At 39.5% G+C, this 121,896-nt stretch overlaps 4 protein-coding genes across 20 annotated transcripts; 3 read left to right on the top strand and 1 right to left on the bottom strand.

Moving 5' to 3' along the window:
• The first annotated feature begins 2,717 nt into the window (after nt 1–2,717).
• On the top strand, nt 2,718–29,973 carry PDCD4 (programmed cell death 4). 6 transcript variants are annotated; one of them, XM_036336015.1, is made up of 14 exons: nt 2,737–2,855; nt 4,003–4,283; nt 5,017–5,105; nt 6,771–6,877; nt 12,544–12,846; nt 14,773–14,867; nt 17,874–17,987; nt 18,952–19,173; nt 21,107–21,204; nt 22,284–22,398; nt 25,632–25,739; nt 26,224–26,334; nt 27,108–27,247; nt 29,248–29,973. In XM_036336015.1, the coding sequence occupies exons 4-14, from the start codon at nt 6,835–6,837 to the stop codon at nt 29,306–29,308; spliced, it is 1,410 nt and encodes a 469-aa protein (XP_036191908.1). In that variant the 5' UTR covers nt 2,737–2,855; nt 4,003–4,283; nt 5,017–5,105; nt 6,771–6,834; the 3' UTR covers nt 29,309–29,973. The 6 variants fall into 6 exon arrangements, with proteins under 6 accessions (XP_036191907.1, XP_036191908.1, XP_036191911.1 ...); XM_036336018.1 differs by lacking the exon at nt 5,017–5,105; XM_036336019.1 differs by lacking the exon at nt 4,003–4,283 and having other exon boundaries at nt 2,749–2,855.
• Nucleotides 2,761–98,869, top strand: SHOC2 (SHOC2 leucine rich repeat scaffold protein). Of its 5 annotated transcripts, none has more exons than XM_036336010.1 (9): nt 2,761–2,855; nt 67,760–68,699; nt 74,655–74,792; nt 83,341–83,471; nt 88,251–88,439; nt 92,649–92,771; nt 94,222–94,359; nt 94,694–94,811; nt 96,784–98,869. In XM_036336010.1, exons 2-9 carry the CDS (start codon nt 67,997–67,999, stop codon nt 96,990–96,992), a joined length of 1,749 nt encoding a protein of 582 aa, XP_036191903.1. In that variant the 5' UTR covers nt 2,761–2,855; nt 67,760–67,996; the 3' UTR covers nt 96,993–98,869. The 5 variants fall into 5 exon arrangements, with proteins under 5 accessions (XP_036191903.1, XP_036191904.1, XP_036191901.1 ...); XM_036336011.1 differs by lacking the exon at nt 2,761–2,855 and adding an exon at nt 45,107–45,280; XM_036336008.1 differs by lacking the exon at nt 2,761–2,855 and adding an exon at nt 45,917–46,018.
• BBIP1 (BBSome interacting protein 1) lies at nt 29,478–45,669 on the bottom strand. Of its 8 annotated transcripts, none has more exons than XM_036336028.1 (5): nt 45,571–45,624; nt 44,371–44,469; nt 34,798–34,850; nt 32,915–32,986; nt 29,478–31,579 (listed from the first exon to the last, which is right to left on the bottom strand). In XM_036336028.1, the coding sequence occupies exons 4-5, from the start codon at nt 32,958–32,960 to the stop codon at nt 31,413–31,415; spliced, it is 213 nt and encodes a 70-aa protein (XP_036191921.1). In that variant the 5' UTR covers nt 32,961–32,986; nt 34,798–34,850; nt 44,371–44,469; nt 45,571–45,624; the 3' UTR covers nt 29,478–31,412. The 8 variants fall into 8 exon arrangements, with proteins under 8 accessions (XP_036191921.1, XP_036191917.1, XP_036191920.1 ...); XM_036336024.1 differs by having other exon boundaries at nt 45,427–45,604; XM_036336027.1 differs by having other exon boundaries at nt 44,371–44,457; nt 45,427–45,604.
• Nucleotides 98,870–111,694: 12,825 nt separating the features above from the next.
• Nucleotides 111,695–115,943, top strand: ADRA2A (adrenoceptor alpha 2A). Its single transcript, XM_036336007.1, has 2 exons — nt 111,695–112,680; nt 112,765–115,943. Exon 2 carries the CDS (start codon nt 113,116–113,118, stop codon nt 114,499–114,501), a length of 1,386 nt encoding a protein of 461 aa, XP_036191900.1. The 5' UTR covers nt 111,695–112,680; nt 112,765–113,115; the 3' UTR covers nt 114,502–115,943.
• The last annotated feature ends 5,953 nt before the right edge of the window (nt 115,944–121,896 follow it).

The following is a 121,896-nucleotide window of genomic DNA, read 5'->3' as shown; positions in this document are numbered from 1 at the left end:
GGTCGGGACCTGAAAAGGAGTGAGAAAAGGGAAAATGTGAATAAAGAGAGGTGTAGATGAAAAATAGGAGCCAGCAGCCACTGACCAGTGGACGATAGTGGAGCCCTGGCAGAGAAAGGAAAGGAGACAGCTGTAGGTGACTGAAAAACAAAACAAAACTGAGTGAACAGGAAGCTTTGCTTTTAAAAAGTAAAAGTGACTCATGAGGCTAATTTGGATGCTGGCCATGCCAGGAGGGCCCTGCCAGGAGGTTGGGTTGAGCACCAACTGCTGAGAAACCTAGTGAACTCGGACGAAGGTGTATTTATTGAATGAATACAATGGGTGTGCAAGGTGTCTTCTTAAGCACCACAATCATACATGAGTAAGACACAGGTCTGACCCTCAGGAAAGTGGCAGTCGAACAGGAGAAAAGCTAGGACAGGGACTTTGCTAAGACAAGGAAAGGTAGAATGTGATCAGTGCCCCTAGAGGTACAAGAAGCCAATACTGGGAGGAATCGGGTGTCAGGAAGATCATATCAAGTCTTGAGGCTCTAAAAGGCCTATGTGGGAGGGCCATGAGGCATAGATAGGATTGCACCAGGCAATAGTGGGAGATAAGAGGAGAGGCATTTCAAGGCAATATGATAAGGAATCTTCAGGCGGTGGGAAAGCATATGGATCAGTGAGTGTTTGCAGCCAAGTGGGTTGCAGCCAAGGGGACATATGGACTGGGAGGGGTGTAGAGAGAAAGTTTTGAAGTTACACTGGGGGACTTTGAATGCATGGCTCAGGTACTGATGTTCCAGGTAGTCAATGGGTAGCTAGTGAAGTGTGTGTGTGTGTGTGTGTGTGTGTGTGTGTGTAGAGGAATAATAACATTGGAGATGATTCTCAGGCCGGTTACTATGCAGAAGGGGTAAGTCAGGGAAGGGGCTCACCTAGTGAGGGAGGATGCACTTTGGTTTTGGAGACACCAAGGGTCAATCTGAAAATCCTGCCGGAGATAATGCCCGAGTCCTCTGCCCACAGAGACCCAGAAGGTTCTGGTCATTACCTCAGGGGTTAGGGAACAAGAAAGAATGAGAGGAAAAGAACCAGGAGGAAAAGACACAAAGAACAGCCACAAGAGGTGGAGATGTCTTTCTTTCTTTTTAAAATTGAATTTATTGGGACAACGTTAGTTAACACAATTATATAGGTTTCAAGTGTACAGTGCGTCTCTAATAATCATCTGTATATTGTATTGTGTGTTTACCATCCAAAGTCTCTTTCCATCAACATTTAATCCCCCTTGACCCTCTTCTACCTCCCCCCCCCACCTCCCTTTCCCTCTTGTAATCACTATACTGTTATGTCTAAGAGGGTTTTTAAAAATTTAATTCCTTTACCTTTTTCACCCAGCCTCTCAACCCCCTCCACTCTGACAGTCTGTTCTCTGTATCTTTGAGTCTGTTTCTATTTTGTTTTTTAGTTTATTTTGTTCATTAGATTCCACATATGAGACTGTATGGTTCTTGGCTTTCTCTGACTGGCTTATTTCACTTAGCATAATATTCTCTAGGTCCGTCCACGCTGTTGCAAAAGGTAAGATTTCCCTTTTTTTTTTTTTACAGCCCAGCAGTATTCCATTGTGTAAAGGTCCCATGTCTTTTTTACCCACTCATCTACTGATGGGCACTTGGGCGGCTCCCAAATCTTGGCTATTGTAAATAACGCTGCAATGACCATAGGGATGCATATATTCTTTTGGATTAGTGCTTCAGGTTTCTTCTGCTATATTCCCAGAAGTGGAATCGCTGGGTCATAAATAGCAAGGACTTTCCTCAAAAATTTTTAAAAAATAAAAAAACTTTTTTTAAATAGGTGGAAGTTTCAATAAAGAAATTATAGCCAGAGTTTCGAAACCCAGCCTTGGAATTGAGAGTAGTGTGTTTCAATGACAGTGGCCTGACTACTCATGAATAGCAAAGGGACTTCAAGGAGTTTCAATTTATTTTTATTCATTCTAGCCTAAGGGTATGTTTTACTGATTTTAGAGAGAGGGGAAGGGAGGGAGGGGGAGAAAGAGAGAGAGGGAAACATAGATGTAGGAGAGACACCTGATTGGTGGCCTCCCATAGGTGCTCCCACCAGGGATGGAACCCGAAACCGGGTATGTGTCTGACCAGGAATCCCATGGGCAACCTCCCGAGCCTGGGACAGAGCTCCCCATGGGCCACACTGGCAGGGCTCAAAGAGTGTTTGAGTCTGTTTCCTCATTGATGGGAGTGATTTACATCTCAAAGGTTGAGAGCATTCACTGAGAAAACTCCTTAGCAAAGGGGTTTGCACACCTAGGAGTCCAGGGGGCAGCTGGAGAAGGACCTGGAAAGATTAAGGGTATCCCCTGAGGCACGTCGGGAAATGAGGCCAGGGACCCTCAGGAAGCCCAAAGCCTTTGCTTTAGCCGAATTTGCTGTGAGGGGAATGGTGAGCGGGTCAAGGCAGCCTTAGCCTAGTCCCCACTCCAAGGCACTGCTCTGTCACCCCGGCTGCCACCTAGCTGCACCCCCCCCTCCCTTCCCCGCAAACCCCCTCCAGCAAGTTCTGGAAGGCAGACGCGCATGCGCTCTGCTGCGCCCCTGCCCAGCTTTCCACGTTTCACTTCCCTCCCTTTTCCTCCGCAGCTCCTGCTCCACCGCTACGATTGGCCAGACGACCTCCTCGCCTCGTCCAATGAACGCCGGCCTCTCGCCCCCGTGTTACTGGGTAGAACAAAACAAAAACAGAGCAAGAGCGGCCAGAGACGCTCCGAGGCAGCGGCAGAGGTTGAGGAGCGGGGATCGGGTCAGCGGAGCGGAGACTGGGCGAGGAGCGCCAGCGGCCCGACGGGTCAGTACCGGCGCGGCTCGCACGCTCGGGGGGACTGCGCCCTCTCCACAGCCCCGTCTCCCCTCGGCTGCAGCCGCACGTTGGGAGGGGGAGGGGGCGTGGAGGCGGCCGGGTCAGGTCTGGTCTGGTCCGGGTCGGCGGGGCTGGGGTGTCCGGCCGCCTCCTCCGAGCCCCGCCGGCTCCGCGGCGCCCGCCCCAACGCCCCGGGTAGCGGAGAGCCCACCCGGCCCCCTCCTCTGGGCTCGGGCCGGAGCGCGGCGGCGCGGGCCCGCCCCTCCCGGACCCCGGCTCCGCTGGGCCAGGCGCGCGGGGCGCTCGCCGCGGAGGGGCTCCTTCCCGCCCCCGCGAAGGCCGAGGTTTTATTTCCATGTGGGGGGTGGGCGTTGGGGGGCGCGTTTCTGGCCTGACGAGTCCTGAGGGAGGCTTGCGTCCTCCTCGCCCCCTGGCCGCCATGGGAGCCCTCGGAGGAGGCACCCCTCCTCGGCCCGGCCTCTCCAGGCCCGGCCCTGCGCCCCTCGCCCCGGTTCGGGTCGGGACTGGCGGCCGCGGGGGTCCGGGCCTGCGCCGCGGCGGGGTAGCGGACCCGACGGCTGCCGTGGGGGCCGCGCTCTCGCCGGGGCGCGGGGAGGCGGACACGTGCCCGCCGCCGGCCCCGCGCGGACCGGGCTGCGCCTCTCCTGAGGCAAAGGGTTGTTTTGTTTTCTTTTTGGGATGTGGGTTGTGTTTTTAGTTTAAATGAAATCTGCCGGAGAAGACAAAGACGGGAAGGGAGCCCCCTTTCTGTGACAAGCGCGCTGCGCTCGTTGCCTGGGCCCGCTTGGCGCTCCGCGGCCCCGCGAGCGGGTGGCTTTTGCGGGAGCTTCGGAACCGTTTGCTGCGGCCCATGTCGCCCGTCCCCAGCGTCCCGGTGAGACCGGGCCGCGTAGCCAGCAGCCGAACGGCATCTCCGGAGAAAACCATTAAAAATGCAGCTTCCCGTGGAGAAGACAGTCACGCCCGTGTCTACTTATGTTTTACTGTTGAGTTTTAGAATTGTGGCATTCTTGCTATTGTAAGGCTTTTTAAAAAAAGGGGGGTGGGGACCACTGCCCGAGGTGTTGTAAATGTCATGATTGGTATTTATGCCCTGACCTTTCCTTCACTATAGGTTTGTTCAATTCCCCAGCATCTCAGCAGGCGTCTTCGTATGATACTTCCATTGGACTTTCTGTTGTAATAAGAGAAGTAGTTGCCAGGAGTGCAAAAAAAGAAGTGACAGCTTGGATATTTCCTGTGTGCCCACTTTTGCATCATTGTGGCTAAATACTTTTAGCTGATTCTTTTAAGCTGCTAATGAGCTGTAATTGTAGCCCTGGAATGAATACAAATACGTACATTTCTAGCTAACATATGGACTGAACTTCAAAAATGGTCAGAGTGGATTATCAGGTATATAGAGGATCAGGAAATAGGTATTTTTGTGGGTGGGTGGAGTCAGAAACGGAGGCTCTGTTTTTTAAGGAATGTTTTGGCAGTTGAAGACTTCTGAGTGTGTATTTCTGTGAAACATTGTAGAAGTGAAAACAACGTTTAATTTCAGCCTTAATTTTGTCTAACATGTATAGTTTTGTTTTCTTGTTGAAGCTTAAATTTGTAGTTTAGTATGAGGGCTGCGGGTTTAAATTTATTGATTTACATTTTCTTAATTTGGGGGCAAAAATGTTAAGTAAAGTGTGTGTGTGTGTGTGTGGGGGGGAACCCCACTGCTTTGAAGAAAGTAAAAACAGGGAACATATCTTTACCCTCCAAATGTCTGTGTTGCTATCAAGAATGACAGAGTTCTTGATTGCATTATCATTGCCTGAAGAAATAGGGCTATGTTTTTATGATTACTTACTAAAAACAAACTTGGTACCATATAGATGATATTCATTACCTGATAATATTCTTTGCCCAACTGAATGTGTTCTGTATAATAGTTTAAAATAAATATTTTTTAATGTTTGGAGAGCAGTATTTAAAAATTTGATATAACAGTAGGAGTCTATGTTTTAATAACTTTTCTCCTTTAACTCTAAAAAATAATCTTCCTGTAGTATAACTAAGATTTGGTATTGAATGTGTGCAAACAGTGCTGGATTCAGAAGATGGAGGTTCTAACCCTGGTTCTTTCACTGTGCAGCCTTCTCTTTCTGTGGACAGATCACCTGCCTTCTTAGAATCTGTTTAATTGTGTGTAAAGTGGAGTACCTATCTCAAGATTTCTGAGAGGTACATGAAATAATGCATGTAAAATATTTTTGAATTATAAAGGGCTTTGTAAACACCAGTTATAATGGTTTCATTTCCTTTATTGGCTATATTCTGTAGCAAGTACTTTCTTAGATTATACTTGCATCAAATATGAAAAAGACTTTAATGTAACTCGTGTAAAAATCTCATATACACATCATATGACATTTTCACTTGACTGTGACATAATTTATACACAGAAATGAAACAGATATGCCTTTTCAGCCATGAAGGATACTAAATGTTGAAATTTGCAAACTGTTTTGTTCTCATATCTTTATGTATCTCTTGTATATATTTTTAAGGTTATTTTTTCTCCTAAATCCAGACTTTGTGGGAATTATGATATTAAAAGGTATTTATATAAAAACATGTTTTTTCAAAATATAACTGGAATGATGTCATCATTTTGTTAATTTCTGAAGCAACATGATAGCATCTTAGTAGACCAAGGATTATGTCATATTAAGAATTTATGATTTTAACAAAAGATATTTAATTTTATTTTATAAAATAATACCCTTTTCTGGAGAAAAGGATTACAAATTTGAAAGATGTTAAAATAGCATATATTGAAAAATTTAAAAATCAGTTTCACCTTTAAGTTCTAGGAGGCATCCATATATAATTATTCTAAAATGACATCTATTATTGGTTAAGTTATATGAGAAAAATACGCTTTTCTGTAGTTCATTAGTCATTTTCATTAATTTGTGCATTTTATGGCTTAAAGGAAGAGCACACTGCTGGTGAAATTATTGTAAATGAATGGAAGGACTTATATGTAAACTATAAATACTTAAGTACTGTAAACCACTATTTGAATGATATTTAGAGAGAGATAGATTCTGAAATCATATTGGTTACACCTGGCAATAGTTTTCATGATAGTGTATCTTGATAGTCTTTCATATAACATTGAATTTATATCACTAAGTTAAATTGCCTAAATAAAAGATAACTGATTTCATTAAAACCTTCCAGCACTAGTAATTTTTAAGCCATTTTGAAATTAAGGTCTAATATAATGAGATGCTAATGTCATTGTACTCATTCCTTTTTAAAATAGGTAAGATTCTTTTTTCTAAAGTGTGTTTTACAGATTATAAAAATAATATCGTTCTCCCAATCTCAAAGTTGTATAACAGTAATTATAGATACCTAGATGATGAAATGGCAGATATATCTGCCTTTAGATATGTTGTAGACTGAGAAATTACACAGACATGTGATATTATTGATTGACCAAAATGCTGTTGTTTGCATTTTGTAGTAGTGCTCATAATTCATTGGTAGCATACTACCCAGTATTTATTTATATCAGATTAACTATGAGACCTGTTCCTAAAATATTAGAAGTGTGTGTGTGTGTACTCCTTTAACTTGAAGTAAACATGGATAGCAATATCTTTTAATGCCAAGTAATTTGGCACACCCAGAAATATGGAATTTTTTTTTGGACACAGATATAATGTGTCAAGAAGATCGAAACCAATTATTATTTAGGGTAAACTATATTTAAAAGTAAACAAATCACATGGAATATGTGGTTATTGTTATTTTTTTACAGTGTTAATTAAATTGAATTTACCTTGATTATATCAGTTTGGAAGATATTGAAACATTTTTTTTTTCTTTTTAAAGAAATAGATCCCAAAGGAAGACTTCCATTTGGTAATTTAATCAGTGCAAGTGAAATTAAGGAATAATGGATGTAGAAAATGAGCAGATACTGAATGTAAATTCTACAGGTAAGTATTCATATTTTGAACCTTGATTGTATTATGAGCAAGTTTCAGGCCATACCAAATTTTATGAATACATAATATTAAAACTGTCTTTACTTTAAAAACCATCTTATTCGTGCTACAAGAAAATAGGTCATGTTATTTTTTAAATCGAGTTTGTGATTCTTATTTTCATAGAAATTCATCACGTCCTTATTTTTCTGCCTATCTTTCCCATTCCATACTCTTATTCTATGCTATCCTCCTATATAATAAAACCCTAATATGCAAATCGATTGAACCGTGGAATGACCAGTCCCTATGACATGCACTGACCACCAAGGGGCAGATGCTCAACGCAGGAACTGCTTCCTGGTGGTCAGTTGTGCTCCCACAGGGGGAGCAACGCTCAGCCAGAAGCCGGGCTTACAGTTGGTGAGCACAGCAGTGGTGGCAGGAGCCTCAAGAGGGTGCAGGTTGGGCACCGGACCTCTAGTTTATACTAATAAAAGGGTAATATGCTAAGTAGACTGGGAGACCTTCCAGGAGACCTGGACAAAGCCATGGTGGCAGGGCTGAGGTAGAGGCGGTAGAGCCCAAGAGGGGAGGGCAGTTGTGGGTGATCAGGCTGGTGGGGGGAGGGGCCATTGGGGGTAAGCAGACCAGCTGGGGGGCCAGTTGGGGGCAAGCAGGCCATCAGTGGGGGTCAGTTGGAGGTGATCAGGACAGCGGGGCCGGGGGGCAGTTTGGAGTGAGCAGGCCAGCCAGCAGAGGGGCAGTTAGGGGCGAGCAGGCCAGTGGGCAGGGAAGGTGGAAGGCAAGTAGGCTAGCAAAGGGGGCAGTTGAAGGTGAGCAGGCTGGCAGGGGAGGCAGTTGGGAGTGAGCACACTGGCACGGGGGGCAGTTGGGGGTGATCAGGCTGGTGGGGCATTTGGGGGCAAGCAGTCCGGCGATGGGGGTCAGTTGGGGGCGAGCAGGCCAGCAGGTAGAGTGGTTAGGGGCAATCAGGCAGGCAGGTAGGCAGGTGAGTGGTTAGGAGCCAGCAGTCCCGGATTGCGAGAGGCATGTCCGACTGTCGGTTTAGGCCCGATCCCTGTAAACTGGCAGTAGGACATCCTTCGAGGGGTCCCAGATTGGAGAGGGTGCAGGCCGGGCTGAGGAATACCCCCTCCCCCGTGCATGAATTTCATGCACCAGGCCACTAGTTTATAATAAACCTTATTATACAGAATGGAGAATAGTGCTCATTAATATTTTGCTCATTAATATTTTTCACATGAGCTAGTGATTTCTATAACATAAACTATTATTGGTATCTTTGATATCTTTCCTAACTAATAATTTATATTTTATAAATTACCTAAGGGTATTCTCTTTATTTTCCATCATACTTCAATGGCACATTATTATAAAGATGGGCTTTTTTTTTAAATTGATGTCCAAATTACTTCAGACAACTTCAAATGTATTTCTAGCTTTCATTTTTAAATTTTTTTGGTGAGCCTATATTTTTTATTATTTTTTAAATTTATCTTTATTGTTGGAAGTATTACAGTTGTCCCCTTTGTTTGTTTGTGTTTTTCCCATCGATCTCCTCTGCCCCTCCTAGGCCTTCACCACTCTATAGTCTATGCCAGGGGTGGGCAAACTTTTTGACTCAAGGGCCACAATGGGTTCTTAAACTGGACCGGAAGGCCGGAACAAAAGCATGGATGGAGTGTTTGTGTGAACTAATATAAATTCAAAGTAAACATCATTACATAAAAGGGTACGGTCTTTTTTGTTTTTAGTTTTATTCATTTCAAACGGGCCGGATCTGGCCCGAGGGCCGTAGTTTGCCCACGGCTGGTCTATGCTATGGGCTATGCATATATGCATATAATTTCCTCAGTTAATCACTCCCACCCCCACTCCTGCCTTTCCTCTGAAATTACTTAGTCTGTTCCATTGTATTTCTAGCCTTTAGAATAATCTTTGTAGAAAGTTGAGATTTTGAAATATTCCATATAGTGAGAGCTTTTTGTTAATATATTTTAGATAATTGTTTGCTTTATAACTTTAATAATTAAAATGATCATTTTTTGTAATTTAAATATATTTCACTTTTTAATGATACAGCTTCATTTTTTAATGACTTTAATTCACTGTTGTGTACAGGAAAATAATTTTCTTTGATCTGACCACTTTGAAGTTGAAACTTCTTTGACATTTTGTACTTATTAATCTGATTTTAAGTGTGTTTGAAAATTATAATTGAAAAAAATTATTACAGTAATTAATAATTATTTTGGTGCTGCTATATACAATAGTTATATGGGTACTGTACTGTTTTTTTATGGTTATAAATGGGTATCATGTACTTCATTGAGGTGGGGATGGTAATAATACAGTATAAGAATATATTTCACATGTAGGTAATTGTTTCTTTTAAAATAATTTTACACATATTTAAAATGTATTGGTAACATTGGTTAATAACATAATTTTCAGGTATATAAGATTACATAGTTCTATATCTGTGTACTTTATTGTGTGCTCTCCACCCAAAGTCTAGTCTTCTGTTTATTTATTTGACCTCCTTTACCTTCTGGTAGCTACCATTCTGTTGTCTGTATCTGACTTTTATTTGCTACTTTTTGTTTTATATTCCACATATGAGCAAATTCATACTTTTTTGTCCTTTTCGGTTTGACTTATTTTACTTAGCATAATACTTTCAAGATCCATTTATGTTATCATAAATGGCAATATTTCATTTTTTATGGCTGAGTAGTATTCCACTGTGTGTGTGGAATTACATCTGGTAATTATTTTTTTTCAGAACTGCCCAGTGTGATAACCACTCACAGTTATGAATAGACAAAGCACAGTTTATTCTTGTATTATTATTTATTAATTATTGCATTATTTATTTTTATTACAAATATAAACCTACTTTTGCCCACCCTTGTATATGAAAATATATTAAAATAGGTGAAAAGAAAAACTCAAGTGTGGGGAAGTATGTACTCCAACGGACAGTTTAAAGCATTTAATTATACTTCTAAGTCCTTTATTTTCTGAGCGAGTTTGGTGGTTCACCTTAATTCTATATAATAAAAGCCTAACATGCAAATCGACCAAACGGCAGAACGACCGGTCCCTATGATGCACACTGACCACCAGGGGGCAGATGCTCAACGCAGGAGCTGCCCCCAGCCTGCAAGCCCCAGGCCAGCCAAGACGGGTGCCAGCGGGGCCCCCCTACCCCGAGCACCCTGCCGGTTCCCCCACAGATCGGCCCTGATTGCCGACCAGGCCTAGGCACCCTACCCATGCATGAATTTTGTGCATCGGGCCTCTAGTTGTAGAATAAAATCAGTATGTTACAGGTAGATGTTTAATGTTTTCTTCAACCACCAACTCCTACTTGAAACTCCATCTAATTTGAGTTCTGGTCCTTCTCTTTCCTCTTAATCTTTTTTTTTTTTAATTTACATTCCTTCTATGTTCATCCTGTCTGTTTGTCACTACTCTGCTGTACTCTAGCTTTGCATTTCCTATAATTACAATCATCTGAGATTCACATGTGGGTTTTATTCTGACCACAATCTGTTTTAGATATGTAACTTTTCTATGAAACATTTTCCATCTGTAAAATGAAGACAAACATCTTCATTATAGTTTTGTGAAGATTATAAACCATGTATGTGAAGTGTGTAGGGTAGAATCTGGGTAACAATAGTGATGGTAATGACAGAAGTTATAGTATTACTATTATGACTATTAGTTTATCTATAATGATGGTTATAGCCAACCTGGCTTCCTTTCCTAAAAATCTTTGCAAGGTATCATTTTACTTTTCTTGAATCTATTTTGTTTAAAAGCACGTTATTTTTTGGTTAAAAGTACTACTTTCTTATTTACCCCAAAGTTACTAACCTTTCCCTTTCCAGTTAGTTTGTGACTAAATTACCGCAACATTTTCTTAGCTGGTCTCCCACTTTATACTTTCTCTTTTTTCTAATACATTCTGTATTATTCTGCTAAATGAATCCTCCATTAGTAGGTCAGTAATGGTCAAGTAATGGTCACATATAGGTATATCATAATCCCCTCTATGGTACCAAATCTGAGCTCTAACTATATGAATGTGGAGAGGTCAGCAATTATTCTGGTGATGTAAGCAGGGACAAGATCAGAAATTACAAATTAATGAATTTACATTTTGACCCCATGAGAATACCTTCAAATGGTTTTCAGCAGGGGCATGTTTTAGAAAATGGTCTCCATGCAGTTTGGAGAATGGTTTGAGGACTGAAGGCATGGAGAATGTTTATGAGACTGATGAAGTAATTTGACATGATATTTGTTTCTAAATTTTTTGTTTTGTCAAGAATTATAAAGATTTTAACACATCTATGCTTTTTAAAGGTAGATTTAAAAAAATTCAGTTTCAACATATTAAAACATGTCAAAGCCCAGGCACACAGACTTGACACATCCTAATTACATTTGGAAATATTTAAAACCATCTGAGGACTTATACTCTGACTTGAGTTAGCCTAAGTGAAAAAAACAACAACAACAAACCTTTGGCCTGTGGGTAACTAATTTAGTAGTTTTCTGACTTACAAAGTTTTCAGAGCAAAGCTGACTGTGTCATTTGATCTGCACAGACATTTGAGTTGATAGTATGAAGGATACTCTACTAGGTGCTGAGGATACCAAGAAGTACAATTCCTCTTTTGAAGCTTATGACTTATTTGGAAAAGCAGGACTGCTATGTAAAAAAAGTGATTTTGGTGATGTGGTTAATGAATGATAAGAGTATTAGTGTTATTGTTGGTAGAAGTGTGAGGAAAGTTTTTACAAAGGAAATAATACTTGACTTATATCCTCAAGGATCTTGGTAACTAAAAGTGCAGTGAGGATGACATTCTAAACAGAAGACCACTGGGAACTCCAGATATGTTGCTATCTTTCAGGGAGTAATGTACAAATCTTATTAGTATATAGGCTGGAAGATTTTCAGAGGATGGCTAAGTAATATGGGTCAAGTTTGGAGAGATGAATTAGGACTTTAAATGATGGCTTTGAAAGCAAGCTTTATCTTTGAAAGCAATGAACAGCTCAACTCAATAATCATATGTGATCACATATTTGCCAGATTAGTAATATTTTCTAAGTATCTGTAATAAATCAAGAGATGTTTGGCAAGTTATTTAAATAATTTTAGCCTTAGTTTCCTTAACTGTATAAATGATGTAGTAAATAGATCTCACACTGTGGGTAAATGACAGAGTATCAACACAGTGCCTGATAAATAATATTAGGCATTCTGTACATATTAGTTTATCTTTCTTCCAAGATCCTTAGTGTTATATCTTCAACTGCTTAGCTCTCTTATCTCACCAAAGTCTTAAGGTTTTATATTTGGTGTTTATATTAAGATAGATGGTATAACATGAGATAGCATGCTTTTAGTAAACTTTGTTAATTTTATATTCAATGCCTTAGTTTACTTTTGATAATGTGAAAAGTAATCCTAGTTAGTTGTCATTTAGATTGAACCATAAGAAATTGCCGATATGTGACCATGAGTGACCTACAAAGGTGGTAATTTCATGTAATTCAACCTAAGTTATTACTATAATTAGTATAACAGTAGATGGTTAAAATACTTACCTTTCTTCATTTTCCTCTTTAAGATCCTGATAACTTAAGTGACTCTCTATTTTCTGGCGATGAAGAAAATGCTGGGACTGAGGATATAAAGAATGAGATAAATGGAAATTGGATTTCAGCATCCTCCATTAATGAAGCTAAAATTAATGCCAAGGCAAAAAGGCGCCTACGGAAAAACTCATCCCGGGACTCTGGCAGAGGCGATTCAGTTAGTGATAATGGAAGTGAAGCCATTAGAAGTGGAGTAACTGTACCAACCAGTCCAAAGGGAAGATTGCTAGATAGGCGATCCAGATCTGGGAAAGGACGGGGACTACCAAAGAAAGGTTGGTATATACCACATCCAAAGACATAAGTGGAAAAAAATATTGCCCGATTTTTGTACTACAATTTTCTTGTTTTATGAAATGAGAGATATTTAAACAATGATAACATAAGATTTGGGATTGTATATATATTTTTACATAGTACTAAACTGAGGGTCATACCACTTTTTAAGTTGAGGCATTTCAATTTTTCATGTTTGAATAGATTTAGTTTTTTTGAGCAGAACTTATTATTTCCAGGAAGTTACACACTGACGTTTTTCACAGTTACAAATTATGCATGTTCTCTCTAACTTTGCTTGAAAGAAACAAGGTCAGGAATTCATCATACCTATTGTCTAAGGCAGGGGTGGGAAACCCTTTTTCTGCCAAGGGCCATTTGGATATTTACAAAATTATCAACTTAAAAATTAGCCTGCTATATTTGGTCAAACATTTAATTAGCTTACCCCTAATGCCTTGGCAGGGCCAGACCAAATTATACAGCATGAGGGCCGGACATTCCCCACCCCTGGTCTAATGAATCAAATTGTGGTCATTGTGAAGAATATGATACATGTAAATTTGATTGGTAATATTATTCTCAGAATTTTAATTAGATTGCATAGATCTAGTTCCACGTTCTCTTTAGCTCTATTTATCTTGGATAGTGGAGTAGAATTATCTGTTTCTCTGCTGTGTCTCTAGTGCTTGGAGTAGTGACTAGCTACATAGATACTGTACTTAAATATTTGTTGATTGGGGGGGGGGTCTGTCATCTTTTGTCTGTGGTAGGATTTTGATACAGTTTGGTGATTTTACTAACTTCTGAATGGTGGCAACTTCAATTTATAGCCTAGGGTTCTTGCAAAATGTTTTTGTCATATGTCCAAAATAGTTATTTTGTTGAATGGCTCTATAGCCATTGGTTGGATCAAAAATAGAAACTAATTCTCAGATTCTGTTTTGCTCTGGTGACAAGGATTATACTCTGGATATAAAATAAAAACCTCTAAAATATTGGTGATACTGTAAACTTCTTTAAAATTATTCAATATATTGAGCCTTATAAAAACATTCAGTTAATGTAGAAAAGCGACTTTGAAAGTTTCATTTGTTAAATTTCTACTGATCTGCTTGTGTATAGAAGTAGAGAGAAATAATGATCAGTGCTCTTAATGCTTAAAAAGCAATTATTTGTAACATTGCTAGTTGCAAAGTATAGTTTAATATGTACTTTTATATCTAAAGAGTATTTGACTTTAAAACATGATAGTGGTCATGGTGTTTCTTTGGTAATTAATTTCTTCCTTATTGAGTTTTCCATGCCACATTGTACTGGCTCAACTTATTTTCTTTTTGTGTTGATCTCAAGAAATGCCAAATAAAATTTAGAGCTAAATTGAAATATCACTTTCTTTGAGGTCCCCAATATAGTTTTTTTTTTTGTGTGTGTGTGTGTGATCTTTTTGTTTGGCTTTTATTTTAAAGCAGCTGCCTTTTTAGTTTTAACTTTATAAACTATTTCAACTTGATGTTCCTAAGTAGATTATAAAGTATCTAATCTTTACTGAAAAAGCAGTGATCAGAATAAAAAGAGGTTTAAAGTATAAGTCTCAACTGGAAAAAATAAAGTAAAATACAGTTTTTTCAGCGGTTACTTCAAAATATGTTTTATTGATTTTTTTTTTTTAAGGTAGAGGAAGGGAGTAGGGAGAGAGAGAGATAGAAACATCAATCAGTTGCCTCCTGCATGCCCCATACTGAGGATTGATTCCCAACCCCTGTATATGCCTTGACTGGGAATTGAACTAGCGACCTCTTGGTGCATGGGTCAGTGCTCAGCCACTGAGCACACTGGCCGGGCAGCTGTTATTTTTAATTAACATCTGAACATGTAGAGTTTTTTCAAATTTCTCTTTGCTTTTTCAATTCAAAACTTTCCAGGTGGTGCAGGAGGCAAAGGTGTTTGGGGTACACCTGGGCAGGTATATGATGTGGAGGAAGTGGATGTGAAAGATCCTAACTATGACGATGACCAGGTATCTGTGTTTTTGCTTTTTTAACATATGTTTTAATACTTACACGCTTTTTTGATCTCATGTTCGTTGTGTACTCATATGTTTGTCAAGTCATGTTCTGTGTCTGTGTTTATCATCTACTAGAGGCCCAGTGCACAAAAATTTGTGCACTCGGGGAGGGCGGGTCCCTCAGCCCAGCCTGTGCCCTCTTGCAGTCTGGGACCCCTCAGGGGATGACCACCTGCTGGCTTAGGCCCGCTCCCCAGGAGATTGGGCCTAAGATGGCAATCAGACATCCCTCTGGCAGCCCGGCAGCCATCGGGGGATGTCCACTTGCCAGCGGGGAGCAGGCCTAAACTGCAGTCGGACATTCTTAGCGCTGCTGAGGAGGCGGGAGAGGCTCCCACCACCACCGCTGTACTGGCAGCCATCAGCCTGGCTTGTGGCTGAGCAGAGCGCCTCCCATGTGAGAGTGCCCTGACCACCAGGGGGCAGCTCCTGCATTGAGCGTTTGCCCATTGGTGGCCAGTGTGTGTCATAGTGACCAGTCATTCCCAGTCCTTCTGCTGTTAGGGTCAGTTTGCATATTACCCTTTTACTATATAGGATAGAGGCCTGGTGCATGGGTGGGGGCCGGCTGGTTTGCCCTGAAGGGTGTCCCGGATCAGGGTGGGGGTCCCGCTTGGGTGCCTGGCCAGCCTGGATGAGGGGATGATGGCTGTTTGCAGCTGGTCACACCCCCTTCAGGGTGGGGGTCCCCACTGGGGTGCCTGGCCAGTCTGGGTGAGGGGCTGAGGGCTGTTTTCAGGCTGGTGGGTGACTGAAGCTTCTAGCCTCTCCTTTTTTTCTTTTCTTTTTTTATTCTGGGATTTATTTACCTTCTATGGCTGTCACTGGAACTGAGAGCTGGCTTTAGCTCTGAGGCCCGGCTCTAGCTCTGAGACCTCAGCTGCTGAAAGCAGGTATCTGGGGTGTTTGGCTTTTATAATTGAAACACTGTTTCAGCTCCAGATCTGAGGGCTGAAAGCAGGTTTCTGGGGATTGTTTAGCTTCTATAATTGCAACATAGTTGCTTAGAGTGCAAGCTCAGAGGCCGGCAGCAGCAGGCGAGGAACCTTGGCTTCCTTCTTCACTAGCACAAGCAAGCCTCCTGTTCGCTTCAGCTGCCTGGCTGCCGGCCGCCATCTTGGTTGGCAGTTAATTTGCATATCTCGCTGATTAGCCAATGGGAAGGGTAGCGAAGTTATGGTTAATTACCATGTTTGTCTATTGTTAGATAGGATAACTGTCAAGTCATATGTATATGATTATATATACTAATGTGTGTATGTAATTTATGACTATATATGTATATAGGCACACACATTAATATATGCATGTAAGTCATTTATTTACTCAGTACCTTCAGATTGTTAGGTTAATTTTGGATTAGAAAAAAACAAGATAACGGATAGTAATCTATATATATCAAAGCCTAAGGGACCGGTACAACCAGTTGACCGAACGACTGGTCAACTGATCGCTATGGTACACTGACCACGAGGGGGCAGACGCTCAATGCAGGAGCTTCCCCCTGGTGGTCAGTGCTCTCCCATAGCCAACCTCCCACAGCCGGCCAACCTCCTGCAGTCCCTCCCCCTGCTGGCCAGCCCTGATCGGCCCCAGTCGCTGGCTAGGCCGAGGGACCCCACTATTGCCTGAATTCGTGCACTGGGCTTCTAGTGTATACATAATTTTCTTTTGGTTACTGAAGTGAATCAAAAATAGATCTTCACAAATTTACTTAAGGTTATCAAATTGTTTTTCAGTAAGTTCTTTTGAGTTAATTTAGTTTCTATAGTAATGAGAATTAAGAATATATAATTTTTAAATATTAGTAAAGACATAAATATTAAACGGCTTTTATATATTGCTGTTTAAGTTGTTGAGTTTGGTAACTTTGAAACATGGATCTTTTTTTCTAGAGGTAGTGCTGAGAATATAAAATTTTCATAGATGTTCTAATGAGTTTACGTATATTTATCCTTTTACTGGAAAATTTCTAACTTATCCCATAGTAGAATAGTATAATGAACCTACTTGTACTCATCTCCTAGCTTTACCAACTTTAATAATTAATAACTCATGGCCAATCTTTTTTCATCATGTACCTCCATTTACTCTTCCTGTTGTGTCTGTTCCTCTTCCCCACCCCCCTACAGCTCTGGATGAAGATAAGTTGTATAAGATAAAATGTGATAAAAATTTTAGACAGGAATTTATCAGGGTATATGGTAGATTGTTTTTGTTGTGTATTGTTTACTAGTATATGTATGTACTTAACTATTTTAACTAACAGTTGGATGCAGAAATATTTCTAAGAGAACATGAAAAAATATATTTTAAAACCAGTAGGACTCAAATACTATAGAAACTTTGCTAAATATTCTAGGTTTGATATATAATCTTTCAAATTTATGTTGTTAGGTGGAAGCCAGTCACAAGTTACATATAAACATTTCAGGGATTTTTGCATAGCAGAAGGGGGTTACTTCTTTGTGAAATTTCAGTTTAATAGTGCTTTTCCCTTAGAAAATTTTTTGTCACTACAACATAGATTTTTGTTATTAGGAGCATTATTGTGATATACTAATCATGAAGGCTTTGGTTCCTGCTTCGTTTTTTTAAAAAGTGAAGTTACAATGAAAATGCTAGATAAGATAGGAAGTCATCTTAAAAATTTTTGGTCACCAAAGAATTGGTTTTGTGAAATATAAAGAATTAACAGAAGATAATGGCGGGGGGAGAGGTTGGAAGCACGTCATATTTGCTGTGGTTAGTGGTTCTAATCTGTGTCTTCATTATTATATTTAGATTTTGTAAAAGAACAGATTAAATTCTTATATAAGTGATCAAAGCATATAGCATGTCTTCTTTCCCAGAATTGGGATTACTAACCAGTTGAAATATAAAATTATCAAACAATTTCAATTTATCTGAATATTTTGTTCTTTAATTTATAACTCTTTCTCCCCTTTCCCTTCCCAGGAGAACTGTGTTTATGAAACTGTAGTTTTGCCTTTGGATGAAACAGCATTTGAGAAGACTTTAACACCAATCATACAGGAATATTTTGAGCATGGAGATACTAATGAAGTTGCGGTAGGCTTAAAGTTGCAATTGCAATTTATTTCATTTAGGAGAGAAAACACTATTAAAAGCAAAACATAACTAGAATGATCTTGGATCACTGAATAAGTGTAAGAATTTTCTTTTGTATAAATGAATTTTTAACTAAGAAATGGAGTAAAATTTCATGAATTTAGATTAATTCTTACCTATTTTGGATCTGATGAGGGCTATGTGCCATTTCCTTCCCTGAAAAATGACACAACACGATATTTTTATAATTACAAAGTATTTTTTAAATTGATAGTTTATAAAGTATAATTTTAACTTTATTCCAACATTTAAAACAATAATCCCACTTAAAAACAATCTTTTAAGATCTCATTTTAAACTTTATATGAAAGTATAAAGTAAATTTTTGTGCAAAGAGAAAGCTTTGAAGAAGATCAGAGTATAAACAGTTTATTATGATAATGTGAAATGAATTTCTCCATAAATGCTTATAAAGCAATATTCCTACAAGTAATGTTAATGTATTATAAGGGAGAGGATTAGTTAACTCCTAATGCCAAACTTTGTAATATTATGTGGATTAATAAACTATTTTAGATTTAATTCACATTTTTTTATTGATTTTTAGAGAGAGAGAGAAAGGGAGAGAGAGAAAACAGCAATTTGTTGTTCCACTTATGCACTCATTTGTTGGTCCTGGTATGTGCCCTGACCCAGAATAGAACCTGAAGCCCTGGTGTTATCAGAATGAAGCTCTAACCTACTGAACTACCTGGCCAGGCCTGTAATTCACATTCTTGAGTTCATTGATGTTCAACAGTTAAAGCTTGACAAAGTGGGTCAATATGTAATTTATATGCAGAGTAAGATATATTTATTCTATCCCGCAAAATTTGACTGCCTCTCTGATTATTTCCACATGGGAAGAGGTAAGGATATATAAAATCTTGTTTTTTTTCAAAATTAAAATACTTTTTTTTAATAGGAAATGCTAAGAGATTTAAATCTTGGTGAAATGAAAAGTGGAGTACCAGTGTTGGCAGTATCCTTGGCATTGGAGGGAAAGGCTAGTCATAGAGAAATGACATCTAAGCTTCTTTCTGACCTTTGTGGAACAGTAATGAGCACAAATGATGTAGAAAAATCATTTGATAAATTGTTGAAAGATCTACCTGAATTAGCATTGGATACTCCTAGAGCACCACAGGTTTGTATTATTTTTCTTGCTTATTCTCTTCCTCCACTACCCTTCCAGGTATAGAAATAATGCACATTGCTAGGAAATTGTATTAGACGAAAAAGGAAAATATTGCCCATATTTCCTATCACACAAAAATAGCCCTTTAACATTTTAGTGTATTTTCTCTGAGCTATTCCCCCGCTCCCATTTTCATCATACTATAATTTTATATCTTACTTTCCACGTAGTGCTCTGTATAGTTTTTAGGTCATACTTTTTTTTTCTTATCTGTAAATTTTTTATTATACGTAGTTAAGATGTTTTATGAGCTGGGATTTTTAAAAGATGTAGATTATTATTGAGTATCGAATTTGCTTAACTGATGCTTCTTATAAAATAATCATAGGGAAGACTGTTCCCTTTTGTAGCATTGTGGGTAATAGTTAGAAAATTCATGGTTTATGCTTCTGTTTAGGTTTCTTTTCTCAAAGCCTTATACTTTTTAAAATATATTTTTATTGATTTCAGAGAAGAAGGGAGAGGGGAGATAGAAAAATCAATAGTGAGAGAGAATCATTGATTGGTTGCCTCCTGCACGCCCCCTACTGGGGATCGAGCCTGCAACCCATGCATGTGCCCTTGACTGGAATCGAACCCGGGACTCTTCAGTCTGCTGGCCGACGCTCTATCCATTGAGCCAAACCAGCTAGGGCTCAAAGTCTTATACTTACATTAGACTTAATACATGCTGACATTATAACATGACTTTCTGGTTTGAAATAAAAAGTGTGTGAAATTTTTTTCTGGTTCCTTGACCAAAGTCTTAAATCAAGGTAGGAGCACTTAAACATTAATTTGGGAATAGAGTATAGGTAGGTTAATTCCTAAATGCTGTGATTCAAACATGAACATTTTAAAATATCAGCACTCAGCCCTGGCTGGGTTTGGCTCAGTGGATAGAGCATAGGCTTGTGAACTGAAGGGTCCTGGGTTCAATTCCAGTCAAGGGCACATGCCTGGGTTGTGGGCTCAGTCCCCGGTAGGGGGCGTACAGGAGGCAGCTGGTCAATGATTCTCTCTCATCATTGATGTTTCTCTATCTCTCCCTTTCTCTTCCTCTCGGAAATCAATAAAAATATATTTAAAAAAATAAAATATCGGTACTCATAAAGTTCATATTCATTATAAAATTAAAGAAAAAAGCCAAAATGAAGAAAAATAGTCACTGTTTACATTTTCATGCTAAATGTTCCATTTTACTTTCTGTGGGTATAAGTGTATGTATTTTGTATATTCTTATATTTTTTGTTTTAATAAAAAATGGAATCATAATGAATATGCTATTTGTAAACTTGATTGCCTTTACAGCATAAAATGTAAATATATTTCCCTGTGGCCACATAGTGTATCATCTTATATATGTACTATGTAAACATACTTTAATTTTTTGGACACTAAAGTTTCCAATTTTTATAAGAAATAATGCTATAAACATACTTTCAGACAAATATATTTACACAACTTTTCACCATAAGACAAATTCCTTTCTGAGACAGGTTTTTGAGAAAACCTAGTCCCATTTATTTTTCCCACAAGAAAGGTTTCTCTTGATTTTAAGTCATTGACTTAACAAGTATTTTTAATCACATACTCTGTTTCAGGCATTGTGCAAGGTAAGGTGTTGGGGAGTTAGGAGTGAGCAAAACAGATGTGCTCTTCCCTCCCCCCGCCCCCCATGTCATTTAACTTGAAGGTTAAGTTGTGGGAGTGGTTGCCAAGCATAACTAGTTAGGTGCTGAATGAAAGTGGTGTTGTTTTTTTTTTGAACATTCTAAAAAATACCTACAATTTAGGATTGTTGGTATTGACTGTGTAGTTCAACCAGTCTTCATTTATGTATTTAGAAATTGTAAAGGTTTATTTTAGATTTTTTAATATAGCTTTTTCCCCCTTATTATAGTTGGTGGGCCAATTTATTGCAAGAGCTGTTGGAGATGGAATTTTATGTAATACCTATATTGATAGTTACAGAGGAACTGTAGATTGTGTACAGGCTAGGTAAGTAAATTAATTTTCCTACTTAGAATTTCAAATGAGTTTAAAATTCCACAGGGTTCTATTGAAATGACAGATGAATTAATCAGACATTGTAGACATCTATTTGTCATTTGTTTATATTCTCTACTGTTAAAACAAAATTGAGAGATGGTTGGTCTAATATAGTAGGAAGAGAACATTACTCTAATGCAGAAGTTCTGGGTTTTATTTATTAAAAAATATTATTTCAGAGAGGGAGGAAGAGGGAGATGAGGGATAGAAACATCTATGATAAGAGAGAATCATTGATCAGCTGCCTCATGCATGCCCCCTTTTGGGAATTGAGTCTGAAACCCGGGCATGTGCCCTGACCAGGAATCAAACCATGACCTCCTGGTTCAATGCTCAACCACTGAACCACACAAGCTAGGCAGAAGTTCTGGGTTTTAAACCATTAGCTATCTTCATGTCAAGCTACTCTTCTCTAGACCTCAGTTTCCTTATTTATAAAATGTAAGGATTGAACTTAGAGTTTTCAAGGTCCCTTTAGGTTTAAACATTCTGTAATTATTTAATACTAGAGGACCGATGCACGAAATTTATGCAAGGGGCTTGGCCCTAGCAGCAGCCCCAGCTGCCTTGTGGCCCTGCCCCCCACCTACTGGTCCTTCCGGAAGGTCATTCTGTCCGGACTAATTAGCATATTAGCTCTTTATTATATAGGATTCTAATAAGATGGACAATATTAACAAGGGAGGCCTATTTCAATTTTTTTTTATATTTTTATCTGTCATAGAAATCTTAAGAAATAATGTTTTCCACTCTCGTTCTTTGGTATAATTAATTATAAGCTAAATGTGATATTTGGGAGGTAGGCTATATTTTTAAAAACTATGTGGAAACTTAGGTTTGGATTTAGCCATCCATGTCTTAGGTTTTCTTAGGTGTAGATGTTAATTTTCGAGGACTATTTCAGGTCATAGTGGAATGGTCGCTCTGGTGGGAAGGAAGGCTTGAATTCTATTTTTTCCCCCCAACGTTATCCATGATTTGGTCCAGCTGAAGCATGTCCAAATGTCAAAATTAATTTTTTTTTGTAGAGCTGCTCTGGACAAGGCTACTGTGCTCCTGAGTATGTCTAAAGGTGGAAAGCGCAAAGATAGTGTGTGGGGCTCTGGCGGTGGACAGAAGCCTGTTAATCACCTTGTAAAAGAGGTAACTATATTGGTTTATTATCTTTAACTTAATTTATATGTATTCTTCTAGGAAAATAAACTATGTCCTCTAGCTGATACTTTTGTGGACAAAAATTAACTTCAGTCTTATAGCTGCAAATGGAAAATTGAATAATCTTTGTATATCTGGTTTCATATGATTTTGCTATAAGTTGTCCAATAATTACATAATTGTTACTAAATTTGTATAGTTTCCTTAACTTAAAAATTAGACTGTGTTAAGTTAAAAGGGCTTTTATGATTAAGAAAGCTGTGTATGAACCTTAAAAGAATGCATGAAATCTTTTTCTTATGTCAGTATTTAAATTTCTTCAAATACTATTTCAATTTTGTAGTTATCCAAAAAATATATTTTTTTATGTGAGCATTTTGAAACTGGATAGTCTCAGATTATAAATTATGAATTATGAACACTAGATTAGATTAGAGTGGTAAATTTTTGTAAGGAGATTCACTACCTTTGTTCATGCTTTAAAATATGTAATTAATTTCACTACATTAAAATGCCAGATTTGGTCTCTGGATAATCTTTCCCTGGCAGTATGTTTCTATGTCAAGAAACTAACAAACAAAAAATTAATCTTATTTGCAGATTTTTAAGAAAATTAGAAGATTTGAAGTTTCATGTGCTTCTAAATTTAGATTATAATCTTTATATGTGACTATAGTTTTGAAAATAAATTTCTTAGTGACATGTTTACTTATTTGAGTGTTAAGGACCTTAACCCTTTGCGATCCAATTTTATTTTTGGAATTCAAACAGTCTGGTCCAAATTAATTGATAGGATTGAATGTTGAACCGGTTTGCGGTGTCGACCTCAGCCTCGACGTTGGACCTGCTCCTAGCGCCTGGTCTGTCGAGTTAGCCTCCACGTTGGACCGAAAAGGGTTAAAATGTAATTAGAGCTTTGACCAGTTTGCTTTTATGTGTGTAAAGATAGATGGGTTGGTGTTTGTAATCTTGTAATATCATAATTGCAATATCTTTTTTAAAATTAAAAAGTTACTAGAGCAATTGAGGTATAAAAAGTCAAGATACTAAGGCAGTTTGGCAAGAAAATGAAATAAAAGACACCTAGATTGTAAAGGAAGTAAATTCTCTAGTCCCAGCTGACATGAATCTGTATAAGGAAAACCAAATGAATCGACAAAAATACAAAAGCAAAGAGCCAAACTATTAATAAATGAATTCAGCAAGGTTGCAGTATGTAAGATAAATATAAAAAGTTCAGTTTTCTGCACACTGTGATCTAAAATGAAATTAAGAAAACAACAATTATATTTTCAATAGCATAAAAAAGATGAAAATAGGAATAAACATCAAAAGAAGTGTCTTATACAGTGAAAACTGTATAACATTGTTGAAATGAAAGAAGACCAAAGTAAATAGAAAGCTATCCCATCTTTATGTATTAGAAGACTTAATATTGATAAGATGGTAATACAGATGGTCCCCAATTTGGGATGGTTTGATTTGATGATTTTTTGACTTTGTGATGATGGGAAAGCTATATGCATTCAGTAGAAACTATACTTTGAATTTTGATCTTTTCCTGGGCTAGCAATATGCAGTATGATTCTTTCTTGTGATGCTGGGTAGTGGAAGCGACATGATTTTGCCTAATTTAGGCTAATGTGAGTGGTTCTGAGCATGTTTAAGATAGGCTAGGCTAAACTATGATGTTTGGTAGGTTATGTGTATTAAATGCATTTTCGACATGGTATTTTCAACTTATGTCTTTACTGGAACATAATCCCATCATAAGTTGAGAACTATCTGTACTCCCCCACAAATTAATATTTTGAGAAACTCCCAAACTATTTCATGTTATGTAAATTATCTCAACAAAAAATGGTGAAAATAAAAATTAAAATAAAACTACGCAGTATTTCAGTTTGACATTATTTGGATGTTCACTTACTTTTACATGGAAAGATGAGTTGGACAAAGAGGACTTTTTGAAATGTATACATGTATTCATAATTGATAATTCTCAAAAATTTATGGAACCTGATGGAAAAGATCTAAACCTTCAGTTACATAACAGTTTAAAAACTAAGTAATATTTAAATAATAAATTAATTATAGAGTGAAAATGTTATTCAAATGACATATATAAATATTTACTTTCTAAAGCATAATAGGGATTATCAGGATGTATTCTGTTAATCAAATTGTATTTTACCTTTTATGAAATATGTTGTGAAATATGAAGTAGAGACACTGAAATTACTTTATTCAGTTCACCAGCATCAAGCATCTTCTAGGTGCATAGGTGACTTTAGCACATATTGTATAGGAGAAAACATTCTTAATTGACATTCTCTTGTTCAAAAACTTTTCCCCATTTTCTCTAGGGCCATAGATGTTACTGTATAAATTTGAATAAGACAAGACTTGCCTCTTTCGCTATATATTATTGGAAGCTGAATTACTGATGAACGTTTTATTTTTTTTTTAAAGATATATTTTATTGATTTTTTTACAGAGAGGAAGGGAAAGGAATAGAGAGTTAGAAACATCGATTAGAGAGAAACATTGACCAGCTGCCTCCTGCACACCCCCTACTGGGGATGTGACCGCAACCAAGGTACATGCCCTTGACCGGAATCGAACCTGGGACCTTTCAGTCCGCAGGCTGACACTCTGTTCACTGAGCCAAACCGGTTAGGGCATGATGAACGTTTTAGATAATGGTTTTCAAATCCTCAGTTGTAGAGAAAAGTATATGGAAATCTTTACCCTGTCTAATAAAGCCCTGATGTTTCATTTTTTGGCTCCCAGTACAATATTAAGGTCATCTTGATGAAAGGGAGAATTTGTACCACTTCAAAAGTTCATTTTGAGACTTTCAGTTAGTGCCCTCTAGTGGTATTTAAGATCCCTTGTTTTACAGGGAGTATTAAAGAATTATGGTCACAACTCAGGCCATGTACATCTTAAGTCTATTCATAACTCTCAGTGATTATTAAGACACACGGAATCACTTCATTTTCTTCATAATTATGAACCATTTAAAATTGGAGATTTACTTTTAAGCATGAAAAAAATTTAATGATTGTGACATGTCAAGTCTATATGTTCTTAGCTATTTGTAACCTGCTATTTCATCATGTAATATGTTGAGATGAGGGTAAGTAAATCCTTTAGACAAAGCACAATTATTTAAAAAATCAGAAATTCTAACACATCTCAATTTTTGAATTTAATAGATTGATATGCTGCTGAAAGAGTACTTACTCTCTGGAGACATATCTGAAGCTGAACATTGCCTTAAGGAACTGGAAGTACCTCATTTTCACCATGAGCTTGTATATGAAGTAAGATTATTTTGATATCCCAAAGAGAATTATTGTGTTCCTTTTTTAAAAATTGATTGTAGAGAAGGAAGGGAAAGAGAAACATCAATGTGAGAGAGATACATCGATCGGTTGCTTCCTGTACATGCCCTGACCGAGGATCAAATCCGCAACCTAGGTATGTGCCCTGACCAATAATTGAACCTAAGACCTTCTGGTGCACATGGGACAACGCTCCAACCAACTGAAACACACCAACTAGGGCTTTTGTGTTCCCTTTTTTGTACTACAGTGACATAATACTTCTTTAATAATATACATCTTGTTTTTTTGAAAATCAATGAAAAACATCCTCAGGTGAGGATTAAAAAACAAGTTACTATTAATGGAGAAAATTGTTTTTAAACTTTTATAAGAATTATAGTTACAGATTAAAGGAATCTGATACAGTTTCTTACGTGAATTAATGACCAAAAATACATTCATGCATTCATTCAATTTTAAGGCCATTGTAATGGTTTTGGAGTCAACTGGAGAAAGTACATTTAAGATGATTTTGGATTTGTTAAAATCCCTTTGGAAATCTTCTACGATTACTCTAGACCAAATGAAAAGAGTAAGTATAACATTATTTTGAACAATTTTTAAGCTTACACCTTAAATATATGATTGAATAAAGATAATGAATTGTTAATGAAATTTTCCTTTAGATATGTTTAGCAGTAGTATGTCTATAGCTTTTTGTTTGTTTGTTTTTAAATAGCAGTGCTTATGTTTGAATCTCTTGCAGCCATTTTTTGGAAAGTAACACTTCAATAGATTTTTTTAACCTGCATTTTAAAAGATGATTGTGTGTTCTTCCTTAAGAGTTCTATTTCTAAGATATAATTTCTATTTTATATTTAAGGAGAAACAAACATTTAGCAAATTATACTTTAAAGTAATTTATTCCTATTTAAAATTGTATGCATTTGCTGTTAAAGTGTTGGTGAGGTTCTTACTTGCCTTTTATTTTTTAAAAATGTAAATGTACAGGGGTGGGCAAAAGTAGGTTTACAGTTATGTGGGAACAGTTTATTGTTGTACTATTTATTAATTATTGTATTATTTGTACTACAACTGGAAACCTACTTTTGCCCATCCCTGTATATAGAGAAGTATATGGGAAAGAAATGTGTCCTATATCTGAGTCTGCCTCAAGATCATTTGAGAGAACAGATTTAAATAAAACATCCTATAACAAATGTACCTGTTTCAAGGTTCAGACCTGACTTTAGTCTTATTATATAAACATTTGGCCTTAAATATAGCTTGATGACAGTGAAGAATTGTATGGCATTATGTATTTTATATGGGTTAACAATTCTGTATACAATTTCATTGTTTTAGGGTTATGAGAGAATTTATAATGAAATTCCGGACATTAATCTGGATGTCCCATATTCATACTCCGTGCTTGAGAGATTTGTAGAAGAATGTTTTCAGGCTGGAATAATTTCCAAACAACTCAGAGATCTTTGTCCTTCAAGGTATTTTTACTACTTTTTTCAACTTAAAATACTGAGGTGCTTAGAAGGCTAAGCTAATTTTCTATCATTCCAGTTCTGTCAGAAAAATAATACTAATACTTCCCTGGAGCCACTCAAGAGTGAAAGTCATCTATTTTGTGTTTGTGGAGAAACAAGGGTGAAGCTTATTTTGCCCCCTTGTGAGTTTAATCTCATAAAACCACTGGAAGTCAAAATTTGTGGAGTTCTTTTCTAAGAAGTTTAAATACTATTTCAGTATCGATGTTATCATCAATGAGAAAATTGAATCTTAGGGAGGTGTAATATGCCTTTTCTAAGGTCACAAATGGTAGAGGCCAAGGATCAATCCAGACTTTTTCTGGCTTCAAAGATGTTAGGATCATTCCTGTACTCTTAAGTTGCTTTCTTTTGCTCCTTCATAGAATGGAGAATAGGGGCTAAATGGATCTTACTTTATATTTGTGCTATGAGGATCTAACTCTTTAGTAATAGCTAATCTTTGTGAGTCTATTTTACATACATTTTAAGTTTTTATAATTTTCATCAAAAATTTTCAGTTTGTGTATTTTAAAAAAAAATATACTTTATTGATTTTTTACAGAGAGGAAGGGAGAGAGGTAGAGGGTTAAAAACATCAATGAGAGAGAAACATCGATCAGCTGCCTCCTGCACATCTCCTATTGGGGATGTGCCTGCAACCAAAGTACATGCCCAGGAATCGAACCTGGGACCCTTCAATCCGCAGGCCGACGCTCTTATCCACTGAGCCAAACCAGTTAGGGCTTTTTTTAAAAAAAAATATATTTAAAAGTTTGTGTATTTTTATTTAAGTATATTGTGAGTGTTAAATCTCAGAGAAATACTTCTTGGCAGTGTCCCTTGTAGAAAATGGAAGCCATTAAGAGAGAAGGAAAAGATAACAGTGGAAGATATAATTTAATGGCTTTGATAAAAATATTTGAAAACGTAGATCTCTACTTGGTGATGGCATTCTTTATGTATTGATGTGCCAAGTGGTATACATCTGTTAAACTGTCAACTTTGGCAAGACTTGTCGCAACTTACTGTTTTGTTCCCCACCTTGGTCTCCTAATATTACAGTGTATGTCTTTATGTTCACAAAAATATAGCTGGTTTACAGTTAGACTTAGTGTGAAAAAGGGTCAACACCCTGGCACTGGCTTTTGAAAAGTTTCAGCCTCTGTTCAAAGGTCTAACCGGTTACTTCTGTTATGGCCTTACTATCAAGTGTCATTTGAAGAGATACCTAAACTTTTGACTATTTATCCTCTGTCCTTTTGCTTAGTTTGTGAACTGCACATTTGTGTGTGGTCTCAAGTGCCTGTGAATGTTGGTCTAGGGTCAGAGAATAAGGGCTAATTCTGCCCAAGCTCTGTTTTCCGCTTACTGCTTTAGGCTGGTGGTCAACTATTTCTCCTGGGCTGTTGCTACTACATGTAGCTAGAATGTGGTTACAGTACAGAGCAAGGTCACTTGAAATAACATGAATCCCCAAAAGGGGTATGGACTGGAATTAATTTGATTCTGATTTATTTTTCCATATTCAGGTTATGGCTTTTCTACATCTGAAAAAAAATTTTTAAAGATATTTTAAACATGGATATTTTGATAGGTTGTATTGCTCTAGTTTGCGTAATTCCAGATTATATTGTTGTTTCCTATTTGGCTGTTTAGCTTTCAAATAATATTAATAACAGAAATAAATATTAAATTTCTAACAAACGTTTGTCCTATATTTTAACATTTTTTAACATGACACCCTTTGAACGATGAACTTATTTTAATAATTAAGCTTTTATTCAATAGGATATTGAATTCTAGGAAAAATATAGCAGGAAAAGAGTTTTATAAAAGCTTTAGAGCCATACTGACTTTTTAAAAAAATAAAACCTTTCAAAACTTAATGAATAACCTAAGTTGTTTAAATTGACTGTAGTCAGAATTTGTATGTTTTCATGTTTATGTTCTTTGCATTACAGGGGCAGAAAACGTTTTGTAAGTGAAGGAGATGGAGGTCGTCTTAAACCAGAGAGCTACTGAATATAAGAACTCTTGCAGTCTTAGATGTTATAAAAATATATATGTCTCTGAATTGTAAGAGTTGTTAGCACAGTTTTTTTGTTTGTTTTTAAACACTTGTTTTGGTACAAGGCATTTCGGAAATTTTATAGACTTAAATTTAAGGGGAATTTTTAAAGGAAGTGTTTCCTTTTTTTTTTTTTTTTTTTTTTGATGGTGTAAAGGAGGGACAGAAAAGTAACCACTTCTTAAGTGGAGTGTTCTCATAAGCTACCTTTTGTAAGTGCCATGTTTATGACCTAATCATTCCAAGTTTTGCATTGATGTCAGATTGCTATTCCTTTCTTTCAAGGACAGTGTTTTTGTAGTAAAATCACTGGTTTATACAAAGCTTTATTTAGGGGGTAAAGTTAAGCTGCTAAAACCCCATTTTGGCTGCTGCTGTTGAAATACTGTGCTTTGGGAGTAAAAAAAAAGTTATTTCTTTGTCTTAAAGAATTTTGAGAAAATGAGTTAGTCAGGAGACTTATTCATCTTTCCAGGGAACATATTGATTGGTCTTAAAGACTAGACAGTTAAGTAAATGGTGGCTGGAACATTTATTTTTCTACAAAACTGGAAAAATGAACCCGGTTCTAGAAGAATGTATGACAAAATAAAACATGTGAAACAGTGTTGATTCTTTATTGGGAGTACATTTATTTTAGGTTTTTAAAAATACTTTTATTCATATAGCAAATAAAACCATATAAGAGAGTGCATTTGAACCTAGTGAATCTAAACTTTCTTACAAACTTTTATATCAAACATACACTAGTAATAATTTCTTTTACTATTATACTTGGGAAATGCATGCACACTTTAAAAAAGTTTTTATCTGTAGCCTAAGGAAATTTCTAAAATATGTTACCTTTCATCATTCTCTTTTTTTGTTGTTGTTAACCCTCACCCAAGGATATTCTTTCCATTTATTTTTTTAAATTTTTTTTGAGAGAGTGGAAGGGATGAAGGGAAGGGAAAAGGAAGGGATTCGCAAAAGAGAAGAGAAGAGAAACATCAATTGGTTGCCTCCTGAACACATCCCGGCCTAGTAGGGTCCGGGGATTGAATTTGCAACTCAGGTACATGCCCTTGACTGGGAATTGAACCTGAGACCCTTCGGAGCCAAACCAGCCAGGGCCTTTTTTCGTCATTAGTAAGTTCTATTACCAAATAATGTCTGAAAATATTATTCTTCAAGAGACTCAAAGTTTTGCATTTATTCAGTGTCTGAGAAAATAGTTACCAATAAATAATTATCTGAAGAATAGTCACATTTCTAACTTCTGTTGCAGAGCCTTAATTATGCAGGAAGGCCTTAAGGTCTGCTAATTTAAATTGTCTATTATTGATTGCAGCCAACAAACCAAGGATTATATTCAGAATTTACAAAGGTATTTTTGGGAATATATTTATTACAGGTTTCAGTACTCTCTTTTAGGACTAACACTACAAATTGAATTTCATGTTTATCTCATGGGCTCTTTTAAATCCATGTTGTTTTCCATTTCTAGGGTTTTGATACCTGGATGATAAAGGTAGCCAGTAATTCATTAAGTCCTTGAAATCAGTATAATTAAAAGCTCATGTGAGGGTTTCTTAAGTCTATTTTAAGAAATAGAGTTTTGTCATGACTAGTAGGATCTAAGGCAAAATAGCCTTAAACATGATATGTCACACCAAGTTCATAAAAAGTTTTAAAAATTAGGTAATGTAAAAGTCCATCATGAACACTTAATGCAAGATTCGAATGTATCTCTAAATTCAGTTTTTAATAAACATTAAAAATTCTCTGAATATAAAAGTTGTATTTAGTCACTTATGCCTAAGAATGTTATCAGCTGTGCAATAGTAATGGTGAATACTAACTTAATTGGTAGTTCTAAAAACTTGGGTAAAAAAAACACAAGATTTGGGTTAGTTTGGTTAATGGCTTATATTCATTACAAACCATGCAAGTTTCATTAGTCTTGGGTATTTTATATTACCTATATGAATATCAGTTTTATTAACACATACTACTTTCAGCGTACAGGTGGATTATTTTCTAGCTACTGTTAATAGTAAGGTAGAAGTGCTAAGTTATTCAGCGAGTCATTTGCTGTTGGTCCTTTTTTGTCATTTCTTGTTGGCGAATTGTTTCTTGTGCTGCTTGCTGCATTTTCTCCAGTTTTTCCATAGTTAGAGATTTTAAGGGTAAAAGTTTGGGTTTACACAGCACCATTGTGGTTATATCTTCCACAGACAACTGCCCTAAGTTTAAAAAGAAATAAGAATTTGATTGAGATAATCCATAGTTTGGCAGTTTAGATTTGCAGTTAGAATGAAGGTCTAAAAACTTAACCCATTATTAATGAAAATCTCTTGTTCTCATAGTCTACCTCTGTAACATTTCTAAATTTTATAAACATAAAAGCATTTAATGCTAGGGAGTTCATGAGAAAGACAAGTTTAAAACTTTATAGCTAAGATTCTAAGTCATATAAAGACACAAAAGATTTGGAAGAAATGCATAGTACCTAAAAATACTTACATAGTGAAGTATGGCATTAATTTAACACAAATATTTCAGATTCCTGAGTGTTTCACTGAAAACTTCAGCATTTCTTACTATTGTTTGATTTAGGTTTTTTTTGTTTGTTTGGGTTTTTTTTTTTACCCAGATTCAGACCTTATTTAATACTAGAGGCCCGGTACACAAATTCATGCACGAAGGTGGGGGGGGGGAGGGACCACAGGAGGTTGGCCGCTGGCCCTGAGGAGGGAGCCGGCCCTTGGCCCCCCTGGAAAAGGGGCCATATCTGCCACCACCCACCCCTGGTACCCTGTCCCAGCCGGGGCCTGGAGAGATGACAGTCGCCGGGCCAGGTGCGGAAGGAATGGACACTGGACGCCACTGCCACTGTCGGTGCCCCGCCTCCGCCCTCCTCCTCCCCTCGCCTCCACACCGCCACCACGGCAGGCGGGCAGCCCCTGGGGAAGGGAGAGGACAGGAGCAAGACAAACCCTCGTGTCAAGGGCTGACTTTCAATAGCTCACAGCAAGGGAGCTGCTCTGCTACCTATGAAACCCCGACCCAGAGCAGGTCCCTATGAATGGTGGGGGCCGGCCAGACGGGGAGGGGCCGCAGGAAGGTGGCTGTGGGAGTGCACTGACCACTAGGGGCCAGCTCCTGCATTGAGCGTCTGCCCCCTGGTGTTCAGTGTGTGTCATAGCAACTGGTTGACCAGGTGTTCCGGTCATTTGGTAGTAATGGTCGCTTAGGCTTTTTATACACACACACACACACACACACACACACACACACATATATATATAGAGAGATTATGGTGTAATACAGTGTGCTTTTTCATTAAGAATTTTGGTTGTAACCTGCAATCTTGAATATAACGGGCTTTCTAGGTTTAAGAAACAGTGCTTCATTTGTCATCCTTTTACTGGGAAAAATAAAGCGATTGATGGATAGTAAATGTGGGACACAACACAGTAGTTTCAGATTCTTAGCTATTGAGCCCACTATGAGACACTGCCTATTACTTTTTATGTTCCTAGTATATCCTATCACTTAAGTAATTGTGATTTAAATACCTTGTTTTGGAAGAACTTCCCGGAACATGGGCTTCACCTCTGCCATATCTGAATTGCTGGATATAGTTTTTCCTTCAAGAAGAAATCAATTAGTATTATTCAAGAATGAATTCCCAATGTATCGCATGAGACATTTCCATTGTAGTTTAAGAAGTAAAATCAAATCCTTAAACTACCTATCCTCATATAATTTCCCCCTTAATTTCTTGTGGATTTTGTAAATGAAACAAGGTTGAGCTAGTTCATATAAGCATCTAGATCTTGTCAACTTTCACTGGTTAATAGTGTTAATTGGAAGACTGCGTATTCTAAATTTACCCCCCCCCCCAAGTGAAAAATTGGCAGAAAAATTGGCACTTGTTTAGACAAAGATAATTATCTAGTAGATGTCAGCTGAGGAAAAGGGCATTTGTGTGCGGCCACCTTGGTTTACTGATAATATCTTCCCTGAATGATGGGTGACGTAAATAACATGACCATTTGGAAGGAGGTAAGAGGTAATTAAGGGAAAGGATGAGGTAGGAGGTAAACATTTCCTAACATTCTCACTTCTCTCAATAGCTGGTTTCTACTTTAATCCTTTTACTATAATGGCAAAAGGCATCCTAAGGATCAGTTACTGGCTGCACACTTTCAAGTTGTAAGAAAGTAGCAAACAGGTGAAATTGGCTCTTGAAGAACAGAAATGAGGTATGCTTTCAGTTTGCTATTCTCCTCAATATAGAAATGCTAAATACCAATGAATACCCTTATATGAGTATTTTGTGAATATCGTAGCATATACGCCATCTCTGGCTGATGACTTTTGTTCCCACTGTTACATCCCAGATTATAGCTTCGCTATACATTCAAGGTATTCTGGACGTAATTTGTGGCCTGATCCCTTTCCAAACAGGTGATTCTCCAGATAGTCCCACCCTTTTTGTAATATTTCATCATACCGATGCTGATGCAACCTTACCATGTGTCTTTCACAACATCACCACCACAGATTTATTATTTATAAAGTGGTGATGCTGGCTTGGTGCCTGCCTTAACCGCCCACTGCAAATGAGTTGTAATCAAATGAAGCTGCTTAGTTATTCCCACTCCACTACTACTTTGACATTCCTGATAAAAGCTTCCTACTCTTCATTCACCAAGCCTCTTCCCCTCATTCAAATTCCTATTCCAGAACATCTAAGCAGCAATCTTACCACTATGCTGCTCTTTCTGGGAGTGAAGATGAAATGGGGGATGGACTAGAGAATAAAGCAAGCAACTCATCACTAACTGGAATCTGCGATAACTGCCTATGCAATTTCCTTAGAATGCATAGTTTTTCCTGCCACATTCTTTCCTTCTTGCACTTTGGCCTGCCAATGGTAGGTACCTAGTAATCATCCCTACCCCCTCCTCCCCGCCCCCGCGGGTTATGTTGAAGGCTAGTAACACTACAGATACTTGATTACCCTGAATATAACTGAAACAACATAGCATCTCCATTACAGATATCAATGAAAATATTCACTACGCCCTTATTTGGGCCTAATCTGACATTGCTACTGAAAAGGATATTATACCCTATAGATGTTGATAAATGTGAAGGAAATACATAACAGCTAAACATTTTTGTCACCAACTTTTTATCAAAATGTTAAACTGGTGGGTGAACAATACTAAACTCTTAGCTGTTTTATAGATTAGCAATGCCAGCCACCCGAAATTCAGTCATTCCTTTGCTTTCTTTGGTATATACCTCTTTCACATCCAAATTCTGTCCGGAGGAAAACAGTGACACTTGCTCCACCAAACCTTAGTTCTCAGTTTGACTAAGCTGCCATTGTTATGGAAAGGGTGTGGGCCAAAGGCCAGGTGTGGGGAAGATCAGTGCCATCACTTGCCTGGGTGGAATGCTTTACTAGGGTTGGTTCTTGTTCCTCGGTCCCCTTAGGCACTGGCAGGAGAGAAACAGGAAGGGAAGGGCTAAAATAAGCATGGTGGTGGCTGGATGGGCACATCGGCAAAGCTACACTGTCTTCATAATCAACTGCCCAGGGAGTCAGAGTAGGAAGGAGCATTAATTTCCTCCAGATGGCCTGCTACTAGCCAAACCTGGGTGTTCTGTTAGGTGTAATATGGCCTAAGAAGCTGTGACTGCTCTAAGGGTACTTTCTCATTGGGAAAATGTGTGTAACAGACAGATGGGCCAAAGAAGAAACATGCCAGCTATGGCTGAAATTCATGTTTATCATAAAACTGCCACGTCATTCAATTCAATAATTATCTGTCTACCATGTGCCAGGCACTAGTAATTAGTGAACAAAAGAGACAAAAAACAAAAACTTTGCCCTTTTGGAGTTTGCAGACTAGAATAAGAGGAGAGAAATAATACAATGCTAGGAGATAGTACATGATATAGAAAAAATAAAGGGATTTAGGAATGCTGGGGGTCATGCATTGCAGTTTAAACAGGAAAATCACTACAGCCTCATTAAGGTAAAAATCATTCTCATTTTGGTGTGTATGTTATGTCTTTTAAAATTACAAAAAAAGTCAAAAGCCTGATAGTATCTGCAGTTAGAGAAGAGAAATGGGCCCGCTCTGTTGTTCGGTGCGTTTGTTGGTAGATTTCTTTTAGGATATTTTATAATAGCTATCAATATTTTGTAGTATTTACAAAAACTAAATACGTACATTTTCTTTGACCCAAACATTCTACTAAAAGTAATGAGCCCTAAAGAAACATAGCAGGGGTGGATGAAGATGTAAGAATAACAATGTTCATTAAAGCACTGCATTGATAAGATAAAATGTTCAGCAATGGATAAATGGGTAAATGTTCACCAATATGTCAAAGGTTACATTATGGAATAGCCATACAATGGAATCATATGGAACACCATGCCAGACTAGAGCACTAAAGCATACTTTTGAAGCTCGAGACTATATATCAGTGGCCTTCAAGTTTTATGCTTCCATAACCCCCACAGATTTTGAAAAACTAGGTAGATAAACTACTCTTTTACATATTTCTAAATTGACATAAATTTGTTATGTTTACTTCTAAAGGATATAATTTCCAGCATACTTAAAAATAACTTTTATATCAGTCTTTGAAAAATATACCCAGTATAATCTAAATATTAGAGTAGTTTGATAGCTACCATTATCCATTAACTAAAAAAGAATTTATTTTTTATTTTACATTGTTTTCTCCCTAGACCTCTTATTTCCATTCCACTTAATTTTATTTTAATATATTTTCATCCTTGAACACATTTTAATTATCATCCTATCATACTTCTACAAAAAATATTTATAGATGTAAATGAAAACTTAAAAAATATTCTGGATTGAGTTGTTAAAATTAGTGAAAAATTGATCAAAACAAATTGCACATTAACAAAATGATTACTGAACATAAAAAATAAAGTTAATGGCTATATATCTGGTATTAAGCTTTGGATGTAAACACTGGAATTGAAAAGGATGCTGTTTTCTATGATGATGATTATTCTTTCAGAGTAGAAAATAAATGTAATATAAGAAGGAGAATTTGGGATCATGTGTGCCTATGCAAACAGATTTTTTCTTTCAACAAAGGTACTAAATGTCTGTAATGTGCCAGCCACAATTAAATGAGGGAGATACAGTGGATAAGAACCAATTCCTCTCCTTGAGGAATTTGGGGGAGGTGAGATGGAGGAGAAACCCAAGTAAATAAATAGGTACAATTGAACATAGTTTAAATTTAATAAAAGCATATCTGCTGTGCCTTAAGAAACCAAAACCATGAGTGACTTGGCTCAGGATGCGTGACAGTGGCTGGTCTCTTAAGAATCACTACACGACATTGGGACTAGTCCCAGAAGGATGAATGGGGGTTCACTATGAAGAGAGCTGGTTATGAGGCAAGGGGAAGGTGTTCTAGACAAAGTGAAAAATATGTTCAAAGAAAGAAGCATTAAAAAAAAAAAAAAAAGCCCAGTTCTGGTTGGGTGGCTCAATTTGTTGGAGCATCGTCCCACATACCAAAAGGTTTAAGTCCCAGCTAGGGCACATACCTAAGTTGCAGGTTTGATCCCCAGTCGAAGTGTATGCAGGAGGCAACCGATCAATGTTTTTCTCTGTCTCCCTCCCCTCCTTCCCTTCTCTCTGAAAAATCAATGAAAACATTCTAGGGTGAGGATTAAAAAGCCCCCCACAAAACTCAGTGTATGTACTGTGGTGGGACTGGCAAGGTGGAGGCCAGTTCATGCTCAGCCTTGACCGAGCCAAGAGCTTGAAGTTCAGATTTAAACGTCCATCACCAATCCCCGTGTCCCCCTACACCTTTTGGGTGATAAGGAAATGATCAAGGATGACTGAGATTTCAAGCTAACATGTTTGAGTGGATGGTTGCAGGTATTAATGTAAGTTGGGAACACAGGAGAAAAAGGTTAGGAGGGAAAGGTAAAGACCATGAATGAGGTTCAGGCCCACTGAGTGTGGAAGTCCAATAGGAAAGTAAAAAGAACTGGAGGCCCAGAGAGTCAGTGCTACAGTAGTTTAAGCTACACACATGGCTATACACTGAGTGGCCAGATTATTATGACCACCCCATCAGTACTTCGTTGGGCCACCTTTTGCCTTCAATACTGCGGCTATTCTTCTTGGCATTGACTCCACAAGATGTTGAAAGGTGATGCGAGAAATCTGAAACCATGCCTGATGAATAGCACTGTCCAGTTCTGTGAGATTTGATGGTTGTGGAACCAGCTGCCTGATGGCTCTTTTAACTTCATCCCACAAATGCTCAATTGGATTGAGATCTGGTGATTGTGGGGGCCACCTAAGCAAGATAAAGTCTCCCTCATGTTCTTGAAACCACTCCTGAACAATATGAGCACCATGGCATGGCGCATTGTCTTGTCGGAAGAAGCCATCTCCACTGGGATACGCCATCAACATGATAGAATGAACTTAATCAGCAATGATACTTAGGTATGTTGTGCTATTCAGATGTTTATAATGATCTGGCCCTCTAGCAACTTCAGCGCAAAATTATAGCTAATTTGCCTACAAATGTCAGGTTGTCATAATAATTTGGCCACTCAGTGTAATCTCACCTAAGAAGGATGTGGAAAGATGGCAGATGGTGGTAGGATTGGTGGTATAGAGTATATAGAGATCAGAGTATAGTGTAGTGTCTAAGAGAAGGACCTGGAGACAGATGAGTCATTTAAACAAATTAATTTTCTAGGCCTTAGTTTCATTGGTAAAATAAAGCTTATAATAGCATTGACTTAGTTTATTAAATAAGAGAATTAATGGTAAAGCCATTAGACCAGTCCTTAGCACATGTAAAAGCTCAATAAATTTCAGTGACTCTTACTGTTATACCATTACAGTGTTGTCCTTAAATTAGATACTTAGGAATAATAGCTTATTGACATGTATTAGCGTTATAGAGGCTTATTAATAAAACAGAATGAACCCGGCTAATGTGGCTCAATAGTTGAGCATCGACCTATGAACCAGGAGGTCACAGTTCCATTCCAGATCAGGGCACATGCCCGGGTTGCAGGCTTGATTCCTGGTGGGGGGTGTGCAGGAGGCAGCTGATCAATGATTCTCTCATTGATGTTTCTATCCTTCCCTCTCCCTTCCTTTTGGAAATCAATTAAAAGTATATATATTTATTTAAAAAACAAAAACAATGAAGAAAAACCTACAGGCAAGCAGGAACACTTTATAATTGTCCACTCATTCCTTCACACACTTTTTATCTTAAAAGTTATCTTGAAGAATACTTTCAATGCCTACAAATCTACTTTAGCTTCTTTCCTACAGTTTATCATAGTGGCTCTTAATTTTTAGTTTGCTTAAGAATAACAGAAGTGTTTTAGTACAAAATCATGTATTTTAACTACATAGATATTCAAAGGGATTTCTATAGTAATTTTGAAAAAATCTTTTACCCTAAGAGGTAACTTTTGAATTGAATTACTCATTTACTCACCCTCCATTGCATCCCCTCATACATAATTAAATTTAACAGACTCAAACCAGGTCTGTCTTGTCCAACATCAATAGCTGGTGAGTAGAGAAATAGAATTTGAACTCAAGCCTGACTCCAAAGCCTGGTCTCTTCAGTTTCCTCTCTGTGGGAATGGCCTGAAGATCCCCAAATGGATTTAATATGGTGCCCCATTGCAAGAACACCAACATTTAAGATAATAAGAGGAGAGTAGACTATAGAGTGTAGAAGCCAATGAAGGTTAAAGTAATATGATCTTCAATTTCTGCTGAAATGGGCAGTTTTGAAGCTACTAATTATCTTTGCAAAGGAGGATGAAAATAAAATGAATAGAACAAAAATCTCAAGATACAAATGTAAGTGCAGCATACTGACTAAGGCACTGCATTTTTTTCTCTTTAGTTTGAGAATTGTGTCAAAATCAGATTACTGTATGGCTCTAAAGGAGGATTCAGCATTCCAGTTCTGTTTGATACTACCCTGAAAGAAATTTAGCAGGAAAAAATACTGCTTTTTATTTGTGGTCTTTGTTTATAGCATTAGCATTATTTTTAAAAGATGCCACTGGAACTTTAAAATCGCAACCTTAATTAGAAATATGCAACGCTTTAAAAGTTACAAGTTTTGTATTTTTTCTCACAGATACATGAACATATGATAAGCCCAAGATCATGGGTTAAAGAGCTAGACAAGACTATTAGCTTTAAATTGTAATCTAGTTTCATCTAGGCATCTGGAAAATGTAGGCTATAGTCATATGGGGGCAGACAAAGAGAATAGATTACTAAAATCCAAATTCAATTCCTGGTAACGCAAAGCATCATATACTATGGATCAGAAATATCAAAATTAAAACATACTGTGGGTGCCAAAGCCAAGTCTTGGTTTCTAAAAATGCTCAGTACAGTATTTAGATATTTTTAAAACTGTCCTCCTAAGTCACACTAGTCTCCTCAATCCATTTTTAACCTTTGCGAGGTGCCCCAAGGAGCCATTCTGTAGGTCAATGTAGTTATCTTCCATATGTGCCTACCACTCCAACCAGCCATTAGCTCTTCATCATAATTCTTCTTATCCATCCATTAATTTATCTAAAACTTACCAGCTTATCCTAATTGTACAGGACCCAATTTTAAATGTTTGAATTTAAATGCTTCAGAGTATCTAGGATTCCAAGTATTTTAAATAAGCTTCGACAGTAAAATCCAATTTATCATTTAAAACAAGTTTGTACTGGAGTTTGTCTTCTTTGTTTCCTTTGTTTTCTAAGTATCATGTTTATACCTTAAATAGTGTACAGAACTGTATTCTGGATGCTCTAGTGCTGTGTGACCTTGAATACATTGTGTAACCAATTGGAGGTCTGATTTTCTTATAAAAAACATGTTTAGTATATGTCCTGGGTTTCAAAGTTTAAGTGGAAAGTGGATATAAAAGTGCTTAGAAATATTGTTTGACCCTTATTATCCCAGGTCTGATTTTCATATTGCTATAATAAAGGATTTGCTCGATTTTCAGTTAAGTACCTTTCTACACTAAACATTCTTTGAGTCCTCATTAGCACCATGGTAACTATAAGACAATATGAAGGTGTTTTCCATTTAAAATCAGTTTTACTTATTTATTTTTCAAGAGCATGTGCTGGCAAATGTGTTCTTAAATATATATATATTAATATAGTTTATATTTTATTACTTTGGACTAATACATTCTCACATTACAAAGGCAATTTAGTACAAGAATCTTTTTTTGATATTTGAATATTAAATATATTTTTAAAAATATAATAAAGCAAACCTATTTCATAATATAGTGCAAGGAAGAAAAAATATGGACAAGTTTTTAAGTTGGCGGCACAAGTGAAAACCTTCAAAACTATCATTAAGGGAATAGAAGCTTGGTGTACATAAGTACCTATCTTGAATTTCTGATGAAGGTGACAAGTCACCTGTTGCCTAACTAGATAAGTAAATGCACCTGAAATATGGCAAAAAGAAAACATTGCTTAAGCATTCTGAGATTCTCAACCAAAGTACCAATCGTGTTTTCATGTAAGAGACACAGAAGTAATAAACTTGGTTCTATCTAGTTAAATGTTTTTCTGGCTTGCTAAATGCTTAAAAATTATTTGAACCAATGTTTAAAAAGCAGGATATGTTACCTAAAGGGGTGGGGAACCTTTTTTCTGCCAAGGGCCATTTGTATATTCATAACATCATTCACTTAACATATATTTATGTTGCTATGAAAAAAGCTCCTAGATTTAATGAATTTGGAGTCCTGCCTGTGTGCCTTCACAGGGCCAGACCAAATGATTTCACAGGCCTTATTTGGCCACACTCCTGCTTTAAGTAAATTCAATCTGGCTAGTTCAGGTTGTGGATGGGGGTAGCAGGACTGGTAGGAAAAACAGCAAAAATGTTTATCTTTTGTCTTATTCAAGACTTGTGGTTGACTTAATAGATGGATTTTCAAAAGCAGATTTATGAATGTGAGCTAACATGAGAAAAAGGTACAAGAGGGAGCCCCAAAAGAAAGTGTTTTTCAGCAGACACAATGTAGTAATGCTCACGGAATGGCTGCCCACATGCTAGCTGGGTGCCTAATTTGGTTTGATAATGCTCATCTGGAGATGCCAAATAACTTCATATGTCATGTAGTTGGAAGCCATATTCTGTTCTGTTCTGCTATCTGGCATCTGCTGGTAGAAAAATGTTGCAACATGTTTCAATTTAGCTAATGACTCCAGACTCATGGGAATGAAATGTGTGGTGTCTAGCTTCTGGAATGTGCCTAGGCCTAAGAACAGGAACTGTTCTTCTTGGGTGAACCTGGATGATGGCATTGGTTCTGGTATACTCCAGTAGCAGACATTATTAAGTTAGTAGAAAATGACACAACATCCTACTCATGCAAAATGTCTTTTTCTAATAATTTTTGCCATTTTAAAATTCAGGACTAGAAAGTGGTCCTAAAAATGTTATTAACCTTTTAAAAAGGTATTTGAAGAATTTCTTACATTCTCAGCATGTGAGATATACAGCTATTTCAACAGTATACAAGGAAGGAGAAAAATTTGATAATTTCTTCAGTATTTGGTCCTCACCTGCATCAAAATCCCCTGGACCATTATTAAAAGTAGATTTTTCTGGAGGCTTCCCCAGACTCTCTGAATCAGAATCTCTGCTTATTTTATTAAGAGCCCCATATTAAACTTGGAGAACCACTGTCTTAGATTCATTATTACTCAATAAATTCATGCCCATGTGCCCAAATTGGACTGCTTTAGAAGTTATTAATAATAACTACCACACACTGACTACATACCATGTGCTATTCACTAAGTAAAACACTTTATATATAGTTGAGTCATTCTGTTCAACAATCCTAAGGGGTTTTATAGCTCTATTTAATAGGTGATAAACTGTCCAAAGTCACCAGCTAGTGAATGGCCCTGTTCTGGAAACCCAGATCTGATTCTAAAATCTGTGGTCTTAATTGGTATATTCTTTTGCCTTACTTGAATATGAAGTCAACTTAAAATTATTTCAGTCCCACATGAGCAAAATTCCTTCTCCACAAAAGAAGTGACTGATGGAGTACATTACTAAACTTTCAATTTCTGCTCTCCCAGAGCATTTCCTTCTGCTCCCTTAAGTGCATTTTCTTCCTTTCACTTATCTTTAATGATCAAAAAATAAGTCTAGGATATGAGAACTACTGAGCTTGGCAGTTTTGGGAGTTTTTCTCATGATCATCAAGCAAATTCTGGAAGTACGTCTCTATCCATTGGGCAGAAAATTTTCCTAATGTACCATTAAGTATAATCTTGATTTTGCAAATTTTCATAGGCTTCGATGAATGTTACCAAAAAGCTATCACAGAACACCAAGACCAATTAGGACTTGCAAGAGAATTTCAGGGGGAAAAATAACACCTAAATTGAAATGTGGTCAGATGGCCAGCAGTTGCCTCAATATCTGCTTTGGTAACATCAAGATTCATTTGTATATGAACTGCAGGGCCCACACATCTTTCATCAACAGTCCTTGGAGAGCCATGAGTTGAAACTCAAAAACTATGCTGACATCAGTACACTTTGCTGCGGATTACATTGCGTCAGCTCCAAGTGTAGGAAAAATAGCAACATTTAATAAAGGCAGGCAGTCAATCTTGCCAGTCCAGGGCACTAATGCATACTCCACACATACAGGAGCATTAAATACTAAACTGTAAGACACCACAGAAAGATGCATGTGCTGAGAAGTGGAATGAATTCAACTCATGGCAGGGATAGATGTAGCTGCATTTGGGAAGGCGTAATCATGATTGGAAAAGTATGAATACTGTAAAGTATGCTCGAAAAAAAATGTTTAGTAGAATCTAATCAAGTCTGTAGACCAACTTCTGATTTACAAGAGACAAAGACCCTGGCCTGAACTCTTCAAAATGCCAGTGTAACAAGGAAAAAAAAAAAAAAAGGAACTATTCTACATTAAGGCTAAAGAGTTACAATATCCCAGTACAACATAGGAACCTTGACTGAATCCTGATTCTTTCTTTGCCAGGGGAGTGGAGGAAAAGACATTCTTAGGTCAAATGAGAAAATTTACTTGATGGATTTTAAATAGTACAGAATTATTAATTTCCTTTGTTGTGATAATGATATCATGTTTTGCAGAACTTTATAAATCTTGGGAAATACATGCTGGAAATTTTAGGGCATCTACTTAATATTAGGTGTCTGCAACCTATTCCCAAATGGTTCAATGACAATGAAAATGTGTGTGAGAAGGGATGAAATAAGTATGGAAAAATGTTAACAATGTTGGACCTAAGTGAAGGGTATATGACTGTTTATTGTATTTTTTCAACGTTTTAAATTTTTGAATATTTATTTTAATAAAAAACTTGGGGAGTAGCTCATGTTGGCAAGTCTTCAGAGGGGAAACCTAAGGAAGGTTGACTAGTAGGGACTATGCTGAACTTCTGATAAACTGAAGTTCTAAAAAACTTTGCTGGCAATATCTTGGGCATCCAGGAGACATCTCAAAATTCAACCTTTCAGTAAATACTTACCAAAATATCATGTGCAGGGTAAAATGACAGGAAGATGAACCTGATACAAACCATTCTATTTAGGCATAAACATAGTAGTGAAACTAAGAACATAAGCAGCTCTTATATATAAAATAGAGGTTGTCATATAAGAGGTACTAAGAGTGCTAAGTAAGCTCAGAGAAAATTACTTCCTGCTGGGGAGAATCTGGAAACACAGCTCCAAGGATAACCAGGACATGAATACAGAATCACAAAATGTAGGCGCTTCAGTGATTAACCTAGGAAGAATTGAGTAGTTCATTTTGGCTGGGATATGAGTACTAAGGAGGTAGAAATTAAGAAGGTAGGTTTGCACCCTTGTTGACTGGCTGGGTAAAACCGATTTTCAATTTACCTGAAAGTTCTCCTGGTCTTTTTCCTTTGCAGCTTTAGGCATCCAACCCGGTATCACCAAAATGACTTGACAATTTTTTATTCGAGCCTAGTGAAAGAACTACATGAGATAGTGAGTGACAACTCTTGTAAAGCGTCACATATATACTAATACTGTGTGTATATATATGTATATATATATATTTTTTTCACAAGCATTAAATTCTTTAATAAACCGCAGACATGCAGAATTCGGACGTAAAACCTTCATCCAGAACTGCAATCAGTGCTTACAGATCCTCAAGAGAGGAGAAAAAAAGAAAAGGGAGAAAATTCAAAATATGAAGGAGGCGGGGAAATAAGACTTAGAAGTGTTGCTGCCTTGGTGGGGGACCGTCCTTTTCCTTTTTAGCTAGGAATGGAAAATGATTTCGTCAAGCTCCCTAATTCTTCGTCCTCCAAAGGTCAGGGGGTGAAAGTACTTAACAGGAACTTGCGGAGGCGTGGTCAGGAGCTGGGAGCGGGAGTGAAGGGCTCCGCCTGAGGCCCGCGCCCTGGCCCCTCGGGAGAGGGCTGGCTGCAGCAGGGCGAGGGGGCCGGTGGAGCGGCCTCGCCCCACAGAGAGGCGGAGGGAGGGCGGGCCGCCGCCTGGCCAGCCCGGAAAGAAAAGCTGCTTCCAGCGGAAGCAACTCAAGGCCCGGCTCGCCTCCGCGGCGCTCTGTCTCCCAGGGACCGTCGGGCCCAGGCCTGCATCACAGGGGGAGGCCCAGGGACACCCACATCACTTCACGACTCCAGTCGGAATGGGCACTCTCGGGGCCCCGGGGGCGCACGCGGTTCCCACTCTTCCGCCTTGACCCCATTCAGAAGTGCCAAACGCAACTTCCGGGCAGGACAGGGATTTTCGGAGCCCTGAACTCTTGTTCACATAGGTAAGTGACCAGACGTCCCAGCAAACTAAGGGCCAGGACACCTGCTCCCTCCTCGCCCCCATCCCAGGCAGCTAGTCCGGAATGTTAATGAACTTGCCTAACATGGGATGTCTGGTCACCTTTGGTCCCATTATGGGTCTACTTACAGATGCTTCTCTTCCCAGACCGCTTAGCTGTTGCCAGGGCAACGGAGGGATAGGACGAAGGGAAAACTACGTCACACAGGAGACGGGAGGCCCGTAAACTCCCGTTGCCATGATCAGTTATGGCTGCCTGGGCTTCAACGGTACCTTCCTATTGGGTGTTGTCTCTACCCCGCTGGAGGCTTACTTTGTGACCCGGCGAGCTCGCGGCGCCCAGCGGGCGGGAGAGGGCGTGGAGGAGCAGAGGAGAGGGAAAGGGCGGGGCGAGGAAAGCCGAAGCCGAAGGCTGCTTCTGATTGGGTAGCGTCGCTGGCGCTAGCGCCTCGTTCTGATTGGGCAGCGTCGGTTTCCCTTGCCCCGCCTGACTTTCTTCCCCAGCCCGTGAGCGGCCGGCGCCGGAGGGGTGGGGCGGGGTGGTAGGAGCGAAAGTGTGGCGGGGCGGGCGGGGCGGGGCGAGTGGGGGAGGGGCGGGGCGGGGCGAGTGGGGGAGGGGCGGGCGGGGGGCGGCGGTTGGGCAGCGTCTCTTCTAAGGAGGAGGAGGAGGAGGAAGGAGGGCGAGCGAGCGAGGAGGATGGCGGAGTCGGGGCTCCTGACGGTAACCTGGGGCCGCTGAGGCGGGAGGTGTCTGTAGGTCGGGTTTTCCTGCCTCCCTTCCTGCCCGTCGGGCGGTCGGGCTGTTGGTAGGGGGAGGCCCCGCGCGTCCTGACTGGCGCGAGCCGGCGGGGCCGGGGCGAGGCCCCAGGGGCCGGGGCCCTGGGAGGCGCCGCCGCCGCCGCGGCTTTCCTGGGTGCTGTCGCCGGGAGGGCTGGGCCCTTGGACCGGGCTCTCCGTGCAGGGACCGCGGCCGGGCGCCTAGAGCGAGCCGGCCGGCTCTGACAGCGACCGGGGCCGGGCCTGCGGTGGCGGCGGGCGGCCGGGACAGCGCCCGGCGAGGGCGAGGGCGAGCCGGCGCGAGGGCGCGGGCCGGGGGCGCCGGGAGGGCGGTCCTGCTCCCCTCGGCTCCCGGGGCCGCCGGGTCGGGCTGTAGGGAGACCGTGGGCGTCCGGGAGGGCGTGGAACGCTCGGCGGGGTCCCTGGCGCGGCGGTAGAGACTCGGGGCGGGGGGTCTTTCCTTGCCGCCTCCCCAGAGCCCACCGCGCTCTCCTCGCCCCCTCCCTCCCCTCGTGGGGGAGCGGTGAGGAGGTTTGGGTGTGTTGCCAGGTGAAGCGAGTTGTAGGCATTCAAGACTGCTCCGTCGGACATGCCTGATGGAAGCAACCTCTTTCGCGGTAGCTTTTAGAGACAGAGGAAAAGTACTCCCCCCCAACTCAACACTAGAGGTTTCGGGACAGAACGAACCCCCCAGCCCCTCAGCCCCTCAGCATCCATTGTTTTGTATCATCCTCCTCCCCCGCCCCACGTTTAGGTAAGAAGAATAATGACTCCAAACCATTAATTGCACCCGCACCCCCCCCCCCCCCCCGCCGTCAGCAGCGGGTTTGTGTTATTGTGTTCGTGTGGATTTACAAACAGGTGGAATGAATACGGATTCGGGGGCTGGAAAGATTTTTAAGCTTTCAGCCCCTTACAATTGCCGATTTGATTTTGTTGTCTGTTGCTTTGTATCATAATGGGGGTGATGAGAATAAAAGAGGAAGCAATGTTTTGCAACCTACCCAAAGCAATGTTTTCTAAGTCTCTGGGGATGCTGAAGCAAAAGTGGGTTGCAGATGTGGACTGTATAGTATTTGCCTTCACCCTAACTAGCAGCAGTCTATAAGCTTATTTATATTTGTGCAATTTTGTACATTTCTTAAATGTCAGCAGTTTCTAGTATCTACCCAGAGGGATTGTTGTATCTAAAACTTATTTTTGTTATGCTTTTCAGAGTCCCAGAGTACACTTGTGTAACCAAGTATTTTTGTATCTAAATGAAGCATCAATACTGAAACATTATCTTTATTTTAAAGACCTCAGTTTATTAATGTATTAATCTCTAAACTTCCACGCCATAATCCTTCTGTTACGTTGTATTTGAAGAAATTTAGCTATTGGGTACAATTTGTAACATTCACAAAGCTTACATTTATAGTTTGAATTTATCTTGTTAAGGTTTTTCTATGTGACAGGTGACAAGAATTTTGAGGAATGAAGTATGTAAATGACCATTCCTACTAATGGAACTTAGATTGAATATAAGCCTTTTAAATACTTGTTTGGACATAAGGTACACCATACTGTACTTTTAATTCATTATGATTATACATTTGAAAAATAGACCACAGACAAATAAAGGCTTTGTCTAAGGTTTGTAACTTTAAAATGGCTTAAAAGTAATATAAAGCTCTAATGTAAAACTATAATAATCATTTTTTCAAATTTTATTGAGAAATAATTGACGTACATCACTGTATAGGTTTAAAGCATATAGCATGGTTTGGTTTATATATATATTGTGAGATGATTACCATAACAGGTTTGGATAACGTCCATCTTCTCATATAGATATAACAAAAAGAAAAGAAAAAAAAAGAAAACAAGGAAATATTTCTTCTTGTGATGAGAACTCTTAGGGTTTGCTCTCAGCTTTCCTGTGTATCATACAGCGAGCGGTGTTAGCTATCGTCATCATGTTGTACATTACATCCCTAGTACTTACTTACTGTGTAACTGGAGGTTGTACCTTTTAACTACCTTCCTCCTGTTCCCCTCCCCCATCCTCCTCCTCTGGTAACCACAAGTCTGATCTCTTTTTTTGTGTTTTTGTTGTTGTTAGTATGTTTTGTGTGTTTTTTTAGATACCATATCTAAGTGAGATCATCCAGTATTTGTCTTTCTCTGACTTGTTTGCCTTCAAGGTCAATTTATGTCCCAAATGGTAGGAATTCTTCGTAAACTATATTCTTGAAATGCCAGTTTTGAGATATGGACCTTGCCTGTATCTAAGGTTCCTGCTTTGCCCCCCAAGATATTTGTTCAGTGTTTGAAGAAACAACTACATTTATGTCAGGTTGGCATTTGTTTTCTGATCTCATTGTTAATATAGTTTTAAAGTGTTTAAAATTTTCTCTTATTTTTTTATAAATTGTTTTGCATTAAAGAGTGCTATTAAGAGCTACATTAATAGCTTGTAGCTGGATAATTTTTTAGTTTTTAAACTACCATAGTCAGAAATTTTATCAAAGCTGTGTTTTGATAATTGTAGCAAGAGTTATATTAATATTTTGTGAACTACAACCCAGTCAGAAATTTGAAACATTTCACTTTTCAAAAGAAACAGCAAAATTATAAACTCTTTTGACTTGCTGGAATTAATGCTTTTTAAACACTACTATTTCTTCAGTGTCTCGGAACAGGGCTTGTTCCACGTTCAGAGAGCCATAAACTGGAATTCTCTGTAAAGTATTCCCAAAGATGGTTTCTGAATAGCTGCTAGTATATTATTTTGCCTTGGCTTACCTGTGTGGATTATGGGGGAAGGGTGGATAAAATTGGAATTCTTTGTTATTTGGGCAGTTAATTATGGTCATATTGGTTTTGAAGATATGCTAAATTATCAATATCTGTAATGTAATTTAATATTTCTGTAGGACTTGTTCTTTAGACAATTTAAATTTTTAGATTTTTTTTCTAGTAAGAAGATATTTAAAATATATAAAAATAATCTGTTGTGTTTTTGACTAGGAAATATACTCTGACCTGTATTTGCAGATATGAGCATTGATATATTTTGGAAGTTGAAGATTAAATAAAAGAATATATCTTTATAATTCAATTTACTATATCATTCGTGTCTGAAAAAGCATAAAATCAATACTTATAACAACAAAACAAAGCCAAGTCCAACACATACGCCCCTCCAAAACAATAAGAACCAAACAAGTTGACCCACAAGTCCTTTAGTGAGTCTGAGGTTTTTATAGCTTGGTTTTGATGAAAGTATTCTTGAAGTAGTTTATATTATAAAATATCAATTAGGAGAGAAAATTTAGATATTAAATAAGCACTTGGACATTTCCTAGTAAGACTAGTAGGAAATTGGTAAATATTTTATGAGTAGATGAATTAGATAGAAATTGGCTATCATACTTAAAATACATTAAGTATTTTTATGTGGTACTTGAGAAGTGAGTATTACAGGCATGAAATTGATATTTTTTGTTTATTGTTAGGCTTACGTTTTATGCATTATTTTATGCATGGGCATTTTATAATTTAAGGCTAAATCTTTCATATATATGTATATGTATATTCTGTTATCCCTGTCTCTGAATTTTACTTGTTACACTGCATCAAATTTATGCCCTATAGATCTTTCTGGAAATACTTTCTCTCTCAATATAGTGGTCAAAATTTTGTATTTTTCTACCTCTCTGTCTACACTTTTAAAATCTGAAAAAATGTGTAAGTTACAATCTCTGGTGTGCTTGAACTTAATATATTATAGAGTGTTCTGCAATATAATTGTCATTAGTGTAGGTTGGGAAGAAGATGCATAAGTCTGAGAAACTGATTTATGTTCTAAAATATGTAGTTGAATTATTTTAGGGTAAACTAATGTTTACTATATCTTTGTTGGGTATTTTCCCCTGGTTTGCAACTTTTTACCAAATCAAAATTTCTTCCATGTGAAAAGCATATTTTAATGACAAAGGGTTCCTCAACTTTTCAGATGTTGGCAACATATATGCTTTTTGAGGAAATAAGAAGTTCCCATTATCAAGATTTAAAAGAACTAATTCGATTTCACACTATATATCTCATTGCAATTTCTCTATAAAGATCAGCACTGGTTGCAAAAAGTAGAGAATGCTGTTAAAAGGCAAAGGTTCTTTTGTCAGAAAGAATGAACATATTGCTTGAAGCTAAAACATTATAAGAGACCTTTAAAAGGTATAATTGGTCCCTACATGAAATGAACCTGAAAATGTTTTATGAAGTATTTGGCATGTCTGTCTTCTAATATTTATAGCACTGTGAATACTCACAATTTAAGCACTTTATTTGTCCTCAAATACTATTTATAAATTCTACAGTTTTAATTTAGTAATTTTACAGTTGAAAAAGATAGTTCTTTTTTCTTTTAGTTTTTCTACTGTCTTGGAGGTAAAGTGGAAATGGGTTGTTCTGACCCTGATAATGTCTTAGAATTTAGAGTGAATTTCATCAAATTTGAACTTTCTCAGTTTTGTGTAATACAGTACTCCTTCCTGCTTTTAAGACTTTCACAGTTTTGCAAATAGTCTTTATGTTAACTTTCAAATTTTGTTCTATAAATATTTCTTACTAACTACAGTTTCATATTCACTAATGTCATAGAGCATCTACTGAGTGCCATGTATGGTTCACATTCTGAGGATGCAGAAATAAATATACTATGTTTTTTATGCTCAGCAAGTTCAGTTTGTTGCATAAGTTGGACAAATCAGTAGTAATTGGTTGTTTTAGAGTGACAGGTGCTTTGATAGCAGTATACACTGAAGATTTTAGATGAATTAAGGCTCACACTACATGCATAACCAGCATTGCTTACTGGAGGATTGGGCCTGAACTAAGTCTTGAGGAATAAGTAGGATAAATAGAGGTTTAAAAAAAGCATAGAAGTTAGAGACATTAATGTCCATTTGGAGAATTGCAGGTGAATAGCAATTTGGATTTCATGTGTGACTTAATATTTTAGGTGATACAGTAGGCTTTCATGAAAGCTCACATTTTTAGAGACTGTTATTTCTTGTGTGCCTAATTTAATTTGGGCCTTGAACTGTAAATCTGCATTAATGTGGGGGAACTGCTCAAAATTATTACTTAAAACTTAATAAAGTGTATATTTTATTAATATTTTAATTAAGTACAAAAGAGAAGATATTAGCCTGATATGAAATAATTCCCAGGCTTAGAACTCCAGTTAGGTTTCAAAATCGAAATTAAGTATCTTTTTCTCAGTATTTATGCATCATGTTAAGAGTAACAATTATGAATTTCTTTAAAGCTCATAGTAGGTTTTTACTATACATTTAAAATTTGCTATTCTGAGATGTAAAAACAACTTCTTTGCAAACTGATTTAAAAACTAGTGGCCTGGTGCACAGATTCGTGCACATTGAACGGAAATTAATTAGAAGAAAGCTTTGTTTACATTGCTGCAAAAAAAATAGTATATATAACAGTATTATAAAATTAAGATACAAAACATTTTAATATCGCTATTTGCCCTTTCTCTATAATAGAAGTAAGAGATGAAAGAAAACTAGTAAAATGTATATGAAAATAATATATAAATTGATTAATAAATAAACAATAACAACATGATATAAAAACAAAGACATGATATAAAAATAACAAAAACATAACATTGATAAAAACAATGATAAATTGATTAATAAATAAACAACAGCAACATGATATAACAACAAAGTGCCAATAGTTGGTCTTAAGATACATTCTGGCATCGCATGTGATTGGCACCAGTGAGAGCTTTATATGTATCGTGCATGTGTGAGTCAGTGTTTATTTTGAAATTGCCAGCGTGTGTCATATGTACTGGCTGGTCAGTCGATTGGACAGTTGGATGGACATGCGGTCGGTCACTTAGCCTTTTATATATATACTAGAGGCCCGGTGCACAAAAATTTGTGCACTCGGCGGGGAGGAGGGTCCCTCAGCCCGGCCTGTGCCCTCTCGCAATCTGGGACCCCTCAGGGGATGACTACTGCTGGCTTAGGCCTGCTCCCCGGGGAATTGGACCTAAGCTGGCAATCAGACATCCCTCTGGCAGCCCGGCAGCCATTGGGGGATGTTCACTTGCCAGCGGGAGCAGACCTAAGCTGCAGTCGGACATTCTTAGCGCTGCTGAGGAGGCAGGAGAGGCTCCCACCACCACCGCTGTACTGGCAGCCATCAGCCTGGCTTGTGGCTGAGCAGAGCTCCTCCCATGTGAGAGCACCCTGACCACCAGAGGGCAGCTCCTGCATTGAGTGTCTGCCCCCTGGTGGTCATGTGTGCCATAGTGACCAGTCATTCTCAGTCCTTCTGCTGTTTGCATATTGCCCTTTTACTATATAGGATAGAGGCCTGGTGCATGGGTGGGGGCCGGCTGGTTTGCCCTGAAGGGTGTCCCGGATCAGGGTGGGGGTCCTGCTTGGGTGCCTGGCCAGCCTGGATGAGGGGATGATGGCTGTTTGCAGCTAGTCACACTCCCTTCAGGGTGGGGGTCCCCACTGGGGTGCCTGGCCAGTCTAGGTGAGGGGCTGAGGGCAGTTTTCAGGCTGGCGGGTGACTGAAGCTCCCAACTTCTCCTTTTTTTCTTTTTTTTTTATTCTGGGATTTATTTACCTTCTATGGCTGTCATTGGAACTGAGAGCCAGCTTTAGCTTTGAGGCTCAGCTCCAGCTCTGAGACCTCGGCTGCTGAAAGCAGGTATCTGGGTTTGTTTGGCTTCTATAATTGAAACACTGTTGCAGCTCCAGCTCTGAGGCCCAGCTGGCTGAAAGCAGGTTTCTGGGGTTTGTTTAGCTTCTATAATTGCAACATTGTTTCTTAGAGTGCAGCTCAGAGGCCGGCAGCAGCAGGCAGGAAACCTTGGCTTCCTCCATCACTGGAGCAAGCAAGCCTCCGGTTCGCTTCAGCTGCCTGGCTGCCGGCCGCCATCTTGGTTGGCAATTAATTTGCATATCGCCCTGATTAGCCAATGGGAAGCGCGTCAGAGGTACGGTTAATTACCATGTTTGTCTATTAGTAGATAGGATAGATGCCACTTTTTCAGCTAAGTAGATCAGACCATATGATTAGTAGTTATATCTTGGTAGGAGTCTTTTCATGGTCTTACATCATTTAGAAGTTTTCTGAATTTGAATATTAAGTAACATTTCATATAGTATGATTTAATACTTTTTCAAGGGCACAGTGAAGCCTTCTTTGCCATCCCAAACTCCATTTCCCACAAAGTGCAATAGTGCCATAGTTCCCATTTTAAAACATTCTCATATTGCTTTTCTTTTGGTTTTGATACTTCCATTTTCATTACAGAAATTTGAGAAATTACTTTTTAAAATTCTCACATTTTACAGTTACATGTTATAACATCTCATTTATCTCAAGGTTATGTAATAGGAAACTAAAACTTTCTGATATCTCCTTGAATAAAACCAAATGTAATGTTCACCTGGCGAACCTAATCACCCTTCAGCTTTCAGTTTTTCATCCTTGGGGAGGCCTTTTTTGATTCCCTAGTTAGATTTTTCTGTTAAAGGTCCCTTAGCATCTGCACTTTTTTTATTCCACTCATCATTTTTGTATGATGTGTTTAATGTCTGTCTTTTTGCTATTCTGTGAGCTTCGTAATGAGCAGAGCCCCCCAAACAAACAGGCCACTAAAAAGGATAAAGAAGTGTCATTGCTCTTAAACACATTTCCTGCTTTTACAATCCCTCAGTACTCAATTCAGGGCTTTTTTTGCTTTCTCGTAATATGCAATTTTTAAAAGTTTGGTAACCAAATGTAAAAAGACCTGGGGTACTCCTAGAAGCCATAAGAGAGTTGAAAATAAGAACAGAGGGAAAACAGTTAAAAGCAAATACAAAACTTTAAAAATAATTATCAGTTAAAGGCACCTTCGTGTTGTGATAAACACACTTAGAATCTTTCAAGACACCATTTGTTTTATATGTAGCTATGTTTTGTATTTCAGAAAGGTTTCTATCTAAAATGATACAATTAAAAAAAATTTAATCCTCACAGGAGGAGGTGGTTTTTTAAAAATTGATTTGAGAGAGAGAAAAAACAACAACATTGATGTGAAAGAGAAACATCTGCCTCCCCAGGGATTGAACCTACAACTCGGGCATGTTCTGGGAGCAAAACCCAAGGTGCTCCAACCAACTGAGCCTTACTGGCTAGGGGCCAGGGGCCAGGGCTACAACTAAAATTTTTTAATGTGTTACACTTTTGTTATTGGAAAGATATGTTTAATGAGGTGAAATACAGTAGGCCCCATAAGTATTTGAGTAAAATTAAGTAGAAGCAAATAATTATCTGATGATACAGAATCAATACAGTATCATATTATGACCTTAAATTTGCAGAAGTAGCTTTTATACCAAACATGTGCTCTTTATTTATTTAGCTGTGAAATGTGTAAAATTGAGTAACAACATGTGTGTTTTTTTTTCATCAGTTTTGAATGAAAACATACCTGTTGCAATGATATGACAAAATGATATATTTCTGCAACCTCTATTCTGTTAAAGAAAGTAAGCTTAATCTCTTGGCATTTCCTAGTAACCTAGACTGGAAAAATTAGATTGGGGGTCGTAATTACTTTTTTGCTAGAAGTATATGCAGTGTAACAGATTGGGTGACCTGAAATAGATTATATTTAGCTTTGCTTCATGTATCTTCTAGGATAAAATTTCACTTTAGTTCTGGTTCAGATAAATTGCATTTTATCTTAATATTGTAATCTATTGAGTTCTATAAGGGTAAGTACGTAGAAGAGCTAATTTCTTATTTTGTTGCTAAAATAAATATTGGTTTACCATGTGTTAATTACAGTTTTAAACATAGAAATAGAACACTTATATACTAGGTAGCTTAAAATAGTAAGGTTTTATTATTTAATCTTAAAGACATTTATTTCCGTACTTTGGAAGTAGTGATTTGGAATTCTTAATACTAGAAATATGTCCTAGTTTCAGAACACCCACCAAGCAACTGTGGGAACTCAGCATGCTAAATGGCTTGTAGTGCTGCAGTATTTTTTAATTTTCCCCACCTCCTTTTATATAATAGCTTATTGTAGTACACACTGAAGATGAGTGTTTGGGCCAAGAACAAAGTTTATTGAAGCCCCCAAATATGTGAGACTGTGTCAGGCTTTGTGTTGGGCTCTGAGGACCTAAAGATGATTTTATGTAATAAAAGGCTAATATGCAAATCGACCGAACAGCGGAACTACTGGTCACTATGACGTGCACTGACCACCAGGGGGCAGACACTCAACACAGGAGCTGCCCCCTGGTGGTCAGTGCACTCTCACAGGAGGAGCGCCACTCAGCCAGAAGCCCTGAGCCTGGCTCATGGCTGGCAAGCCCAGTGGCAGTGATGGGAGCCACTCCCGCCTCCACCGCAGCGCTAAGGATGTCCGACTGCCGGCTTAGGAGCGAACTGGCAGTCGGACATCCCCCAAGGGCTTCCAGACTGTGAGAGGGCGCAGACCAGGCTGAGGACCGCCCCTCCCCGCCCCCCCACGAATTTTGTGCGCCGGGCCTCTAGTCAAATATAATGATGGCCAGTGAGTGAATGGTATAAATTAGGTGATAATATTTTAGGTTACAAATAAGGCATAAGAAGCATTGTTTTGGGGCTTGAGAGAAATGACTTTAAAAATGGAATCACTATTTTTGAAACAAATTTTTAAATGCTATTAAAATTTAAAAAATAACTGATATCAACATTTCCATGATGATTGTGTACATGACTTAAAATTTTCAATGGAAATTATTTTAAACTTCTCTTCCAGAATGTTGAGCAACATTATGCCAGTCTATGAGAACCAGCTACTGAAACTGTTTGAAAACTAATTATAAAGAGTGAACTCTACTGCCCGGTTGGAGTGGCTTAGTTGGTTGAGCATCACCCCCTGCACCAAAAGGTTGCATGTTCAATTCCTGGTCAGGGCACATGTCTGGGTTGTGGGTTTGTTTCCTGGACAGGGGCAACCAATCCATGTTTCTCTTTCTCTCCCTCCTCCTACCCTTCCTCTCTTTCTAAGTTTGTCCTCAGGTGAGGATTAAAATAAAATAATGAAGTCTGTTAATTTATATACATTGTTCAGGAAACTATGTTTGTAAAGCATTTGATAAAACAAACTTCTGTCAGGTTATTTGGTTAATGAAAAAAAGGGACTGAGTTGATCCACACTAATTGTAATACCTACAAATGAATATTACAGTTAAATGTTTCAGTTTAAGGATTTTCATGATATGAAAAAGGAAGGACTTAAGCTTTAAAAGTCAGCTATGTAATTCTTGTAAAGTTAGCTCTGAGAGCAATGCCTTAATTCAAGACTAATTATTCACATACAAAAACATAAAAAATCTTATGGCCTTTTCTCAACTGGAACTCAATTATACCTGATAGTTTCATATATATGGGTATACTAGTATATATGTAATAATCGATATAATAACAAGGGTCCTGTGGTAAGATCTTGGAAGATCTTTTGTTTCATCGAAGAAAGTTGAAATTAAATTTAATATACTTGAAGTTTTGCTATATTATACTCAAATTCTTTGAAAATTGATAATCCACAATAGTAGGTTCATGTCCTAAAAATAAAAACAACTTGTTAATTAGCCATCTCTTTCCTGACTATACTATCCAGTTTTTATAAACTAACAATTTGATAATATTTGAATTGCTTCTGAGAGGAATTAAAATTAAGTATTGACAAGTAATGTTTTTTCTTTCTCGCATGTTTTAAGTAATTAATATATTACTTGCTACCTACAAATTAGGATCTATATTTTTGTGAGGTAAGAATTTTTTTTTTACATCAAAGCTTCTATAAACTGAAAATCATATTTTGAGATTATAGTAATAAGATAGTAATAAGTTGGGAAATGATTGGGTTTAATGTGTTAAATTACAAAATAATAAAATGTCCTTTTATGGATATTCAAAAATATAAGCAAGGCCTGCCTTTCTTTATTTTGAGTAGTTTTTGAAGGGAGAAATTCTTTATTGATCTTAGTTAAATTGGGCCTGGCTGCTCAATGTATTTCTTTTGATCTTATATGAGAAAGATTTTTTGCTATGGGATATTTAAAAAATTAATACAGAGATAAATGAGAGATATTTTTAAAGCCCCAAATGTATTCTGTAAATCCTGTTTAACAACTGTCAAGGATAAGTAGATAAATAAAATAATTACTTGAGCATATGGTCTTCATCTAAATAGTTTCAAGACGTGAAAAAGGCTATTTGTTTTACAGTAATGGGAACTTATTAAATACTGATTCTTAAATGTAAAATACCTACCTTGAGACCACACACTCTTCTAATCTTGTTACATACAGTACATTTATTTTTGTTTATGTTTTTCTGACAGTTTCTGATAAATAGTTTATAGAGTAAGTAATGGAAAGGATTTATAATCAGATAAGACCTAGTAAAGGAATGTGAGGTTTATACTAACAAAAATGAAAGTTAAATGTAATCAACTTAATTTTTAGCATAAAATCATTTTTTTAATTGAAAATACTTTATTGAGCATTACAGTCATCTTAGTGTTAATAACCTAAGATAGCAATTACATTTTATCTCTTTTGCTTTACACTGATAATTAAGTAACCAACTTACTGGTTTATTGCTAGTTTTCCCCTGATAAATGAAGAGTAAAGTATATTTTGGGAATACTTAGGGTCGTGTTTGACATGTTTTGAATTCCTTGGCAAGAAAAGCAATTTAAGCAATATTCAGAGGTAAATCTTTTGGGGGAGTGTTTGTGTGGCCTAAGTTTTTCAGACAATGTTTGGTCAAGGATATTTGATGTTTACTGTCATATCTTAAGTTATATTGAGACATTTAAATCCCCCCTACAAAACCTCTGCCTTTTATTTCGATAACTTTGTTGGAGAATCTTGCAGTTTATATACAGGTGAGTTGAAGTGTTGTACAAGAGAGCTGTAATCCCATTATGGCTTATGTTGTGGGTTGGGTAAACAAGAATTTTCAGTTCTTTCCTCAAAACTTGTTTGCCCAGAATCAAAATTATGTAAGTTTTATTTTTTTCTCATAAGAAGGAACACAGATTTCCTGAAAAGCTCTCATATATTTGCTCTTGTATAAAATAAGTTAACCATGTCTTCTCCATGTCCATCCAAACTATTTCATCTTGCCTCCTCAGCAAAGGGAAAAATAAGGTGAATGAATTTGAAGGTGCTATGAGTTGTTCACAGACAGCTATTTCTTTAGCCTTCATGAAAACCACTCTTACCTCAGGTTCACTCATACTGCCTAAGAATGTGGTTTTTATTTTTTTAATTTTTCTATGATCAATAGTGTTCCCGTAAGCACGTTAATTTGGGGTGCTTTCTTAATCTTAGGTCTTCCAGTTTTGAGGATTCCTTTTTTAACTCCTGATCAACAAAAATATATCGCTTGATGTGATTTGGAGGGTAGACAGTTTATTTTGATCCTTTAAGCTACTTAATAGAATAAGGAGTGTTTCAGATCTTATAAAAAAGGAAAGTACAAGTGAAATCTTGCCATTTTTAGGTATTCATATCAAAATCAGAGTGATTTCTAGTTAATTTTAAGTGGATTATAGGGAAACTATGCATGAGGCAACTTTGTGTGTGTGGTGTGTGTGTGTGTGTCTTTTTTTTTTTTCTTGGTTAATCCTCAAGGATGGGTTTCCATTGATTTTTTAGAGGGAGTGGAAGGGAGGGGAAGAGATAGGGAAACAACCAATTGATTGCCTCCTGCATGCGTATCCTGACCAGGCCCGGGGGTTGAACCCTTGACCTGAATTAAACCTGGGACCCTTCAGTCTGAGGCCAATGCTCTATCCACTGAGCCAAACCAGCTAGGATGAGAAAACATTTTTATCTCTTTATTGTTCAGTTATCTTCATTCAGCAAGTGTTTATTGAGTACTTACTGTATGTTTAATAAAAAGTTCATGATATCTTTTAATTTGTAGAGCACTTTATAGAGTATAAATTGTTTCTTTATGTAAGGAGGGCAGATTGTAGGGCAGATAAAGCCAAGTTAACATATATTTATAATTCTTTTATTTTATTTTATTTTTTTATTATTTTTTTTAAATATATTTTATTGATCTTCCACAGAGAGGAAGGGTGAGGGATAGAGAGCTAGAAACACCGACGAGAGAGAAACATCGACCAGCCGCCTCCCGCACAACCCCCACTGGGGATGCGCCCGCAACCCAGGCACATGCCCCCGACCGGAATCGAACCCGGGACCCTTCAGTCCGCAGGCCGACGCTCTATCCACCGAGCCAAACCGGTTTCGGCATTTATAATTCTTTTAATAAATACAACTGCTATTATGTGTTAGGCATTATTTCTAAGTACTAGGATACAACTGAGAAAAAGAAGGGTCCCTATTTTCCATTACTTTAAATGAAGGAGTCAGACAACTAACCCAGTAAGTATAATCCAGTGTGATGCATGTTCTGATAAGGGGTAGTTTTAAGTGGAGGATGGGATATTCAGAAATGTTTCTGAGTAATCAAGAAAGGCTTTCCAGACCTCTGAGCTGAGTTCTGAAGAATACAAGAATTCGATCAGTGAAGAATTGTAAACCAATGTTTCTGGCAGAAGAGAATAGCTTGTATAAAGTCCGGGGGGCAGAGATAGCAGGACCTGCTGTGACTAGAGTGCTAAGTGGGAAATACCAGAGTTGTGGCAGGAGAAGCAAGCAGGGGCCAGATCTTGAAAGACTCGGTAATTACTGCTAAGAAATTTGGATTTTATCCTGAGGGCTGTGTTTATGGAGGCCACCCACTCTTCCCTCAAGTGTTTTAAATTGTATAGTAACCCGATTAGATGTGAGTATTTGAATGATCACTCTAATTACAGTGTAGTGATTAGGTTAGGAACAGGATGGGGGAGTGGTTGTGGTAAGACCAGTTACAAAGCTATTGGAAGAAATTTGGTATTGCCTAGAGCAGGGTAGTGGCAGTGAGAATGAAGAGAAGTTGAAGTCAGGAGAAATTTTGGGAAAAGAATGGATAGGATTTGGTGATGATTAGGATGTCAGAACTGAAGGAGAAGTAGGAGTCAGGATGACTCCAGGAATCTTGACATCCCCTCCAAACCTTTTTAGTTGCTTTCTCCTTAGCTATTGTCTTTTTTAATTAATTGATTGACCGATTTAAAAAAATTTAGAGGAAGGTGGGTAGAGAAAGAAAGAAAAACATCGACTTCTTGTTCACTTTTTATGCATTCATTTGTTGATTCTTGTATGTGCCATGACAGGGGATCTGGACAGTGCTTTAACCAACTGAGCTATCTCAACAGGGCCTACCTGTTATCTTTTTTAAGAAGCCTTTACTGTTTCCCCCAATGTCCAAGACTGTTTTAGGGTCTTCTCTTTGTGCTGCAGCAATCCTTACCACACTGTTCTTTGCCTTATCCACTTGTTTGTAAGCTTACAGACAAGAACTGTGACTTATTATTGCATACTTAGCATCTTGAACAGTGCATGACACTTACTAGTATGTATGAAATAAACTGTTGACTGAATGAAAATACAGTTTTTATACTTATATAAATTTAAATATTTATAATTGGAGAAAAACTGTTTTTCTGAACTGCCAGTATCCAAAAATTGGTTTATAACTTCAGTAGATCAGATCCCTCCATGAACTTTTAAATAATATTTCTTGTACTATAATTCAAATCTGAAGTGCTGGATATATTTAGTTCTTCGTGGGCTATCATGGACTAATTTAAATGGGCTTTGATATTATGTTGACCTCTTGTATTATACATTCAGATTTTCTTTATAAATGAAATTTAATTACCTTTATCCTTTCTCAGTTTAAAAGTCAGTATAACCAAACTAGCACTTTTAGGATTTTTTCTGTTTCAAAATGAAAATAGCTTTTTTTATCCTTGACTATGAAAAGAGTGAATGCTTATTATATACATTTAAAAAGTTGATACAGAGCCCTAACTGGTTTGGCTCAGTGGATAGAGCGTTGGCCTGTGGACTGAAAGGTCCTAGGTTCGATTCCGGTCAAGGGCATGTACCTTGGTTGTGGGCACATCCCCAGTAGGAGGTGTGCAGGGGGCAGCTGATCGATGTTTCTCTCTCGTCGATGTTTCTAACTCTCTATCCCTCTCCCTTCCTCTCTGTAAAAAATCAATAAAATATATTTTAAAAGAAAGTGATACAGAGGTAAAGGAAAGCGAAAACCATCCTAATACATAACCATCATTTGATGGATATTTTTCTACACTTTTAAGATTTTTTATGTATTTATGAATGCTATGATTAAGTTAAAAGAAAAATTATCAACAGAAAGGGAATATTTATGATATCCATATTAATAGTTTCATTAATAGGAAAAGGTATTACTATCCTTCATATGAAGAATACTGATAACTAGTATATAGCATATAGATTGGGAAGTCATATATATTCTTCACAAAGTACACTATTATATTAAAAGCACTGGTAATTTCTGCTGTAAAAACACAGTTTAATTATGTTTGAAATACATCTTATCCTAAACCTATTTGACCATGGGACTAAATGTTGTAGAAATAGATTTTGGGAAATTTGGAGAATGTATTACTGAACATTTTCAGGTTAGCATGTTGTTAGGTATTCTAAAACATGTGTTTGCATGACAGGATTATCTGTAGCCATGGGGACCTAATAAGGTTTTTAATATGGATAAATTAGAGGCCCGATGCATGAAATTCGTGAATGGGGAGGGTCCCTAGGCCTGGCCAGCGATCAGGGCCAATCTGTGGGGCAACCAGCAGGGCAATAAGGACCCGCCCCCCTCACCCCCCCCCCCCCCCAGGCATCTGCCTTGGCTGGCCTGGGGCCTGCAGCTGGGGGCAGCACCTGCATTGAGCACCTGCCCCCTGGTGGTCAGTGTGCATCATAGCGACTGGTTGTTTTGCTGTTAGGTCGATTTGCATATTAGGCTTTTATTAGATAGGCTAGGATTGCCAGTGCTCATCACATGTACTGGCTGGTTGGGCGCGTGCAATTGTTACCGGTGAGAGCTTTATATGTATTGTGCATGCACGAGTCATACCATGCGCATCATATGTACCGGACGGTTAGATAGTTAGTTGGTCACTTAGCCTTTTATATACATAGATAGAGGCCCAGTGCACAGATGAATGCATCGGTGGGGTCCCTCGGCATGGCCTGCGGGGATCAGGCTGAAACTGGCTCCCCGACATCCCCCAAGGGGGTCCCAGATTGCGAAAGGGTGGTTCTTGGCTGACACAGCTTGGAATCGGGCTCCCTCCTCTCTGGTTCCGGGTGCATCACCCAAGAACAGCAGCTTCGAAGTCACTGCAGTTCGGCAGCTCCTACATTGAGCGTCTGCCCCCTGGTGGTCAGTGAGTGTCATAGCTACCAGAAGGTTGGCCAGTCGCTTAGGCTTTTTAGCCTTTTATATATATACTAGAGGCCCGGTGCACAAAAATTTGTGCACTTGGGTGGGAGGAGAGGTCCCTCAGCCCGGCCTGTGCCCTCTCGTAGTCTGGGACCCCTCGGGAGATAACGACCTGCTGGCTTAGGCCTGCTCCCGGGTGGCAGAGGGCAGGCCCAATCCCTAGGTTCAGCCCCTGGTCCGGCTCAGAGCAGGGCCGATTGGGGAGTTGCGGCGCCGGCCCCTGTCATGCACAGAGCAGGGCTGATCAGGAGGTTGTGATGCCACTCTTAGTCACACTCAGGGTAGGGCCAATTGGGGGGTTGGGGCACCACCCCCTGTCACACTCAAGGCAGGGTCGATGGGGAGGCTGCGGCGCCACCCCCTGTCACGCACAGAGCAGGGCCAATCGGGGTTGAGGAGCTCCCCCCTGTAACTCACAGAGTAGGGCCGATAGGGGAGTTGGGGCACCGCCCCCTGTCACACACAGAGCAGGGCCAATCGGGGTTGGGGTGCCGCCCTCTATCACCCACAGAGCAGGGCCGATCAGGGGGTTGGGGCGCCGCCACTGTCACACTCGGCAGGGCCGATGGGGAGGTTATGGCTCTACCCCATCACACACAGAGCAGGGCCCGTGGGGGGGGGGGCGGGTTGGGGCGCCGCACCCTGTCACACACAGAGCAGGGCCGATCAGGGGGTTGGGGCATCGCACCCTGTCACACACAGAGCCACAGGGCGATCAGGGGGTTGGGGAGCTCCCCCCTTTCAGGCACAGAGCAGGGGTGATCAGGGGGTTTGGGCGCTGCCCCCTGTCACGCTGATCCCGGTGCCGGGAGGCCTCTCGGCTCCGCTGATCCCGGTGCTGGGAGACATATTACCCTTTTACTATATAGGATAGAGGCCTGGTGCATGGGTCGGGGCTGGCTGGTTTGCCCTGAAGGGTGTCCTGGATCAGGGTGGGGGTCCCCACTGGGGTGCCTGGCCAGTCTGGGTGAGGGGCTGAGGGCTGTTTTCAGGCTAGCGGGTGACGGAAGCTCCCAACCGCTCCTTTTTTTCTTTTTTTTCTGGGCCAGCTTTAGCTCTGAGGCTCCACCTCTTTTTTTTTTTTTAATATATTTTATTGATTTTTTACAGAGAGGAAGGGAGAGAGATAGAGAGTTAGAAACATCGATGAGAGAGAAACATCGATCAGCTGCCTCCTGCGCATCTCCCACTGGGGATGTGCCCGCAACCAAGGTACATGCCCTTGACCGGAATCTAACCTGGGACCTTTCAGTCCACAGGCCGACGCTCTATCCACTGAGCCAAACCGGTTTCGGCGAGGCTCCAGCTCTTAGGCCTCCGCTCCTGAAAGCAGGTATCTGGTTTGTTTGTGTTCTATAATCGAAACAATGTATAACTCCAGCTCTGAGATCCCGGCTAGCTGAAAGCAGGTTTCTGGGGTTTTGTTTAGCTTCTATATTTGTAACTATGTTTCAAACTGCAGGCTCAGAGGCCGGCAAGGCAGGCGGGGAACGTTGGTTTCCTCCATCACTGAAGCAAGCAAGTCTCATGTTAGTTTCAAGCTGCCTGGCTGCCGGCCGCCATCTTGGCTGGCAGTTAATTTGCATATCTTGCTGATTAGCCAATGGGAAGGCTAGCGGTTGTACGCCAATTACCGTGTTTCTCTTTTATTAGATAGGATAGCCATCCTGATAGGTGTGAGGTGATAGCTCATTATGTTTTTTATTTTATTTTAAATTTTATTGCAGTGACATTAGTCTACATGAACATATAGGTTGCATGTGTGGATTACTAATTTACATAATCTGTATATAGAACCATGTGCCCACCATCCAAAGTCAAATCTTCTCCTGTCACCTCATATTAGTACCCCTTTCTTTCCCCACTCCCCTCCCTCTGGCAACCACCACACTGCTGTTTGTGTACATAAGTTTCAGTTTTATATTCCACATATGAGCTAAATCATATAGTTGTTAGCTTTCTCTGTTTGACTTATTTCACTTTGCATAATGTTCTCAAGGTACATCCATGTTGTTGTAAATGACGCTATTTCTTCCTTCCTTATGGCTGTGTAGTACTCCATTGTGTATATATATACCACATCTTCTTTATCCAGTCCTCTGTCGTAGGGCACTTTGGCTGTTTCCAACTCTTGGCCACCGTGAATAATGCTGCAGTGAACATAGGGGTGCATATGTCTTTGCATATAAATGATTCTAGTTTTTCGGGTATAACCGAGGAGTGGAATTGTTGGGTCGTATGGTAGCTCTATTTTTAATTTTTTGAGGAATCGCCAGACTGCTTTACATAGTGGTTGTACCAGTCTCCATTCCCACCAGCAGTCACTGAGGGTTCCCTTTTTTCCACAACCACTCCGACACTTGTTGTTGCTTGTCTTGTTGATAAAGACTACTCTAACTGGTGTAAGGTGGTATCTCATTGTAGTTTTAATTTGCATTTGCCTGATTGCCAGTGAGGTTGAACATCTTTTAATATATCTATTGGCTGTTTGTCTTCTTGGGAGAGGTGTATTTTCTGGTCCTCTGCCCACTTTTTGATTGGATAGTTTGGTGTTGAGTTTTATGAGTTCTTTTTATATTTTGGAAATTAAACCTTTGTCAGAGTTACTGTTTGCAAATATCTCCCATCTGGTTGGCTGCCTGTTTGTTTTGTTGTCCGTTTCTTTTGCTGTGCAGAAGCTCTTCAGTTTGATATAGTCCCATTCATTTATTTTTGCCTTTACCTCCCTTGCCTTTGGGGTCAAGTCCATAAAATGTTCTCCACGTAGGTCCATAAGTTTGGTACCTATATTTTTTTCTATGTGACTTATAGTCTGGGGTCTTATGTCTAAGTCTTTGATCCATTTTGAATTAATTTTTGTACATGGGGATAAAATGCAATCCAGTTTCATTCGTTTGCATTTCTGTGATGATTAGTGATGTTGAGCATCTTTTCATGTCTATTGGCCATCTGTATGTTCTCTTTTGGAAAAGTGTCTATTCAGCTCCTTTGCCCATTTTTTTTTAATTGGGATTGTTTGTTTTTTTGGTGTTGAGTTCTTTATAAATTTTGGATATTAAATCCTGTATCAGATGTGTCATTGATGAATATGTTCACTCACAGAACCATTCTTTATATATTATTCTGCAATTTAATATGTTTCTGTTTTTAGAGGTGTTGTTTACTGTTGTTTCTGAGATTTATCTGAGTTTCTGGAGGTGTAGTGATTTTTAACATGGTGAAGAAGGACTTTGCCATAGAGGCTCCTTGTGCAAGCGTGTAGAAGTTTTCATACTGTAAATACCTAGGAGTAGAATTGATGGATCTAATGCGTAGATGTGGCATTTTCAAATTCATCAGGTTTTTACCAAATTGTTTGCCATAATAGTTTTATCAATGATACTTTTAACAGCAGAGTGTGAGTTTTTTCAGCTCCATATTCTCTAACAGTTGGTTTTATCAGACGTTTTACTTGTTAACCTGATGGCAGTAATGTCTCTTAATAGTTCTCAAATTACTATTTGAAATATTGAGCAGTTTTGAAACAGTATTTATTGGTCATTTAAGTATTATTCTATGAATTGCCTGCCCATTTTTTAGTGCTGTATTTATACCGTGGAGGCCCTCTTCACCTTGCTTGTATTCTTAACTCCCCATGCATTCACCTATCCCTTAACCACCCAGCTCTTCATGTAGACATCTTCCTTCCTTACCCCTTTACACTCCAGTGTCACACACTGGTCCATCACCACCTGTGCCCGTTCTTTTCACTCCATTCAGTCTCTGATTCTTCATGCTGAGCCATCCCCCTGTGAGGACACACATGCCCACCCCCTTGGCCCCTTGACACCTCCTGTGGATTGCCAACTTCTGTTGATGTTCACTTTGTCCTGTTTGGGTTCTGATACCCCCCAAACTGAACTGCCCCCTTGTGGGATTGTCTTTCTCCTCTTACCTGGGCTCTGAAATCCAAGATGGGGGTAGGCTTTCAGTACTCTACCCTCCTTAGTCTCCTGCTGACATTCTGCTATGGGACTTTTTGATTTTTGACTTTCAATCATCACTGAGGTGGATGCCCACCTGCTCTGCAAAACTCATTTGCTTTAGTTCTGACTTGACCAGGATGGTCAAGTGTTTGACACTCAAAAATGTTATTACAGTTTTATTAAATAAGAAAAATACAGATACAACAGAAACAAATGAGTATATATGAAGGACAAATATTATATTGCTGTTGTGAAAGATAACAAGAATTTGAGGTGTGAAAAGATTTACCTAGGAACTAGAAATAAAACCAAGAATTAAAAAAACTTATGTTATATAGTAACTAGAGGCCTGATGCACGAAATTCGTGCATGGGTAGGGTCCCTAGGCCTGGCGATCAGGGCCCCCCCAAGCACCCCACTGGCACCAGCCTTGACTGGCCCCACCCCCCACCGCCACTGCTGGTCGCCTCCCTTTGGAAGTTAGTCCCCAGATCTACCTGCATCAGAGTCATCTAGAGTGCTTGTTTAAGTGCAGATTCTTAATGCCCTTTTTTCCTGAAACTATTTGCTGTTTTCTATACATATTTCACTTTGCTTATTTTGTTCTTTTACCAGACTGCTCTCTATTCTATCATCATCACTTTTGAAATCATTGCTGTTAATTAGAGCTATCTGATAATTAGGTGCAGATAGAGCAGTTTTAGTGTAGTGGTTAGGAACATAGGCTGTAGATACATACTATCTATGTTGGAATCTCATCTTTACCATTTTTCCAAGATTAAAAGCTAGTTAAAAATATTTCTGTGCCTCAGTGTCTCAGTGAATGAAATAGGGATAACAATTTATCTCATAGGGCTGTTATGTGTATTAAATGTATTAATATTTGTTAATTCCTTACAATAGTGCTTATACATGGAAAGCACTCAGACATTAGCTGCTGTTGTGACTTTTCCTCTTTTTCATCTCTTAACAAAATTTTGTTCTATAGTAACTGGTATACTCATCTTACTTCTTTTTGTACAGACTATAAATTATTTGAGGATAAGGTCTACCTTATTAATTTTTATAGATTTTCAAAGGATTTTGCATAAGTGCTTGATAAATATTTACTGTATAAAATCATAAGAAAATGCCAAAATTGTCAGTATAATTGTTTTTCAGAGCCCATTTGCTTAGAATAAATTATAATCTAAAATATTAATATTAACTGTATTCTATTTCAGGAATTCTAATGAATCATTGCTTGACCAGCACCATTTTACCAGTTGAAATGAGCTATCAGAAATGGGAATAGATCCAACATGTAATAGATGGCTGTTATTCCATGGTGATCGCTTCTTCAAGCCAGTACCTTTTTGATTCCATAGGATCTTTGTCTCTTCATCTTTGAATTCTAATTACTATTGTTGGCAAATAAAATAAAAAGAGTTCATGTAGTTTTTGCCAAAGCTTGAGTCACCATGAGTAGTAGTTTAGGAAAAGAAAAGGACTCTAAAGAGAAAGATCCCAAAGTACCATCAGCCAAGGAAAGAGAAAAAGAGGCAAAAGCCTCTGGAGGTTTTGGGAAAGAGAGCAAAGAAAAAGAACCTAAGACCAAAGGGAAAGATGCCAAAGATGGAAAGAAGGACTCCAGTGCTGCCCAACCAGGGGTGGCTTTTTCAGTTGACAATACGATCAAACGGCCAAATCCAGCACCTGGGACTAGAAAAAAATCTAGCAATGCAGAGGTAATTAAAGAGCTCAACAAATGTCGGGAAGAGAACTCAATGCGTTTGGACTTATCCAAGAGATCTATACACATATTGCCATCATCAATCAAAGAGTTGACTCAATTAACAGAACTTTATTTATATAGCAACAAATTGCAGTCCCTCCCAGCAGAAGTGGGCTGTCTAGTAAATCTCATGACACTGGCTCTAAGTGAAAACTCACTTACCAGTTTGCCTGACTCTCTTGATAACTTGAAGAAGCTGCGGATGCTTGATTTACGGCATAATAAACTGCGAGAAATTCCTTCTGTGGTGTATAGGCTAGATTCTCTCACCACTCTTTACCTTCGCTTTAATCGTATAACTACTGTGGAAAAGGACATCAAAAACCTGTCAAAACTCAGCATGCTTAGCATTCGAGAGAACAAAATCAAACAACTACCTGCTGAAATTGGTAAGAGCTTTGGTTTACTATTATTGTTTGTAGCATTTATTATGCTAAATAATTTGAGTACTTTTCCATACCAGTAAATATTTGATACTTGCCTAACAGCATCTGGTTTCTAAATTCTATCTTATTTATGGTTTACTTTAATTATTTAAGTTTAGCAATATTAATAGTACATGGTTTGAGATATTGTATAGGCTCAAGAAAATGAATTTGAATATAGATGCAATTAGGCCTTTTCCCCACAAACCTAATCTGCTTTCATTTTCATTGAAGAAAAAGTGAATTCTAAGCAGAAAAAAAATGTTTGCCTGATTTTTAAGTTGTTGCCCCCTGTTTTTAAAGTATTTATATATGTAATTTTATTAGATCCATTAAGGCTACGTACTCCCATTTCCTGACTTTCCCTTCTTTACCTGAAAAATGTTTGTTTAAATTCACATCCCTTTTCTACCTAAGTTACTACAAAAAATTGGCATATCAGGACAGTGTCAGATGAAAATTGAAGAATTTTAAAAGTACTCACATGTTCATTAAAAACAATCCAAGATACAGAAAAGTAGCAGAAAAGTCACATACTAAATAAAACACTGTTAGCAACTTGGTAGATTTCATTCCAGTTTTTGTATATAAAGCTAAATTTTACTGAAACAAATGTTATTAAAGGAATGGTAGTAGAATAAAAATAGGAAATATACATGTGTAAAAAAGTCATTAAAAAGAAATTTATTGCTTTGATATTCTTAATTATGGAAAAAAATTTAGAAACATTTGGAATATAGTAAACCTTTGACTTATCAATTTTGGGAAATTGATAAAGGTATTGTCTTTGTGGGCCCTTTTTATAAATTTTAAAAAATTGACATAATTGATTAAGCAACTTTTAAAGGAAAGCTTTCTTTTGTATGAAAGTCCAATTCTTAATAAAAAGGTTGGATTAAATATTTTGTTGCATTGATCTTATAGTGGGTGATAAAGGAAATTTCCTCTTCTTAGGCTCTGCAGCTTTGTAGAAATGTAATATTCTGTATTTTAAAAATTTTATCTAGTTTTGAAGAAGATGCAGTGTAAATTTTAGTTATGGTTTCACTACATTTGACTCTAACCAGATACTTAAAATCGTAACTTAATTTTGGTTTAATTAAATGTACTTAGAAAAATCCATGATAGATTTTTCTGAAGCAGTAGTTACAAAATGTGGCTCACTTATGAGATATTAAAGTATTCCCAGGAATTTGAATGGAAACATTCCTTTCCATGTGTTCAGATGAGGATGTAGCTGCTGAACGACTTCTGATTTTATACCAGATTCAGTCAAAATTTTACCTGGATATATGGCTCATGGTGGAATAGAAATTACAGGCTTTTGGAGAAAGAAATGCTTACTTTTTATATGGGAAAAAATGTTATTTCTTATCTTTGCTCTTGTTGCTTTGCATATGTTTCATTCTCCATTCTAAAACTTTGGCTTTAATTCATATGAAGTCTCTCTTTAAGGATTTTTTTTTTCCAATAGAGAACTTATCATATTACCTAGGAATTAAGAACACATTTTAAAAAACAATTGTTTTGATTTATTTTAGAGTGAGAGAAAGGGAGAGAGAGAGATAGAAACATCAATGTGTGAGAGGAATCAGTGGGCTGCCTCCTGCACACCTCCTACAAGGGATTAAGCCTGAAATCGGAGCATGTGCCCTGATCAGGAATCAAACCAGTGATCTCTTGGTGCATGGGTTGATGCTCAATCTACTGAGCCACACCAGCCGATCAAGAACACATTTCTTAAGCAAGGGATTATTTCATGGGATTTTAAATTTACTTCAGTTGTTCTTGAACATATAAGTATTTAAACATTTTTACTAAAAAGTGAATGTAGTTTTTTAAATTGGAAATTTTTCTTTAATTAAATGGTTGATATTTGTGCCTGTCTAATTTTTTACTTTCATTTCTAAATCTGTAATTTAAAGAATAAGCACAGAATTTATTTTTTAATGAGCATCCTCCCACCATTAGTGACATTATTAAAGTTGATGCTGTAATTTCTGTAAAACTAACTTCATAAATGTTATTTTATTTCAAGAAGGGCATCAGGTAGAAAGTAAACTGCTTTTAAATACAAAACTTAATATTTATTATGAGGAATTAAGACATATAAGATTTAACTTAGATGCATGAATTTGGGGCTGTACACTGTTCTGTACATGAGTACTTCACATACATTATCTCATTAAATTGTATAACCCAAGGAAATAGGTATCTCTCCTCCTATTGCACTGAAGAAGGAACTGAAAATGTAGAGATTTAGATAATTTACTCGATATCATGCAGCTAGGAAGTTTAGAATACGAACCTAGATCTTACACTACTGCCCCCTCTGGTCTAGAAAAGTGGGTCCCACTCCCATAGATTATGATTTAGTGGTCTGGCAGGTCCAGGGCATCTGTACTTTTAAAGAATAAGCTGCGTTATTCTATGTGTAGCTGCAATTGAAAGCCATTGCATTAGATTTTTTATTTTTTTGAAGTGGGGAGGATAGCAGCTTAAGATGTAAATCATATACCATACAATTCACAGATTTAAAGTATATAATTCATTGTTTTTTAGCATGTTCACAGAACTGTGCAACCATCACAAACAATTTTTAGAACATTTTCATCACACCAAAAAGAAACTGTACCCTTTATCAGTCACCACTTCTATTTTCTCCCAACCCCTTAGCCCTAAGGCAAACACTGATCTACTTTCTGTTTCTATAGATTTTCCTCTTCTGTACATTTCATATAAATGGAATCATACAAAATATGGTCTTGATGATTGGCTTCTTTCACTTAGCATCATGTTTTCTGCATTCATCCATGTTATAGCGTATATTAGTTCTTCATTTCCTTTTATTGCTGAATATATTCCATAGCATGAATATACCACATTTTATTTACCCATTCAGTTATGTTGAACATTTGGGTTATTTCTACTTTCTAGATATTATGAATACAATTACTATGAACATTTTTGTATAAGTTTGTGTTTGGACATTTGTTTTCATTTTTCTTACATATGTACTTAGAAGTGGAATTACTGAGTCATATGGTAATTTTATGTTTAATATTTTGAGGAACTACTAGACTGTTTTCCTAAGTGACTGCACCATTTTACATTACCAAGAGCAATGTCTGAGGGTTCCAATTTCTCTACATTTTCAATATTCTTGTTATTTTCTTTTTTATTATGGCCATTCCATTTATTATAAAGGAAAGAAGTAGTTATTTTCAGTGATGCAGACCATCCTTTACTATATGCTAAATAAAATCAGCTCTTTTAAGAATGTTTGCAAAATAAGGCTCAGGCACAAAGATGAAGTAAAATGAAAATTTTACATTTTTAAAAGTGTTACACTCCTTTCATATAATTTGCTAAAACCCATTAGAGAATTTAGACTCCAGAATTTATGCAAATTATCATTTTGTTAAACTCCCATTTATAAGTACTAAATTAACATTGATACATATTAGATTTATAGTATGCATATTAATGACTTTTTATTCTCTTGTTTTATAAGTATACCATTTTCAATTATGCCATCCAGTTTGTGTTTGGCAGTATATTTGAGGAATGTGAGGAATTAGAAGTTTTAGAAATATAGCGACTATTTAGTCTAAATCATATATTTGAAACTTAACCATTATTCAAGGTTGTTCTTATAGGGAAATTATATTAAAACTAGAGGCCCGGTGCACGAATTCGTGTACTGGTGAAGTCTCTCGGCCTGGCCTGTGGAGATCAGGCCAAAATCAGCTCTCCAACATCCCCTGAGGGGATCCAGATTGCGAGAGGGCACAGGCCAGGCCGAGGGACCCCACCGGCGCATGATCGGGGCTGGGGAGGGACTGTGGAAGGGCTCCAGGGCGTGTCCGGCCCATCTCGCCCAGTCCTGATCAGCTGGACCCCAGCAGCAAGCTAACCTACTGGTCGGAGCGTCCACCCCCTGGCGGTCAGTGCGCTTCATAGTGACTGGTCGAACAGTCGAATGGATGGTTGGACACTTAGCTTATTAGGCTTTTATTATATAGGATCAGAATATTTATCTAAGTATTAATGACATCTTTATTAATGACCCGTGATTTGATACCAGGGATTAATATTTACATGGGTGAACATTGGCAGAAAACAGTAAAAGGATACTGAACAGAGAGTACATGTAAGCATATGAAGAGCAGAGGTAAATATATCAGAGAGTAGCCAAGAAAACTCATTTGGTAATGTTCATTTACTTTTCTTCTTTTGTATAAGGTATGTCTTTTTGTGTTAAATAGATAGATGGAAACCTTCATTATTGCTTTTTTTTGTAGATGAGTATTCCATTCTTCCTGTTCAATACCTCCTTTTACCATTTGCTACTTTGAAAGAGGCTTCATGTACACCAAGAGAGTCAAGAAATCCTGTTTTCACAGGGAAAACAGTATATCACCATTCCCTGCTGCCTGCCCCCGCCTCGACTGGTTCCTTTGAGTTTCATGGTAGATGATTTTGTAAAAAAAAAAAAAAAAAAAAAAAGAAAGAAAATTTTTTTTTGGCCTGGATGGATTACAATGAGGGCCATCAGGTAGTCAGTTTGAATAATTCATTGATTTAATTCAAGAAATTCTGGACAAGGAAGTTTGATAGAATTTTATTCTTCTAGGAAGGAAATGGTTACTTTTTGAAACCAGAAATAAACCCCATCTTTGTCTCTTACTAATATTACTACAATTTATTTCCTTCATTGAATTATGGCCTAGTTTAAGATTTCTCCTCTTATTAAAGTTTCCCCCTAATATATTATTCTTTATAAGATAGGAGAATGATCTGATATGTTAAAGCATATGCTTTTTGAGAACCCAGATATTGTCATTCATTTAAAAAACAATTCACAGCATTCAGATATATGAGAAAGTAGAATAAGCAATTTTTTGTACACATTTGACTCAGTAACATTTATTGAAATAAAAATCAATTTTCTATTGTACTGCAGTGTTACATTTTATAAGTCAAGTTAGATATACAATTAATATATAATAAATGCATATATAATCTATCTATACAAAAATGCAAAAACAGAATGAGCAATTTTTTTAAAAGTTGAAGGATCACAGATTTTAATTCCCAATTATGTAATTTTCTATGAACTATTCTAGACAATAAATGTTAAATTTTTAATAAATGTGGCTTGAAGTGAATATAATGAAACCTAGTATTATTAGTTATTCTTCAGTATTAACTCAAATTGTAACCCTTAGTCCCTAAAATTTTTAAAATTTTCCCAGGACTGCCAGGGGTTATACAGTTGCTTTCACGGTCCAGGTAACATTATTTAATTATTTCATTTGAGTATTTTGTACAAGTGTTAATGACTAACTTAGTTTGGCAAGAAAAATAAAACAGGAAAGGGAATTCAGAGTTGTTAATAAATAACTCCTTTTGACCAGGATTCAGTATGAAACCTTAGAGACTTAGAAATGAACTGTTGACTTAGTTTATTGTTATCAAATTGTCAGATATTTCACTGAACAACAACAAACCTGGAGAAGTTATTGGTAATGGAGGCAGGAGAAGAACAGGGAAAATAGCACTTGTGCTGAGGAAGGATTTGATAGGATATCATTGACTTTTGGTACTGCTGATGTGACAGCACACTACACATTGAAAGCAGTGTGTAGACACTGTTACCCATGTTGCTAAGTTGTAGAAGAAGTTAACTGAAAGAATAAGTCATTTTCTTCTTTTTTAGGTATATTTGAGATACAGCACATTAGTTTCAGGTCAACAATATAATGATTCAGTGTTTGTAAGATGCCATTTTCAAGTAACAGTTTAGATTTTGTGTTTGACATTTTAATTATGATAATAGAAAATGAAATTTTCCTTTCAATATTATTTAATATATTTAATAATTCTTATTAAATTTTTATGTTGGTCAATTTACAGGTGAATTATGTAACCTCATTACGCTGGATGTAGCTCACAATCAACTTGAACATCTTCCAAAGGAGATTGGAAACTGCACACAGATAACCAACCTTGACTTGCAGCACAATGAACTGCTAGACCTCCCAGATACTATAGGTATGGTATGAGAGGTGAAAGAAGATATTGATAATTATTTATAGCTACTTGAACATTAAAATACTATTTTTTTAAAGATATATTTTATTGATTTTTTACAGAGAGGAAGGGAGAGGTATAGAGAGTTAGAAACATTGATGAGAGAGAAACATCGATCAGCTGCCTCCTGCACACCTCCTACTGGGGATGTGCCCGCAACCAAGGTTCATGCCCTTGACTGGAATCGAACCTGGGAACCTTCAGTCCACAGGCCAATGCTATATCCACTGAGCCAAACCAGTCAGGGCTAAAATACTATTTTTGTTAACAAATATTAAAAGATTAGAATGTAACATTGTCAAAGTAGTAAAAGCTTCTAAAAGATAGTATTTTAAAATCACTATTTCCATTTCCTGGCAGAGAATAATTATATTTTTGAGCTCAACTGGACTATAAAGACTATTAAAGCATATGTATATATTCTATAGCTCTGTGCTTAAATTGCAGAATGGGTGCATTTTCTGTTTTTGCTGATTTCAGAATGTTGCACTGTATTGTATAGAGTATGGTCCTTTTTTTTTTTTTTTACTAAAGTAGACCATATAGAAAAAAAAAAAGCCATTGCTATTTAGTTTTTAAAACATGGGCAGTATAGTTTAAACCAGTGGTTTTCAACCTGGGGGTCGCAACCCCTTTGGGGGTTGAACGACCCTTTCACAGGGGTCGCCTAAGACCATCGGAAAACACATATATAGTTACATATTGTTTTTGTGATTAATCACTATGCTTTAATTATGTTCAATTTGTAACAATGAAATTGGGGGTCACCACAACATGAGGAACTGTCTTAAAGGGTCACGGCATTAGGAAGGTTGAGAACCACTGGTTTAAAGTGTATTCATCTGTAATATTGAGGGACATAAGGAAAAGTTTAATACTTTATTTTTTTTATATTCTTTGATAGTTGTCAGCAAATAGAGTATACGAGTAGCTCTTATTCCAAGAAAAATGGCAAAATGAATAAGTAATCCTATCTAATAAAAGAGAAACATGGTAATTGGCATACGACCGCTACCCTTCCCATTGGCTAATCAGGGCAATATGCAAATTAACTGCCAGCCAAGATGGCGGCCGGCAGCCAGGCAGCTTGAAACTAACATGAGGCTTGCTTGCTTCAGTGACGGAGGACTCCAGTGTTCCCCGCCTGCTGCTGAAGGCCTCTGAGCTGCAACTCTAAGCAACTATGTAACAAATATAGAAGCTAAACAAAACCCCAGAAACCTGCTTTAGTCCTTCGGGCTTCAGCCAGCAGGATCGCAACATTGTAAGCAAAGGCCAGAAATCTACTTTCAGCAGCGGAAGCCTAAGAGCTGGAGCCAAGCCTCAAAGCTAAAGCTGGCCCAGAATAAAAAAAAAGAAAAAGAAAAAAGAAAAAAAGGAGCGGTTGGGAGCTTCAGTCACCCCCAGCCTGAAAACAGCCCTCAGCCCCTCACCCAGACTGGCCAGGCACCCCAGTGGGGACCCGCACCCTGAAGGATGTGTGACTAGCTGCAAACAGCCATCATCCCCTCACCCAGGCTGGCCAGGCACCCCAGTGGGGACCCCCACCCTGATCCAGGACACCCTTCAGGGCAAACCAGCCGGCACCCACCCGTGCACCAGGCCTCTACCCTATATAGTAAAAGGGTTATATGCCTCCCAGCACTGGGATCAGCGGAGCCGTGAGGCCTCCCGGCACCGGGATCAGCGTGACGGGGCAGCGCCCAAACCCCCTGATCGCCCTGTGGCTCTGTGTGTGACGGGGCGGGGCCACAACCTCCCTATCGGCCCTGCTCTGTGTGTGACGGGGTAGAGCCATAACCTCCCCATCGGCCCTGCCCTGAGTGTGAGAGTGGCGGCTCCCCAACCCCCTGAACAGCCCTGCTCTGTGCCTGATGGGGGGAGCTCCCCAACCCCCTGATCACCCTGCGGCTCTGTGTGTGACAGGGTGCGGCGCCCCAACCCCCACCCCCCCACAGGCCCTGCTCTGTGTGTGACGGGGTAGAGCCATAACCTCTCCATCGGCCCTGCCCCGAGTGTGAGAGTGGCGGCTCCCCACCCCCCTGATCGGCCCTGCTCTGTGGGTGATAGAGGGCGGCGCCCCACCCCCCTGATCGGCCCTGCTCTGTGAGTGACGGGGCAGTGTCCCAACCCCCTGATTGGCCCTGCTCTGTGCGTGACAGGGAGTGGTTCCGCAACCTCCCCATCGACTCTGCCTTGAGTGTGACAGGGGACGGTGCCCCAACCCCCCAATCGGCCCTGAGCGTGACTGAGGGTGGCATCACAACCTCCCGATCGCCCTGCTCTGTGCATGACGGGGCAGCGCCCCAACTCCCCAATCGGCCCTGCTCTGAGTCTGACCAGGGGCTGCACCTAGGGATTGGGCCTGCCCTCTGCCACCCGGGAGCAGGCCTAAGCCAGCAGGTCGCTATCTCCTGAGGGGTCCCAGACTGCGAGAGGGCACAGGGCGGGCTGAGGGACCCCCCTCCCCCCCCGAGGGCACAAATTTTTGTGCACCGGGCCTCTAGTGTTTATTATAGTTTTTCATATTGTCATTTATCATATACCATGCTTACTAAAGTAATTCTTTTGCCTCCCTCCATCCCTCTCATCCCCACTACTTTATATAGCAGAAGGTTGAGATTTGGTGAGAAATTAGAACATTTGGGTTTTGATCTGTTACAAAACTCAGCAGTCCTAATTGACCTTTGAGATTCTTCCTCAAATTTATTGGAGAAGCCTGATTCACCTAAAACAGATAGTGGCAAACTAATTAGAATATAGTTTTCCTGATACTTTTCGTCTTTTTTCTAGTCTGCTTTTTTTTTTTTTTTTTTGGAACAAACTTTTTCACTGTTAATTTTATTTATTTTTTTAGATACAAAATAATTTGCCATTTACATGCAATAAGCATTAATATTTCAAGAAAAATGATTTTAAATACAATAATATTACATGCAATAAACATTAAAACTTCAAGAAAAAAAGATTTTAAAAGATTTTAAATATAATAATATTACCAAAACTGTATTAACATAGTATAATATCACAAAAGTTGTAGGAAATATTAAAAATCTGCAGCCCTAGCCACTTTGGCTCAGTGGATAGAGCATCGGCCTGTGAACTGAAAAGTCCCCAGGTTCGATTCCAGTCAAGGGCACATACCCAAGTTGTGGGTTCAATCCCCAGTGGGGGACTTGCAGGAGGCAGCCGACCCATGATTCTCTCTCATCATGGATGTTTCTATCTCTCCCTTTTCCTTCCTCTCTGAAATCAATAAAAATATATTAAAATAAAATAAAAACCTGCAAATAACAGGATTCTATTCTAAAATATTTTTTTTCCTCTGGCTCTATTTTTGTTCATCAGTTTACATTGTTTATTCCACAAATGAGTGAGACCATGTGATATTTATCTTTCTCCGACCTGCTTATTTCCTCTAGTCTGCTTGAAAAGTATAACTTAAAATGAAAAACAAACAAAAAAACCAACACCTATTCTGGAGGGTCAATGCTGGTCGGGTAGCAGCTGCCCTACTGTCCTTTCCCTGGACTAAAGAAATTAGCCCTAAACTCACAGTTGGAAATCAAGTCTTCTAACTACCACCTTAAAATTACTTTTCCAAAATTCACTTTATGTCCTCACCTTTTCTTTTTTAAAAAACATAAGATGTTTTGCCTCTTTAACATGAACATTTGTTTTTTTATCCTCACTTGAGGATATTTTTCCATTGATTTGTAGAAAGAGTGGAAGGGAGGGGAAGAGACAGAAACATTTATGTGAGAGAGACACATTGATTGACTGCCTCCCACATGAGTCCCGGCCAAGGCCAGGGATCAAGCCTACAACCAAGGTATTTGCCCTTGACCAGAATCCAAGGGACCCCTCAATCTGCAGGCCAGTGCTCTATCCACTGAGCAAAACTGCTGGCTAGGGCTAGCATGAATACTCTTAAGAGTAGTCATCACTCCTTGATAGTAATCACTGCCATTTATTCCAGGCTGAGCAGTGCCAGGACCACTGACAGCTCATAGTGTGTGAAGAAGAGCAGAGGAAATGAGGGGGCAATTCATTGCTATTAAGTCAGAGAGTACTTAAAAACAGATTATAGTTTCTCTGATTTAATCATTAGTTTACCCTATTGAATAAAAAGTATATTCTCTTTCATGTAAATACTAGAGGCCCGGTGCACGTATTCATGCACCAGTGGGATCCCTCGGCCTGGCTTGCAAGATCTGACCAAAACTGGCTCTCTGACATCCCCCATGGGGTCCTACATTTCGATAGGGCACAGGCCAGGCCATGGGACCCCACCAGTGCACGATCAGGGCTGGGGAGGGACCGTGAGAGGGCTCCAGGGCATGTCCGGCCTGTCTCACTCAGTCCGGATCAGCTGAACCCCAGCAGCAAGCTAACCTACCAGTCCGAGCATCTGCCCCCTGGTGGTTGGTGCACGTCATAGTGAGCAGTTGAGCAGCCTTAGCATATCATTAGCATATTACACTTTGATTGGTTGAATGGACGACCAGACACATAGCATATTAGGCTTTTTTTTATATAAGATTTTCTTATTCAAGAATCAGTTATGAACTAAAGAAAATATTATACTTCATTATAATAGTCATTTCGTTTCAAACTATGAACCTGATCATCTTAAAGCCTTCTGAGATCTCTGGTGGTTTTATGAAATTGGGGTTGGGAAAGGGTTGTATCTGAAGTAGGAAAATATATTTAACTTTCTATTTCTTCTCAAAATGAGATAGAAATATGCAACAAGACCTTGCCTTCAAGGCCGGAGCACAGAACAATTCACAGAGGTCTTTTTGTTGCACCGGGCTCTGAAGAAATATTACAGTAATTATGGTTTTATCAACAAGTAGAGTTTTAGTAGTTAGGTTTTAGATAATTACAGTGCAGTTTGCATATAACAACTTTATTAGTTTTCTTTTTAATAATGGCATTCTTTTGGGTTTTTGGCATTTAAGAAATTTTGTATTGCTTGCTTTTCAGTATGCTTTCAGATTAATGTTGAAAAAAAATTGTATCTTTGATATTATTTTATTGTTAGAGTTGTGTCTTTTCCACTGATATTTTGCTACTTTGTTAAAATAAGATTAAGGCTATTTAAGTTAGAGTCTTACTCAAAGATTATACTGATTTAGCCTAAAGATGCTGATTATATTTGCTGGAATTGAAAGCATTTAATTTGAATTCATAGCCATTTGATGTTGCCATATTTTAAAATCTGACAGCATAAGAAAGCCAGCTGTCAAAGTAGAGCACAAGAACAACTTACTGTCAGAGTTAAGCACCTAAAAGCTAAATGCCAGTGATTGGAAGAGATCAGCCTACATTTATACACAGAATCTCAGCAACATTGACTTAGTCGCAATGGCTCAGCACTAAAGCAAGCTATGGCTTGATTTCTAGGTTGCAGTTTAGTTTGTGGTTTACCGCTCATTGAAAGAGGTTAGAGGTTGAAACCACTGTAGGGGGTGAATCACACAGTAAGTGCCAGACTTTTGATGTCAGTTTTTTTCTGGTATAAGAGAGTTTTGATATTTCATCCTTAATTTTTTTTCACCTCTTTTGTTTTTCTGAGAGTAGTAGATTTTGGCAAAATGTGGATGACTCTTTGAACATGCCATGTTCTTAAGAAAGTGGTAACACCTTTGCAGATGTGAATTTCTTCATCAGAATAGCATATTCTCATACATCACATTTTTAAAAGTTCAGGTTCTTCTACCATACACACACAGTGAAAAAGACAATGTTTAGGAATATTGAAGGTACTATTTTTGTTTAACCATGATTTTTGGTATTATGTAATGTTATATGGCAATTTCACCATCATTTTCATTTTGTAATTTTTAAATTCTAGAAACCTATTCTGATTTTGAAAGTGAGAAACTTAAGTTATTTTGCCTTTGGAAGAGAAGTTTTAGGAATCTGGTTCTGTTTACTGGGCTTTTGAGTTGATAAGCAATTTACTTTTAGGTTTTATTGAAAAATTTAAAAAAATGGTTAAAATGTTGTATTTGTCTACTATTTTACTATAAACAGTGATTGAATGAGACATATCAGTTCATGGAAGAAAACTGGGGGGGCTTTTTACTATCAGTAAGCCTTTCCTTATCTGACAGATTTCAAAGACCCCTTAATGAATGCTCTAGCCATCTTTAATAATAAAAGCATAATATGGTAATTAGACTGGATAACCAAACGACCTTCCGGACAAAGCCAGGTCTGTGAGGTGCCAGAGGGAAACTGGTGCTGGCAGCTGGGGGAAGGAAGGCCTACTCTTGCACGAATTTCATGCATGGAGCCGCTCGTTATAGTGGAACAGCTTTCTTTCATAGGGAAAGCAGTGGTATAAGGGGGAGAAGGGATTGGCCTTATTTATTCCAGTTTTTTTTTTTTTTTTTTTTTTTTTAAGGTTTACTGCCTCTTTAATCTTCAACTTCATACAGCAAATTAAAATTTGAGATTTTGAAGTTATTCATAGTCAGGCATTATCACTGCTACCAGGAAATTTCCTACCTTTACCAGGCTTGCTATAGCTATAGTGGCCATGGGCATTACATAGGCTTGTTTTTATTTCTCCCTCCAGACACATCTCAGCAATGTCATCAGAAAGGCACTAGTGAAGCATCCGTAGTTAATTTAGAAAGCATTTTAAAGACAAAATTAAGTTGTCTTTGCTAAGTGGTAGTTTTTACTATTGCTTTTGTATTCAGTTTTCTGCTTATTGGAATCTTAATTAAACAGAACCAATGAACTCTTTTTAAAAAAATATGTTTTTATTGATTTTGGAGAGAGAGAAAGGGAGAGGGAAAGATAGAAATATTGATGTGTGAGAGGAACATCGATTGGCTGCCTCCTGCACACATCCCACTGGGGATGGAGCCTACAGCCCTGTCATGTGCCCTGACCGGGAATCAAACCGGTGACCTCTTGGTGCTTGGGTCAATGCTCATTCTAATGAGCCACACCGGCTGGGCAGAACTAGTGAACTCTTGACCCAGTTTCTAAACACCATAGTAAGAAAGTAATATAAATGAGCATAGCATATTTCTGGAATAGTTCAAATTGTGGGAACTGAAGTGGTTTCTATTAAAAAAAAACTTAGCAAATTTTGCATTATATTTGTCTAAACTTGTGGCATAGAATTATCAGAGTATTTTCATTGTAAATGACTTTGACAATGAGCTATTTTGTCATTTCTTATAACTTCAGTCACATTTCTTCAGCAAGAGGGGAAGATGCAAATGAGTGATATCTAGATGAGGGTTATAAGGCTCCCTCCTAGGGTTTCAAGGCTAAACATATGCTACAGACTAATAAATCCTCTGTAGGTATTGCAGTAAAGTTGCATCTAAGAGAGAACGTTATTCATGCAACTTTTTCAAAAAAAGATGAAAAAGAGATAGACAAACATCAGAAGATTGCTGAAAGTTGGAAGGCATCCAAACATTTGTCTCCCAAAAAGTTGTGTCACACAAGACAACTACTTCTGTTATTCTGTTATTCCTAATGATGGTAATACTGTTTAATTTAAAATCAGAACCTCTATTTGATGTTCAAACCCTGGCAGTTTAAAAATGTTATAGCAACCGTTAATAATTTGAAGTTAGGAAAGAAATTAACCAGTCATGTTAAAGAAACACTAAATTCTCATCACTGTTTTTTGTTTGTTTTATAAAAATGTACATATTTTCTAGTGTATATTGTTTGGGAAATTAAGTTTGATTTAAACCTTTTATGATAGCAGATGTCATATTCATTCATGTAGCTTACCTGTAGCTTGCCATATACTAGTATGTAGTCTTGGCAATAGAACTAGAAAATGCCTGTTTTCTGCTCTGCTTTTTTAAATGTATTCAATAGTGGCTGATTTGTGCTCAATCCTAGTGTATACTTAGATAATAGAGACTATAACTTTCACTTTGATTTGTAGTTTTTAAAAATAATATTTTTGAGGAATTTTTTACTATCAGGTCAACTTTTCAGAGAATTTTTAGAATGTTTATATTAAAACTCATGGAAAATATTGAACCTTTCTTATCTCAGAATAATTGTGCATTGTATATTTTAAATAATACCATTAGAAATTTGAAAGTTTTTTTCTTCAAAATTAAATGTTCATTTTTATATATAATCACTTGTTCCATGTTGGATCATCATCACATAGATACAAATGGGGTAACTATTATAAATTTCAAATGTACACTGCTTGATGTTATTCGACTAGGCCTTATCTAAAGGTTAATTTATTATTAAAGTATGCCAATATTTTCTAATAATTTATTTTTATAATTGACTTGTAGTGTATTTCATTATTTCTCTAAGACAAGTGGCTTCAACATCATCCTAATTGGTGAAGTGTAGTGTGTTGTTCCTTGGTACTTAAAGTTAAGGATCTTGCTGAAATAGTGCTTTACAGTAATTCATAAATATCTGGTTGATAGCCTAGGACAGTGAGAGGCTCATCGTATATTTTTTTAAGTTCTCTTTTTGTGTGTATTCATAGGAAACCTGTCCAGTTTAAGTCGTCTTGGTCTGAGATATAACAGACTGTCAGCAATACCCAGATCACTGGCAAAATGCAGTGCACTTGAAGAATTAAATTTAGAGAACAATAACATTTCTACTTTACCAGAGGTAAGTAGAAATAAGCCTGCAAGATAATAAAGGAGAAACTAGTAAGTTTTTATAGCTGTTTAAATAATTTGATGATTGAGATTGCCTAAAAAGGAGTATGCTGTGGATATATAGCCACCACTAAGATAATTCCAAAGAAGAAAGAATAGGTATGATTAAAGGAACATATTAAAAAAAATTTTTGATGTGCAGAAAGGAGAAACCAAAGTGGTAAGTTGGTGTGCTACATTCCCCTTTAGCACCTAATTCTTTTTCATGTCATTTGAAACTAGCAATAAAAGCTATAATAAAGGAAAAGTTGCATGGCTGGTTTTAAAACTCACTACCCCACCCAATTCAGTTATAAAAAAAAAAAAAGGTACTGAAGAAAGATGATAAATGAAAAGAATGAACTATATAGTATATACTATTTATTATCAAGATAATATTGGCAGCAACACACCTGTGACCCAAGTTATTACCCTGCTTATGCAATAATATTAAAGCCTATTTTGCATCTATCAGTCACCAAAATGTGTGTTTTTTTTAACATACTTGTTTTAATTTGGGTTTGGTTGGTTGTATTAGAAAAATATTTTCACTTATTTTACTCAGATTAATTGGGGAAGATACTTTAAAAATATTCTTTTCAACTTTATTATTTTTTTTACTCTTGCATTTCTTTCTTTTGCTACATACTATTTTAGCATACCCAACAACTGGTGTGTTTGCTTATGGTTATTCAGCATAAATGGTAGTATTCTAACATAAAGGAACGGCATTGTGGACTAACGGATTGAGTGAGCTTTTGCAAAGTCTTTTTTTCTTAACAATTAAAAATAATATAAGTGGCCCTATTATGTTTTGACTATTGCTAGTTTTTCTGTGGTGTTTGTGTATGTATATTTGAATTAAGAATAAAGATGCTTTGGATGAATGTTTTTCAGATTTATGCTTTGATTTTGAAAGAAGAGTTTGAGTAAATGAAGCTATACGTTTGTAGCAATTAGTTTATGTGATATATTCAATTTATTTGTTTCTTAAGGATACAGAAATAAAATAGCGCCTATTAATTTAGCTCCAATTAATCTGGGTATTTGGGATTTCAGAAAGTGTCTTGATCAGAGTACTGAAATGAGTTTCCCAAGATTGTAGTTTCTAGGCTGGACTGGTTCCTCACCTGTGGCAAATTATCATTGTTAGCAGCAGTTTAAGTGGGATAAGGATTAGACTACACAGATTGTAGATAGAGCGCTGACAACTAGACTGTCTGGATTTTTGTGTTTCTGTGATAGTGGTAATTTAAAATGATCATAATGGGTGAGGTTCTCCAATGTCATCATCCCCTTTTCTAAAAGTGATTCATATCCATAATAAGACAAATCATTGGCACATTAATTAGACCTTGTTGGGATGCTTTTAGGGTGTTATTTGTGATTTTAAGTAAGATTGACTGCTTTTACCACTTCACTGTGCCTAAATATAAAGACTGGGTATATATCAAATTACACAGTGAGAAATTTAAGAATTTATATATTTAGTCTTACTATCAGTGAAGGGAAACTAATAATTATTGGGTTCTTCTTAGGATACAGAGATTGTGAAAAGTACTTTCATAAATAATATTTTGTGAATGAAAAAAGCAATGATTTATTTTTGATAGAATTATAAAGAGGACAGCTCTCTTCTGTCTGGCTGTGGAAGTAGGGCTGGCTGGCTGTGTGTGTGTGTGTGTTTAAACTTGCCTATTTTCAGATGGAGAACTATGAGAGTTTTGATTGTCATTGTCCAAATATGGGAAAGCATTAAATCTTATTTAAATATAGTATATGTGCTTTGTAAGAGCATATTTCTAATGCAAATATCTAATTACTTGTGTGTATTATAAATACAATGAGGAAGACAAAATCTAGACATTCAAGCTGGGGTAGGCAAGAAAATCAGGAAAGTGGTTTCTCGTTGGGGCTTTCATATTGCTGAAATCAGAACTGACAAAATGATTATATACTTTGCCATTTGAAGACTGAAAATGGACTAGTTTTAATGTAGACATAGGAAAAGGAACTTAATCATGCTTAAGGAATAATGCTAGGAGCTCTATATGTATTAACCCATTCAAATCTCCATTATAATCCTAATTATTGGGATAGTCTTATAAAATAGGTGGGGAAATAAGACTTAAGAGAAGTTATGTGTCTGGACAAATTTGTTACATATTTTTTCTGGGAATACGGTGAGATATATATTTATTATTTAATTAATTCACCTAAGGTCACAAAACTGGTAAGTGATTATCTAAGATGGGAACTTAGATGTGTCAGACTCTAAAGCAATGATAACCCAAGAGCTTCACCATGTGATCTAAGAATGAAAGGTTTGAGAGCTGCCTTCTTGCTTCCCCTTTTCAAATATCCTCAGGTATGAACATTTTAAAATAGAAGAATGTCAATTCAGTAAAGTAATTAGCTTAATAAAAATAAAGTTTTTGCCATGAGACTCAAAACTTTATTTTCAATAAAGTATAATATAGGCATTTTTCCTGAATTGACTGCTATACAAAACTCTCTCACCACTCTTATCTGTACTCTTCCTTTTATCTGTGCACACCAGTAGACAAATGTTGAGTAGCTTCTTAACATTCACTATAAAGAACAAGTTTCAGTTCACCATATAATTATACCCTTAATTATATAGTTATTTCATTCCTTCAGCTGGCCATGCAAATAAACTCCCACCTCAAGTGCTGAGTCTTCAGTTTCCTCATGGTAGACAGCTAACATTTGAACATTATTTAAAGCACACATACACATGCACATTTCACACTGCTTGTTTTATCCCTGCTTGGGCTTTTATTTCAGTGTTTTCTTTTACTTCTCTAAATATTTAAATTATGTTTTCTTCCTTTAAAACTTATGCCACTCTCAGTCTCCTTACTGCTTTTCCAGTTTTTCCAGTATTTCTCATCTTTCAGCTTAGGTAGAGAAGGGACTTAAAATTTAAGTACTTACTACATGCTAGATATTGTAAAATTATGTATGTATTTTATTTCTTTAAAAAGTCTTTACTACAGCCTATAAAATAAGGCATCATCATTTGCAAATGATTAAAACTAAGGTTCAGAGAAATAACTTGCCCAAATCACAAGCTCCTAAAGCAGTGATGGCGAACCTTTTGAGCTTGGCGTGTCAGCATTTTGAAAAACCCTAACTTCACTCTGGTGCCATGTCACATATAGAAATTTTTTGATATTTGCAACCATAGTAAAACAAAGACTTATATTTGTGATATTTATTTTATATATTTAAATGCCATTTAACAAAAAAATCAACCAAAAAAATGAGTTCGCGTGTCACCTCTGACACACGTGTCATAGGTTCGCCATCACTATCCTAAAGGATAGAGTCAGGATTCAAAAGTGTTTTTTAGCCTATACTAGTGTTTCTCAGCATTAATGAGCATACAGATCACCTGAGAATCTTAGGATTCATATGATTCTGCAGGAGCAAACTATAGGACTCTGCATTTCTAACAAGCTCCCAGGGGATGCTGATTTGCTTTTCCTTGAACCAGCAAGAGCCTATCTGTCTATCTACACTAATAAAAGAGAAACATGCAAATTGGTGTCACTCTGCTATGCCCACCAACCAATCAGAGCGACTCTGCAAATTAACCCAACAAAGATGGCGGTTAATTTGCATACACAGGCTCGAAGCGAAGACTGAAGACTGAAGAGGCTTGGCTTCTCTGCTGCAGCCTTACTGTGGCTGGACCAAAGGCCTGGGTCCTGGGTGCCAGAGGAAAACCGGTGCCAGCAGCCAGGGGAAGGAAGGTCTATTGCACGAATCTTCATGCAACAGGCTTCTAGTGTATATATATATATATAAAAGCCTAATGCTAATTGTCCCTCCAACCATTCGACCGGTTGCTATGATGTGCACTGACCATCAGGGGGCAGACCCTCTGATCGGTAGGTTAGCTTGCTGCTTGGGTCTGGCCAGGGACTGGGGGCTGGACACACCCTGGAGCCCTCCTGCGGTCCCTCCCTGGCCCCGGTTGTGCACTGGTGGGGTCCCCCGGCCTGGCCTGCACCCTCTCGCAATCCAGGACCCCTTGGGGGATGTCAGTGAGCCAGTTTTGGCCCAGTCCTAGCAGGCCTGGCCGAGGGATCCCACCAATGCACAAATCCATGCACTAGGCCTCTAGTTCTATATGTGTTATTGATTATATATAGTTATGTATTATTTTCTTTTACCTGTGTGATTTATTTCTCTAAATAGGTTTTAGTCTTCTTAATAGCAGAAATTCTTTTGTAATACTTAAACATCTAGCACTGTGGTTACCTGGTAGAAGGCTGAAGGGGATAATGGGATTATGTGCTTAATAAATACTTACTTGATAGGTGCAAATTCCTTCAGAAATTTTACCATATGGAGAAGGAGTGTATTATATAATATTAGAAAGTGTAACCATCTTCTGAATTTAATATTCCTAAAAGGAACCATTAAATTACGAAATAACTGCTCAGTCTGTGCCAGGCATTATGTTAATCTTAATAATATAGAGATGGGTACTTCAGATTTCCTATAAGTAAATAAATTTGCTGTTTCTTGTAAAATCTGAAAACCTGACTATATTCGTTCCATATTTCTGCAAGGAACAATTAGCTAAAATTGAGTAGTGACTGTCACTCTCCACGAGGCATCACAAAACACACCAACTAGTCTCTGTCATTTCTTTCCTGTAAGACCTTTAAGTCTTTTTACAGTTCTAATTCTTATGTTTTATTTCATTTTTTTACAGAGCCTTTTGTCAAGTCTTGTGAAACTGAATAGTTTGACCTTAGCTAGAAATTGCTTCCAGTTATATCCAGTTGGTGGTCCATCTCAGTTTTCCACCATTTATTCCCTCAACATGGAACACAATCGGATCAATAAAATTCCATTTGGAATTTTCTCCAGAGCAAAAGTATTAAGTAAGCTGAATATGAAGGTAAGCTTCTGTTTGTAATAGGGAAAAAAGCTACATGACTAGCACGTCTACTAATACTTGTTTTCTCTGTCAGTGTAGGGAATGGGTATTTGTTTCTTGTTGATGGGGTCTAAACTGATAAGGATATTTCAGAGCAATTTGTATTAGATAACAAATATCTTAGGACCATGCATACCCTTAGCAGTATGTCCTAAAGAAGTACCTATCAAGTGTTCATAAAAGTATAATTGTAGGCATATTTATTGCAGAGCTTTCTACTTAATTGGTACCAACTTATTATAATATTAATATTTGATTTCATTTTTTAAAAGTATTATAGGCATACTTCATTTTATTGCACTTTGCTTCATTACACTTTTCAGATACTGTGTTTTTTGACAAATTGAAAGTTTGTGGCAACCCTGCATTAAGCAAGTCTGTCCATGCCATTTTTCCAACAGCATTTGCTTACTTCATGTCTTTGTGTCCCATTTTGGTAATTCTCGCAATATTTCAGACTTTTAAATTATATCTGTTATGGTAATCTGTGATGAGTAATCTTTGTTGTTACTGTTGTCATTGTTTTGGGGTGCCACAAATCGCACTCATAAGACGGCAAACTTAATTGATAAATGTTGTGTGTGTGTTCTGACTGCTCCACTGACCTGTCATTCCCTCATCTCTTTCCCACTCCCTATTTCCTAAGACACAACAATATTGAAATTAGGCTGTAGGGTTATTAAACCCTACAGCGGCCTCTAAGTGTTCAGGTGAAATGAAGAGTTACATGTCTCTCACTTTAAAATGAAAAGCTAGAAATGAATAAACCTAGTGAAGAAGGCATGTTCAAAGCTGAGATAAGCTGAAAGTTAGGCTTCTTGTGCCAGTTGAGTTGTGACTACAAAGGAAAAGTTCTTGAAGGAAATTAAAGGTGCTACTCCAGTGAAAACACGAATGTTAAGAAAACAAAACAGCCTTATTGCTTAAATGGAGAAAGTTTCAGTGGTCTGGATAGAAAATCAAACCACCCACAACATTCCCTTAAGCTAAAGCCAAATTCAGAGCAAGACCCTAACTCTTCAATTCTTTTTTTTTTTTTTTTTTAATATATTTTATTGATTTTTTACAGAGAGGAAGGGAGAGGTATAGAGAGTTAGAAACATTGATGAGAGAGGAACATTGATCAGCTGCCTCCTTCACACTCCCTACTGGGGATGTGCCCACAACCAAGGTACATGCCCTTGGCCGGAATCGAACCCGGGACCTTTCAGTCCGCAGGCCGACGCTCTATCCACTGAGCCAAAGTGGTTAGGGCAACTCTTCAATTCTTTGAAGGCTAAGAGAGGTAGTAGGGAGCCTGCAGAAATCTATCTATATAATAAAGGCCTAAGCAACCATTATGGCTGAATGACCAGAACAACCTGTCACTGTGATGCGCACTGACCACCAGGGGGCAGACGATCAACGCAGGAGCTGCCTCCTGGTGGTCAGTGCGGGAGCGCTGCTCAGCCAGAAGCCGGGCTCACAGCTGGGGAGTGCAGCGGTGGTGATGGGAGCCTCTCCTGCCTCCTTGGCAGTGCTAAGGAGCAGTGAGCTGATGGGTAAGGAACAGCGAGCAGGCAGGCGGTAAGGAGTAAGGGCTCCTAGACTGCGAGAGGGCACAGGCTGAGCTGAGGCACCTCCCCCCGCCCCCCACTACCTGCCTCAGTGCATGAATTCTGTGCACTAGGCCTCTAGTCCTTTATGAAAGGAAGAGTTCATTGATGTGCAAACTTCATTGGTCTTATTTAAAGATATTGCCACAACCACACCAAGCTTCAGCAGCCATCACCTTTACCATCAGCATTTAGCTAAGACCCTCTACCAGCAAAAAGACTATATCACTTGCTGAAGACCCAAATTTTGCTTAGCATTTTTTAGTAGTATTTTTAAATTAAGGTATGTACATTGTTTTATAGACATAGTGCTATTGCACACTTAGTAGACTACAGTATAGTGTAAACATAATTTTGTTGTACACTAGAAAACAAAAAAAATACATGTGACTCACTAAAGCGTTACTTTATTGTGGTGGTCTGGAACCAAACCCTCAATATCTCTCAGGTATGTCTCTGTATCTTTAATAGAATACTATGAAGCCATTAAAAATAATACTCTAGTTTAATAGTAAATACCAGTTGAAGCATTCTCAATTTATTAAGTACAAAAAGTTAAAGCATGCAGGACTTTCCACACATATTTTTAAAAACTGTTTTTAATGTGCTTAATTATATATGAAATAGTTATAGATTTATATACATGTATATATTAGCCAGTGTAGATAACAAATACAATGTTTATCTTTGAATATCAGAATTATTTATGGGCATCTTGCATCTTTAGTTTCTTTTTGCTTATCTATATTCTCTACAGTGAATGAGTTTTACATTTGTAATAAGGAAAAAAGTTTATTACAAAAGGAGGAAAGAAATGAAAAATGATTTGTTCAGTGATTTAATTTGTAGTGAACAAACTTTAGGGCCAGAGGAGATAAATAAATTGGCCACATAACTAATTCATGGCTGAGTAGGAATTCAGGGAACCTATATTTCAAGCTTCAGTTACAGTGTTCTTTCTGTTGTGTCATAATACATCCTTTTGTCTTTGATGAACCATTTCAACATAAATGTGGTTCTTTCAACTACAGTCTCAATTCTGTCTATACTTGTTCATAAATATATGTATTTTTTATGATAATTCTTTGGAAGTATATAATAAATGAACTAGTGGAAATTCAAAATAATCTTACAGTCTTAAGCAGGTGTAAGTTATTGTTATCCAGTCTGGTTATATGAGAGTTAGCAGTGGTAATGGCTTTAATCTGATGTTCAGTTTGTACAGTTTGTAATAAGAGGTTTAGAACACAACAGTCCAGATAGGTGTTCATTAGTTTCTGCATTTGATTATACATTTTTATGTATATGACATTAATATAATATGTTAGCTTGGGAAAGCCTATTTTCTGTGAAATAATAAAACTTTGCATAGAGCTTTGTCCTAATTTTCCTTCAAAATTATAACATGTTTAGCAAAAGTTTTTCTTGAAAGAAGTCAAATAAAACCTGACATTTTCTTGCTTATATTAGCACAGTAGTAAGTTTTTTAAATGAAAATGTTTTATCATTCTATTAACTATCAGTAGTTTGGGCATCAATAGGTCGTAAGTTTAAATGTTATAATTAATAGGTAATAAGTTAAAATATAATAAAAGAAAAACCTGGTTTTCAAATGAATGTTTACTACTTGGGATTTCTCTTATGGATAGTTTTGTGTAAAATAATCATTGTATATTGCAAAAAATATTTTTTAAAATACAGATGAACAAAAAGGACATAAAATGATCCACCAATGAAAGGTAGGATCTCTGGTAACATATTGGCATATATCATTGATACCCAACTGGGACAGGGTAGAGAGAGCGGACGGACTGATGGTCTGCTCTCAATACCAATACCCCCAACACACGACAGTGTGGTAAGAGTTGTTATTGATAAAAATGTGTTTCATAAATGAATATGAGGAAGCAGAAAAAAATAGTGAATCATTGACATATATTTCACTTATTTTCTGTGTATAGCTACATCTAATTTTTAAAATTAGCATCATACTATTTCATCACTTGTTTTTAATTCAGTGATAAGTATTTTTTGTCATCTTTTCTTTTGGACTTTTAAAGTAAAATCATGGATACTTAATTAATATTTAATGATTTAATTTGCTGTCTTATTAAGACTTTTTCCCTCTCGTACTTTATTGCTCAGCATTTCTAGAATTGCTGAGGTTATCTGGTTTCCTTGTAGGCCCTAATTAGATGTTTATTCTTTCGTTGTGTTCGTGAGCATCCACATTTTATTCAGTGATTTCTGTACATTATTGTAAAATGGGGAAAACATCATATTTATCACTGGGACCGTTGAAATCTTGTGTTGGTTTATATGGCATATTTTTTTTCTATATCCAATACAGATAATCACATAGGGAACAAACTTCCAATTTTACCTCAAAACAAAAACCTAACTACTGTATGAAAAAGTTTGAAGGCTTAGAGTTTTTGTTGCTTTTTATTCTTTCTTTATTTGTTATCAAGAAAAGGGAATAAGTTTTCTGTTTAAGAATTCTCTTTCCATCAGGTAGTATATGGAACTTTGTTTTTATGGTTATACTTTAGATGCTTCTTTTTGTCTTTGTTAGGACAATCAGTTGACATCACTTCCCTTGGATTTTGGAACTTGGACCAGTATGGTAGAATTGAATTTAGCCACTAATCAGCTCACAAAGATCCCTGAGGATGTGTCTGGTCTTGTTTCTCTTGAGGTGTGTATAAAAGAGCATTTAGAACTCCTTAGATCCTTCTACAGTTATCTCACTTATAAAGTTTCCAATTAAAATAAGCAATTTCTATTTGAGTGAAGATCATAATTAGAAATGTTAGACTCTCTTACACATACAACCCCATTAAGATGATGAAGTGTTGACTTAATCTGGGTCAATGCTTCTGAATGACTCTTGCCCACTGAAGTTGGTAGGTTTGAGTGCTATAAAAGTATCTTTGAAATAAAAGTTTTCTAAGAATTAGCATTTAAAAAGCATTTTTTACAACATTTCCCCCCTTAATTGTTTAAGAACTCTGCACCATTGTCTATCAAAATAATTATGGATTCCTCAGACTGGCATTTAGAACCCTTTATGCAATTCTGGCCTACTTTTCCATTCTAATTACCCACCTACTCTTTTATTTACTATTTAAATAGATATTTTCTTTGTTGGAAATATCTGATATGCTATATGTGTTTTCCTATGGTCGCAACCCACAGGTTGAGAACTGCTGAAGTATGGTATAATGGTTAAAAGCATGAGCTTTGAAGCCAAACAGATCTGAGTACAATTTCACTTTTATCTCTCTGTATTTATGGATTTAAATTTCCCAAGCGTCGGTTTCCTCACCTATGAAATGGGGATAATATGTAGTATTTTTCTTGTAAGGTTGTAGTTGATACATTCAGTATAGTGCCCTGCAAATAGTAAACTCAGTAAATGATAATTGCTATTATGATTATTTTCTTGGTTTAATTGTATATGTTTATTTTATTGTTGATAGTATAACTTTGAAAAAAATACGTTTGCATAAAAAATTAACCAGAACCTTATGTAGATTTTTCCTTTTAGTTTCCTTTTCATTATCCCCATACCCAGTATTGTTTCCCTACATCCCTATTGTAACTTCTCTGAGAACAAGGACTACCTTCTTCAACCTTTTTCCCCCTCTTCAGTATATTGCTGGATATCTTGCAATGTAAATAAATATACCACAAATAACTGTGGTGGATAGATATAGGCAGTTTAGAAGTCAGTTGTTACCTTCCTTAAATGATGGCTTGTAAGAGGTTTGAATTAATAACTGGTTTCCTATTAAACATTTGTAACTTATTTAGTAGCAAAGTACCATTAACTATATGAATCTTGCTATAAGTAATTGTATATATTTTTAAGTTAATAATTATATACATTTTCAATTTAAAGTTAAATTCTTTTGCTTACATTAGTTTAGACTTAATCAAATAAAATCTATTTTTCAAATAACTACGGTGATTTTTTTTTTTTTTTTAGAATAGTAAGTTAAGTATTTTCTGTGATTTACTTGAACATTGTTCTTAATACTCAGTGTTTAGAAAATTAGCATTGCTTAATAAATTTTAAGCCACACGGTGGTAATGTATAATTCCATTTTATGAGTTGCCAAATACTATCAATAATTTCTCCCTAGGTTCTGATATTATCAAATAATCTTCTAAAGAAGCTTCCCCATGGTCTTGGAAACCTTAGGAAGTTAAGAGAGCTGGATCTAGAGGAGAACAAATTGGAATCCTTGCCAAATGAAATTGCTTATCTTAAGGATTTACAGGTAAAACATTACTATAATGATTTTATAGTTATATGATTAAAGCTTTTGGATGTATTCCAAATTGCTCATTTTTCTTAAGAATTTGATCTACTTCTTGGACCAGATAGATTTTCCTATTATAGCTTTAGAGCTGAGTTTTATGTTCATTTAACGTGTTTGATTTTGTCTTCCTAACAAATGATATTTTTTGAAAGAAAAACTTATTAATCCTTGTCCTGTCCGATCTAATTTCTCTATTTGTTTATGCTATTGGTTTAGTAGATGTATAGTTCTAAATTTACATCAGTTGTTGGAAATATACATGTAACCATCTTTTCTTACATTGATCTTTCAGAAATTAGTCTTGACAAACAACCAGTTGACCACTCTTCCCAGGGGCATTGGTCACCTTACCAATCTCACACATCTAGGCCTTGGAGAGAACCTACTTACTCATCTTCCTGAGGAAATTGGTATGAAACCTTTGGATGCTTGACTCTGTACTAATAATTTGCTCTTTTAAGTAGTGTTTCAGATAATTATGACAAATCTATTTTTGTCAACTGAGGTTCCAGCAGGCTTAAGGTGTTTTTGTTTTTAGTTTTTGTTTTTTAATAAAACACCAGTAGCTGGTTGGTTGGTTGGTTGGTTGGTTTTGGTTAGTTTTCTTCATAGGAGTAATATTGTGTTTGAGAAAGTTTTAGCATACTTATGTTCTAATAGATATAACCTTAATTTCAAAATTACACAGGCTTGCTTTAAACTAGTAATGTCTTATGCCAAAAGAACATTTCCTTATGAGGCTTTAGAATTAATAATAATATTTGATATTAATATTTGAGAATACTTTAGAATTTTCTAAGTTTTTTTAATATCTATTAACATAACCATCTTGAATTTGAGGCAGTGCAAGTTGTAATCCCATTTTATGAAGAGAGTTGATTGAGATCACAAAGTAGTTTTTAAATTAGTAATTTCATATATTATCTCTCCCATCTATATCATGCTGTTCCATAGGCACTATAGATTAGTGGTGAAGAATGGTTTTGAAGTAAAATAGACAACTCAAAATTTGGCTTTATGGCTTTGGATAAGGTAGGGGAACCCTAAGTTTTAAGTTTTCTGCCTGTAAAATAAGGATAATAATAGTAACTTCTCATAGCATTCTCTGAATATTAAATAAACTATTAAGTGTAAACAAATCTATTACTCGGTAGCCATTATTTTTATTCTTCTACATACCACTATCAAATATCACAAATTTTGAATTTGAAAAATTGGCAACACATGAGGCAACTTTACACCTTTATTTCTAGTGTATTTATGCAGCTGGCCCAGCCATGGGCAAACTACGGCCCGCAGGCCGGATCCGGCCCGTTTGAAATGAATAAAAAAAAAAAGACTGTACCCTTTTATGTAATGATGTTTACTTTGAATTTATATTAGTTCACACAAACACTCCATCCATGCTTTTGTTCCGGCCCTCCGGTCCAGTTTAAGAACCCATTGTGGCCCTCGAGTCAAAAAGTTTGCCCACCCCTGAGCTGGCCTCATGCAGTTGCTTAAAACATTTGCCTAGAAAGTATGAGTATCCTAAGTCTAAGAAAAAAATTAAAAATATTATATAAATTGATTTTTGGCTTACTTTTAAATATGTGATGCCTGACTGGTGTGGTTCAGGGGTGGAGCATCAGCCTATGAACCAGGAGATCACAGTTTCATTCCCCTTCCGGGCACATGCCTAGGTTGCTGGCTCAGTCCCCAGTAAGGGGGCATGTAGGAGGCAGCCGATCAGTGATTCTCTCTAATCATTGGTCGGTCTCTCTCTCTCTCTCTCTCTCTCTCTCTCTCTCTCTCTTTCTCTCTTTCTCTTTCTCTCTCCCTCCCTCCCTCCCTCTCTCTCCCTCTCTCCCCACCCTCCCTCTTTTCCTCTCCCTCTCCCTCTTTTCCTCTCCCTTCCTCTCTGAAATTAATAAAAATATTAAAAAAAAATATGTGATGCCTTAGTGAAAGATTTATACAAACTAACAAAAACTTTTCCACATGAGAAATTAATACGAGAGATTGTCACATTGTCTACAACAGAAAATGATTACAGGCACTGACTATACAATAAACTAATCTCTGGAGTTCAAAACAAAACAAAACACAAAAACCTCTCCAACCTTGAAAACCAGCCAAAAAGGAAGGTTCTAATTTAACTGATATGGACAGTGTGACCTGGATATTGGCATTTTCCACATTTCCCCAGTTGATTTGAACATGCAGTAAAGCTTGAGACTCGCAGTTGTAGAGAGTTTTAAAATGAGGAGAAGAAAGTAAGAGGAAATAGGTATTTCAGTACATGTAATGCTCAGGACAGCATCATGCCATTGAATTTATTTTAGTAGTAACTGATTTTTAAAAAAATAGTAATTGATTTGATTTTTTTTTTTTTTTAAACAGGTACACTGGAGAACCTAGAAGAACTGTATTTGAATGACAACCCCAACCTGCATAGCCTTCCCTTTGAGCTGGCTCTTTGCAGCAAGCTTTCAATCATGAGTATTGAGAACTGTCCACTCAGTCACCTTCCACCTCAGATTGTTGCTGGGGGTCCTTCTTTCATCATTCAGTTCTTAAAGATGCAGGGTCCATATCGTGCCATGGTCTGATACAAATCTGCTGTCCCACACACTGTTCACAAATAGACTGCCATTAACGTTTCATATCTATATCTGTGTCTATTTATGTAGATATTGATATATTTGGCAGATTTATAAAGTCTGCATTATGTGTTTCTGCTAATAGAGGAATCATAGCCATTTAGATTTTTTTAAAATTTCTGTACAAAAGGCTTATATAAGTTTTCTTTGCTGAACTTGATGGATGTTTTCCTATTGTGTAATATGCCAGTTTGCTCAAGACATTTGTAAACAAATTATGAACTTATTAAATTTAAGGGGCAGAGGTAGTACAGTTAGATATACTTTCTCTTAGCAAAAATAACGGGCAAATAATTTTGTTGCAACTTTTCATACATATTTTCCCCTTACCAGTTGTCAGATCTTTATAATATTATAGGCCCTGATGGTAGAATTTTTTCTTTAACTTATTTTGAAATTTGAGATTTAAATTTTATATATTGTTTACAGTCAGAGTAAATCACTGGATTTTTTGTTGTTATTGTTTTGATTTGCTCTGTTTTAATCAGTCAAATCTAGAGTTTATATCCTCTGCAAAGAATTTGCATCAGCTGGTTTAAATATAAAAGATATTTGCTTTTTTGAAACAACTGGCAAAGTGAAAAGATAGTCAAAATTCTAGAATTCCTGTAATTGTGATTCTCAGATCAATTGTGAAGCAAAATATTTGAATTGAGTCTTTCGGTTGTGGGGGAGGAGGGTATTGAGACTTTTTCTAGTATAAATATCTTTTCTTAAGTTTGGGGGAACAGAAACTTGTAGCGCAAAGGAGTTTTCATTCCTGAAACTTGCAGGTCCACAAAAAATAACAAAAATTTGGCAAAAAAATATACATACACACACATACTATATATGTATATACAATGCTATATAGATATGTATTTATTATATCATAAACTACAGTAGGTAACTTTAAGGATTTCTCCCTAGCCTTGTACAATGAAAATGAATGTTTTTCTTTGAACACTGCAATATATGTATGTTTCAAGGTTATTTAACAGTGTACTATGGTTTTATATCTTGACTTGCCTTGTACATCTTTCAGTTCTGGAATATCTGCGTCTAAGCACAATATCTTCACACTGTGCTCTATTGCTGCTGAACTAAATGCACTTTTCCCCACATGTGGGGCACTGGCTTCACACAATTCAGTTCAGTACCATTGATTTTAATATTATCTTTCCTTTCCTGGTAGTTGTTAATATAGTTATGGAAAAGAGGCATATTGCATAGAAGCCATTGGTAGTTCAGTGGGAGTTCTGTAAGATGTGCCTGTGCTCTTTGATGTATTTTCTTTGCTTTACTGCTTTTAGTCTGGCAGTGTTGTAAATGCGTGCCCCTTATACAGTACTTTTACTTTTGATAGTGTCAGTCTAAGTCAGTTTAATTTTTGAAGAGACAGAGTAAGTGCATTCTAGGTATCATTCTAAAAAACACATCCCATATAAAGAATAACTATTATGTGTAATTACATATTGCTGCTTGGATTTCTTTTTTTTATTTCCATTTAGGTGGGCATTGTGTTTTAAAGAAAACCATTTTTGAATTAAGGCCATGATATTATGATAGAAATTTGGAGTGTTGTTTTGCTTTTCCTGGTGCTCAAAATCAGGACTAAGTTTGAGGTGGAACCTATATTCGTAATTGGCAAATTTTTAAGGAGCAACTAAGAAATGGAAGGCAGGTGAAGATATAAAACCCTAGAATGCTTCAATGTGCTGTAAAACTATTGTAGATGTCACTGGATTTTACCAAGTAATATCCTTTCTTCTTTTCCCCCCATCTACTGTGGCTTTTCAATTAAAATTTTGTTTATAAAAGGAATTTGTTTATTACAGCTCTACCTAGAGCTTGTGTGTATGTGTGGTTTTTAAAAATTTTATATCTGGGGTGCTTATGTATTATGATGGTGGAACTTGAACTTTAAAGGGAGTAGCATCCTAATGTCTTTTTTTGGGGGTGGGGGGTGGGGGAAGGGGGAGGTATTATTTCTTTACAACAAAAATAGATACTGTTTTTTAAGCATTTTGGTTACCCTACCTTCATTTACTAGTATATTGGTCTATACAAATACAGAATGATCAAAATCTTACATGTACTAGTAGAAGTGATGTTATAGACAAATCATATATAGCTGAGGAGTTATAAAATTTTTTAAGAAGCATAAAACATACGTTTTGGGTATGGCTTCCACATTGTAAGAGCCCATGAATTTCATTACTTCTAACAAAAAACTAAAGTGGACTCTAATTGGGATATCCTTGTGAAATCAAAATATTTAATATTTAAATAGAATGTAAGGGATATTGTTGACTATGTGTGAGCTAATACTTTTCGTGTATATCCAAAATTTTTCTTTTAAAGAAAGGATTTAGTCTTTTCATGAGGCTCAGTAAATTAAAAAAAAAAAAGTCGTAGAATGTTACATTGCTCTAAACTTTGCTTTTTGTTGATATACAGGGTGGGGCAAAAGTAGGTTTACAGTTTGTATGGAAGATAATACAATAATTAATAAATAATAATACAAGAATAAAGTGTTTCATATACTCACAGCTGTAAACCTACTTTTGCCCCATCCTGTATAGTAGCAAAACAGTAACTGTCAAACAGTCCTTTTGTGGTAGTTTAATACTTTTAAAATTCCAAATGATTATTTCATACAGAAAGAAGCAGGGAGATGCTAACTAATTTAGAAACTTGATAGATACAAATGAAAGCAGTAGAATATAAAAACTCTTGAAGGAGAAAAAAAACACAAAAATTTATTTGTACTTATATTAAAAGGTGGGTGATGCCATTGGAATGAGTTCTAAAAATGTGATTACGGCCGAAACCGGTTTGGCTCAGTGGATAGAGCGTCAGCCTGCGGACTGAGAGGTCCCGGGTTCGATTCCGGTCAAGGGCATGTACCTTGGTTGCGGGCACATCCCCGGTGGGGGATGTGCAGGAGGCAGCTGATCGATGTTTCTCTCTCATCGATGTTTCTAACTCTCTCTATCTCTCTCCCTTCCTCTCTGTGAAAAATCAATAAAATATATTTTAAAAAAAAATGTGATTACGTATTTCTAATTTATCAAGTCTGAATCATTAAAAATGGACAAGCTGTTATACATCACAATTTAGTCTTTCTGTGGTAACATTTTTTATAACTTTTACTTTTCATCTCAGTTATTGCTAAGCCATGTGTATTGAATCCAGATTTCAGCTTGCAGCATTTGTAATTGTTCATCAATAAGAATGGGTAGTGGTTTAAGTATATTAAATGGGACACTTTGAAATGGAAAGGGGGTGCTACCAATCATTATATTGGGCCAACAGCTGTACATCAGAACTCTCTCTGGAAAATCAGGATATGTGGTTACTCTTGCATGATTAAGATTAGATGAAAGCAAATGTCACAATCCAAAAATAAGCAGAAGAGTAGATTCGTGAAATTTTCAAATTTAAAATGAATAACTTGTAAGGAAAGGTTTCCTTCTGCCTATACTAGAGGATAGGTAGTATACCAAATATCTAAAACTTTTTTCTTGCTTTATTCTGGTTATTTTAGCCATTGAGAGCCAGTTGGGGCAATTGGAAATGTTACAATATTTTAAGAATTTGAATCTGCAGAGTTGTGACATTGATTTGGAATATTCTTAGATTAATAAAGTATTATGAGAATGTTTAATAAAATAGATATCAATACTTTGTTATTGAATAGAATGTCTTCTAAACCTGTTAACACTAAGGAAACATTTGGTTTATTTTACACTTTGAAATATAAATATTTTGGGGGGGGGGGATTTTTAACTTTTAAACTGAAGTTGTTATTAACCTTAAAGAACTTTATATATACTTAATTATCCTGCTAACATTATATATTCTAAACATAAACTTTTTAATGTAAATGCTTGTTAGTGTTAGGACTTTACCTTATCCAGATAGTATTTTATCATGTTTCACATTGGGACTTTTCAAAGTTTGGTAGCAGAAAGAGTGTCCAGTACTAAAAGTAGTACAGACAAGGCTGTCAGGTGCAGGTCTTGCAGGTTGTGCAGAGTACATCACTACCACTGTATGGGGGAATTTATTCAGAGATTTTTATTTTATTATGGAAGTTTTTTAGCAAATGGCAATAAAGTGCCTTATTCTAACAAAATCAGTATATTATGTCAAATTTCTGAGAGATGGAAGTAAAGAGTCTTCAGAAAAGATCATTTCACTCCCCCTTCTAAATTGCACAGTGGTACTAGTGGGGGCTAATGGGAAATTCTGTCTTCATGCAGATTATTAGGGCTCTAGCCTAACAATTCTATTAATAATTGAGTAATATTTCAGTGACATTATAAGCATTTAATTTGTTACAGGTACTAGTAAAAATTATCTTACTTGGGAAACCTAATTAGAGTCTAAAGGTGCTTTATCTGTGACCATTATTATTTATATTTCATAAGTCATCTAATTTATTGTTTATCATTACTGGTATTATTTATGTAGAGAATTTAACCTTCTACTGGTCTGATCAGGCTTAATCTACAAATACAATTCACAGTTGTTGTCAATACCTTTTACTTTTTATGATTTTGTGGACATTACTCTTCAGTAAGTCTAGCTATCTAGCTATCACTTAAAACCTGGTGTCTACCACTAAAGAAAATGTATATGACTCAATTTATTTTAATATATGTTTTTAATAGAACAGTATACTAATGTATAATTTTTCCTCATTTAGTGATTTTCTTACCTCAAAACTCATTTTATCATAGTTCAGTCTTATAATTGCTAGATAAGAATGTAACAGAGTATTTTGTATAATGGTGTCCTTTGATTATATTTTAATTTGCATGTTATAACTTGTTTTTAATTAGCTACATGATAATTTGCAAAGCACACAGTTTATAAAGTGCAGAGAGAAAAACTCTACAAAAAAACTCTACAAAAGTGGTATCTAAAAACATTTAACAATTTTGACCTTTCTCCTATTAAAGAGGAAACTTCCACTGATGTTTAACAGATTTTGTGCTGTGGTACATATTTAGCTATTTTGAATTACAAAGCTAAAAGGCGTAAATAGCCTTGAAAAAAATACATTTCTAACCTGAATTGAATTAATGATTATTTTGACTAGAAATTCTTTTACCTCTTTAGTCATTCTGTAGTAAGGTACTCAGTATAAATAATGTATTTGTAAATGTTTTGCCATTGAGACTTATAAAAGTTTTTCCAATTTTGCATGTAACTTAAGTTGCCCATGAAATCTGTGCAATGTCATTGAACCACAAAAATGTGGAACTAAGCAATGCAATATAATTATATTGTTTATATTTATTATTTACAGCATTCAAAACTATGGTTTGTGTTTGTGTGTTTGTTTGTTTTTTAATCTTAGAGGAAGAGATGGGGAGAGAGAAACATCGATTGGTTGCCTCCCGTACATGCCCTGACCAGGAATCGAACCTGCCACCTTTTGGTGTACAGGGATGATGCTCCAACCATCTGAGCCACACTGGCCAGGGCTCTTTTTTTTTTTTTTTTTTTTTAAGGGACTACATAAAGAATCCTGTATAATAAAAGGCTAGTATGCAAATCAACCAAACAGCATAATGACCAGTCCCTATGATGTGCACTGACCACCAGGGGGCTGACACTCAAGCAGGAGTTGCCCCCCGGTGGTCAGTGCACTCCCACAGGGGGAGTGCTGCTCGGCCAGAAGCCCCCGAGGGCTTCTGAAGTGCAAGAGGGAGCAGCCGGGCTGAGGGAACCCCCGCTACTTCTCCGCCCACCCCCCCCATCAGTGTATGAATGTCGTGCACCAGGCCTCTAGTATATAATGAAGACTGTCCTATTATGGAAACACTGATTTAGTAGAGGTGATTTCCCCATTCTCAGCCTTAATGAAGAAAATGCTTTTTGTGGTGGTTTGTAACTGTTCATAAGGTCCTTTCTGCTGTTTACTATGTCTTGGTAACTAAAAGTTGAAGTTTAATGACTAAACATTATTTGTATTTTTAAGTGTTCATAAGAACAAAAGCTATAAGGGTAAGGGGACCTTCCAAGTTGGAACTATTTAATTGGCTGAAGAAAACTTATCAGGGAAGGTAACATAATTAGTCCTTTGCACAACTTGATTTTCATCTTTACTCTTAAGATTCTTTGATATGTCTTTTTTTTTTTTTTTAAAGTTTGAGAAGAATGAGTTGAAGGGAATCAAAACGAGAGATCAAGCAGTCAGGTGGAGAGCCTGATGGAGTAATCTAGGCAAGAGGTAACCATGGCTTTGATTGGGATTGTAGCACTGGGGATGAAAAGAAAGACATTGAAGGGAGCCTTAGGAAGAGGTATTAGTGAGACTTCATGACTGATTGGAAAAGCTGAGTTAGAGAATCAAGGTTACTCCCAAAATTACAGCATAAACATCTGATGTATGGAAGTTGGCAGCAGGACCAGGTTCTTTTAGTTTGTGTGTAAGGAGAGGATGTGTTCTGGTACCTGCAGGACATTAATTGGTGACTCCAAGTAAGCATTTGGATAGTTAAATCCAATGCTTAGAAGGTTAGGTTGGAAAACATGATCTAGCATATAAATTAAAATTGAAGCAAGAATTTTCTAGGGAGAGCAGGTAGAATGGGAAAAGGATAGAATCCCCTAGGATGGAATCCTGATCAACACCAACATTTAACTTTTGGGTACTTAGGGAGGAGTCTGCAGAAATTGAGAAGTTGCTATAAAAGAAGTGGGAAGGAAATATTTAGTAAATAGAATAGCCAATTTTATTGAGTTCAATTCTTCTAACTTCTTAGTATATTCTTCAGTATTTTACTTCCCACACTATTTTTTCTAGGATCTGCACTATACAAAATAGTTGCCACTAACTAGCCACATGTGGCTTTTAAAATTTGGTTACACTAATCACATCAAGTTCCCGGTAACCGTGGTTGGTGACTATTACATTAGTGTAGATACAGAATGTGTCTGTCATCACAGAAAAGCATGTTGAACAGTGATCCTAGTTTATGGCCACTCTTCTCCACAATTGGTTTTCAGCCCTGAAACAGAGATGACACGTAAGTGTTCGTTCAGGTTGGGCTGGTGTGCTATCTTATTTCCCTAAAGAATTGGGTGAAGGATGCCAGATAGATAGTTATGGGCAGGTCTTCATGGTCTTTCCAATAGACTTATATGTCGATTATATTCTTATTTGAGTCCCTTAAATCTTATCTCTAGAAATGTCACCTGTTTTTCTTTATGAAAATAAGTTATTGTTTGTTCCTTTCCATATTCTAATAATTTAATCAACTGATTTATGGTGGTCTTTCTCCCTTTTTATTATTTAGCTTTATTTATAAATCTTTTGGAGTAGATTAGATTTGAGATAACTGGTCAAGCCTATACACTTATTTTTAACTCATCTTTGAACAGGACTAGCTTGACTGGTCTAACTGAAGAACTAGATTTCCATGGTTTTGCCCTGCTAGCAAAAATCAGGCCTAGGAAGAAAATGTCTATATTTGGGAGGGTCATAATTCAAAAATATACACAAGAAAATTCTGACTCAAAAAGAATATCATAAAATATTAAATTTAAGTGACTAGATTATTGGCTCTTTAAAGATCTGTTAAGTGATCAGACTATCAGCTCATATTATTGTTTTTTTTACTGAGATTTAAAAAACTGATTTTTTTCTCTAAATTACAAATACTATAATATTGAATGAGTTAGCATATCTTATAAATATTACCTTCAAATTGAGCAATGTGTATGTCCAAATCTTTTTAAAGATATCACCTGATTGAATATATGGTTACTTTAAATTTCCCTCTTGAGATTAGAGATAAGAATCTGAATGCCTGAATTTTTTTTAGTTTTTATCAATGACTTTGAAAAACAATTAGAAAACCTAATTTTAATATTACTTATATCTTAGGGAGTTCTGTGTGGTTTTGGTTAATCATTACCCAAGGATATTTTGTACATTGATTTTTAGAGCGGAAAAGTGGAAGGGAGGGGTAAAGAGAGAGAAACATCGATGTGAGAGAGACACATTGATTGCCTCCCGCATGAGCCCGACCAGAGCCAGGGATTGAACCTATAACTCAAGTACATGCCCTTGAACAGGAATCGAACGCATGCCCTTCAGTGTGCAGGCCGATGCTCTAACCATTTAGCACACTGACCAGGGCTATATCTTAGGGAATTTTAATGCACAGTGTTTAAGCATCTAAATGTCCAAATTTGCTGTGGCAGAAGTATTCAGAATGCTTGGAATTAGCCTTTTAGTTTCTGAAGTGTAGGCATACCATGTATGTGAGTACATATTTATGATTATGGGAGATAGTCAAAACATAATGGAGAAAACATAAATGAAGTGATCTTGTGTTTTAAGTCAGGCAGGTGATTGATTTGTAAAGAAGTTCCTGGTGTTGATTTTGGAGGATCATTGTTTTGCTGAATTTTATTTATTATATGCCTTGTAAGTAGCACTACTTAGTATAAAACGTTTATCATATAGCTTGTCAAACACTTGCTATTGAGGTCACAGTCTAATGGATTTCACACATATTTGAGTAATCTTCTAAAAAGTTAAGAATAGCTGATTTCATTCAGAGCTCAATTTTCCTAACCTCCAAACAAAGCACCTCCTGTTATTGCTTATTAAGGGCTATCCTGAGGCAATTGAGAATATGGTTGCCTTTAAAAAAAATAATCATAGACTGGTTTATAGAAAATAAAATATTAACATGGAGAGTTAGGGATGAACCTGGGTTTAGAATGATTACAATTTTCCATTAAAATGTTTTATGACTTCTTTTTTTACTTTTGTGAACATTAGCTTAGTTGCACATAAGAAATCTACACGTTTTGGCCTTTGATGTCAACTTCAAAAGAATATTGTATAGTCAAGAATTCTAAGTAACCCCTACCTTATTTAGATTGAAGATGAAAACTAAAAGCAAAATTGTTCTAGTTTTCTGTTTTTGTACAGTAATAACTATCCTGTTACTTCCCCAGGGCATAAACAGTCTTACTACATCATAGGTGAGATGCCCGAGTGATAAGGTTTACTTTTTTCATTTTACATATATACACATACATATGTACTTATACACACTTCATGGAGATTGCATTTCTCCAGCTTTTCTAATACATTTGAATGCCATGTAGTAAATGCCAGTTTTTTAAAATATACAATTCTAAAATATACAAACAAATCTAAGTTGAAGAGTTTGCTTATATCTAAGAAACTTGGCAGTTATTTAATAACTTTTATATACTACTAGAGGCCTGGTGCACGAAATTCATGCACTGGGTGGGTGTCCTTCAGCCCAGCCTGCCCAATTTGAACTTCAGTGATGGTTGTGCCTCTTCTTTGGTAGCTAATAATGTAAGTAACGGCGTGTATCCTTACATATTATGAACTGTTCCAAAACCTTTGATCTCCACCCCCTCCTTTGCTTTTCACACAAAGAGATACCTATTAAAACCCATTAAAGCCATATTTTCCCACGTTCATGTTGTTTTTATTATTTCTCATGCTAATTTATTAATTAGCTGTCAAACTTTAGGTTGGGCAATCTTAGGATCTATTTGCATGTCTGAGGAAAATTCAAATTAATAAAGGAGAAAGTGTTGCCAACTAAAATGCTCTCAATGCATAATGGTCACCTATTAAATATCAAACACTATGTTACGTATTTGCTCACTTAATCTTCATTTAAGAATGTGCATGAGGTGTGTACAAGTATTTCCCCCATTTCCATATGAGGAAATGGGCCCAGAAAGTTAGTTAATACAATGCTTACGTGACAGAAACAGGACCAGAACCCTGGTTTGTTTTGCTCCAAAGCTCAGACTCATGACTTGAATGCCTCCCCAGGCAGGGTTCCCTTTAGGATGGAGGACCTTGAGCTTTGTCATTAACTAAGGAGGATAGAAAAAAAGAAATCATTTCTAGGGAGCCGTGATAGACCACCGTGTGTGTGTGTGTGTGTGTGTGTGTGTGTGTGTGTGTGTGTGTGTGTGTTGGGAACCCTGTCTCCTTGGTTTCTTTGAGTAAATGTGAAGGGTGATTCACCTTACCTAATCAGATTAATGGGATGTTAGTTCAGGAGTTACTAATGTTGGCGACAATTAATAGGGCCAGTGGATCTGGCTCACCTGTTATGCCTAAGAATATCACTCGCCATGACTGTTTCAAGCTTTGCTTTTCCTTATGCTTCTGAACACAGCAGGCAAGATAACTCACCTGGATTTGGGGGGGAAGGGACGCTTATTTGTGAGGGCCCGCCTGAAGGCCTGCAGGAGGGGATGGTAGATTCATATGTGTGCACAGCCCTCACATCTCAGTGGAAACACAAACATGTCCTGCGGGGTGGGCAGCAGCAAAGTGTCAGATGGGAGCCCAAACTTTGTTGGCATCCTGAAGGTAGAGATGATCCTGGTAGACTGCTGACTTTCTGGTCTTTCCCAGAAGCCCTTGCAGAGACAGAAAGCACCTGGCTTAATCTTCCAGGCTGGGCAGGATGGGCTAGCACTTCAGAATCTCGTCGATGAAGGTGGTGGCAGGACTTCACTTGTGAATATAGTATAGTGGGATTGGCCTGGCAGTGATGAGAAATGGATGGTGGTACTTAAGGCAGCTCCCACGACAACACTCTTGCAGTCCATGCTTTGCTTTTAGCTTACATTTGCCTTCAGTGACAGTGTGATTCCAAAAGGGCTCCAGCACAGATACAAGAAAGTGAAGGAATTGAATAATAGCTAAAAGGAAGCAATAGATTATTTTCCTAGTGACTGCCCCCCCCCCATCCCCGTCCTCTGTGTCAGCAATACAGCCACTTGACAGATGTTTAGTTCCAGCTGTGCACACGGCATGGATGGCAGTGGGAACATTGTGTTCCCCACCTGCTCATTGTGTTCAGATGGCTGAGGGAGGGTGTGTTTAAGGTCTCGCTGTGTGGGTGTGTAGCCTGATTGTGGGTGTACTAGTATGTGTCCAAACTACCATTTGTGAGGGTTATATCAGCCTAGGAGTCCAAGCTAATAAGGCACGTAGCTTTTTCTTAGTCAAATCTTAAAACACACACACACACACACACACACACACACACACACACACACACAAAACAGAAAGTAAGCTATTAATACCACCTCTCTCCAGTTCCTCACTCCCTTTAGATGAAGTCAGGTTGTATTTTGGTGTCGTTTTGCCTGACACTTTAATTGCAGATGTAATAGGAGTAGATTCCAGAAATTTATTGTCATCTTTTTAATAAAAAAAAACTTATTTGACCATATTGTTAACTTTCTTTTCATATATTTTTATTGATTTTAGAGAGAGAGAGGAAGGGAGAGGGATAGAAAGCTAGAAACATTGATCATGTGCCTCCTGCACACCTCCTACTGGTGATCAACCCACAACCTGGGCATGTGTCCTGACCGGGAATTGATCCAGTGACCTCCTGGTTCATGGGTCAATGCTCAACCACTGAGCCACACGAACCAGGAGGAAATTTAATTTTTAAGAAACCTGTTTTGGGTATGCTCTGGGAATACAAAGGTGGTCAGGATAGTCCTTTTCCCTCACTAGATTATCATACAAATGAACAGATAAGCTAGTGCAATAAGGGTTCACCCAAGCTATGGAAGAAACATTTACAGGCACCAGGAGAGGGAGTGGCTGCTCCCACCAAGGGGAGGCTAGCAATCCTGGGGTTGCACAACCAGTTAGTGTAGTGCTTGCTGTCCAGCAGGTTGGCTGTTGGGAAGTGTTGTGTCTGATGCTTCCTCCAATACAGCAGGATCATATGTGGAATGAAAGAACACATCGTCCTAGACTCTGCTGCCCTAGGAGCCAAGCATGGACGAGGAGCTCAGGGATGCAGGGAGGATTGGCCGGCTGGTCACTGCTCTCATTCCTGATGGACCTCTTGCAGGTCCCTCTGTCGTGTGGCAGAGGGAGTTAGAGATCTTGTTGGCTTATAATCAGGAAACATGGGGTCCAGGTTTTACCCTGCTGCTGATTACTTGGGCAGGCTAAGCTAGTCTCTCAGGTCCTTGTTTTCCCCATCTGCAAAGGCAGGTAATAATAGCTACATATTAGGGTTGTTTGGGGAATAACATTAAATATCTGGTACATAAACTGTTCAGCATTGTGCCTGACAGGGTTCAGTGCTAATACATAGTATTCATTTTTATTAATGGACCTCTATTTGTGTGCCCAGAGCTGACTCATCCTCAGGCCATCAAAGTCAACCTCCATATTTACAACAGCTCTTACCTGTTCTGCCCAGATCCCTGGAGGGCTATGACACCTCCTGACCCACCAGGGCACTGATTCTCAATCTGGGGCCCATTCTTCCTAGCTCAGGTTGACTTGAGAAAAGTCCTCAGGTCATCTGAACCCCCTTCCTGGCCCCCCACTGAGACTTGTTGCTTGGGGCAGTGAGTCTTAAGCAGGGTGCATGTTCGCATTCCCTCCCCACCCCCCAGCTTTGCTAAAATACACAAACTGCATCCCACTTTGACGCATCAGACTTGCATAATGGTGGAGCACTGGTAAGTGTGTGTTACCTTTCCAGGCAATGCTGATAAACAGGCCTGGTTAAGAAGTGCTATCTTTGTGGATGTCTCTCTGCTCAACGCTGTCTCACCAAGCTAGCATAGCACTGAAACGTCTAGCAAAAAGTAATGGTGGCCAGTAGCTTTTCAAAGCTCAGAGATACTGATCCTAGTGTCAAACCAAGGAGGCAGAGTCTTTGGAGATGAGGTAAACGTGTCAAGAGGAGGAACTCGGGGGTATAAAGGGACTTTGCATATAGCCCTGGACATGCTGTATACTGGGTGCTTAACAAACGGCAGTGATGATTATCATTAATAGTTGTGTATTGGACTAGCTCCTTGAAGGCCTGTATCCATTTTAGGATAAAAGACTCCAAACCAGGAAATTAAGAAACCAATTGGCTGTTTGGGAAGCATTTAGAAAATGTGATGAGAGGTGTCATGCACAGGCTAGTAGCAGAGATTTCAAGGAAGAACAGCACTGTGGTCTCTGTTCCCATTTCCCCTTTTGCTTCTGAAATGAGAAAGGAAGGAGAGAGTGTTAGCAGCTGGTGCAGAGACAGGCAGTGAAGGCCTCTCAATACTCAGCCCTATGTTCTGGGAACGACATGGTGAACCCCAGACTGCCACGGGCTTTGAGTTTTGTCTCCGCATTCATTCTTGACGTTTGGGGCTCCTGGTTGCTGTGCTACGATGAGTGTAAACACGTTTCCAACGGAGCCTCTTGCAAAGTTTCTGCTCCTGCCAAGAGACTCAGCTGAGTTCTGAGTAAAAGATGGGAAACGATGGGCTCAATGGAAGGAGGAAATTCTGCCTTTTCAGCCTTGAGGTGATCCAGAAAAGGGGATGAAAGAGACTCCTCAGAATTAAGATAGGAAGGAGAGTGCCCCTCCCCCCAACCCCCCAAGCAAAGACTGGGAGATAAAGGCACTGCAGTCAAATGAGATATCTGTGAAGTACTTTAGCTAGACTCTGTGACTCTTTACATCAAGAGCAGCAGCATCAATAACTTTATCAGCAACTTGGGTTCAAGGTGATGCTCAAGGTCCTGAATTAGTCCCGCCCCCCCCAACCCCCACCTGAGCCTGCATCCTGCTGGGGAGAGGTGATCTGTTCAATCCTTGGGACTTCCAGCTAAGGCGACTGCATAAGCTTTTGCTGTAAGAACTTTCCTTGAGGTCTAATCTCTCTTTTGCTGACAGTTCCTATCCTCTTGAGCCTTACTCCTAAACTGCCTACTGCTCATTGGAAAAGTGCAGATAGCCCAACACAGGCTGGTGCTCTAGAAACTGTTACAATTTATTGAAGGACATCAAGCATGCGGAGAAAAACAAGCCATTCGCCCCAACTCTATGCTATTCCTATCGCAGAGAACATGGGAAAGTCTCTCTTCTCTTGGCCAGCACCCTCCCCTTACTAAAAGATGGGGTGTGTGCATTTGTAAACTGGGGGTAGGGTGAGAGGGGGGTGGAGTCTAGCTTTCCTGCCACAACAAAGACACGATGGTTCACAGCTGTCCAGAGCTGGGTATCCAGAGAGGCAGGGTCCAGGCCTGTTGGATCGCGGGAAGGGTGGGCTATGCCAGTCCAGGGTGGGTGTCAGTCCTGGGCTCTGTGGCAGGACGAGCCCTTCCTTTGTCTGACCTTAGCAGACAAATCCCCGCTCCCGCTGGGCGTAGACACAAAGTGTGTGCTTTAGTAAGATGTCTGCAACATGACGGTGCAATTTAAAATCTGGGTCCTACTTTCCTGAGCTTGGACTCAAACATGTCCTGAGATAGGAGAAGGAGCTTTAAGCAAAGGACTGCAGGGGCGGGAGAAGGCGCCTGGTGCTGGCGGGTAGCTTCCCAGCGGTGACCGTAAGTGGCCAGCAGGTGTCAGTGCGCCCTCGCTCAGTCGCGGCGCGGGCCTCCGCCTCCAGGACCCCTCCCCACCGCGGTCTTAGGGGGTGCGGTCCGGACCTGGAGTCGCTCGGGTCTCGCCCGACAGCTCTGCTGCGGGGACGACACGTGGTCACCCTCCCCAACTGCAGCGCTGAACTCTGCCTGGGGCTGCTCCCCCGGAGGCGCTCCCCATTCCGCCCCAGGGGGTCGATCCGCACCTGTGCCTTCCTTTCTCACCGGGACTCTACTCGCTACGGCCGCGGGTAGCACTTACGGTTGAGGGCAGCCCGGCCCAGGGCGGGACTGCTCCGATGCAACCCGTACCAGTGGCCGCTTGTCCAGATTCGGGTCACGGGTCTCCAACCCCCTTCCTCCCAGGACGCAGCTCGACGGGGACACTCCCGGGTGCCCGCTGCTTTCTGCTGGGCTGGCCGTAGCTGCTCTGCCAATTCCCAGCAGGGGCCGCTCCCCGCTCCCGGGGCACGCTCTTAACCCCCTGGCTCAGGGCACCCGCCTCTCCAAAGGGCAGGTCCCGCTGCGGAGGCAGGGCTCCCCTGGGTCAGGCGCGGGGCACCGGCTCTGGACCCGCGGAGGGGAGGCGCAAGGGGCGGGGGAGGGTCGGCTTCCCACGTGGGGGCTGACGACGGCTGCTCGGCAACGCCGGCCTGATCCCGGGGCTATAAAACCAGTCCACCGCCAGCGCGGCGAGCAGCAGCAGCTCGGCTTCCGTGCAGACGCCCTGCAGCCGGCGCGCCGCTGCCCGGCCACCCCAGCGCCTTCTCCCCCGGCCCCGCGCTCCCGCCTCGATCCACGCTGCCTCCGGACCGGCGAGTCCGGCCGCGCTCCGCGCTCGCAGCGCGCCAGGCCGACGCCCCAAAGACCCTCTGCCTAGACCGCGGCTCCTGGAGGGTCCATTGCCCTCCCGCCCGGGACCGCCTGAGCACGGGGGCGCCTTCATGCGGCCCCCACACCTCTCGCCCGCCGCCGCCGCCCCCGAGCTCCGCGCGCTGCGCCCCGGCCCCAGCAGGGCACGCAACTTTGGAAGTCGCGCGGCGCTCCGAGAGACGGCAGAGTCCGCGCCCGGGCCCCAGCCCTGGCCCCGCCGGCCCCGCCGCGTCTGGGGGAAGCAGGAGAGCCGGTGATCGCTTCGGGGATGTAAGGAGACGGACGGAGGACCCAAAGCCCGCATCAGCACCCCTCGGCTGCCTCCCGGGGTGGGGGCGGGCCCCGCTCACGGTAAGACCTCTCGCTTTTGCTCGGGCTCAAGAGTCAAGCTATAGATATATACATGTATTTTAAATTTCCTGTTATCTCTCCAAGTTACCAGGCCAGCGGTGATTTTTGTTCTCTCTCCGCGAAGAATAAATCTCTTCCCCCATCGGCTCGACCTACTGTCTCCCGCCGCCTAGAAATAAAAGTTGGCTGCTTGTAGGAGCTGGGAGCCAGCAGGCGCCCACCCCGGGCGCCCGAAGCACGGACAGGGGCGCCGTTCGCTGGAGCAGGGCCCAATGGGCCGCTAGCGGCTCCCCAGCTCCAGCTGGACGTCCCCGCGGTCCCCACCCCATGTGAGGCGCCGCGGGGCCAGCGGGCCGCGGGAGGAAGAGGAGGACCCACGGGCTCCGAGCCGGAAGGCTGCTGGCACCAGGCCCAGGCGAGCGGGCACCCGCGTTCATGTTCCGCCAGGAGCAGCCGCTGGCCGAGGGCAGCTTCGGGCCCATGGGCTCCCTGCAGCCGGACGCCGGCAATGCGAGCTGGAACGGGACCGAGGCGCCGGGGGGCGGCGCCTGGGCCGTCCCCTACTCTTTGCAGGTGACGTTGACGCTTGTGTGCCTGGCCGGGCTGCTCATGCTGCTCACCGTGTTCGGCAACGTGCTGGTCATCATCGCCGTGTTCACCAGCCGCGCGCTCAAGGCGCCCCAGAACCTCTTCCTGGTGTCGCTGGCTTCGGCCGACATCCTGGTGGCCACGCTCGTCATCCCTTTCTCGCTGGCCAACGAGGTCATGGGCTACTGGTACTTCGGCAAGGTGTGGTGCGAGATCTACCTGGCGCTCGACGTGCTCTTCTGCACCTCGTCCATCGTGCACCTGTGCGCCATCAGCCTGGACCGCTACTGGTCCATCACGCAGGCCATCGAGTACAACCTGAAGCGCACGCCGCGCCGCATCAAGGCCATCATCGTCACCGTGTGGGTCATCTCGGCCGTCATCTCCTTCCCGCCGCTCATCTCCATCGAGAAGAAGGGCGGCGGCGGCCAGCAGCAGGACGAGCCGCGCTGCGAGATCAACGACCAGAAGTGGTACGTCATCGCGTCGTGCATCGGCTCCTTCTTCGCGCCCTGCCTCATCATGATCCTGGTCTACGTGCGCATCTACCAGATCGCCAAGCGCCGCACCCGCGTGCCGCCCAGCCGCCGGGGCCCGGACCACGCGCCGCCGGGGGGCGCCGAGCGCCGGCCCAACGGCCTGGGCCCCGAGCGCGGCCTGGGCCCCGGGGGCGCCGAGGCCGAGCCGCTGCCCGCCCAGCTCAACGGGGCTCCCGGGGAGCCCGCGCCGGCCGGGCCGCGCGACACCGACGTGCTGGACCTGGAGGAGAGCTCGTCGTCCGAGCACGGGGAGAGGGCCCCGGGGTCCCGCCGGTCCGAGCGCGGCAGCCGCTCCAAGGGCCAGACCCGGGAGAACCCGGCCAAGCCCGGGGACAGCCTGCCGCGGCGCGGGCAGGGCGCGGGGCCCGGGGCGCTGGGGACCGGCCCCGAGGAGGAGCGCGGCGGGGGCGCCAAGGCGTCGCGCTGGCGCGGGCGGCAGAACCGCGAGAAGCGCTTCACCTTCGTGCTGGCCGTGGTCATCGGCGTGTTTGTGGTGTGCTGGTTCCCCTTCTTCTTCACCTACACGCTCACGGCCGTCGGCTGCGACGTGCCGCGCACGCTCTTCAAATTCTTCTTCTGGTTCGGCTACTGCAACAGCTCGCTGAACCCGGTCATCTACACCATCTTCAACCACGACTTCCGCCGCGCCTTCAAGAAGATCCTCTGCCGCGGGGACAGAAAGCGCATCGTGTGAGCGCGGAGCCCGCCCCCGGCCCCCGGCCCCCGGCCCCCGGCCCCCGCGGAGGACTCGCGCGGACCGCAGGCGGCGGATCCGAGGGCGCGTCTGCCGATCCCGGCGCGCTGACCACCCGGCCTGCCGGCTCCGCGCGCCCCAGCCTGGGGGCTGCTCTGCGGCCTCGGTTGAACATCTGCTCTCCCTACCCGGGAAGAATACTGGCCGCGAGGGCCACACGCCTCCCCCGCCCCACCTTCCCCCATCATTGTTAGGGCCGCTCCGCACTCGGAGCCATCTTCCAGGGTCCGTGGGCCGCCCCTGATCAGTATTGTTTCCTGAAGGTATTGTCCCCTCCCCTGAGTCCAGACAGAGCAGTCCAGAGCCATCGCTGAAGCCCAGAGGACATGGCTCTCCAAGCGGTTACCTGGCCTTGGCACATGTCTCTCCCCTCCCCCAATCTCTGTTTTTACACACAGCTCAGGGCAGCCCGGCCCGCCCTCCCACGCTCCCCTGTAAATAGACACTATTTTTTGAAAGAACCTGCGGGGCGGTGGCGGGGGTCCCTAATGTCGCTTGGCTTTTGTTGCCGGAATCCTGGCTGTGGGAGATGCCCTAGAGGCAGACACGTGGTGTCTGGGGCAGGGCAGGTCCCTCTGCAATGCAAGCCCTTTCCTAGTGCCATCATGACGTCCCTCCCTGTCCTTTTCCACCAGCAACTGGTGACTGTCCCTCGGGGCCTGGCCCTGCTTTGAGATGTCCTGAGGGGGAAAAGATTTGTCCATTTTTCTCCTGTGCCTCACAGCGCAATTGCCTTTTCCTATGTAAATATTGCCATGATGGACCAAGACAGAAGCAATGAACCTTTCTGCCTTGCATCAGCCCCGTGTATAAAGCCATTACCCCCCAGGCACCCTTTAACTCACTTTAAAACCTCTTTCTGAAGTCCCCTCCCTCTTTTTCTCCGGGGCCACTGCTTGAAGAATATGTATGTTTCTATTTTGTGTTGTATGTGCGCCTCTCTGTCTCCCAGAGTGCTGACTGTGGGGAAATCGTCGAGCTGCTGTTTTTAGACACAGAGAAGTGTAAATTATGTGGAAGAGGCAAACCTGATACAATTTGCCCAAGGTAAACAGTTTGAAAAGACAAATGGGCCTGCCAAACTGTACAGTTCCTGCCCCAAGAGCTCTTAGGTATCAAAGTGTTGTCCTTTCCCCACCTCTGTTTTTCTGGTTGAGATCGAATCACTGATGAATTCCCAAAGTCAACGGAGGAGGGCGGAGACCTCGTGTTTACATGAGTTTCTACACGTTTCAGACAGAGACTCTTTAAGGCCTGCACTCTCATTTTACTAAAGAAAAATTAATGTCAGCACATGTTGCTAATGACAGTGGATTTTTTAAATAAAAAAGTTTACAGATCAAATGTGAAATAAACATGAATTAAATGCTCCTGCCTGTTAATCTGAGTTTCCAAAAGCTTTAAGACTCCGAGAACATCTTTAAATTGAAAAATACATGCACTTTATAAAACACCTTTACAAGTGCAAGCAACAACAAAGCTACCATTTACTAAGTGTTTGGTTTTTTTTAATGTGCTGGACACAACGAGGAGCCCACTATAGGTTTTGCTTCATTTAATCTTCCCACAAACCCTATGAATTAAGGAATATTATTATATCCATTTTACAGGTGAAGAAACTGAGTCTCAGAGGGCAAGATGTTTGCCCAAGGTTAACAAGAGGTGGAAATGCTTCCTATCAGCTTTGTCTGGTTCCAGGGTCTGTATTCTTAACCCCAGCCTTGCCAGAGGCGCATGGTTACCCCTTTGCAGAATGCTGCCAGCAGTGAGGTCTCTACACAAAGCGTGCCATGTACACAAAGTATGGGCTGTATTCCAAGTGTTCGGATATCCACAGAGTGTGCAGATACTGCAGGGTGTCTCTATGCCCTGAAGTGTGTACATAGTCCAAAAGGTATGTATATCCCCTGAAGTATGGCATATGCACCAAGGGTGGAATATACTCCAAAATGTGTATCGCACCTTACAGCACGATAATGTACAACATGCGTGTAGCCCATGGTGTGGGATAAATACCTAAATAGAAGCATGTCTTGGTTGGTGGCTTGAAATCTCTCTGGCCAAAAGCTGTGAGACTGTGTCACCTCCTGTCCTCCCTGTTGCATTTCTGTAACATCAAGTTCTGCCCTGCTGTCCCGGGGAGCTGAAGATCCTCACTGTATGGTGGTGGTTATAGCACTCGGAAGTGGGAAGGGCCCTTAGAAATCCAAGAATCTGACCCCTCATTTTCCAAGAGGAGTGGCTTGCGCAGGGTCCCACAGCTCTGGGTGACAGGGCTCTGGACCCACGCTGCCTCGTGCAACTGGAGGCAGCTGGAGCCGCTCTGTGTCTGATCACACACACAGCTGATGGAGCGCTCTTCATCCGGGAGCTGGGTTTGAGGGGCCATCACAAGCCACAGGTCATGGTTTGGGGAAGGATGGACTCTGTAAGGCAGGCACTTCGTAAGGACGGACTTTGTAAGGTCCTGGAGCACTCTCTGGGCCACACTTGTCTTCTTTAACTTTTTTAGTGGGGGCCAAGAGGTGTGTCAGGATGGAAGCCCTGAGAAGTCATCTGGGTCCTGAGGGGCCCTGCGGGGAGGGAAGGCATCTGTTCCCAGAAGTTTTTGGAGAGGTGGGAACATCTGACCCTGCAGACTGGGGTGGGCAGGCTGCTGGTTCCAGTGACCCTTGCCTAGGGGCTCCACACCATGGCCTTTGCTGCCAAGTCTGGCTGCCTGGTCTGGTGCTGAGCCTGGCTCCCTGCCCCCACTCCAGCCTCTTTCTCCCTCCCACTCCAGGCACCCATCGCCCCAAAGGCAAACAGTGCCAGACAATAAGCCAGCCTGGCAGGCCCCCAGGAACTGGGCTGTGTGTCTCAGACGCAGGGGCAGATACAAACAGTGCTTGCTGTTGACTCTTTTCTGCTCTGTCTGCGGGTCTGTGTTTGTCTTCCCTTCACCCCCAGAGGCCCCGCTCCCTGGGAAAGCGGGAAGTGTGGGCAGCCCCCCCGCCCCCCTTTTCCAGCTGCAGAGAAGCCTCAGAGATGGAGGAGTCCTGGGCAACATGGGGAGAGAGGGCCGGAGTCGGCAGGGGTATCACTGTTCATTGCCGAGGGCTTAAGCAAGTCTGCAAAGGGGTGGGGTGGGGTGGGGAGGGGATTGGAGGAGGAGAAATGGCCCTCATGGGGGTCTTACCTAAAGATCAGGAGGTGAGACTGTCACCTCACAGCTTCCTGTCCACATCTGGTCTGGATTACCAGCCCAAGGGGACCTGTCTTCATGATGGACTCTCCTATTTTATGTGACTTTAGTTAGCGTATCCAAAGCCACTGGCTTTTGGGTCTAAAGCATGTTTTGCTAGATTTATTCCTGCAAGGTGCCTTGAGTTGGAGGATGCCCTTGCTTGAGCCTGGGTGCAAGACTTTATTCAGTATCTTCTGTGCTATGGGGCTGGAGGGGAGAATGGCGAAGAAGTGCCTTCGGTTTCCCCCCTTTATGACTCTATAATCAAATCAAGAGTTTTAGAGCCAGAAGTTCCCACACACATCCTCCACTCCGATTTTGTGCTGTTGAGGGACCGGAGACCTTGAAAGGGTGACTGGTCATGGGACCTTGTGGGCAATCTCGAGCCCACTGCTCCCTGACTCTCCGTCTGATGCCGTCGATATTCATCAGGAATCCTGTTTTGCTGTTGGATTTGGTGAGTTGCTGATCAACCCTAGAGGAGCTTGGATCCTGCTTTGCTTGTTCTGTGCCAAGCACCATGCCAGGCACTGTGAGGAGGCCCTCTCCCGTCCATGCACGTGTCCTGCAGAGCCCAGCACTGGTCCCTAAGTCGTTATTAGGGCTGCCCTGTGCTCTGGAAGCATTAAGGCTGCTGGGGGTGGGGGGTGCAGGATGTGCGGTGTGAAGCATTAAGTAGCCATACAACAGTGACAGCGTGGCGGGGGTCAGTGGATGCTGAGTGCCCTGAAGGTCATGGCATCTCTCTGTACTGTTGTGTGTGCAGTAGGGGAGAGGTCGCTGCGGCTGGGAGCTCAGGGAGTAGAATGTGGGAGATGGGGTGCCAGGACTGTAGCTGAGGAAGGGGGGCAGGGAAGGCAGCTTGGGTTCCAGCAGCTGAGCCCTGTGGAAGCACTGCAAGGCCTAAGGCAAGCCTCAGCTTTCATTTCTCCCACCTGATCCCCCTTGAGGACACCCATCCTACCAGGAAACCTACCTCCCTGGCTCAGATAGCAGGATCCAAGCACCCAGGCTCCTACCCTTGGCAGAGCCAGGGCCCACCACCAGGCCAGGAGTGCAGGTGTCTGCCCTGCGCCTGTATCGCCCACAGTGGGCCTGAGGGTCTGGGATGCTCAGTAGAGGGCGTGCCTGCGAGGGAAGCCATGTGGAGTCACGCAGCACCATCACCAACACCAGGATTTGTTTTGAAAATAGCATCAATCTCTTCGTTTACCAGAAACCCTGGGGTTTAGAGTTAAACACAAAAAAGGGAGCAAGGCCTGTTGGAAAGAGCCTGGACCTGGGAATTAGGAGGCCTGCGTGCTAGTCCCAGCTGTGCCTTCTACCAGGGTCGTGACCTCACCCAAAGCCCTTTCTGAGCCCCAATTACTCCACTTATGAAATGAAAATGGCTAGACTAGACCAGTGCGACTTATAAGTGTGTTCTGTAGAGTTTAATGAACTACAAAAATCAACCTCAATCTCTCTCTCACACACAAGTATTTATCATCTATCATCTGTCTATTTACATCATCTAGCTGATGAATTGCTGGGCTAAGCGACTGTAACAGGTGCTTTTCTTCAGGACGTCTCAGAGCCTCAAATATGCCCGCGTGGTTGTGATTCTGAGAGAGGTGGATAGGAAGAGCTGTGTTTCTCAAACTGCCCAGAGTGCAGACTGTCATTCTTTACAGAGCACCTCAGTGAGTCATGTTGCAGGAACCCATGTCATACTGGGCTAAGGCATCTCCCGGGGCCTTCCTCTTGATCAGTTTTGAGATTCTGTGACATGTCAGGTCTGCTCTCTCCTCTGCTGCTCCCTCCCCTAGGCAGGGGCCAAGCTGTATGTTCTTCTTGGGCACAGCTGACTCTAAGAGTCATTGCCCTCATTGCGACGAGGGGCTGTGTTGGGTTTGTTACGAGTATGGCCAGACGGCCCCCCACACACGGACAAATGGGCACACACAGACATGTAGACACAGACAGACAGGTGCACACCATCCTCCCGGCCAGCTGGTGAGTCAGGTGAGAGACGGCCCCAGGGAACCATGTGACTGGCTCTTGGCCAAAGTTGTCTGGGCTGTCCTCAGGTCTGTGGCTCAGGTCCAGCCTGGGAGGCTAAGAAGCAGACCCTGAGCTGCCCAGCAGTGATGACCAATGAAGCTGAGGTCTGGGTGCAAAGTGGCAGAGGAAATGGTGCAGGTCAATGACCCTACTGTGCCCTGGGTACACCGAGTTCTGCTGCTCCTTCCTCAGCACCTATGGGCGCCCCTTAGCCTTCCTTATTAGCAGGTACACACGTTAAGGATTATTTTTTATGCCCTTGTCCCAGAGGAGGCACTGAGAGTCTTAACAAATTATACATTCTTTTATGCACTCATTCATTCAACAGTGATTTTTTTTGAGCTGTTCCCCAAACTAATATCACTCACTGATCCTGCACTCTTTGTGCTGGGGGTGGAAGTGGTGAAGAAGATAATTAGGATATTCACCCCACAGAACTTCTTCTTTTGTAGGGGAGACGGATATTAAGTGGGCACCAGGGAGTGGTAAGCAGGCTGATGAGGGTGGTATAGTGGGAAAACTATTACAGCAAAGTGAAAGGACTAGAACTATACCTCACAATATGGACACTCCTCACATGACTGCTGAGCAAAGAAAGCAGACATAGGAGCACATACTATACGAATCTCTCTATCTAATGTACAAAAGTAAGGCAGTCTCTGATGTTTGACAGGGACTCCCTGTTGGGGAGCCTGCCCTGGGCTAAGGCATCAGAGGAGATCCCTGGAGAAGTGACAGCTAGAGGGGAGCTGAGGGATGGGCAGGGAGGGGTCTGGAAAAGGGACTGGGGTGAAACAGAAGCATCATATGTCCAAGCAACTAAATGAAGTCCACTTTAGTTGGATGGTGAGAGGCAGAAAGGAGATGGGACAGGCTGAGAGGGGATGGGGTCAGATCCTGCAGCCACCTGGAAGGATTTTTCACAGGGACAATGGGAGGCATGGGGTGTTAGTGTGGGGGTCCTGGGACAGTTTAGGCAGATGATGAACATGGTTAGATTTTTTGCCGCTGGGTGGAGACTGATGGGGTGGGGTATGCTGCGAACAGATGATAGTGGCCTGATTAGCAGCGTGCTGAGATCCTACTCAGGGAAGCTCAGAGCCCCTACCTCCCCCAAAGTCACCTAAAAGCAGTGCCAGTCAATGTACAGACCCAGATACTGGGATTTCAGTGATGCCCTTGCTTGCAAAATACTGCATACCCACCCCCCACCCCCGCCACACACACACACACACACACACACACACACACACACACACACACACACACACACACCCCCTCCGTGAATGCCCATCTTCAGAGAGGGGTTCCTGGGCTCAGAGCACAGGGTTACATGCAGACACCTCCCCCTTGGTGGTGGGAAACTGACAGGCTGTGGGAACTGGTCTGACCTGTTGCCTGCTTCTGAACCTCGGCTGCCTTATCTGCACAGCAGGTCAGGGAGGATGAAAGGAGACCACGGAGAACAAGCCATGTGTGGCTGTGTGCGCCCTTGAGCTGCCCAAAGACTCACTGACCATGGAGGGCAACGGAGAGCTTGAAGGCACTCAACACCCCGGGGATTCCGCTTGGGATCAGAAGATCTGATAAACCCCCAATCTGGGACTCATCTTGCTTAATCCTATACGAGGCCCGGTGAAGAGAAAACACCTTCTGTTTACAAGGAGTTCAGGAAACCTGTGATTGGATACAGCTGTTTGCTCTCAGCAGCAATCCACTGCTCGGGGCAGGGCCTTTTCCTCGGACTCTCTGCACGTGCTTGGCTGCTTGAAACCCAATCCCTGAACTTTCAACACTTGCTGGTTTGCAAGGGAGCCCTCCCTCCCGGGATCTCCCAGGGACAGTGCCCTGGTCTCGGAGGGAATGGCTGGTGGTCCTGAGAGGGCTCTTTAAAGCAGAGACTTGGGCGTCTGAAGACCGATTACCACCCTGGACCCATCACAGAGCTGTGATTTTAACCCTGCACAGCTGGCCCGCCTCCGCCCTCCCCCTGCAATGCGGACATGATGGCACCAGCGTTCCTGTGAGTTGCCCAGGTCACTGCAGACTGCAGACCTTTTCTCCTC

This window comes from Myotis myotis, unplaced genomic scaffold, assembly GCF_014108235.1.
Source record: "Myotis myotis isolate mMyoMyo1 unplaced genomic scaffold, mMyoMyo1.p scaffold_m19_p_15, whole genome shotgun sequence".
NCBI lineage: Eukaryota > Metazoa > Chordata > Mammalia > Chiroptera > Vespertilionidae > Myotis > Myotis myotis.
Note: the sequence above shows the minus strand (reverse complement) of the source record. Positions and strands in the feature narration are given on the sequence as shown.

What these genes read in the sequence shown, in the direction of transcription:
- PDCD4 (XM_036336014.1), top strand. Translation starts at nt 6,835, where the DNA reads ATGGATGTAGAAAATGAGCAGATACTGAATGTAAATTCTACAG. An exon ending in GAGATACTAATGAAGTTGCG is followed by an intron (nt 17,988 to 18,951) that starts GTAGGCTTAAAG and finishes TTTTTTTAATAG; the next exon opens with GAAATGCTAAGAGATTTAAA. An exon ending in ATACTCCTAGAGCACCACAG is followed by an intron (nt 19,174 to 21,106) that starts GTTTGTATTATT and finishes CCCTTATTATAG; the next exon opens with TTGGTGGGCCAATTTATTGC.
- BBIP1 (XM_036336021.1), bottom strand. Translation starts at nt 32,960, where the DNA reads ATGGCAGAGGTGAAGCCCATGTTCCGGGAAGTTCTTCCAAAACAAG. An exon ending in GGAAGTTCTTCCAAAACAAG is followed by an intron (nt 31,580 to 32,914) that starts GTATTTAAATCA and finishes TTTTAAACTTAG; the next exon opens with GGCAGTTGTCTGTGGAAGAT.
- SHOC2 (XM_036336010.1), top strand. Translation starts at nt 67,997, where the DNA reads ATGAGTAGTAGTTTAGGAAAAGAAAAGGACTCTAAAGAGAAAGATCCC. An exon ending in CTGGTCTTGTTTCTCTTGAG is followed by an intron (nt 92,772 to 94,221) that starts GTGTGTATAAAA and finishes ATTTCTCCCTAG; the next exon opens with GTTCTGATATTATCAAATAA. An exon ending in CTTATCTTAAGGATTTACAG is followed by an intron (nt 94,360 to 94,693) that starts GTAAAACATTAC and finishes TTGATCTTTCAG; the next exon opens with AAATTAGTCTTGACAAACAA.
- ADRA2A (XM_036336007.1), top strand. Translation starts at nt 113,116, where the DNA reads ATGTTCCGCCAGGAGCAGCCGCTGGCCGAGGGCAGCTTCGGGCCCATG.